This window comes from Hippocampus guttulatus, chromosome 12 (assembly GCF_054856545.1).
Source record: "Hippocampus guttulatus isolate MCC_2025c chromosome 12, RoL_Hgut_1.0, whole genome shotgun sequence".
Classification (NCBI taxonomy): Eukaryota; Metazoa; Chordata; class Actinopteri; order Syngnathiformes; family Syngnathidae; genus Hippocampus; species Hippocampus guttulatus.
The window spans coordinates 5,300,875-5,422,770 of NC_141272.1; the positions used below are offsets into that span (position 1 = coordinate 5,300,875).

At 41.5% G+C, this 121,896-nt stretch overlaps 8 protein-coding genes, 2 long non-coding RNA genes and 1 other non-coding gene across 17 annotated transcripts; 6 read left to right on the top strand and 5 right to left on the bottom strand.

Annotated features, from left to right (window-relative positions):
* Positions 1-46,440: 46,440 nt before the first annotated feature.
* LOC147197052 (uncharacterized) lies at positions 46,441-78,213 on the bottom strand. Its single transcript, XR_015102507.1, has 7 exons — positions 77,593-78,213; positions 75,293-75,469; positions 74,276-74,348; positions 65,463-69,549; positions 65,211-65,309; positions 56,193-56,304; positions 46,441-47,427 (listed from the first exon to the last, which is right to left on the bottom strand). It is a non-coding gene; the product is annotated as an uncharacterized LOC147197052 (long non-coding RNA).
* Positions 62,619-72,157, top strand: scn2b (sodium channel, voltage-gated, type II, beta). Of its 3 annotated transcripts, none has more exons than XR_015102505.1 (6): positions 62,619-62,850; positions 67,879-68,039; positions 68,117-68,333; positions 69,428-69,620; positions 69,989-70,056; positions 70,480-72,157. XR_015102505.1 is itself a non-coding variant. In XM_086125894.1 (4 exons), exons 1-4 carry the CDS (start codon positions 62,652-62,654, stop codon positions 69,622-69,624), a joined length of 774 nt encoding a protein of 257 aa, XP_085982020.1. In that variant the 5' UTR covers positions 62,619-62,651. The 3 variants fall into 3 exon arrangements, 1 of the variants encoding a protein (XP_085982020.1); XR_015102506.1 differs by having other exon boundaries at positions 70,483-72,157; XM_086125894.1 differs by lacking the exons at positions 69,989-70,056; positions 70,480-72,157 and having other exon boundaries at positions 69,428-69,624.
* Positions 78,214-78,395: 182 nt separating the features above from the next.
* LOC147197054 (sodium channel regulatory subunit beta-4-like) lies at positions 78,396-88,111 on the top strand. Of its 2 annotated transcripts, XR_015102498.1 has the most exons (6): positions 78,396-78,565; positions 82,221-82,393; positions 82,488-82,707; positions 82,785-82,914; positions 83,156-83,258; positions 83,532-88,111. XR_015102498.1 is itself a non-coding variant. In XM_086125821.1 (5 exons), exons 1-5 carry the CDS (start codon positions 78,511-78,513, stop codon positions 83,623-83,625), a joined length of 672 nt encoding a protein of 223 aa, XP_085981947.1. In that variant the 5' UTR covers positions 78,396-78,510; the 3' UTR covers positions 83,626-88,111. The 2 variants fall into 2 exon arrangements, 1 of the variants encoding a protein (XP_085981947.1); XM_086125821.1 differs by lacking the exon at positions 83,156-83,258.
* A 470-nt stretch (positions 88,112-88,581) lies between these two features.
* Positions 88,582-98,145, bottom strand: LOC147197055 (BICD family-like cargo adapter 1). Its single transcript, XM_086125820.1, has 9 exons — positions 97,842-98,145; positions 96,999-97,214; positions 93,441-93,560; positions 93,098-93,244; positions 92,805-92,975; positions 92,061-92,216; positions 91,249-91,361; positions 90,306-90,426; positions 88,582-89,436 (listed from the first exon to the last, which is right to left on the bottom strand). Exons 1-9 carry the CDS (start codon positions 98,085-98,087, stop codon positions 89,227-89,229), a joined length of 1,500 nt encoding a protein of 499 aa, XP_085981946.1. The 5' UTR covers positions 98,088-98,145; the 3' UTR covers positions 88,582-89,226.
* A 1,541-nt stretch (positions 98,146-99,686) lies between these two features.
* On the top strand, positions 99,687-102,389 carry LOC147197056 (tRNA-splicing ligase complex subunit FAM98B). Its single transcript, XM_086125419.1, has 8 exons — positions 99,687-99,813; positions 99,993-100,099; positions 100,364-100,489; positions 100,630-100,880; positions 100,970-101,050; positions 101,156-101,272; positions 101,744-101,890; positions 101,972-102,389. Exons 1-8 carry the CDS (start codon positions 99,770-99,772, stop codon positions 102,119-102,121), a joined length of 1,023 nt encoding a protein of 340 aa, XP_085981545.1. The 5' UTR covers positions 99,687-99,769; the 3' UTR covers positions 102,122-102,389.
* A 183-nt stretch (positions 102,390-102,572) lies between these two features.
* Positions 102,573-104,741, top strand: chchd2 (coiled-coil-helix-coiled-coil-helix domain containing 2). The gene is made up of 4 exons (XM_086124751.1): positions 102,573-102,758; positions 103,381-103,615; positions 103,934-104,108; positions 104,422-104,741. The coding sequence occupies exons 1-4, from the start codon at positions 102,709-102,711 to the stop codon at positions 104,430-104,432; spliced, it is 471 nt and encodes a 156-aa protein (XP_085980877.1). The 5' UTR covers positions 102,573-102,708; the 3' UTR covers positions 104,433-104,741.
* A 1,552-nt stretch (positions 104,742-106,293) lies between these two features.
* On the top strand, positions 106,294-111,467 carry LOC147197058 (phosphorylase b kinase gamma catalytic chain, skeletal muscle/heart isoform-like). 2 transcript variants are annotated; one of them, XM_086124744.1, is made up of 10 exons: positions 106,294-106,432; positions 107,434-107,612; positions 107,774-107,828; positions 107,949-108,014; positions 108,109-108,272; positions 109,092-109,182; positions 109,394-109,547; positions 109,662-109,787; positions 110,310-110,572; positions 111,325-111,467. In XM_086124744.1, the coding sequence occupies exons 1-10, from the start codon at positions 106,350-106,352 to the stop codon at positions 111,344-111,346; spliced, it is 1,203 nt and encodes a 400-aa protein (XP_085980870.1). In that variant the 5' UTR covers positions 106,294-106,349; the 3' UTR covers positions 111,347-111,467. The 2 variants fall into 2 exon arrangements, with proteins under 2 accessions (XP_085980870.1, XP_085980871.1); XM_086124745.1 differs by lacking the exon at positions 111,325-111,467 and having other exon boundaries at positions 110,310-110,821.
* Positions 106,746-112,087, bottom strand: LOC147197059 (uncharacterized). The gene is made up of 5 exons (XR_015102404.1): positions 111,943-112,087; positions 111,355-111,428; positions 108,063-110,990; positions 107,390-107,592; positions 106,746-107,302 (listed from the first exon to the last, which is right to left on the bottom strand). It is a non-coding gene; the product is annotated as an uncharacterized LOC147197059 (long non-coding RNA).
* On the bottom strand, positions 111,107-111,236 carry LOC147197060 (small nucleolar RNA SNORA15). The gene has a single exon (XR_015102588.1). It is a non-coding gene; the product is annotated as a small nucleolar RNA SNORA15 (small nucleolar RNA).
* Positions 111,351-115,882, top strand: psph (phosphoserine phosphatase). Of its 3 annotated transcripts, none has more exons than XM_086124750.1 (6): positions 111,351-111,467; positions 113,422-113,580; positions 113,670-113,804; positions 114,596-114,741; positions 115,123-115,271; positions 115,379-115,882. In XM_086124750.1, exons 2-6 carry the CDS (start codon positions 113,450-113,452, stop codon positions 115,487-115,489), a joined length of 672 nt encoding a protein of 223 aa, XP_085980876.1. In that variant the 5' UTR covers positions 111,351-111,467; positions 113,422-113,449; the 3' UTR covers positions 115,490-115,882. The 3 variants fall into 3 exon arrangements, with proteins under 3 accessions (XP_085980876.1, XP_085980874.1, XP_085980875.1); XM_086124748.1 differs by lacking the exon at positions 111,351-111,467 and adding an exon at positions 112,199-112,300; XM_086124749.1 differs by lacking the exon at positions 111,351-111,467 and adding an exon at positions 112,294-112,331.
* On the bottom strand, positions 115,869-121,360 carry nipsnap2 (nipsnap homolog 2). The gene is made up of 10 exons (XM_086124747.1): positions 121,215-121,360; positions 120,667-120,803; positions 120,553-120,598; positions 119,665-119,759; positions 119,265-119,335; positions 119,026-119,166; positions 118,665-118,696; positions 118,247-118,341; positions 117,479-117,562; positions 115,869-117,316 (listed from the first exon to the last, which is right to left on the bottom strand). The coding sequence occupies exons 1-10, from the start codon at positions 121,304-121,306 to the stop codon at positions 117,252-117,254; spliced, it is 858 nt and encodes a 285-aa protein (XP_085980873.1). The 5' UTR covers positions 121,307-121,360; the 3' UTR covers positions 115,869-117,251.
* Positions 121,361-121,896: the final 536 nt, after the last annotated feature.

Genomic DNA, 121,896 nt, shown 5'->3' on the forward strand with positions numbered 1-121,896 from the left:
CCCAGCAGTCAAACCCGGAAGCGCAGCGCCGGTACTATTCACTCCAGTCGTAACGCAAATTTATAGTTCAAACATTCCAGTGCAGCCGGACAAACATGACATGGCAACACTCCAACAAAAAAAAATAACTAATCAAAGACACCACCGCAATTGCAAGACCCAGCTTTATAATTTTTGCCCACGTTGTTTTAAACTGCCGATTGCGAACAGCAAGTCATTGTGATTGTGATGCAGCAAACATAAAGCGTCGCGGATACAAACGTAGCTTACCATTGGGGACATGCTGACGACGAAGTGAGCGAGTTTCAATTGAAACAAACTGCGATGCCGCTCGAGTGAACGGTCCACCTGTCAGTGGCAGCCTCGCCCCTTTTAAAGCCACAGGTGAATCCATCACTACCCACCCACTATAAATAACAGCATAGGTGTCAAACTCAGGTCCTGGAGGGCCGCTGTCCTGCATGTTTTCCAAGTCTCCCTGTTGCAACACACCTGATTCAAATGAACAGGTTCAATGTCAGGCTTCCGCAGAGCTTGCTGATGATCTGATCATTTGAATCAGGTGTGTTGCAACAGGGAGACTTGGAAAACATGCAGGACAGCGGCCCTCCAGGACCTGAGTTTGACACCTATGAATAACAGTGTCTTGGCTGTGGCTTTTAGTGGCGAGGAGAAAAGCGGCCTTCAAGACAATATACAAGGTTGGCATAGAAATGTGTTCAATGTTTGCTTTCTGTGTCTTGGCTGCACGGTGTGGATGGCGTGAATATAAATGAATTTGTGTTTAATTTGTCTCAGTACTTTGTTGAATGCTTGAGAAACACGTTGCTCACGGTCAACGGTCTGCAATTGCAGGTAGCGATCAGAGCCGGCGAGATCATCGTTCCCCCTAAACTCCGCACGTGATCAATTGCGCACTTTTCTCAAAATCAGCGTACAGCGTGACAGGTGGCACGCACCGCGCACACACTACATCTCTACAGATGGAGGGTGCGCACTCTGGTGTACTACGATCGTTTTAGGCACGCTTTGACACACATTTACTCACTCTCACCACACACGAGAAGCTGCAGGCGACGCGCGGACCGCTCCATTCAGAAAATCCAAACATGGATATCGTTTACGAGCGACGTTCCTTCAAATTTTCCATCCGACTGAGCATTCACGCAAACTCCCTGAGCATCCCAGAGCCATGCTTTGCTCATCACTATCATGAAAATTCATATCGACATTGTCTTTGTCGAGAACAACACTGCTGAGCAACCTGGACGCTCTGCATGTGCACCTCCGATTTCCGTTTCAACGTGCGACAATAAAGTTGAGTTCCTATCTGATTTTCTCAGCTCATCTTTTCTCTCTGGTGTGTGTTCCCTCCCCCAACCTTGTCATCTCCATCTTGCGACTCCCCTCACCTGCTTCTTCTCATCGCTCCCCTGCTCCATCCTTATCTAGTCAACCTTTTCGTCCCGACCTTCTTCCCTCTCTCACTCCATCCGGCTCGCCTTCCATTCAGTGCACGGGCAGCAGCAGTCAAATTGATTTAGCCTCTGTGCTTAGGAGCACAATCAAGTCGCAGATTGGGTTTCCCGGTTACACACTCCCTCTGGCCCTGCGCATTGCTCTATATTTCTGCCACTGTTACTTCCACCTTTCTCCCCCGCCCCATCTATGTCTCCTGTTTGTCACACTATGCACACACACACACACACACACACACACACACACAGACACACACTCTTTTATACACATCCATTCTCCTTATATACACCAAATGCTTACACGATGCACCGGATTTTGAGATAAGTGTACATTGTGTGTACATTGACAGGAAAACAAATACATATACTCAACTAAAGTCACACAGAGCCTTAAACTACAACCTCATATGACATGTTTGGCATATGACCGGGGTTAGGGTTAGAGTTTGACTTTAGAAGGGCAGCTATGATCCATTAAAGGGTTGCTGCTGTATCTCCAGCCCTGTAAAGGAGTACAAATATTTTGTTTCTCTTCTTCAGTAGAATTGTCACACCCATGTAGTTTACTTCATGATAGAAATATTTCTGGCAAAACTATTGTGCATTGATGTCATACTTGATGTGCAAAGCACCAAGTGGAAAAATAGTCCCGCCTGTACTGACGCATTACAAATTGATCGAATTAAAGATGGAATCAGCTCCTGTTGACTGCTGCTCAGTTCACACAACATTTCCAGCAGCATATCACCACCAAAATGACTGCAGTGGGGAATTCTTGTAGTTGTCGATAACGAGGATAACGTTACACCTAAGTGGGTGTATTTACAGGTTTTTATACAGTGGTGTGAAAGACTGTTCCGATATAATCAAGAGGTTTTTTTTAATATATATAACTAAAGTGACAGAAATATTGAATATGTTCAAAAACGCCTTGCCCATACTGTCGGCTAAATGACTTTATATTAATCCAGTGAAGTCAAAATGTCATTATTCATTTAGTTGTGCTGAGCTTCTTTAAGCATATGGTCAACCCGATGCGCACGGTGACGTGTGTGCCACACACACCTTTACATCACTGAAATAAAGTATCCGTCCATCCATTCTCCATTCACATCCATTCACTTTACATCACTGACATAAAGTATCCGTCCATCCATTCTCTGTCCGGCTGATATCTTCACGTGGGTCGCAGTTGTGTTGGATCCTATCCCAGCTCAGCTTGGACAAGAGGAGGGGTACCCCCTGAACTGGCCGTGAGTCAATCACAGGGCAGAAAAAAACAAGCACTCGCAATTAAGGGTTTTCTATAAGCCTGTTATTTTAGAATGGAAGGGGGGGAAACCAGAGTGTTCTGAGAAACAGGCACAGGGAGAACATACAAACCCCACAAAGGAATTAGCCCTCTGTGCTGCCTCGTAGAAAGCGAAATAAAATGAAAAGTAAATAAATACATAATCAAAATTCTATTCATTATTTGTAAGTGTGTTTACTTTTATTTTATCTCTTGTGTAGCCTGCATTTAATAGCAGAAAATGACTTTAACAGTTATCGACCCAAGTCATCTTCTGATAAGATGCTTTTAGTTTGACTCAATTATTGTTCTTCGATACTCTTATCGAAGACTTGGGTTTTTTGCTACAAAGTCTATTATGAGAATAAATGAAAAGGAAACCTTAGTTTAAGTTCCTGGCACTTTAAGGAGTTGAATTCAAAATCCAAGAAGTGTACTTGGGGGGGGGGGGGGGGGGGGGCTTGACACAAAGTCACAAAGCATTTTCCAGAGTTGTAACTTTTTTGCCAACACAGACGGTTTCCAGATAGTAGCCTCATCACTCCATTCCCTTTTGAGCACCAAACCTCCACATTGGAACCCTCCATCCATCCATTTTCCGAACCGCTTGATCCTCACTAGGGTCGCGGGGGGTGCTGGAGCCTATCCCAGCCGTCTTCGGGCAGTAGGCGGGGACACCCTGAATCAGTTGCCAGCCAATCGCAGGGCACACAGAGACGAACAACCATTCAGGCCCACACTCACACCTAGGGACAATTTAGAGCGTCCAATCAGCCTGCCATGCATGTTTTTGGAATGTGGGAGGAAACCGGAGCACCCGGAGAAAACCCACGCAGGCCCGGGGAGAACATGCAAACTCCACACAGGGAGGCCGGAGCTGGAATTGAACCCGGTACCTCTGCACTGTGAAGCCGACGTGCTAACCACTGGACTACCGGGCCGCCCACATTGGAACCGCCTTTCCAAAAAATTGAAGGCATTTTGTTCAGAGCCGAACTAATTTACTGGAGGTTTGGCTGACCTCGGTGTTTGTGTGTGACTTGGTGAAAATGTCCATGGTTACTCGTAAAATCATTTGCTTCATAAATGCATTCGATCACTGCAAATTATCTTGATTGATGAATGCCTCTCTAGGAAATGAATCTTGAGCCGTACTAACTGGACAGACTGCTCCAATTATCCCCCATTGCTGCTCCACTCCCCATTGATTAATATTGACATGAGGTGTTTCATGCATGACCTCGGAATGCAAAGTCCAAATCTATGCCTTTCAGTGACTCTTCCGGTCTCACTGTATCTGTTTTGCAAGCTGCTGATGCCACTCTGTGACATTCTAAGCTCAGTGGCCACTTCCGTCTGATGTTCTGTTTGAAGCCTCGCAATGTCGACGCACTCTTCACGAATTGTTAAGTGTTGTTTTGGTCTCGCAATTTCCAAAATGAATTGCATGATGAAGAGGGCTGCTCAAATACCAATTCTAATTTCACTAGCTAATATAGTGGCCCATTCATGGATCTAAAAACGTTTTGTGAATGTGAATGTTGAACAATAATCAACAGCAAATAGAAGTCATATAAGAATTTGAATCTAAAGCCCATTTTAGGTTCATCCTGGAATTTCACTCGGAAGCAATTCGATACGACCAGATGAAATAGGATTTTCCCTGTTAGAGTGACATCGCAGCAACATGATAGCTGATCCTGCACACGTTCACCATATTCAGACCGGATAAGATAGAATACAAAAATCTATATCCCATGCAAAATGCAAGGTGCTAAAATAAGAAACTCTATCTTATAACTGGAATATCTTTCTGGATCGGAAAATGGATCGATGGATGTAGCTCATTTGACTCAGGGGTGCTGGATGACAGGTCGACTGTCTAACTGGAAATATTCTTCTGTAATTTAATTGACTTCATTTGTTTCCTCATACGTTGAAGAATTATTGGTACATTCTTGTTGTATGATGTCACAAGAGGAAGTCTGAGGTTAAATGCTTCTTTTGGAATGAGCATACCGACTGGTGTATTATGCTTGTCTTTGTATATCCGTGTTATGTTTCTTTTTTCTCTGTTGTTGCCGATCAATGGCCCTTGAATGCGGTTCCGCTACCTGCGGATAACACCGCTGTCTACTGAGTGTTTAAAAGATCAATGGTTGTCTCAATCCTTTTCACGACATCAAGCTTCAAAGAGTCAGCTATTGCCATAAAGGTCACTCTTTTGGTTTGATGCCACGTGTGTGGGCTGTATTCGAGGTTTTCTCCACATCTTGTTCAATAGCCGACTTTCACATATGGCAACGGAGCCGATGTCAGAAAGGATCAAAGAAATGACAGTAGGTGGAGGGTGTCTAAAGGTCCTTTCACACGATACTTAACACATTGACGAAGATGTATTGTATTGTATTGCAGTGTGCTATCATCCAATCCATTCAAGTTGACAAAGGGGCGGCCCGGTGGTCCAGTGGTTAGTGCATCGACCTCGCACTGCAGAGGTCGTGGGTTGGATCCTGGCTCCTCCTTGTGAAGTTTGCATGTTCTCCCCGTGCCCGCGTGGGTTTTCTCCGGGTACTCCGGTTTCCTCCCACATTCCAAAAACATGCATGACAGGCTGATTGAACATTCTAAATTGTCCCTAGGTGTGAGTGTTTACGCGGATGGTTGTTCGTCTATGTGTGCCTTGCGATTGGCTGGCAAGCGGTTCAGGGTGTCCCCTCCCTACTGCCCTAAGGGCGAGGAGCACGCCCTGTGACCCCGATGAGGATAAAGCGGATTAGAAATTGGATGGATGGATGGAGGTTGACAAAGGTAGACTCCAAAGGACTGCAGCGGTATCAGAGAAGTGTTTGCTAGATGTTTGTTTTTTTTCCCCCATCTCCCTCTTGTCTCCTGCCGCATTTTTGTTTTGTTTATCTTCTAGGTTTGTAAAGTTACAGTATGTCGAGGGAAAAAAGTAGGAGTCCTTGAGATCTGAAAATGCATCACGTGCACACGGCACATACAGAAGATATGATTCAGTATGGTGGTATTTTATACAGAAAGAAGGATATTTTTAAGATGGCCCCGTGCACAAATAGAATGTCAGTAAAAGGGAGCCCAAGGCTAAGGAAATGTGGTTGAATTCAAGAGTCCTTGTTAGATTCCACCCTGCGGGACCATCCCTTTTTCTAACAGGGAGCGCCCAGGATGGGGAGTCAAACAAGAACTACGAAGAGAAGTGGGGAGATTAATACAAAATGAGGTAGAGCGGAATGTGGACTTAACTGAAAGAAGTCGACTCAGAAAAGTGGCACTTTTCTCATTATGAAATGTTGAATTATTCACTGAAACTCCCATTTAATTTCACTCCACTGAAAATAAATGATGACTTTCGGCATAACCTTTGTATTGAGCATCGAACCAAATTGCACTTTTTACCGTCAGTATGGTGAGTAGGTATTTAGTATTTTAGACTCGGCTAAACTACAGCGTGTGCTGCATCAGTACCTGTTGGATAAGACTCCACTTGATTTCATTGTTTATCCATGATAAAAATTTCCGACTCACGCTAGGGCTATCGGTTTTATTCTATCGATAACCCCATTGAACTCAAAAATTAAATACAGACTGTCATATACCTACATTCCAGTATATGCATTTGAGGTGCAGATCATTCTTTTTGTCCACAAACTCGGCCTAGGGCTATCGATAGCGATAGGGCTATCAGTCAAACATTAACTTAAACTTCTTCCAGCACCAGAATTCTCCTGGAATTGACGAATTTTCAGCATCATCAATCAGGCATGAGCAATGTTTGAGCAGGAGACACTTTCTGTCATGGTGATATGTACTCGATCTGACCCGAGAGCTTTAAGCTTGTCATAAAGGTTTGAAGCACATTCCAGGTAATGTCATGAATATGATTTCCAAAATATCTGTTCTTGTTTTTTGAATCATGTTTTGGTCCAAACATGCAAATTTAATCACTACCTCATTATCTTTGTTATTTTGCTCTCTTGAGGTCATAAACAAGCGTGTGATGCTGGCGCTAGTGAGAAGCAAGATCTTCCATTTCCTCCCCCGCAATGGTCCGTTGCCCAAAAAGCACCGTGCAATTATTGATGAGGTTCATTATCAATAATTCAGCTATACTCTGATTAGCCAAAAGGATTGATGATGGGGCTCTGCGCCGAATCCTCTCACGTCCACATCAATCCTTGACAAAGCCCGAGGCTTGCTGTCTCCCCTCCTGTTTTTATTATTTTGGCGTCTGTCTCATTCTGTCTGTTCTCCGTTACCTTTCTTTCTATCACTTCTTTCTCCTCTGTACGTACTTCTGTACCTGCCCTTCGCTTCTTATTCATGCAATGTATCTACATTCCAGACATGCCTTTGTCCTTTGAAACACTTAGATCAACAGGTGGCAAATGTCACACTGCCTGCCAAGAATGTGAGTGTATGTGTGTGTGTCAACGGGAAAACTGGAGAATTGGAAGTGACTAATGTTAGCGTTCAAATGAATCTTGTGTTTTTTTTGTTGTTGATTTTTCCCCAGAAATGTGCGAATTGATAGGCCACCTGACCAACTTCACAACACTCATAAGGACAGCTAAGTGCAGGAATAAGATGCGAGCGTGTGGATCGGGGCCCAGTCTTGCTGTGTATTTGAGTTGTTGTGCATCCTAGTTGTGTTGGCCCCTCTTGCTGTTCACAAGGCAACACAAAGACTCACGGCAGTAGAGAAAGGGGGAAGGAAATCTTGCCAGAATGGAAATGACTGATTTTAGCAAGGATCAGGCAAGTTGACACACATGATTTGCTTTTGCGGGCCGCATAAAATGATGTGGCGGGCCGGGTGTGGCCCACGGGCCTTGGGTTTGACACCAGTGCTTTAGATTCATGAATGGGGTCATGTCATCTTTTGTAACGATTCATTTTGATTATGTTACAGTATTATTGGATTTGGTCTGACCGACTTAGATCAATTGAGCTTTGACTCAATGAAAATAATTGTATATGTATGTGCACCTCTGGTCTATTTCATTCTACTGCCCCTGTTCGTTTCAGAAAGAACTGTGCAGTGGTTTCAAGAAAGTATTGTCATGAAATTGCAGAAACCACTGTGTCCTCATAGCGATTATTGGGAGCACATGAAATCACACAGGCTGAAGATACGACATGTCAGCCGCCACTGCTGGTCGTACAAATTTAGGAACTGTTCAGTGATATGAGAAGGTAGGAACAATTGTTATATTACCTCTGCCAAGCATTGGCCTTTCTTTTTGTCCATCTGTCACTTCATCTGTCAGCTCGATCATTTTAAAACTCAGGGGGGCTCAAATTTGTAGGGGGTGTAACATGGCATAAAACTGCACTCGGTGCAGTGTCGAAGCCGCTTTGTGAAACCAACCCCTTCAAAGTTCTCTCTTCATCCAATTGTCGGTACACGTACACAGTGGTTCCATCTTAACCTTTGAACTCTTAGAACCGCCTTTTCTTCCTTTGTATGAGTGTTTGATGTCCAGTCGTGCTGATGGTGTGTATTTGTTTGGATTTTTACTCACCTGTTATTCATGTTGGCCGCTCCTTTTGTGCGCGTGTGTTCATTGCCAAGTGCATTAACCTGTCAAAGTGCAAAGCCAGCTCATATCTTACGTCTAAGGGCAAGATAAGAAAACCACTCCGCTTTTGATTTGAGGCGAGAAAAGTGGTTTAGCACCGCTCTTTGATATATCTTACCTCCTCCTCCTACCCCATATTTGTCAATTTCATTTTTATCCCGGTTGGTCTGACAGCAGGCCTAGTGCCCGACTTACCTGTGGATGGTGCTTCATTTGGACTTTTATTTGTTTGCCAACGAAACAGCAGGAACAGAATATTGCCGTATGCCATTCTGCTGCAGTCGAAGAATTGCAGAAGCGGGGATTTGTATCAGGAATACTTTCTCAACATTGCATTTCGTTCATTTAGGATAAAGCAAGAACAAAATTCTTGGTTTTAATTTGGAAGGTCGGAACAAATCAAAATATTGTCTTAGTTACAAAACATTTTTATGCTTTCAAAGTTTGTTATCATCAGTGTCAATATTATTTATATACTGTATCTGAGGTGCACTGAAATGTGAGCTGTGATTTAAGCATTAAAAGCGACAGGGATGCTTTTAACAATGTCCCCATTTTTCTTTATAAAAATACAATTTGTCCTGTTAGGTTAAGCCCTGTGGTCCTTTTCATGTTCATGCTTTCTTTTCTTTCTTTTTTTTCCCCAAACATGCTGTTTTGATACCCACAGTGATGAGCAGGTGGCTAACAGCTAGCGGTGACTTTGGGCTAATGAACAAATAAACAAGTCGAGTCTGTTTGTTTGGCCAGACTATACCATTATGCCTGAGCATTTTACACACACACACACACACACACACACACACACACACACACACACACACACACACACACACGCGCGCACACACACACACACACACACGCACACACACACACACACACATTAAAAAAAATCATACAATGACATGTTTTTGATGAAAAAGTAACAGCATTTCCCCTGAAAATGTTGGTCAGTGTCTGAACTTTACTCCCTTACAGGGGTGTCCGACTTCAACTGAAACTTGTTCTGTGGCAGACAAAAAGAAATGAGGAAAAAAGAGAAGGAGAATTGCTGTATGGTCATGTCATATACAGTATAACATGTAAAGTAAAGCAGTAGAACAGAATGTGAATGTGACACCTTGAAACATAAAATAGCGTACAATAATGGAATAATTAGATATTCTGAGTACACTTTCTGTCCTCATGTCTTCTCTTGTTATAGTTCAAGGCTTTATAGGATCCTCGTTGCCTTCACACTCTGTTCTCACACCCCCACCTGTGAAAACAATTGACGTGCTTCATTCTTATTAGTCCATGCAAGGTCTGTTAGCAGTCAATCACCTTTTTTTTGGGGGGGGGGAGACCACCCGCACCAGCACAGACACGTCAGCGGTCACAGTAGTGCGCCTCGAGGTTTTCAGCACGTTCAGCCAATGCAAAGACATAAATCAATATTTAGTCTGAATACAGTGTGTGTGTGTGTGTGTGTGTGTGTGTGTGTGTGTGTGTGCGCGCGCGTGGCTAATGTGACAGACTGTTTATGTGCTTGCTATAAACCTACACTTCCCTGCTTTTGACTCCATCAGCAGTATAAATATTCGTTTAGCAGAGAACCTATTAGATGTAAGCGATGCGCCAGACTAAACCAGCCATCTTCATTTGTGTTATCAGGCCTTGCCTCCACAAGTCACCTCCTTCCGTCTGCTCTCTGGCTCCCGTCCGCTGTCGCTGAGTGTAGGATAAACGACTCAGAAAAAAAAAATACAAAAAAATGATTTTAATAAAACGTATTATTGAAGAGGTCCCCATGTCTTAGAATATTTCAGTGCGCTATTTTTCATAGAAATAATCTATTATTCCCCCACTCTCTCTCCTGGGGCTTATACTCCCTCTCTTTTTGTCTCTCTATTTGTCAGCGTGAAATTTGATAGCATTCAAGACTGTAGCAGAAGGCTAAAAGCAAGAAGGGCTGGGATGGAAGAGGTTGTGATGTACGGATGCATGGTGGGTGGGGGAATGGGTTGAGATTTGCAAACAAATTTAATAACTGCCCCTGCAGAATCAAATCATTTTGCAGAGTTTGAAATTGCTCACCTTCTCGAAAAAGAATGAGGGGGACGCTGGAGTGTGGGGGGAGCTAGAATTTGAAAACATTCCATCAATTTCAGACACTGCAGCTATGAGAGCATTTGGCTACCACCTGAACACTGAGATGACAGGTACACAGAAAGCATGAGCGCAATGACACCCCCGCTGGATGTAAAATTTCAGCGGGGAGTGGGGGGGTGCTTGATTTTTTTGAAAGAGAAAATAATGTACTTTGCCTTGTTTATACCCTAGTTCTGATTTAATATTGTGGCAAGAAATAGCGTTTTGAATTTGTGCTATGAAGCCTCATTTGTTAGCTTGATAACATACATTGCTCCACTAACTTGTCAAATAATAACCACATTTTGTGATAGTATGGCAATTAACACTGGTTAACGGCAAGTTTTAATCAGAGATAGCTTTATGTGACCCTTGACATATTTTTGATGCTCATTTAAATAATGGCTTTACCTCTTCTAGCACATCCGTTGTTTTGAAGATATTTTCATCTTTTGTTTGACCTATTGCACAATACAGCATTGAAATTTATGGCTGTGATGATTTCAGAAAAATATTCCATCCGTTGTTCAAACTAACCCTTAAATCATCAGTATTTCTAAATTGCATATTATATTATTGTCATCATATTAACGTTATTGTTATTTGGAAAGGCTGAGTGAATGAACATGATGATGAACACAAAAATTCACAAGACGATCGTCCAAGAGAAGGAAGGCACCCAGTCTGCCACCCAATTCTAAGTGATAGTCTGCCAGTCTGCCAACCGGCTCTGTTTCGCCATCGCTGCTTTTCATAAATGAAGTGCTTTGTAGAAATCATCAATCATGTCTCTTCCTTTGTGAGTGGGAGCACACTAATTAGCTTTCGTTCTCAAAATGCTGCAGAATGCGTTGACAGGCTAAACACAAGATTCAGTGTGCAAACTATACATAGTGCATGTACTATACTATATCATAATTACACTCTACTACTTTAAAAATGTTTGTTCCTATCAAGTTTTGAAAAACATTAACATGACCACGTTTGGACATACAGTGATTCCTCTACTTATGAAATTAATTGGTTCTGGAAGAAATTTCTTAACTAGAAAATGTTGTTAGTAGAGACACATTTTCCATCTAAATGCCCTAATTCGTTCCAAGCCCCCCCAAAATTCAGACATAAATGTTTTCTGAAGCATAAAAATGCATCAAAATATGTAACAAACACACATTACAATGAAATGATTGCACACTAAATTAGATTGTGCATAATGTAAAAAACAAAGAATAGAGTAAAGAATACAAATGATACATGTATAATTTACAGTGGTGCCTTGTTGCATTAAACACAGATAAAACAGAGTCATGGTGGGAAATGGACTCACTCTAGAATGTAAATTTGTCTCTTTGAATTATATGTGCATTTACCTTATATGTAAATGGTTGTAAATGATACAAATTGCGCCTTTAATTAATGATGCAGGAGGCTGTAACCCTAATTACCTAAAACCCTCAGTCAGTATTTCCTGGCCAACTTAATAACTCCCCCTTTTGTGTCGTGCCTGGGAATAGTGGCCATTTGATTGGTTCGGAATGGCTTTCGTGTCACCGGTGTGGTTAATTGCTGCTCTGAAATCATTTTAATAAGAACAAATACCCTCGGGTAGTATCTCTATCTGTCTGCAGATATATTGAGGGGAAAGAGATTGGGACTCTCCAATTAATGAGGTATACAGTGACCCCTCTATCTAATTACCGTCCCTGATTACATGTTACAATTATAGAATTCCAGGGCTACCAAAAGGCTGTTCACAAATTAACATGGCAGAAAGGGAAAAGGAAAGAGATTGAGAACGCTCAATTCACTTCCTCTGGTGTTCTTGCCAAACCTTCTATCACTTTAATGAACAGATAATCCATGCTTGATAAATACATTCAAGATTCGTCTGGCAACCTCGGATACACATTAGTTTTTGTAACTAACGACCAATCAATTGCTGGTTTGCGAGACAAACTTTTTACAGCCCGACCGGGAAAGACTTAGCAGGTGTGTACGTAGCCATGGAATGCAGGATTTGAAAGCGAATTATTTTGATCCGATCTAATAAGTGTGTTTCAATTTAAAATTTATTTTTAGTGACATTCAGATGATGTGCGGCATGTTTTGAAACCTGAAACCTGAAACTGAACTCATCCCCGGCTAGCTTATGAAAAGTTCCTGAGCTCAGTGGAAATGTCCTCCAAAGTTCAATATGAAGCTGTAGAAGAGGGAGCTTATGGTTCATTTCCTGTTTATTAGTCGTACCGTTTGGCCGACAGACTGGCAGGAACAGTCTGACAAAGTATAAATCTCAGCTACACATGAAAAAAAAAATCCATCTGCGTGTATTTGTTCATTGAGAGACTACTCCAACCGCAGATGTGCGCTCCATAAAAGCACAGTAATGTGTTTCCTCGGGAGAATCAGAAACATTTTAAGATACATTCAATATATCATGGTTTGAGAAGTGTTATTTCCACTTGCAATTTGGTCCGGATTTGGCCTTGGCAGAGGGCTGCATAAACAAGTATTCAATTACTTGCATCTTTTAACAACTTTCCTACAATGCCGAAACAATGTAATTTAAAAAAAGACTATTCAGGAAAAGGATAGTCCCTTGCATTTTCAATTTTATCATTTTTTTTTTCAATTTGAAAATTTACAGTTAACAACCAATAGGACTTTACTTGAGGAAGCCAATCAGAACATCTATTGAGTAGAGGAGAACCCTTCTGCTCAGGAACCTGGCAAACGTCTTGCTTCTCCGTTCCAACAGTCCAATTTCCATGAGGACGCTATTGTTACAAGTTGGCCATTAAACGACTCTCAAAACACCCCTCTCTGCTCAGAAGTACGGCCCCACCACCACCCTTGTCCGTATGTTTGGTGGAAGTCAAGAGAGAAACCGTTTCTAGTTTCCCAGTTCAACCTCTGAAAGTATCAGAATGATTAGTCTCTCCATGGCTCACTTATGAGGGCGCGAGAAAAACTGTGTTTCGTTTCGTTTCGTTTCCATCCAGTTTCTCTCATTCCAGATCTGTTTCTTTGATAAGACACCAAGATATAAACACATTGCTTTCCAGAGGCTTTTTGGTATGACTATATGGTGTGGCTCAGTCCAAATGAAATATTTGGACTGAGCCACACCATATAGTCATACCAAATGAAATATTTGGACTGAGCCACACCCTGAATTGAAGCAAAGACTGAACCCAGCATTGAATTGTGACTGAGGGAGGTTTTAACAGTGCATCTGGGAAACTTTTGTATCGGATTTATGATTAGAAAATCATTCAAATTGTTGGAGTGGCTTCAGTTATTTGTCAAGTTAATACATTCTGCATCAACAATGAAAGTGCCTTTTAGCATTTTTGTAGGGCTCGATGAGAGCGACGTGCAGGACAGGAACCCGTTTCCTTTCAGTCACGCTCCAGAGCTTCCCGGAGATTGATCAGTATCAGTCATCCACCTGACAGCTACAGGATTGAATCTCATTCAGTGAGTTTGGCAATTTGGGACTGGGTGAACAACAACAGACAAAGTGGGGAGAGAGGGAAGAGATTGGGAAAAGGTGACCGAAAGAATGGAGAGAAGCAAGAATCATTGATAACACATCCAAGAATTGCATCGGTCTGCTTGCTGCAGTAAAGAAATACACAAACAAACTGAGTTTATCTGTAAAAGCTACCCTCACATTTAGGAATTTATGGCTTGTTCAGTTTTGCTCGAGTTCGATGCCCCACTGCGTTCCTCCTTGCCTTGACATACAGCCTGCTAACTTGAACATAAGACGGGAGTATCCATCCATCCATCCATCTTCTACCGCTTATCCGGGGCCGGGTCGCGGGGGCAACAGCTTTAGCAGGGAAGCCCAGACTTCCCTCTCCCTAGCTACTTCTTCCAGCTCTCCCCGGGGGATCCCGAGGCGTTCCCAGGCCAGCTGGGTGACATAGTCACTCCAGCGTGTCCTGGGTCTTCCTCGGGGTCTCCTCCCAGTGGGACATGCCCGGAACACCTCACCAGGGAGGCGTTCAGGAGGCATCCGAATCAGATGCCCAAGCCACCTCATCTGGCTCCTCTCGATGTGGAGGAGAAGCGGCTCGACTCTGAGCCCCTCCCGGATGACCGAGCTTCTCACCTTATCTCTAAGGGAGAGCCCGGACACCCTGCGGAGAAAACTCATTTCGGCCGCTTGTATCCGGGATCTCGTTCTTTCGGTCACGACCCATAGCTCGTGACCATAGATGAGGGTTGGAACGTAGATCGACCGGTAAATTGAGAGCTTCGCCCTTCGGCTCAGCTCCTTCTTCACCACGACAGACCGATACAACGTCCGCATCACAGCAGACGCTGCACCGATCCGCCTGTCGATCTCTCGCTCCCTTAAGACGGGAGTACTCAAAGCCATTTTGCGGACCAGTTCTGGGTTGGGTCGATCACTTCTTGTTAGCATATAAACATTAAACCGGATGTGCTAACCAGTGCCGCCAAATCTAAAAATGGTATTCAAATTAATGTTGCATTTGTGGAAGATGAATTAAGTGAGAAAATCCACCCGTTCTTGTCCATCTCAGGTGGCAGCCATTTTGACACTTGCTGTCCACGGATCATAGTCGCTCAGGGCTCGGGTAACGGCCAATCACGACTCACCTGTTTTCTGATTTTGGTCATGTGACATTCACAAGATTTGATCTGAGCCCTGAGCAACAGTGATGTCATTTTGTTCTTGTCTTTCCCTTGAAGCAAGCCCATATTTCACACGGAGTAAGTCAGTTTGTGAATGAAGTCAGACAAGCGCAACATTAATTCAGTTGTCATGCGGTTTTGTGTCATGTTTGTTTGGTAGTGTGCAATGAGATTTTTGTTCGGGTAAATAAATTGCTCAATAAAATGCTGACTAAAGGAGGTCAAAATGTATATTCTTCCAAATACGTTTCTAATGTCTGTTCCGAATGTGCTGAAGTTATACAATGAACATGACATCCGGATTGTATGGACATGCAATGAAGGAACGATGTCAGAGCAAGGGAGATACACAATGAGGATCTTGGATAATTGGGTGTTCAGTGCCTGGCTCAAGATCACATCCACAGTGCCAAGGAAGAGAACAAGCATCCCTCTGAGAACAATTCTGATTTCCATTCGGTCATTCATTGTTCTTCAAGCTACAATAGGTCCTTACAAATGGAGCTGCTGGTAATGTCCCCATAAATACAATGGGATGTTGAATGAACTGTTTCTGGTCAATGAGCAACAAATTCAATCAAGTGTTTTACGCCATTCATTTAAATAACGACAGCAAACAAACCACAAATCTCAATGAAATTAAATGCAGTTGAATACATATAATTCATACTGAGACTAATAATCCCTCTTTGGCGAACGAACATCTTAATGGTGCAACGTATGACCCCATTCCCATGCACGAATCAATTGATCCACTGCACAACATGGGGGGGATATCAGGTGACTGGTAAGGCGGTGCAGAGCAGTGTGAGGGTTTAATGCCTTGCTCAAGAGTAGGTGGACAGTGCAAAGAAAGTAAACACAGAGAACCGACTTGAACAAGTCATTCCTGTTTTATTTTTGCTCTGCTCAGCAGCACAATTGCTCTTTACCAGTCTCCTCTCCTCGTCCAAAGCCTCCCACCTCCCAACCACGATGAAACTCAACAAAAGTCAACATATGGGGACTATATAGCAGAACGAGGTAATCAATGCACTGCACGATGCCTGTTAAGCCCCTCGATCCTATTCTCATGCATTACTGGCCCTTCTCCTTCATTACCTATTCAACCTCTCTGGTTCGCCGCATGGCTAATCCTTTCTTAAGCTTGCCATTCTTCTTTCACTATCCACACCATTTTAGTTGTCTATCTATTCCACCAATCCTACACGACTATTCCACCGCAAAACCCAATTTTACTTAACTAACTCCCACAGCTGTAGCTCTACAGTGCGCCTTTGACGGACTATGATTACAACTGAAGCAATTCCAAATGTGGCCTGATCAATACCAATTTGTAGCCCTCATTTCGGCCAGTGGGCATGATGGCTCAGTAAAGGGATGCCAAGTAGCTACCGGTACTCACATCTGTTTTGAGATTACCATCGTGTGTGTGTGTATGTGTGTGTGTGTAACTGCAGCAACATGTAACTATTGATTGGACCATTACCTCACAACTGAATCAAACCCAAACCACAAAATAAAGCATTTTTCAGCAAATAAAAGTGAACAGGCTCCGAAATAAATCCAAGAAGTTGGCCTCGGTCATCAGCAGACATCTGGACAGGGTTAGCGTAGGTGGGGATGGCGGTTTGTTAAAATGTGTCCCAAAGGCAGTCCAGGGTGTTCACAGTCAGTGTCAGCTGGGATAGGCTCCGGCCCACAATCTTAAAGTGAATACAGTATGATGATTGTAAGTGACAAGTCGTGATTAAAGTCCCACGTTTGTGGAAGCTGAGCGCAAATGCATAACACTGAACTGTTGAAGGGCAGAAAGCACTTTCATATCTTAAAGAGAGTCAAGATCCCATGTCTGTGTCTGGCTGTGTCTAAGACGTAATTGATAACACAAGCAGGTGGCTGGGTCGGCAGGAGAGGATGGCTGGAGATTTGTACAGATCGTGACCATCTGACAGAAGCTGGCAACAGAAAAGTCTTCTTTTAGCACAAGTGAGTACTTTATTTCAGGCATGTGGAGAATCCAAATCAGCAACTCAGAGAATTACATTACTTTATTTATTTATTTATTTAACCCAAATTAAGAAAACAAACTTGGAGTTTTCAGAGTGCACATTGCTCATGAATTAACTCACTCGCCCATTGCTGGAGCACGATCTGGTATGTCCATAATACCTCCTTTAGTTTGCAGGAATTCTTTGAGAAAAATATTTCTTTGGAATTACACCGCATATGACATCTGCCAGAAAAGTGTCCCCTTAAATATAAAAGCCCTTGAGTAAAGCAGCGATCCCCAACATTTTTTGCCCCACGGACCACTTTAATGTCAGACAATATTTATAAGAAGACCTGCATAAAAACGGTGGTATTTTCGAAACATAAAAATAAACACGAATCGGACCAAGGGTTGGGGCCGGCTGGAGTAAAGAACTGTGCCTTCACCTCCCTGCGATCATTGAACTTTTCAGACACACCCTGTTAAGTAATTTGTTTTTGGAAAAAAAAAAAAGAAAAATGTGTTGTTGAGATGAAATTGCAACATTTTTCTACGCAGACCCTGCGATTTCGTTTCAATGAAAATGTTGACATTTTCGAGCACTCTAAATTAGCAATCAAACAAAATTTTGAAATGGTGAGGTGAGTCGCAATAGGTAATGGCAAGATAAGGTGTAATACGAACTGGTACACAGTGTTGGGAACCAAAGCGAGATGGTGTTTTTCTGTTTTGTTTTGTTTTTCCTGAAAAGTATGGATAAAAGCAGTGGGTAGTGGCTTGTTAAAAGGATTCAACCCAACCGCGACAATATAATACTGCACACATATCCATAAGAAATACTTCACAGGTTGTGCTAAACAGGCCGTAGATGAGCACGACTTCATTTTATTCTCAGAGAATACAAAACAGTTGTGTTTTCAGTGCTTTTACACCGTGTATGTCTCTGAACACCAGAAATGGATGATTTCCATTTTGTGTCATCATCCTTTTTATACCCTTGATCTCCTTGTTTCCTCGCCTCATACATTACACAGCTATGTGGTTTTTATGTTTGTCCCCATGGCCACAAGCATAGATTTATCATTCTTTCGTCAAGCAGCATACTCCAAGTCCTATTAGACAAAAGCGCGGCTTCCAACACCCCCCCCCCCCACCTCATCTCACTAGGCACAACCAAGTTGCAGCACATGGTCTCATGTAAATCCCCATGAGGTTACAATAGTACTATATACCCCCACTCCATCAACCTTTCGTCATAATATTATTGACCACCTGAGAGACAAGAGGTGCTCGGTAATTATCTGCATGCATCATAAGCATGACTATTGCACAGGCCAAGGGAGAGCCGCTCGCTCTACGGAGATAATGAACGAACAAATGAACGGCAGAAATGTAAAGCCAAGACTGAGACGCAAAGCAGAAAGTTAAACACGACTACAATGGAACACTGGATGGAATACAAAGGGAGATGTGGTCGTTGTTCAAAACAACAGATGGATGGATCATGGGAATGAGTCACATTGGCCAGTGGACAGAAGCGTCAGAGCTATGATTAGGGTGGATATTGAGAGCAAAGGCAAGCAAACTGCGTCGTACTTCTTCGGCCACTGACAGGTGCATACAATAACACGGGGACAAGGCAAAAGACAAAACGAGTCGCAGTGAGGCAGATGGATGGGCGGGCGGATACAACGATTCACAAGCCGACGAGATGCCAGCCAGCCAGACAGGCAGAGGGAGGGAAGTATTACAGAGTCAGGACGTACACGGTGCATCACGGGCAGTAAAGCAGCGTTTGCTGTCATGTCCATAAGTCACACTCCCCTGAGTTTTTTCCTCTCAAATGAAAATCGGACAATGTTTGTTCCCCTTCTGAGGTGTCAGAGGAGAGGGGAAAAAAATCCTCACATCCGTCTTTAAATAGCAACTGGTTCTATCACAGAAAAAAAATGAAGGTGTAATACATCACTTTTATAACAGGATGGGGCCAAGATTGGGAGAATTACAAGAATACTTTTTATTTATTCAACAATTAGTTTTTCCATACTGCTTCGAGATGTTTGTTTTATAAGGTCAATGGTGAAGCTTGTTTGAAAATAGCTCTCCCTCTTGGCAGTAGCTGAGCCTTCTGGCCATGTAAAATTTTACATTCAGCCAATTTTCCAACCACCAAGCCCCGGAACTTTTCATTCCTGGAAAAACAAAGTCCCTTCGGACCAGGCGATTTCCATTTCCACTGCATCGCATCGTTGAGGGTAGTTTACACAAATGAGACAGATGATGTAAAGTGTTCGGTTTTTGCTGGTAATCAGACGCTAAGAAAACTTCAGGAACAGGAAGACTCAGGAGGCAGGCGTTCTTGTCTTTCTTGCAATAGAGAGTGCGCTAAAACATGTCTCGGTTCACACTCTCGGAGCAACTCTCCAGCTGGCCCTACCGTTACAGGTTTCGGGGCAACTCTGAAGAGACCGCATTTGTCTCCTTGCATTTATTGAAAGGATGTCCTTGTTTCATGCCTTCCTTTTTGCTTGCATCCTAGTTTCCTCGCTTCCAGTTTTATCCTTGCTTCTTAGATTCATTGCATCCTTGCTTCCTTGTTTCAGTGCTTCCTAGTTTTCTTGCTTCATTCCTTTCTTGAACTCAAGTTTCCTTACTTCCTACTTTCCTTGGTTCGTTTTTTCCTTGCTTCCGAGTTTCATTGTGTCATTGCCTTCCTTGTTTTCCTTCTTACTTCCTTGCCTAATTTCCTTGCTTTCTTGTCTTCTTTCTTCCTAATTTCCTCGTTTCCATGCTTCCTTACTTCTTAGTTTCCTTGCCCCCTTGTTTCCTTCTATCCTTGCTTCCCCTTTTTTTTGTTTAGTAATTGAATCTTTTATTCCTTGCTTGTTTGCTTTTCAGTTTCCTTGTTTCCCTGTTTTCTCCTTCTTTGATACTTGCTTTATGATTTCTTGCTTATTTGCTTGCTTCCTTGTTCCACATTTTTCATCCTTCACACGCAATGTTTACAGAAATTGCATGTTCAACTTAATAAACTACTCAGATGAGTTTTGTGGTACTGGTAATATTTAGTAAATCTCCAAAAAAAACATATTGTAACAAACTCTTTTGCATTTCTGACAATTGATTGGTAAAGTTAAATATAAAAACCCTTCCAATCATTACTATAGATGGTATTTTTGTACTAGTTTATACAAACTGAGCTAAATTGAATTAAAGGTTGATACCTTCAAATTGTTAATTTTTTTGCATCACAGTTGAAGGCCAGGGTCATTAAAAGTAAAGCCATGTTGGCCAAGTTGAATAGCAAATACTCTTAAAACATAATTGTGGAAATTTGAAAACACTCATAGAAGCTGCTGGTCATTGCAGCCGGCAGCCTCATCCATCTTCTCAATGCTTCTTATTATTTGGTCTCAGTGTTGCTCACCCTGTAGATTTCACGGGTCTCTGCTTCTTATCAAGATCAATCCCATTCAACTTGATACAAGCTGAGCCTTTTTATTACCTCAATGAATTTGGGTGGCTAACGAGCAGGAAAAAAAAATAACAAAGCTAAGGTACGTGTGGTCGACAGAGACCCAATGCAGCTGCAAACGTGACAAAAGAAACCAGAGGAAGTGCTCCCCTATGCTCTCCTGTTGCTATTCATAAAACGGTCATGGCTGCATGCAAGCTTATCACCAGATGACATCATATTATTTTCAGAATTCATACTTTTTGGGACATTTTTGTTTGGCGTTTCAGTGAAAATTTTCTGTTTTAAAATCGAGACCTCTGTTCAATAATGTTTGAGAAATGCTGCACTAGAGAGAGGAAAATATTCATCAAATTGTGTTTTCTACATGTAAATGTTTCTCTTACTTGTTAATACTCCCTCCACTTAGCATAAAATCTATTAAATTTCCCACTTTAGCATCCTGGTTGAGTTCAAGGGACTTTCAGAGGCCAAAACATTTGACATTTGTGTACTTTTTGTGCTGCTGGCCAGATTTCCTTCTGCCTCAAGTAGGTTAGACTGTTGCTTTGGCTTGTCTGCTTTGATGGGGAGCGAAACACATCACAGGTGAGTAAAAGTTCAACCTGTCACCGAGTCTTTGAGCAGAAGTCGAACTTGTTTCTCACATGTGTTTATTTGCCGCGTTTCTCTTTCTCGCTCTTCTATCTTTCATTCAATTTGTATCACCCTCTCACATTTTCTTATACAAATGGATATACATACACATAGCGTGAATTAATAACATTCACAGACTGTGTGATTCAGACACCAGACAGTTTTCTATGCCTCAAGTTCAACTTCAACTCAAAATTCAACAACTTCAACATCTGAGAAATGTATTTGACTTTTGGCACAGACGCATGTGTGTGTGTGTAGAAAGGAAGTTCGCGCATTTCAAAAGCAACATGCTTTTATGTCATTCATGTTCAACTGAAATAAGCGAAGAACACAAGATTAATGCCTTCAAGTTTTTAAAAAATATATTTTAAGTAGAAGAACTAAAAACAGGAGGAACTCTGAGGGAAGAAATCTTGTTTTAAAAAACATATACAACATATGTGGCAAAGTAGGTGTCTAAAATATTAGTTAGACACCACTACAACCGTAGGTCAACTGTCAAAACCTCTGACAATGTCAGTCAAAACGGTTCATCTTTTTTTTTTCATAAACTAAAGGGAGAAATTCTAATACATCTCGTGTATTAAGTTGGCTGCATGTAATGAGATGACTGTGTGTGTGCGTGTGTGCGTGTGTGCGCGTGTGTATATTGAAACATTCAAATTCATTGCAACTGCTCATTGAAACAGCACATAACCTGCCTGTCTTAACAAAGGCACCGAGCAGCAATCTTGAGTAAAAACGGAAGACTCCATTAATTAGAACTGCAAAATTGTCACGCTCGTCCCCACACAGGAGGTCAGAGCAGAGTGAAGTGAAGTGGTTCGTTCATAAAGATGGCAAGGAAATTTCGCCTTGGTCAAGGACTCTTCAGGAGAATGGTTGTTGTTTGGCTTTGACAAGGTCCTCTAGAATTAGGCTATGACGGAACACTTGTGATTTGTGAGTTGGATCTGGGGCATAACGAAATACATACAACAGTATTACATAATCAGGATGCAAAACAAAATTGTAATGTATTCAATTACACTAAAGGGGGGGCACTCAATGGGAATTATTATTTTTTAAATATTAAATATTAAAATATTAATTATTTCACTGGATTACGATTGTAAAATATAACAATGCACTTTAAGTGCATACATGACACTGATGTTAATGTACTACTACACTATTGGTGGTACTTGGAAAAAATGCCTGGGCAATCTGTTTCACAAGTCAAACTAATCCAAGGTTGACAGGCATCCCGGAACAGATTGAATTTGACATTCCCGGTTCTGCAATGCATTACTTTAAATGTGATGCATTTAAGATTTAATTGCATTAAGATGCATTTAAGTGCATGTGCAGTAACCAGCATGGCTTAGGTGGTCAAATGTTCCTCCCCCAAACTGAAGGTGGTGGGTTTGATTCTGAAACAAATCTGAACATGTCAAAGTGCCCTTGAGCATGATACTCAACCTGCAGTTGATCCTGCTTCGTCATCATCACATGAGTGAGGAGACAGTGTTAAGGTGCTCTGTGTACTGTACCATGACGGTATAAGACCAACCCAAGTGAAAGCCCATTGACCATTTTTCTTTGAACTACGACATTAGTTGATGTGACAGTGCAGAGCAGTACACCAAAAGGAAGTCGAAAAAAAATTGTCAACAGACACCGCTAGCATGTCTAAACAAATGAATCCTTGCAAAGAAACCAGAAAGGTTGTCCAGTATGTAAAAAGCAAGTATGCATAATGCAAACTCTCTGCTTTTTCCAGGATAATCCGATTTTGCAAAGATGGCTGGATATGTGTGTGACCATGTCCTGAGCAGCAGCTCTTTACAGCTGGACGTAGATGAAGCAGTGCAAATCACAACTTAACTATGTATGGTAGCTCCTATGGGAGTCCATGTTTAATTTTGTATGCCTGCAGAGAGTGTCATAACATATTCACATCACACAGCTCAACAAGCTCGCTGGGTCAGTATAAAGCAGCTTGTGAATTTCTACACAGTTGGACATATGCATGCATGAATAGTACATGTGGAGACTCAGCCTTCATGAAGTTGCAATGCGAGAATACTCACCAAAAAAAAAAAAAAGTCACAACGGGCCCTATTTTGGTGGACTGGCACCCGTGCACTCAGCGTAAAAACAGTGTAACTTCAATTTGGTAGATATGCTATGCCTCACTGGACATTTTACCCTCGGCCCCCAGCGCATCTGCAAATTTGGCCACAAAAATTTGACTAAATTTTAGACTTCACAAAAGCAGAATGATTTGGAAGCGCAGGTGGTCAATGCGATTTTGGTGTATTTAATTGAGGCGCAGGATGACCGATTTGGCGCTCCACCGATGGGTGTGCTACATGTCACCGTATTTTATTCACAAATATGACACCAGTGTAGGACATTTCCCCTGAATAATTGTAGGTGCAAAATGGAGCAAAATAGCAAAAGAAAGAAGACTCCACCCATGAGCACTGTTGGACTTGCGCCCAAAGCATGCGTAAAAGGTTGAATTGAAGACTCCGAATTGCAGATAGGTGTGAATGTGAGTGTGAATTGCTGTTTGTCTATATTTATCCTATCCTGGTGACGAGTCCCAGGTATACTTAGGCCTAGTTGCCCAAGTCAACCGGGGATAAACTCCAGCCCATCCACCACCCTAATGTGGACAAAGAGAATAAATGGATGAATGTTTTGCAACTAAGGAGAGCCAAATGTCAATGAATACTTTTGACAATTGAACACAGTTAAGGATAAGGCCGTGCTTGCCTTGCACAAAGCACGTTTGAAGCATTTAACACATCACTGAGAGATTCTCACATATGATTTGTATAATTTATGAGCTGGCACTCGCCCACACAGAATATACAGCATGTGTTTTGGCACGCAGAAGCATATACGATCTATGGTACAATACATTCCATACGTAGACCTACATAAAACGGATTGAGGTCAGTCTATTGTTAATGATTGCTGGAAGATGTTTTGATCACACCCTGTCATTTAATCTCTAACATTAAGATGCCATTAAGATTGATGCTAATTTCACAGACATGGGCAGCAAATACATTTCTTTTTTTGAATTATTATTAAAAAAAGGTACTTGCACCTTTATTTGGCATATTTATTTCAGAACCAAAATGTATTGTGGCACCCATGACCTATGCCCCACCACAAAGTATTGTGGAAGCAGGTTGAGTAGATTTAACTGTGATCAAAACTAAAAAAAACAAAATCTTGACAGTGGTAATGGACAAAATCGTTTCCAAAGAAAGCACTCGTAGCCCAAGCAAACCACATTTAGGTGTCAGTGGATGATCGAGAATCTTATTGTTTCTTGCTATTACAAAAGATACAGACATATCTCAAAACCAGGATGTTTCCAAAGTGCGACATTGTACTTTCACACACTTCGACACACACAACCCAAAGTGGAAAAAAAAACAACAAAACATTAAACTCAATTGAGGTCTCTCAGGCACATTATTAAATTAGTCAGGGAAACATACGCCCAGTGCCTCAAAGACTAGAGGCTTTCTCTTTTCACCTAATCCCAACAAACCGGCTTCCTCCTTTGTTACACTCTCCCTCTTGTTTCAATTTGACCAAGCAACAAGGAATCCAGGAAAGGAAGAATTGTTTTCTAAGACCAGCCAGAACAATCTTTCATTTTTGGGGGGGGTTGGTTTTCCTTTGAGTTAATCTCAACACTACTGATTAGCGATTGGCATCCTGCACTATTGTCTTTTTCAAGAGAAAGGGAAACAGACACAAAAAAGGGATACGGAATAAAGAAACAATTTACATATCCATCAATCAAGAGATAGAGTGAGAGAGAGAGAGAGAGAGAGCGCAACACTGCTAACAAACAAATAAACACATTCATCCAGGTCGAAAGAAAATGAACAACGTGAAAATGAACAAACATTCACCACCTCAGGGATTTCCCTCACAGCAGCAGACTATCTACTCTACTACCTAATCATTATACATGTTAAATTACCTTTTCTTTCTCTCAGTGAAAATAATGGTTGATGTCACGTCTGTAAGAGACAAATGTCTGAAATTACACAAACTGCTACGCTATAAGAAAATTAAACCCATTGGTGTTGTTTCCGGTTCATTTGGGATGTAAAAGCCACTATTATTGATGAGGCCATTAATAATCATTCGGTAAACGAGAAGGAATTGGGCATTTCTGCAAATTCATGATGGCTACAATAAAGACGAATATATTCAACGCAATATGATTTCATTGCCAGTAAAGCGCTGTTACTTTTTGTACGTCAGAATGATCTTTTATAAATAATTTCCTGTTGACTCACTCATTCTTTGGGCAAGTAGTTAGCCACTATAAGCCACATGTCCATCAAGCACAAAACTTCATATCATCATGGGACCCTTCTGAATGCTTTAAGCTGATTACGGGATATTTAGGCAGCTCTAACACACAAGTGATGAAAGGGAATCTTGCTGAAGGCAGGTGGCTTTACACTTTAAGCTTATTGTGCTTCTTGTCCAAGCGGCTTGAAGAAGGAACTCCAACTGTTGGACATCGGTGTTAACAGGGCGTTCAAAGTGAAGTTCCAAGCACCGTGGGAGCGATGGCGAACATAGCATTGCTAAGACTGGGAGCGCCAGGCGAGTTACGCCGCAATTCGTGAATGGATTTCGGATGCTTGGGCTAACATGTCTGCTTGCACTGTTGTTCGAGCTTTCGCAAAAGCCCGCATTATTTCTGTGGAGCTAATCAGATTCATTCAGCCAAAAGGTGAGCTCATCGATTGTACTTTCAAATTATTCACCTCACTCTCACCAAAAACAGATGCCTTATACTGTGCGATACCACAATTTATGTTTTTTCAATTTGTGATGCCGCTCTATGTTCCCAACAGTAAGAGAATGTCAAGAGATTTATGTCCCCACATTGTAAGATATACGTGCAACACACACACAAAAGCCTCCAGCCACTTCCACTTCAAAGATCCACTGCTTGATTGGGCCACAAGAGGTTTTGGGGAAAGACGGGACAAAGTTACTCCTCAGAGGAAAGGTTTGCTTGTCTGCGTCATTAAAAGCAATCTGTACAGCAGAGCTTGAAGCTTGAGCAGTAAATAACAGAAATAATAATGAGTGAATTAAATCACACATTTCTTGTTTTCAGTGTAAATTTTACTGTTATTTAAAAGGCACTGTTAGATGGAGTTTTAAATTAATTTCAAGATGCGGGAAAAAAAACTTTTGTTGAGTTTAAGATAAGATAAGATAAGAAAACCTTTATCAGTCTCGCAATGGAGAAATTCCCGATTCACAGCAGCAAAGTCATGAAAGGAAGAAGTAGAACAACAAAACATAGGAGCTGCTGGAAAGGCAGCCACTCACGCGGCGCCATTTTGAAGTCAAAATAATTGCACATATATGATAATGAATGAACCTAAGTGGATAAGTTGACCTTGTAAAGCTTGAATATATAATTTTAATTGTTTTTACCGTTTGAAATAAAACGGTCGAAGAGATTTCTCTCAAGTAATTGGATGGTGGTCCTCATTAAAACATAAATGGCTTTGTCACAGTGATTCTTCTCACCATTATTGGGACTTTATTAGGGCTGCAGCTATTGAATATTTTGGTGAATATATTGGTGACACAAAAGCAAGTATTTTGTGACGATAGGGAAAAACCGCAATACAGCAAAACGTAAGCCTATCCCGTGAATGAAAGTTCTTTCAAACTTGAAACCAAACCTGTATTGGACAGAAGCAAAAGACTGAATATTTTGTGTCTCTAACCAGACAAAACAGAAAAAAGCTGTACAATCGATACAATGTATACCTATTGTAGAAAAAAAACTAGGCAGACACAGGCATTGTACATGTGCAAAACAGAAATGGAGGCAATATATTCTTCTTTACACATAGCAAGACTCTTTTACAACAAAGTCTGTCTCATTGCAAAGGATCACATAAAGGGCACCGTTTTGTTTTTTTTTATTGATTACGGTAGTCACCTCAGTTATTTCATTCCACATGGAAAAGACAGTGATATTGGAGATCTCTTTTTGTTATGTTCTTTTCTGCTTGAATACCTTTGGTGCACTCTCCCAAGACACTTTTTTTGATTTAGTATCCACTTTGCTTCCTTACAAAGGCACCAGATCCACTTTAACTTTATATTACTTACACACTTAAACACTTGTCCGTCCGCCCCCCCCCCACCCTCACCCCCCGTGAATGAACCTTTGCGACCTAAAGATTCATTATGGTCACACAAGTCACACAATACATGTTCTTTACTGTTTTTTTCTTAAGGTTGTTAAAGTCGCAGTGTATGTTCTTTTTCTCCCTCACTCCCCCTACTTTTGATGAAATATACTATTTACTCGTAAACGCCAAATTCTAACGATGCATTTGAAACGTGCCAAAAATATCAACATAAATCATTTGTATAAAAGCAATATTTCTTTGGAACATCCCATCTACTTCTCTACAAACAGTACTGATGCGTGATATTATTAATGTACTACCACTGCAGTGACCACTAGTTTGACAGATGAGCAAAATATGCTGAATAAAAGATGAGACAAGGCATGACAAGAGTCTGTATTTACTGTTTTTAAGTGTTTTCCTTTGACTGTTGGTTTTTTTTTCCTCATTGGATGTGAGACTCAAAAATATCCCTCATGAAGCACAAAATGTATGACCTTGAAGCACTCTGGTGAAACGTTTCTTCTTCACACATAGCAAGACACATATTTGCCAACACACACACACACACACACACACACACACACACACACACAAAAGCCCACGCATATGTGTATATATACACATATATATATATATATATATATATATATATATATCCACTGAGCCCATTGCCTCGTCGGCATCCCTTCCTTGCCCACGACGTGCCCGCGTGGGTTTTCTCCGGGTACTCCGGTTTCCACATTCCAAAAAACATGCATGGCAGGCTGATTGAACACTCTAAATTGTACCTAGTTGTGAGTGTGAGCACGGATGATTGTTCGTCTCGGTGTGCACTGCGATTGGCTGGCAACCGGTTCAGGGTGTCCCCCGCCTTCTGCCCGAAGACGACTGGGATAGGCTCCAGCACTCCCCGCGACCCTTGTGAGAATAAGGCGGATTGGAAAATGAATGAATGAATGAACGAATTTCATATTGACAGATTCCATGCCAACAGCTAGGGGTAGCTACTGGGTGTCAAGGCATTTGGTAAGGGTAGCTGTCACCCCTTACCACTCTGTAAAACCGCCCGTGCTGCATATCCAGTACTGTAGAGCGCTGAGTGTGTTTGTTTTGTCCACTTTGCTGTGCACTTAGAGTGGCCTTTAATGGATTCAACATCTCTCTGTATGTTTATTGGCTGATGATGAAAAATGTAGTGGCTAAAATGCCCCGAAAGATACCTTCACAATGAGACATTTTGTTGGCAAAGTCATGTACTGTATATGCATACAAATCACCGGTTCTCCTTTCCACACTAAAAGTTTAATTCATCCAGTTGCTTTCAGACTACAGCACACCATTTAAATTCAATTTAAACAAGGCCCCAAACTTACTTTTATTGTATTTCCTAGCACACACAAACCCTCCTGCATTTATTTATTTTATGGTTTGTAGTGGTTGCCTTCTTCTTTTTTATTTTTCTCTCTTACAATCAGTCAGTTCAATTTACTCTGGGAAAGACTGCGGGGTTGAAGCAGCTGAGCTGTCACAATGAATTTGTGTGCTCTAAACAAGATTAACTACTGCTATTTGTATCCCCCCATATCTCTGAAAGTGTAATCAACGCAGGCGGTTTAGTTTGCTAATTTTCACCATGGTAACCACTTAAAAAAAAAGCCCATCGCGGCAAATAGATTGGCTTCAAACAGCATCACTATTATATATATATATATATATATATATATATATATATATGTGTGTGTGTGTGTGTGTGTGTGTTTTACAGAGGTGTGATGCAAGGTTTTTCATGCCTTTTGGCCTCTATGTATGGGAACTTTTTTTTTTTGACGGACATGTGGTTGGATTAGTATTAAACTTGCATTCATGAGTGTTTTCCCTTCAAAAAAAGGGAGAGAGATCGATCACACATCAAAGCACACATTTTGTTGTGAGAATTGACAAGCATTCTTTCACCGTAGTAATGATTAGAGCAAGTACACACACCATGAGTGGAACACACTGGAGCAGCCGGGGTAACTCCTATAGTGCTCAGGGAGCAGGCCGGAGACTTTGCTCAAGGGCACCACTTAGGCAACTTCTCCTTTTGCTTGCCCCAGCCAGTCCATACATATGATACGTGTGTACCGAAACATGGAGTGAACAATTAAATTTTTCTTGTGGCACTGCCAGATTTGTGCCAAAGAAAGATACATTATGTTGGTCGTTCATGAATATGGAGTCTTCACAAATCCTCAGCCGAGGAGTTTGCTCATTTGGCTGAAAGGAAAACTGGACATAATGGAGTCCAGGAACTGTAATCAGAGATTCAATGGAATGACGGATTTAAATCATTTCCATATTATGTTACATGAGCTCATTTCGAAGCTGATTCAAAGTGCTCACACTCAGGGTCCTCACACTTGTCTTAATCTCTCCAACCGTGATCCTTTTTTTCATTCATTTTTAGTATAATGCTGCATAAGTGACAATATCAACTACAATACCAGCAAAAGGAAGAAAAACTCACTTCATGAAAGGATGATAGCATGCATCCTTTTTCAACCTTCCATTTTGGCTTGAAAATCTCACTCTCACATCTTGGAACAGCAACACAGAGGCTGAGAAGGAAGAGGTGCGAGAAAGTGAGACATCCAGGAGCTCAACACTTTTGGAGCCTAGATTAAAAAATAAAAAATATATTAATTAACATGAAGCATTTTTTTTTTCCAGCCACTGTCGATTGATTACCTGATGAGAGTCGGACAAGCAAGAGGAAGGTGCGATACCAATTAGGAAGAGTGAAGTGTTTCTAAAAACCCAACTCACTTCCACAGTTGACAGACTTTCACGCTGGCGCCGTGCTGCTTATCGTCTGCTCGGGAATGAAATGGCACTGCAGATTTTCCCACTTGATAAAAATAACCTCTATAACAGGCGTGAGTTGAGCTCATTGTACAGGGGGTAACACGCAGCTGAAAGAAAATGATGCCTTGTGTTGTCTGCCACATCAATAACGTTTACACAGACCATTTTTTGTTGTCGTTGTTTGTTTCTTCGATATGTGAGGTGGAAATGACAGCAGTTATGTTTTGTTAAGGAAATCAATAAAACACATGCTCATAAGTCGAATAGCTCTTACAGTTGAAAATATTCATCAAAATTAAGTGATGTCAACTTCAATTTACTCTTTCATTTTCCATCCATTCTCTGATCGTCTTACCCTCACAAGTGGGGTGCTGAAGCCAATCCCAGCTGACTTCGGGCTATAGGCGGGGGACACCCTGAACTGGCTGCCAGCCAATTGCAGGCCTAAAAGAAACAACCATCCATGCTCACCTTAACACCTAGGGACAATTTAGAGTGTTCCATTAACCTGCCATGCATGTTTTTGGAATGTGAGAGGAAACCGGAGTACCCATAGAAAACCCACGCAGGCACAGGGAGAACATGGAAACTCCACACAGGAAGGCCGGAGCCGGAATCGAACCCTGCACCTCTACACGATGAGGCAGACGCATTAACCGGTTGACCACGGGCTGCTCTTCTTTCATTATGGGTGTTCTAAATGATTCTCCTCGCGTTTTAACATTCAGAGTTGATAAAATAATGTGAAATTCACTATTAACTTGTTTGGTAAGAAACACAATGGCCGCACGAGTATGTTATGGGTTGCACGAGGCAAACGGTCTGAAGGAGACAGCTATCTCGGACGTATGGGAAGAGAAAAGCTTATGCTGTGCGAAGAGGAGGTGAGAAAAGAAGGAGGGAAAATGACATGAGGCTGGTGAAACGAACAGAGTATAAGAGCCCCCGGGGTAGAGACAATTGAGGCATGAAAGAGCTTTGGAGATGTGGGTGGTGTGGGGTGAGGAGAGATGCAAACTTCACATCCACTTTATCCGTCTCCAAATTTTTATCAGAACTTGTTAGCTGTCTGCAACTCCCTTCTTTCACCATTTGGCTAAACTTTCCTTTTCTACTTCTCATTTTTCCGCCCATGGATTCTCTTTTGCTTCTGGTGAAAAAAATGACAGCTGACATTTATGTTCAACAACTCTTGGTTACACTGTCTATATTTACAAAGTTCAAAGCCTCTGAGATTGAACAGTTTTGAATTTGATCAAGATTCCTGCATTACACCTCTACGCCTAATATTGAACTCTACATTACACTCATTGTAGTTTAAAAGCTATTGCTGACAGCTGCTCGGCTTCCACACATCCCATGTTGAACTCTTGTTTTTAGCCCCTTTCTGACCAAGGACATCAAACGCGCGACAATCTTGTCTGATAAAAGTATCCTTATCCGGGAGGTGTGTCAAGAGTGCATTTGTTGTGCCGTCAATGTTAAGTAATGAACGTGTTCAATATTTACGACCAAAAATCTTTTTGTGTGTGTGTGTGTGTAGGGGAAGCTGAATTCTCCTAAGCTCGTTGACTCTGCAAACTGTGACGTGACGCAATGTAGCCAACCAAAGAAGCTCTCAGACTGACAGTGCCAGTAAATGAAACAAAGTAATCTCCTACCCGATGTTCATCCATCAAATGATATTGAAAAAGAAGTGCATATTTTGTTGTATTGTTCTTTTTATCATAATTTGAGAAGACAGATTTTGTCAATTGTCTGATGTAGCTCTATATCTCTTTACACTGTCAGATGAAGAACGACTCAAGCATTTGTTCGGGCATAAGCCATTTCATTTGGTTGAGTTATTGTTAAGTGCTTGGCTGATGCGGAAGACGACACTCTTTATTTGGTAATTTTGTGGATGTCTGCCTTTTGTTCATTTTTGTGTCTCAATCACAGAGTTAGTAAATAAACTAAATGAAGATATTCTAATTTAATTGAAGAAAATGCTTCAGATTCATCTGGGTAGACTGCCTTGAATAAAAGCAGTGTGTCTTGTATTGCGATAATGACGCCTGGATTGTTTATTTTAGCATTCATACAAATGCGCACAGGCCTGGCAAGTCTGTGATATTAGCATCAAGATGACATGGTCAACCATCAACCACAGCAGCTCCCAAACTCCGGTCCGCGGACCAGTACCGGTCCGCACAGAAAGAATAAATAACGTACATTAATTCCGTTGTGTCGAACACATATTTGTTCAGTTTACCTTCCATGTCCATGAAGAATGCAGAAGCTCTCAAATGTTCACTCTTCTACACTCCTTTCTGACGAGGAGGGCGTCGTGGAGCTGAGAGAGACGTCATTAGTCTGCCTTGCCAGAAAGTGTTTAACGTTTGGGAAAAGCTGCTCTTCCTCCTTTATTTTCTGACTCTTTTCAAACCTGCCCTCCATCGCTTTCTCGCCATCTTTCCCAAATAACTCTGCTGTCCTCTGGCTGAACCACAGCTGTTTAATACTGGTGCACATGTGTGTGACTTTGTGCATCTCTGTGAGAGAGCAAAGCTAGTGTGTGTGTGTGTGTGTGTGTGTGTGTGTGTGTGTGTGTGTGTGTGTGTGTGTGTGTGTGTGTGCGCGCGCGCGTCTGTGTGTGTGTGTTCATGCTAAGCCATCCATCAAGTCTCAGAGTATGGCTGAGGCTTTTCTGCCTTGACTCTGCAGCCTCAAAAAGTTGATTTACTTCAAACCTGAGACACAATGTGACTGGATAACAGCAGCTTCCACAGACAATTTGATTTTTTGAAAGGATTTTTAAACAAAATTTATTTAATAACTGCGCATTGAATGACTGGTTCAATTTCAACTTTTAAACAGTTGCCATTTTCTTTGCAAAAATGGCGCAAATGACCAGATCGGACCGATTACACTTGGAATGATTAGTAGAGGAAAATCAATCATTAACCTTTGTTAAAATTGAACAAGAATTTCACTGCGTAATGCTGTTTGTGTTCTTTACTCATCCAGTACCAGCCAATTCTGGACCAAGTTTGAAAAGACGTTTAAAAACGTCTTTGGGAGTGAATGAATAAAGATGCATTTATAACAATTCACCACCACAAACTAGTAAAAGAATTTAGCAAACTGACCCTCGGAAGCTCAATCTGTACCTGATTACCAGCCTCCCTAAGCACACGTGACAATTCCCCCCCAGCAGCGCGATCGTCAAATTTGCTGACGACTCCACCATTGTACGACTGATCAAGGAAAACGATGCGCCAGTCTGCAAAGTTGTGGCTGTGCGGGCAGTGAGCATTTGCTTGACCGTGCGTCGGCTGAATCCGTGACGAGCACATATCAGCACACAAATTGCAACGTGTAAGTCAGTAGCTGCCTCCATGAGTTAAAAATATAAATGATGTCACTAATTAGTCTTTATGGGGGCTCACTTTTTACAGAACAAGCAAGCACACGCAACAACCGAGTGCTTTCAAGTGTCACGAGTGCCTGTTAAATATGCTGTAGTGCTTTGTCCTTTGTGTGTTATCAGCTTTAATTCAGACACCCCAGAACTGTTAAGAATGGCTAAAATGAAGAAAAATTATACGTTTAACTACATTGTTTTTGCATCCATTCAAAATAGCTGTGCCCCGCTGTCCATTTAATATCAAGGATTTAATAAGAACTTCCATCGATTAAAACAGGAATAACGAACGCTCCTATTTGCTTCCCCTGAATTGAATTATCCGCATCAGCTTCAATATCGGCGAAACAAAACAGAATATTCTAAAATGACAAAAACAACAAATTGAACTTTAATGACACAGAACTGATGTTTATTGGAAGGGACGCTTGAGGATTCATTCATCTTCACCAATTCGTCGATGATTTATGGCCATCCCCTCTACAAATAATATCGATACACAAACAGACCTGCAAGAACCACTCAAAACACACAAGTACTGGCATTGCTACCAGAGTATCAGTTGTACGAGCATCAGCCTTGTCACTGAATTATTTCCAATGTTAGGGATCGTCCTCCCTGTGATGTTGTATCTTGGACATATTTCTTGAGCATATTTCTGATGTGCGAAAGGCAATAGAAGATTGTTGAACTGATGCGGGGATGAATAAAACACAGCCTTCTGTGGAGTGGATTAGACGAGAGGAGTTTGTTTCTAACGGCGGTCCCTTGGTGCACTAGTTTAGTCACATGGACCGCAATTAAGTGGTTCACATTATTTAAGGAGTCATTTATTTGGTGGCTATCGGCGGGTTTTCAGTTGGACCCCATCTTTGCCAGGGAGCTATAAATAATGCAAATCTACCACTTTAACCACCAGGACGAGTTTTGTCAAATTTGACGTTCCCTAATAGTGCATATTTGTTACTTTAGGAAGTTGGACCCTTAAACAAGATGATAAAGATGAGACAAAATATTGCGGAATGGATTTGTGAAATATAGAAAGACTTGTAAACCTTCAGATAGACATCTGCTTGCACCAAGAAGCTGAGTTTCAGATTTAGTCTGGAAAGTACGTCTGATGAGAGAGCTTTTGCACAAGGCCAGATGGGCTTTGACTGCAGGTCATTCATGCGCCTGCAGCTGAGCAGGGGAAATGACCTCGTCTCAACTTGTTGATATTGTCCCCCAGCATTCTTGGAAAACCTGTTGACTGACCTTTCGAGTAACTGCCCACTGATAATAAAGGATGCTCATTAAATTTGGATTATTATTACTTCTAATATGACGTCTTTTAAATTGCCCCACACAGTGTCGAGGTTCACTAACCGAATTTGACATGTTGGTTCCGTTACCGCTGAGTGGTGGTGAGAAAGTGAATCTGCTTCTTACGTTTTCATATATTCATACCCAAATGTGTGTCACGGTCTGTTTTTTTTTTTGTGCATTTTGGTTTTGATAAGATTTTAGTTTTGTCATGCTTTCCTTGTATGGTGTGTGTCGTAAGGTTATCGCGTTCATCTGTGCTTGTCAGCCCAGCCCCCTTGGGTCAACCTATCAACTCCTTCAGGCGCTTGTGTGTTGTCCAAGTGTTCCTCTTTGTCTCCTCAGTTTTTTGGGATTTAGGTCCCAGCCGTTCTACCTGTGAGTATATTTCTAGTTATTGGTTTACAACTTTGTGTCTTGTTTTTTTTTGGACATTGTTGCCTTTTTTGTTCTTTTGAGAAACGTCTTGTTCTGAGTGTAATACTGCCTTTCCTCTCTGCTTTTGGATCCTAAACCGTACACACTGTTTTTAGAACAAAATTTGAAAGCGCAACGTTCAACCACCAATATAGCTCAACCATCTGTTGGCATGTAGCAGGACAGCTGCTTTCAGCGAGCTGTTTAAAACAACTGGTTTTCAGTCGTCGTCGTAATTGGTTTTGAAAATATGCTAATTGGAATGAAGAATTATATGTCCCAAAAAGAGATTGCAATATCAATTACATGAGATCAGGATACAAATGAATAAAACACCCAATTGAAGACGTTAAAAAGATATCAAGAAAATAAGCTTGTGCTCCTTCATTTCTTGTATCGATCTTAGAACTGATTTTTTAAAACCCTTCTATCAATAATGTTTATGGCCACCTGTCCTTCAGTGGCTGACGGAGTATTACATTCACGCTGAGTTGCAGAGCTGTCAACCTGTAATGAAACAGCCTGATTTGGAGGTGAACTGACCTGAGCTGCCCTTGTGAAGGGCCCCGCGCTTTATGACCTCAACTCATACAAAATGCATAGAAACACACTGACTGACCTTTTCACATATGATTAAGCCCTTCATATGGAACTGGCAAGAGAAACTGGATTGGTTTGATAAACCAACAAGGTCTGACCATTGACACGACTCAAAATACTAAATCCTGCTCGGAACTGACAAGTCAATGAGAACGTGTAATTCTAGTAGAATCAAGAAGAGTGAAATTCTCCTTTTCGGTACATAGCAATCAATACATCCTCAAGCGCAGAGGCAAAGACTGTGGACAAATGCTTGCTCAGAAAGAGATCCAAAGGAAGCGCACGCAATAAATCATGTGCCGAAATAGAAATCTGAAAAAGTGCCACCTACATTCACTCACGCATCCGCATTCTGTACAAGTACATCAAATACACAGACCTCCTCCATGTGCTTCCCTTGAGCTTAATTTTTGCAGCTCTGCAGAGTGTTCTGAAGGTAGCAAGAAGCAGAAGCAAAAGCATGGCTGAAAAGACTCATCATGAGTTGTGAATTTGGAGAAAGAAATCATGCATATTTCCCTTCTTGTTCACGCTCTGGAAAATGGAAATGTTTGCAATAGAATAGACCCTGTGTTCTGGGAACCTGTTGAGCCTTTGTTGGCATTTCGGAACAATTTTCTATATGGCGGAAGAAGAAGATGACTCACGTTGATCAGGGACTGCAAAAAGATCGCCGGGGAGATCACAGATCGCCGCTGTGAAGTGAACTGTTGGAGACAGCTTTGCACCTCGATCGTTCGACTTGATTTAAAATTTTCAACATTGAAGTATTGGAGCCAAAGTGATAGATTTTGTCTTATTTATTTATTTGTTTTTTGCAGGGCCCCGGAAACCTATTATATTATGAAATGTTTCCTTCGACCGCTTGTGAGATCGTTAGCGTAATCACAGAGTTTGCTGAAATGATTTTTTTTAATGATTAATTTTGACCATGCATTATTATACATAAAGAAACCAAAAAAAAAAAAAAGCAACGCAACACAAAATCTTTGGAGCCTCATAAATAGGATAGATGTAAGTATCAAAATATGGTGCTTGCAATTTTGAGAATTTCAATGCAGCATTTATTACCCTGACGATATGAAAGAATAAATTGAACACAGCAAATAGCCAAGAATGTTTTGACTGCCCTCTAAACTGAGCATTATGACCACAGTGAAAGCACCGCATAGGTATCCTGGCATTCCCACTCACACCACTTCTCTTTGTTAGCATAGCACCAGTGCCACCTTCTGTTTGCACATTTTGTTTAACAGAATAGGGTCTTGTGAGCTTTTGTTTGAAATTACAACACTTTTTTTTTCTCACACCTAACATCTCATTCCCCCTTCCTGTTACCACCAACTCAACATCAAGCCTCCGGAGACCTAATGAGTTTGAAGATGTCATCAGCAGAAAATATGTTCTTTGTTTAATTATCCTCATTTGTATCCATTGTGAATCACCATTTAATTAATACATGATTGAATCTCAATGACACCGTATTATTTACGATGCATTTTATTAATGCATTTGCATAATATAACTTCAAATGAAAGGAAGTAGGGATAGTATGTCAAATTTAGATAATGAACGCAAATGTTTTGATATAAGGATCATGATGTGAAAAGACCGTTTTCTTCAGCAATGTCACATTCAGTGTGTTGCTAACTATGCTGTGATACTGGTGTTAAATCTACCAGGGCACTGTCACAAGATTCATGCAGCACCCTCTTATCAAAATTTAAAGGGTTCTTTGCGATCATAAGTCACCACCAGCTTGCGAGGCCGAAGGCAGAACAACTGCATGAGCTCTCCCGTGAATTATTTAGAGATTTCAAGTGACGAGTAATGGGTTTTAATTAGTTGATTTTCAATTTTGGGAGATTACTTCGAAAGCTTCCTGAGGGAAAAAAAAAATCTTTGAGGAGTGCATTGCTTAAGGTATAGGTACAGGTGAACAGAGCTTGCAAAGGTGTGGTGTGCTGAGGTTGTTGGAAAGCATTCCAATTCAATACAGTGGTACCTCTACTTACGAACGTCTCTTCATACGAAATTTTCAAGTTGCGAAACGTCTCAACAGGAAAATCTTGCCTCTTGTTACAAAACAAATTTCGAGATACGAAAGTTAAAAATACAGTCTGGTCTTCTGCTCGCAGCTCCGACTTTCCTGAACGCAACATACTTGTAGCTGCTCTGCCATTGGCTACTACCGAGCATCATCCTGGCATCCCCTTGGCCAAGAAGGACTTCTCCCCTATGTGAATTTGTGTGTAGAGAGATAGGTGTCAACACAGCTCCTCGTCATTCTCCCAGGAGGTGTTCCAATGGTTTTATGTAAATGTGAATCACCCAGATAAAGTGTTCACCAGTCGGGCGATCGCTCACTATGCTGATGTTTGCCTTGGATATTTTCGAAGGATTGTTAAAAGCCGACAAAAGCAAATGTCCTTGGATTCGGCAAAACCCCCTTCTCAGAGAGAACATGGACCAAAGAGGGCAAAAAAACGATGAGGAAACACTTAAAAGTTAAATGACCATCATTTTAATTCTTTATTCTAATTATTCTTTTTACATTATGCACAATTATTTAATAAATAATAAATAAATCTCATTTATTGTGCAATAATTGAATTGTAACATATATTTGTTACATATTTTGATGCGTTTTTATGCTCTAGGAAACATTTATGTCTGAATTGGGGGGAGGGGGGGTCTTGGAACGGATTAGGGCATTTTCATGTAAAATGCGTCTCTACTTACGAAGTTTACTCGTTAAGAAATTTCTTCCGGAACCGATTAATTTCGTAAGTAGAGCTACCACCGTATAATATTCTTCTCAGTACTTGTTTTTTCCATGCTGTCTCTAAAGCCGTGGGCCCATGTTAAGGATGTTTATTTACACTAAATATTTGAGTTATCTCAACAAATCTGACAATTACTAATGATCAAAAAGTATTACTATATACCTCGACCTCCGTTTTCTTATTCTAGTACGACAAAGTACAAAATTGAAGTCGAGTCACGTTTGTTCTTATTCAGTACATCACATGTTTGAACCCCAAGAGACAATATACAGTCTCGGGGAAATGGCTAAACCACTCTTCTACAATGCATGTCCACATGTGGCCTAAGACACAAGTGCAAATGCGCAGGGACGTGCAGGTAAATGAATTCAAGGCTTTCATCAACCATCAAAAAATACCCTGGAGACAATTATGTTCTACAATTTAGAACACGACAAGGAGGAGTAAATGAGGCTTTATTTCCACATGGAAGTTGGAGTGAAGGTGTAGTTAAATGCAAGGTGAAGCGGGGTAGAAGGAAGAGAAAGAATTGGATTTTTAGAGAGATGGCAGCTAAATGAAGCTGTGGAGTGTGCTTCAGATGGAGAATGGCTTCAGACACAAGGTAATTATTTCGTGGCCGGTGGAATGGAAGGAGCAAGGGCTCCATCATTAACTGGCTGTTCATTACTGATGGATCAAGGGATGGACACACACTCATTTGGGCAGGCAGGCACACGCGGGCGCGCATGTGCACATACACACACACACACACACACACACACACACACACATGAGCGCGCACACACCAACACACATTTTCAACACGTTGAACTATTGAATCCAGAGAAATGCCAAGACCAGAATGTAAAATGCTTTTCTTCGAACCTAGATGACCTCATTGTTTTTGTTGTTATTACCCAGAACTTGGTAGAACTGATCTCTTTTATAGAACATTGTTGTCGGTTTTTGATGCAGTGCCACCTGACGGATTGTACGGGCTTCCAATGCTGGTTTTAGGCCTTGCCGCTTACATGCATTGATTTCTCCAGATTCTCTGAACATTTTGGTGGTTATTATGGTCCATCGATAATGAAATCCCTCAATTCCTCACAAATGTACAGTACGTTGTCGCTTTTCGCATTCAGATAATCATTACCGTACATGTGTGGCACCATCAGCACCAGCGTCTAAAAAAGCGAGAATTTGTTTCAACACCAAGGAGCAATGAGTCTCGTGCGTTCCTCCTGATTTGAAGTCGGGTAAGATAAAGTTCATTAGTTCAAACAGAGGTTTTTAGCTTTATGTTGAAAGACGAGAGAAAGAGTTGGGAGGGGCGATGGTTGCCATGTTTATGCCTCTCATTGAGAGCTTGTCAGCTCTGCCAGCCCAAAGGAGACAAACCAATTTGCAAATTGACACCAAGTGACGCGCGTGTGCATGTAAATGTATGCGTGTTTGTTCAGTGCGTGCATTGCAATTGCCGAAAACTATTTAACCAATGTTCTTTAAATGGACACAGCATAGGTTTACACAGACATAAAACCAGATATGAAATGACCTACCAATTGCATACCGTATACTGTGTACGGCGGAAGGAAACCTGCATGTGCACACCTTACCAACGTGGTGACACACGCAAGCGCACACAAATAGACAAACAAGTTATGAGCCTGAATGCAAATGAGTGTCAGGATGAAGGATGCTGCAGGCTGTCCATTTAGGAGAGTCATCACCTCTTCCCCATCTGTGATACCTGGAGACAACATTGTCAGTTCTCATCTATCTCATACCAACAGAGGCACATACATAAACAAAACAAAAAGAACGGAGGACGTTGATTTGATTTGCATGTGCAAAGTGTTTCACAAGTTTTAAAAAATATGAAATCTATTCTGTTACACATGCAGTACATTTGACAATAAAGCTTATCCAATCCAATCCAATGAGTAGAAACAACGGAGTTCTCCTCTCTAAATATTTTGAAGTGACTTCACTGATTTGTATTTGAGGACAAAATTAACCGTAATTTCTAGACGTCAAGGCGTTACTTCTATCGAGTAGATACAGCAAATCCTTGCCTCAAAATCTTTTTTCCATCTTATTTTGTCATGTAAATAAATTTTCATGATTTCTTTGTCTGTTCTCACGTGAAAGCTTCTAGCTTGCGAAAGCTGATCAGTCTGGTCACATGAGCACGACGGAATAATGAGCAGCGTCAATGTGTATGACCACTCTGACTGTTGAAGTTCACTTTGGTGTGACTTAAAATAACGTAAACAGTGTCTAGTCCCCTCACATATTTATTCCCTCCAAAATTCTCTCACATCTCCCTCCAGTCTATCGCTGTTCTGTTCTTACTATCTTCTGCTCTCATCCAAAAAATGTTGTATTTCTACCCTCAAGATAGTGTTCATTAGTATGATAAATCATTCTTGCCCTCCTGAAGATTGCAGTCACTTCCTAATGAGACAAACACGCAGATCAAAACCACTCTTAAGGCAATGGTGTAATGATCAAAGTTTGACATCAGCCAGAGAATGCAAGGTATGCACCCCCAGGACCTGTCATAAAAAGAAAACAAACAAAAAAAAAAAAAGATGTACAGAGAAGTTCGCATCAAAGTTGTCCAATTTGGAGTTCGACCAAAAATGTAATAGAGAGATTTACTGTATCTACCTGTGTGCATGGTTGTGAAAGAAGTTTTTACTGTCTCTCTGACTTTCCTCTTCAGTGCCTCTTAAGAGTCTGTGGAGAGTGACACTTCTTCAAGGGTCACTTCTAATAAATGAAAGCGTCAGAATATCTCTTTCTGCCTCTACTCCCCTGACCGCCTTCTGCAACCAGGAGCTTGACCCTTCCACACGCATTCACATCACGCTTGATGGTTACCTCCCTGTCACACACTGATACATTCACAGCATCCTTTGCCTCTACTGGTCCAGAGCTGAGGGAAGGATTATCTGTGACACTGTGTTACCCTGTCACCTTTGACCTTTCACAAACTTCTGAAGATGCAGACCCTTCATTGTCTATCCATCCATCTATCCGCTTTCTAATCTGCTTCTCCTCACAAGGGTCGCAGGTGTTCTGGAGCCTATCCCAGCTGTCTTCGGGCAGTAGGCGGGGGACACCCTGAACTGGTTGCCAGCCAATCGCAGGGCACACAGAGACGAACAACCATCCGCACTCACACCTAGGGACAATTTGGAGTGTTCAGTCAGCCTGCCATGCATGTTTTTGGAATGTGGGAGGAAACCGGAGAAAACTCACGCAGTCATGGGGAGAACATGCAAACTCCACATTGGAAGGCCGGAACTGGAATCTAACCCTGCCCCTCTGCATTGTGAGACCGTCGTGCTAACATGTCTTAATCGTCTATTTAATTAAACACAATTACAAGAAGGCGGGCAACAGGAGTGTGTGGTCGCATGGAAAGGTGGGCTATTGAAGAATACATTAATTCGTGTGTCTGTGTGCGGGTGTATTTATTTATTTTATTTTATTTTTATTGAGGGGTGGGGGGCGCTTGCGATGCTGTGGCTCTCGATTGTGATCCATGTTTTTCCCCGCCAACCATTCCATCCCATTGTTGAAATCCCCGGTCGTTTCCTTTGCCAATATTTACCATCTATTTCTGTCATTGTGTGTTTGTTGCGTAATGCCTGCAGCAAAAGACAAGACCAAGAAAAGTGCGGCCAAGTGTTGCAAGTTCAGCAGAGTCAGCTAGTGAGCTTTACGTTATTAGATACAAGCCATTGTAAGATATTTGGTTTGTCTCCATTTCCTGATGGCTTGTACCCAAATTAAAGCATTAATATAAGTTCGTTTGAACTTTAAAAAGTTTTTTATTATCACATATTCGTGAGTATCATGATTGCGTCTTTAATCTGTCTTTTGAAGGTCGTAAAAATCCCTTTTTTATCTTATCTTTACACATCTATATCGATTTGCGAATCATAGTTCAGGCAGCTTTTATCAAAGGTGTGTAGAGACTTAGATGTAAGCCTTGATGTCACATTTCTCTCCCTAAGGGCCCACAGCAGCTTGATAATCAGCATTATCAGCAATAAGATCACTTTGCCTGGAATATGGAATCACCTCCAATGCTGTTCAACATTAATGAATAATCTTCGGCTCTTACGTGTTAATTAATGCCGAGCAGGTTTACAGTTACACAAATTTAAAAGTACTGTACAAAAAAAATAAACCATGCCTTTACAAAGAAAACAACGCTGAGTTTTGATTGACATGAGACATACAGTAATCATTTATTTGTCCGTCAAAAATACAGCTGTAAAAGTTAACGCGTTTTTTTGGGGGGGGGGCGACAAATTCAATTTCCAGTGATGATTTGTACATCTTTGCCGCATCATCGCAGAGCAAAATACCCTGGTCAAGTTCCCTCCACGGACCTTGCAAGTCAACACTGCAGGCATGTGGTGTTTGTGGGCAAAATTAAAACCATAAGCAGGAAGTTATGAGAATTGTTTCTATGAGACGAATATAGGAAAGAGGCCTGAAAAGCTGAGTCAGTTGTTACTCAAGTAAATATCTGTTACAAACGTCGTCGTAGAAAATAGCAGAAGTAGCAACATTTGATTAACCGTGATTGATGACAGAAACGTTTGTGATTAAATGTGTTGCAGCACCGAAACAAAGAGTCCACGTAGACTTTCTTAATCCTTGAAAAGCTCTCAAACAAATACAGAGACGTCTCCCTCCAACTACGTGCCTGCTCTTCCTTGAGAGGCGTTCAAAGACCGCCTCAGAAAAACGTGAATTAATGATAGCTTCAATGGCACTAGGAAAATCGAAAATAATGCACCAAAACAGAAAATCTAGCGAGGAAATTACAAAATAAATTCTATGGGGTGGCGTTTGTGAGCACATAACAAAGGAATAAATCACAGACAATTCTGAAACAGTCCACTCCTTACAATTACTTAAATACACCATTTTCCGAAATGAATTACAATTAATCACAACTATTTGACTCGCTTGATAGCACAAAAAAAAACATAACAATAATGCAAAACATCACGCTGGTGGATTGTTTTTGTTGAAAACCCTTTCAGATGTCTTTCAATTACATCAGCTCACAATCTGACAAATTTGTTTTGCTCTTCCCCAAGGAGTCACATATGTTTTGTACAGACAAACACAGTCGCTCCTTCAAAAATGCCTCGTTCTTTCTTTCATACAAGCAAAACATTCTTCAATTCCTCTTATGTATTAATCCATGCTCGTTGCGCCTGTCTGTCAGGTCTATCAGTGGTTGTGTGCTGGTGCCAGCGCATTAGCAGATACACTTTGTACAACCTAGACAGATTTTGTATCCTGGGGACATAATCTGACTTTAATTCCAATCACTTGCATGACGAGTCAAACACACACAGACACGTTCAACGCACCCACACATTCAAAGATCAATTAGGATTGGCTTTTTTTCATTCGGTAGAGCTGTATTCAATAAACTTTTCATTTCCTGTAGGTTTCTATTTATTTTAGTTTGGGATAATGCACATTAATGAATGTTAAAATCACATGGTCATTTCTGCTCATGGGCGGCCCGGTAGTCCGGTGGTTAGCATGTCGACTTCACAGTGCAGAGGTACCGGGTTCAATTCCAGCTCCGGCCTCCCTGTGTGGAGTTTGCATGTTCTCCCCGGGCCTGCGTGGGTTTTCTCCGGGTACTCCGGTTTCCTCCCACATTCCAAAAACATGCATGGCAGGCTGATTGAACTCTCTAAAATTGTCCCTAGGTGTGAATGTGAGCGTGGATGGTTGTTTGTCTCTGTGTGCCCTGCGATTGGCTGGCAACCGATTCAGGGTGTCCCCCGCCTACTGCCCGAAGACGGCTGGGATAGGCTCCAGCACCCCCCGCGACCCTAGTGAGGATTAAGCGGTTCGGAAAATGGATGGATGGATTTCTGCTCATTGTCTCTATAAAAGGTCGTATGGTCGTGATGCCATATGACAGGCCCCTGAAAATGGTGATAAGCAGCAAATTGTCTCATGACGCCATCTTCATCCTCCCTCGGTGGTGCCGCCAGTGGCAACAATAAAATCCCGTCGGCATCTCAAAAAATGTACCCCACTAAAAATGGGGTTCAAAGACTTTTCTGTGACAAGATTGCTCAAACCAGAGCAATCAATTTGTGCGGCCTTTCCAGCTAAAAAAAATGACATGGCCACCCAGAGCTCTAATACTTACAGTGAGTCAGCATTGAAATTGTAAAGTCATTTTCGCAGCCTTTTCAAGCCTTGATGAAAAGAGGAAACATAACTTGTATTCTTGACAAAGGCAGTTTTAAGCAAACCAGTTTAGGGTGTGCCCCGCCTACTGCACCAAGACAGATGGGATGGGCTCCAGCACGCCCCGTGGCCCTTGTCAGGATAAAGCGGATTCGAAAATGAATGGATGGATGCACTTTGGGGTATCCCGGTTTATCCCATTAACTACAATTACAATTCAGGAAGCTCTGATTGACTTTTGTTTATAATTAGCTGGTGGCACTGTGAACAGTGACAACCTTATCTTTGTTGCAAACCTCTGTTGTCATTGCTAACGCAGTTGAGAGTGTTTGTTGTGTTCTTGTGCTTGGCTGTGAATGGTGTTCTGAAGAGGCCATCAATCTCCTCCTCCTCGCCTCAGTGTTGACTCTCAAAGTCTCAGTACAGTCATTCATAACAAGCTTGACTTTTGAACATCGACTCCAGCCTGTCTTTATGGAAGGGGGGAGGGGGGGGGGGGGGGTTCCGGGGGCCTATCCCAGAAGGCGAGGTGGATCTTACTGTACAAATCATTAAATTGTAAGGACTAAATACATCTCACTTATTCAATAAGGTATTGGGCTCCCTCTCACCTGAAAATAAAAATACTGCGATTGGGTGTACTCGGCCCCTCACCCTAAGACAGCTTGGCCAGGCTTCCAGATCCCCGCAGAACCCTTGTGAGGATAAGCAGTTCAGCAAATGGATGGATGAATGAAATGATACTGAGCAGAATACATTTTAAGAACCTGTTTTTCACATTCTCATCTGCCCTGTTGCATATGTCTTCATTTAGACATACTTGTTTACTGTAGACAGTCTAGAAAAAAAAAAAACATTTCCAAACATTTTAAATGTACATGCGGATTAATCAAACAACAAGCACTCGCGTTTCGTAGAGCCTGACACATCTCTAAGTATCAAGCTTAATCTCATTACCTGTGGTGGGATCAGAGCACACAGGGCGTTTATTCGAGAGAATCATTAAGTCAAATTAGAAACAGTGCCTATGAGAGAGACAGACAAAGACAGAGAAACATGAACTGTCAAATTACCACAGCTTCATTATCGGATAAATGTGTCATCCACCTCGCGTTTTATATATATATATATATATATAGTATATATCTGTATATATATATTTTTGCCCCTTTTGGCGTGTTATCGTATCTGTCCTACAATTTTTGAAAGTATGAACCAAATGCAGAGTTCATGAAGTGTCAAGCAGACATTCAGAATATTCACATCACCTATAATTGGTAAAGAATGGGGGGAAAATGCGAAACTTAAGAAATGTTGTGATGCTAGCCCAGACAACAAATTCAGTCATAATGCATTTATGTCTTTCTTTATTTAACCAGGTAGGTCAGTTGAGAACCATTTCTCATCTTCGATGATGACCCGGCATCAAACTGGCCAAAAACTGTCAGGCTGCCGGTCGGTTGAAAATTAATTACCATCGTGTTAAAAATCAATCGTTCTCTTTGGAGCGAGTCTAATCAGTATTTTTCATTTTTGAGCGTGCGTTTTTGCACCGATTCCAAAACGAGTGTTAATTTGGCAGCAGAATTTGTTGTTCAATTTCATTAGCATTGAGCATTGTGTGGCGAATAATCAGCAGGGAGGAGGAACAAACGAGACAACTAATACTTGGAGCCAACTCGAAAGGATGACTTCATTAGATGAATTGCAACTGATGGACTCTTGAGAAAACTGATCAATGGAATAATCAGCTAAATGAAGTCAATTGTGCCAATTAACGGAAGACAGCATACTGTCTTCATCTTTCTATCAAGCAGAACAGTTCAGCTCGACAGCAAATGTTTTATCAATTATAAATCCTGATCTAGTTTGGGATGTCCACTGTGGATTGATTGACTGATTGATTGATTTTAATTTTTTTTCAAGGACCAACATAAAACAATGTAATCGAGTGTTCCCGAAGTACAATAAATATCCCACACGGTTGTATTGTCACACAGAAGTGATGGCTCTCTGTTGACCAATCAGACGGTGGACACCAGACTGACTGCTTTTGAAAGTAGAACTCAAGCCTCAGAGCAAACCTCAAAACGATGCGCCTTTGTCAAGTTGAACATTTTTCACAGTTTGAGCCATAGTTTGTTTTCCCCATCTTCAAACGCGTCTTCCTTTGGGTCTTTCCCCTCGTTACTCAATGTGCACACTGATAATAGGCACGCTACTTGAGAAGAAACAAAAATCCCAGAGTGGTACAACACTCTTAGCTCAGTGTGACTAATGATGAATGTCCTGTCAGGTTGAATTAAAGTCTTTAACAGCTCCACATACGATCTGCCTGGAGTACCGCCCAGTAGCCTGACAGAGAGGGAGAGAGAGCACAAGAGAAATAACACATGAGGGAGAGAGAGAGAGAGAGAGAGAGAGAGAGGAAGGCAAATGAAAAAAAGCAGAAACATTGTTAAGACTGTAAAAAATGTGAGCGATCAAGGGAAATGAGGAAGGAAAAAGGGGAGAAATGTATAAAGTTTAAAAACTATCACGACTCATTCTGTAATGCATGGGCTGCATTCTGTTTGAATTTTTTTTTCATAAGGCAAACAGAAACAGATCAGCACTATTTTTCAGCTTATATTACAAAGAAACAAAATAAACAGCAAAATATTATGGTCTTTCTATTTTACTATATAATTGAAATATGTATTTAACATTTTAATTTGCCGATGTTTTTATGCCTTACTCAGTACACAAGATTGTGTGTGTGTGTGTGTCTCATTAATGATTAAGTTTGGAAAGAGAGCTCCTCAGATCAAAAATTTAGCTGAATCAACACATGCAGAGGCCCGCATGGTGTACAAGCTCCTTTCATGTCTGTCCCCCAGAAACCCCAACACCGCTTTCCATGCCACACTCCAACAGGAAGTGCCGATTCGGTTATGTTCAAGCAAATTCACACCCCCACGCACACACCCACACGCAAATAATGCAAATCAAATGTCAAACTGGTGAGGCTAACCTCTCCTTTGAATCCGTACATCTCTCGACCAAGTTTTTTGTTCCGCTCCTCAGGCGCCATATTTGCCACATCGTCGCAAGACTCAAGAGCTTCTGTGTTCATTTGTCGATTACAAATAGAATATGAACAGTAAGTTATTACTTAATGACACTTTAATGAGTAAGATAAGATAAGATAAGAAAACCTCACAATGGAGAAATTCCCAATTCACAGCACCAAAGTTATGAAAGGAAGTAGTATGCCATCTTGGACTTGGAGCGCGATAACGATAATCACATTTAAGAATGCAATCATTTGTGACAGGAGACACAAGGTCTCTTTCGACCTCGTCCTATGCGCTCTCCTTTCCGCTGCACCAATTGTCGCTACCGCTCTTGGTGTTTGTTTATCTTCTGAAATGCCCCTCTTCATATTTTCTTTATCTGATTTGCTCCTTGGTATTTATGGACAATCTTGTCTCCTTTTATTAAATCGGCTATTCCTGTCATCTGAAACTCGTGAACCCCCTCGATCGTTTTCCTCACTTCACTCACTTTTAGTCTCCATAGCTTTGTTTTGACACAAGCAAACGAAATCCAATTTCTTGGCCTCAAAAGACGTCACGAGTATAGAGCTGTACACACCCCGCGAGAGCAAGAATGCTCGTGTTTTGAATAAAGTAAAATAAAGTTCTAGTTGGCAACTCTGGAGCTAATTATGCCAGCGTGCACATATTTGTGCTGTCAGGAGGAGGTTGATCTTACATCAAGGTCACGGCGAGTAATTGTGGAAAGCTCATTTTCCATGTGTCTAGCGCGTCTATAGGGGTGTACTCAACAGGCAGTTTGTTACCGTCAAAATAATGAGCCTCCTGGTCTGTGTTTTGCTACTCGTGTGTTGAGTCAATAACGGTGACAAATCCAAAGTCCGTTTGTGTCTCGCTCAGCACACACACGTACAAATCATTGTAGACATGTCTCACTTTGTGCTCGAAACGGTCCGATTGATTGCGCTGCTACTCCAACTCATGTTCCGGGTTTTTAGGTCATTCCTTTCACCCTTGACAAATGAGAGAGCTGTCTTTTTGTTCTTTCTTTCTTTTTTTTTTAACTCATTATAATCCCTTGAGGGGGAAATTCACCCGACGCTCCGATGTATAGGAAAGACGTCGGCGCGAAAGAGACGTGTAAACATGGCCGGGCCACTTGAGCTGTAGCAGGCGGCGATCATGCTTTGCTCAAGGGCCCCTCGATGATTGCGAGGATCTCTCTCAAACAACTCATTGGCCATTTTTATACATTTTTCCATGACCCTTCAGCTCCAAAGCACAAGCACTTATAGATGAGCTAATACCCGCTCACGCAACACTCAGCTCACAGTGCCAAGTCACGTCAGACTCAGACATCAACATGTGCATCGGTCTGCTACTGTTTTATGAACTAAAACACAATGGCTAACATTTTACAATTGTACACCGGACACATGCAAACCCCACAAAATGAGAAAATAATGAAAAAATCTTGCGAGCCGTCGCCCGCACCCACTTAGCTTTCTCAAATAGAGCAAAAAAAAAAACTAACGTTGACAGTACAAGCCCTGTAGGATTGTATTTCCTCACTCCACTGCGTTGGCTAGATTGTAGATGAGGAGTTTGAGTCACTTCACATTTATATGAAGAAGTCCACAGGGGAGCAGCATTGCAAAATGATCCCACTGGCAGTAGATTAGTTCCTGCTTGAGCAATGGGCCCGGCTTCTGCTCGCTCTGCTGTTCTAAATCAATTATACTACCTGCTAAATCAGGCTCTTATGCCAAAACATGCAGGTTCTCAAAGCCAGCATCTCACCCTCAAAGCGATTTCTCTCTCCCTACCAGGGACAACTCAAGAATTTGTTTTTCTCTCCCGGGGTGGAAGGGGGGCTTGACCGATACAGGGAGGGGGAAATCATCCATCCATCCATCCATCCATCCATTTTCTGATCCGCTTATCCTCACGGGTGTCGCGGCATGCTGGAGCCTATCCCAGCTGTAATCGCGCAGACGGCAGGGCATCACCTGAATTGGTTGCCAGCCAATCGCAGGGCGCACATCAACAAACAATTATTCACGCTCACAGTCACACAATTTAGAGTGTTGAATTCATTTACCATGCATGCTTTCAGAACCCGGAGAAACCCCGCACAGCAACGCGGAGAACAAACTTCGCACAGGGAAAGCCAGAGGCGGATATGAACCCATGACCTCTGCACTGTCAGGCGAATGTGCTAACCAGTCAACCACCAATTTATGAATATCTTTGAGAACATCAAATAAAATTCTGGAAGGGCTAAATTTGAGCTATCCAGATTTCTGACGGGGCTACAGCACCCCCCAATGGCCCCTGTGTAGCGCCATCCCTGCTCCGCAGACTCTTAAATTATGTACAATGTCTGTGTTTCACTTCATCCTTTTGTTTTTCCACTTTTCTTTTCGACTGTGAAAAAACAAAAGGATCAAATTAGAAATATGGGCCAAAGTGTAACTGTCGTTCTTGTGCCTTATGACCACGGTTGTGCTGGTGTCAATGGCAGTGAGAAGTTGTCGCCGCCCAAGAGCAGATGGAAGAGGGTGATCATTCACCAACGTGACATTTTAACATTTCTCTGTTTATATTCGTTTCTCCCCAGAGACGGCTGAGGCAAACTTTTCATTGCGTTTGCGCAAAGTACTACATTATGATTGGTGTTCATCCCCTTCTGCAGGTACACTGAGTCATTTATATTCAGTCTAGACTCTAGACGGTCTCGCTGGCCCTTTTTTCTTCCTCTCACACTGTGGTTTCTATTTGGACTCCTCTATGCTCAATAAAGAAAACACACATTTTTTTCTATGAGTTGGAATTTAGTCAAGATTGCATACATCGTACAGCACAGTGTAAATTGAATTCCCCTTCAGGGCATGAAATCTAATATAAATAATGATTTAAAAAATATATATTAATGAAATGTTGAATAAGGACATGTTCTTTTTTTCGTGAAAATACTTAATATATGCATCTGGACGCACAAGCGTGCAGCATAATTAGACTAAGATAGTAATGCTAATAGTGCATTAGAACGTTTATCATTCTGATCCATTCTAGCGCCAGCAGTGCGGAAAATTGAGATTGTGTTGTGATGTGTGAACAGAACAGTCGCCCGTGTTTGGATCTGTGATCTATATTCAGAGAAAGTGCTGGGATCGTATTGATTTGCTTAACAAATGCAGACAAACATTCTCAAGCAGAAAGGAAATGCATGCAAGCAAAGATGTAATGATTCTTTTGTTCTCGTGATTCAATCACGCGTCAACATATTTTGCAGCATTTTGTTTTCATTTATACGAGGTCTACACAACCAATGTATCTTCCATCAGATAATAACTTTAATTAAAAAAAAAAAAAAAAAAGACAAAGTCTATCAACCAATCAGCCGTGTCTATCTGACATACAAGTATAAGGAGATGTTAACAGCGGCAATTAAATTAAACAACAGTATCATCAAGTACGTGTGCGTTTGGGCGTTTTCAAGCTGAACATGTCCACGCTCTGTCACGGTGAAATATCAATTGATCTAAATATCAATTGATCTCCTTTAAGAAGGGCCAGATGTATTTGTTGAACATTGGGGCAGTGAAAAAGGAACTTGTCAAGGGCACCTTATGGCAATACTCAACTGGAATACGCGCTCGAATATGTTAACACAACTTTGTGCAACTCGTGTCAACTCAGCTACTCCAAAAATGATCTCGTTTGGATGTCAGCTATTGTGGCATCCCAAGAATTCGATTCTAAGTGACTCACTTAGATCCCTTAATGGGTGCTTTGACCCTGAAAACACTCACGCGCGCACACACACGCAAACACACGCGCGCACACGAGACACAACAAAACAAATGTGGCGCTTAACCTTACGCATCAAGAAGAGAGTAATCAATCTTTCAACTCAATAGCACTTTCCCATTTGGATCCACATCACTGTGAGGGTCAGTTTTGAAAATAACACTTGTGCATGGAGTGCATTTCACAACAGCTCCAGTTGTCACAAAGCATTTTACATTGAACACAAAACAACAATAATACAACAATTAATGATGCTAACGCATGTACGGTAGTGTAGTTGCACTTTGTACTATCTTGCAGAATTTAGCCCCGCTTACTGCCCGATTCAACCTCCGGAGCCCTTTACTTCGATTCAGTTTCTCCCGTGTTTTTCAAAACTCCTCACACCCATCGGCATTGATGAGCACACCCCTTAACTGACAGGAAAATAGCACCCTGACAACAAACAGACTTGGCTTCATCCGCTTCAACCAGTAATCGTGTAAAAAAAAAAAAAAAAAAAAAACATGATGGGAGACTGTGAGCTTCGGGGTTTAAGCAGCGAGAAGGCACCACTGATAAAGTGTAACACTTAATTGAGCCGAAAGAAAAATGAGCTCTTTACTTTTGTCGATCTCTCTTTCTTTTGTTGCTCTCGCTTGTTGCAGACTACAGGGGAATGTTTTAACCAAATCTCAGTTGAATAGATTGGTTTTTTAATGCCTTTCAGGCATGAATTGCTTTATTTTGTTTTTTGTTTGTTGTTTTTTTGTTTTGCGTCGATTACAAAAAAACAACAAACAGAGATGAATATTTACGCTTGGTTTCAAAATAGCAAAGACGATATTGATACTCGTTAAGCGGTGTAACCCACAGGAAAACTGAATAACTAAGGGTGGGATGGCAATGGGGAAGCTGAGAGAAGACTGAAAGTGAATCATACAGTAGCTATTGCATCAACATTTGTGATCACCAGTACAACCATATCTAAGGCCCTCGTTTTGAGTCTTACAATTTGACCAAAGTCAGACTTACGTTTCCGATTTGAGCACTTGGAACTTTGCTCCACCAAGCAAAGTCCCAAGTGCTCAAACATGAAACATTAAACATTCAATTTGACTCACACTCCCACTGAAGGGAAAGTACTTGACAAATATAACCTATTACGTTACAAAATCTGCATTTTCAAGGTAGTGCCAGGACACCTCATGAAGCAAGTACGGAGGAAGCTTTGCAAAGGTTTACAACGTAAATACTTCATATATGACACAACATCCGTGACATCCGACTTCCTCTGTCACCATAAAAGACGGGCAAGCTACGTTAGCATCACAGTTTAGCCAACTCGTTGCTGGTCAAATGTTAAAAACCAACCAAGGGAAACAACAGCCATTGAACGCAACGTTTTGAGGGCTGTAAATAAAGATCATCAATGGTTTGTGCCATCAGCAGGAACATTCGGAGTGCAAGAGTATCATATAGGTGAATATAATTACAGATGCTACACTTGGAGATGTGTAACATCATAAGAACTACAAGAACAACAAGAAAGATGAGCCTCAAAAAGTCAGGAACAGTTGTTTTATGGACTGATGACATAAATATTTACCAAAAACACAAAGGGGTTCAAGGAGTGGCAGGTTTTGGAGCGGCAAAGTCAATCCCCCAAAACCCCCAAAACAAACAACGACTGAAAGAGGTTGTAGTGAAAGCCTGAAAAAAATTGGAACAAAAGGACAATGCAAAGATTTGCTGCTGTCGCTTGATGCAGTTATTGCAATCAAAGCATATGCACGCATAATTTATTCTATCGTCAGTCTTTTTAATCCAGTAATTTGTCTGCCCCAAATTGTTGAGATCTCGTTACAAATAATGCTACCTTCTAAATTGCGTGTGGCATTCAGATGGGCTGCGGATCTCCCGTTTCTAATTCCTCCCCGGATGCTGAACACAAATGTTTTCAGCATAAATCATGAAGGAATTTGCATCCGTGTTCCAATACTTTTGGAGGGGGGGAGTTATATGAACATCTAAAACAATATTAACAAGGGGTTTCAGACACCACGTCAAGCTTATCCCCGGCGTTTCCTTTTTCATTTTCCTTTGCTTCCGTTCACAGGGCTTTTTAGATTCATGCCAGTCCCAAATTCAATAACTGAGAACCAAAGATTTCATGACAAAAAATATTTCTCCTATAAAGTCATAAACTTGTGTGTATTTGTGCGGTTGTACCTGTGAGAGGGAACGGAGAACATACTGTGTTATTGGGTTTGGCCCAGGTGTGTTGTTTTGATTTCAGCAGCGCACTTGTGAGTCATGCACAACACCACTCGTAGCTTGAATGAACATTTCAAAAAAAAATCTTTTTTTTTTTTTTTTAAAAGTGAGGCCAGTGAGAAAGGATGAAAAGAGAGGAAAAAGTACTTCGGCCTCCATCCACACTCACTTTCACTCACGCACACGTGCCCACATACACGCGCGCACACAAACTCCACCTGATTGCATTAATGCACTTGGACCTCAGTCATCGTCGCCTCTGCCGAGCTGCAAGCCAGCAGCCAGAATCGCTGGAGGAAGGCGGGCAGCCAGTGCGCAGCACGTCTCAGACAGATTGTTAATCAGGATGTGCTACGTGATGTTTTCCACATCTGCCGCCTCCCTCGTGGAGTAATCACCCTAAAACTGTTATGCTGATGACGGCGCAGGGTCAAAGAGAAGATCTTCTCGGGGGACGAGATGGACAGAACCATGTGCTTCCATGTAAATTAGGCAGAGTCAAAATTGGTGCAGAGAGGAGTGTTGTGAATGAGAAACATTGTGTGTTTTTCTTTCATTTGATAATTAGGGACGTGGCTTATTAAGTGATATTACGCCCCTGAATGATATTATGTTGCTTTACTTACCTCACTGAGGACAGTTACCTTTTTTTTTCCTTTCCACACGAAACAAGCACGTGTGCTTTTCACATTATCAGGGGGGGCAGGAAGCGGCAATTAACACCGCACTTATCCTTTTTTTTTTGAAAGGAATAAGCCAAACGTGTTACATTTGCAGAACTGCAGTTCACCCATGCGCTTCACAACAAACTAGTTTGAGTGTGTTGCCTATTGTGTATATCTTGTCTCTGAGCACTAAATGATATTTCATGCTTTCTCTGTCACAAGAATAAAACGGCTGCCATTGTTGTCCTTTCAAAGGCTACCGATGCTAGTTAAATGTCATACTTTTGGTGAAAAGTCACAGAATTGCAAAAGCAGAAAGGGATATCGGAATACAACTCGTTGATTTTCAATGACAGAAACCATCCATCCATCCATTTTAAGAGGTGAGCGAAGAGGTGGGATAGACCCTGCACTGGTCGCCAATGGATTTTTGAAGCAACTTGCCCAACACGCATATTCATTGCTTCTCTCTGTGTCGATTTGTATCACAGTGTTCAGTATGTAATGACCAGCACAGTACAGTACAGTACCGTGCAGTCTTTCAACATGTCTGTGTTGTGTCTCCGATGACAAGCATCACTCATCACCAGGTATCGTATCGCATTACAAGCATTGGACATCAAATCCAACACTCATCATAGAAGCAAACTCATGACAATGCATCTTTATTAGACGCATTGTAATTCAGAATATATCAGCAGTGCGGATAGAGCTTCCTCAGCACAATCACGAGTAAAATGCTTAGCTGTAGTATTTGGACAGAAAAACTGCACTACCGCATAATACGGTGAAATAAATGGATGCATTGTACATTCGAATCATTTGCAGTTATTAGATGGTCAGAGAAGACTTCTGAGCTGCTCAACAAACCGGACGATGCAGCACCACTGTGTGACTTTGACACGTGTGCATCTGACGGAATGTAGCTTAATTAAATCCCGCGGACGTCGGGGACCTCATACTTGCATATGCTAACTTCAAAAAGGATAAGGCTGCAGTCGAACAGTGATAGTACGCACTCGGGGAGCGTCGGATCACGTTTGGTTTCTTGCTGACTGCCCGTATTATAATCTGTATAAAAGCACACGGGTGTTGGCTAATGGGTCCTCTGTCTGAGAACTCAAAGTGGAGATGACACACAGTGAAAAAGGCAGACTGGGTGAGTGATGCCGGCAAGAAGAAGACTGGCCAACTCTCAGAAAGACTTTTAAAAAAAAAAATGGGAGTGGTACATGATAGCGACTGGTAATGGCTTACTTGGCGATCACACAACTGACTGTGTCATCTCCGCTCAATTTCAGAGGTCCCCTATGACCGGATGCACATGTCAGCCATGAGACGCATTTACCTGGTAGCCGCCCCATCCATTCCATGCCCTTGCATACGATATTCAGTGTTGAGTCATCATGTCAGCCGCTGAAGTCAAGTCAATATGAGACTCTTCCGAAAATGTTCCAGTCCTGTGACAAAAGAAGATACATTTGTTACAGTGGAAACTTACAGGTCACGTAAAGTCCATTCGGGGATGGACATATTGAGCTCTATTTTTGTAGACAGCGCACCTTCGTTCTGGCATTAAAACTGTCGCGTCTGCCGGTGTGAGCCTTGTTGAGCACATTCGGGAATTTGGCAGACCGCACTGCGCAACGCTAGGCACTCCGGCGGACCGAGGCTGTTTTGTTTTACACGCCCTGGGTGTGCACATGACATGGTGGCTGAAAGTCCCCTAAAATTTAGACCAATTGGAAGCAGATCTAAGTTGTGGTGCTAGTGTCGTAACGCAATTTTGGTGAGATCGATCGAGGTGCAGGCAGACAGATTGAGAGCGCCAGATATGCGGTGTGGATGTCATCGTATTTCTTTCATAAAGTATGGCAACAGCGTACGTTGAACCCTCTGAATCATTGCAGGAATTAATTCCAATGCATTGTGATTATTGTATTCTTAAAACCATCCTCTTTTGTCGCAGCCATGGTGGGACGGGGGGTTGGACTCGGTTTGGAAGGCAGTCTCCGAGTGCCCACTTCACAGCAGTAATCTCAGCAAAGGCTTTTCCGGTGTCAAATCGGTGCTTTGAAAAAGTGCCTTTAGACCATGCGAAGCAACTAGACTCGCCCTGGGAACAAAAATAAGGCCCAGAGAATTGATGAATATTCATCATCACCACAAAGACAAGCCGCAGACAGTAATCAAAAGTGATGCTCTAAGCAGAATATTTTAATGGGCTAATTGTGACAGTTTGTTGTTGAAAAGTTGCCATCGTCCACACATGACCTTATAGCGGGGTAGCGGTTGAACACAAACGATTCATTTGCCGCAGACTCATGCGAGATCGGCACAGAAGTATTTGTTTACTTCACGAGTGACAAATGTAACTGAATATGTTTACAACTATGCACAAACAAATGGGTTTTTTTTTTTGTGATTCGGCTATTTAATTGGATGCGTTTTACATGAGTTTAAATAGCTGCTCTTACTTACTAGACATTGAGACAATGATTGGAGAGATAATGATTTAATCCTTAACTACTAAGCTGTTTAGACATTCATTTGCTATTCAACATTGATGTGCAGAGCCAAGAATGAAAAGATAAAATGGCACAACATCCATTTAGGGAAGACCAATTAAAGAAAGAGAACCAATTAAAATGGTTTGACACGATGTCCTAAACCATGTTATAATCTGTTTTGCAGAATAATTCAGCTGACTCCAGTCTGCAAATCCTGTCGTATGAACCGACTTGCAAATGGAAGCAAAGCAACAGTATACTCATGAGATGAGTATGAGGACGACTGCTGTTCTACTTTATTTATCTCGGTAAAACCTCTGGCACTCATTCAAAGGCAGTGCATTTACAGGGTCGCTCGGTCACACTTCATGGAGGACGTTCACACACAGGCAAGCACGAGGGTGCGTTTTCTGAACCTCCTCATGCTCTCAAAATGACGGAAGCACACTCAGGCTACTGTGTCCTTTCTGAATACATTAAATAACACTGCATACAGAGCTAAAATATGACAAGCCATTCGTTTTCATTGAATTCATTAAAAACTGCTGCAATCCCAGAAACTTGTGTGTGTGTGTGTGTGTGTGTGTGTGTCTGTGTGTAGGGTGCATACATACATGGCCCACAGTGATCAGAAACTTCATATTCCTCTAACTTCATACAGTTAGAGGAAGGCCATTTTCCGTGTATGCGTTTAATCAAGGGATTCAAAGGCCTGCTTGGTTTAGTGTGAGGTCATACTGTATTTTCCAAAGTAATAATAGTTAATATCCAGGTCGCAAAACAACAAAGTCCATCGTTCCTTACTCATCTGTAACCAAAACTATTTCCCCATTCGCGAAAGTTTTTCAGGATGAATTAAGTTTGACCTTTGGACCAGAAGACTTGGCAAAAGTCAAACTGCCTCCCGCGACTGTCACCACATCCCTCAGGACTGCATCCACCCACAATCTCATGTTGCGTCACCACAAGCGTGGTACAAGAGGGACCTCTACAGGCCATTGGTAGTAGCAAAACAGGATTAGACTGTACAATACAGTACAGCCAACTCACCGCTGTTACCAAACACTCACCGACGACCTACTCTGTCACCGTCTCTTTGAGTTTGTCTGGGTGCTTCATGCTCAGCGTGTGTGTGTGTGTGGGGGGGGGGGGGGGGTGATTTGTTTTGGGGGTTTTTTTTGCTTGCAGGAAGCTCGACATAGCACCCCCACACATAAAAAAAAAACACTGATACGATTCAGACTCGCAGTCGCAAGGAGATTCTATGTCGTTTTATATTGGTATGAACGCATGGAAGGACGGCGTCAGACAACAATTTCCCCATTAAATATCAAAGGTGTTAACCTTGCAGAGAGGAGAAATCAATTAAGGGCTGTCTGTGCGTAGACAGTTTCAAGAGTGAGCTTGGCGCTTCCAACATTAATCAATGATCTATTCACGTGGAATAGAGCAGACGCGCTGATATACAAAAAGTCGGATGAGTTGAACATCTTCACCACCCTTCCAGGCTGAGTAATAATTGTTAAAAGCTATGTTGATATTATGCCAATTAATTAATTAGTAACTTTGTCTATGCAGAATTGTTGGATTTGTTTATGTATTTATTTGCTGTGAGAATTATGATTTATCTCTTCCCGTCTTTGATGATTATTCTTGTTCATCAAAATTATTCTCATGCCACCTGCTAACCTGATACTGCTCACACTGCAAACTATTGGTCATGTTCTTCAGTGTCAAGGTGTCACCGGTAAGCACAGTGAAACGCTACAGATTACCTCACTTCATATCTGGTGGTACTATCAAATTCATTCAAATGTCAATGTAATGGTGTGTTTATGCAACAGGAAATGAAGCGGAATATTTTTTTCATGAAAAGCTTCACAAAGAGCAAATGTAGACTATATAGATATATAAACTCGAGTCATATGACTCCGCTCGAGTCGGCGGTGGTGGAGCAAGTTGATTTAGATGTATGCAAATTATATTGGCATATGTACAATGATATACCCACAAAGCCTGTCTGTTTTGTTTTCTTGAATACTTGTTCAGCTTCATGCCTGTTGCGCAGCTTTTTGGGATGGCGAGGACGTGAACAGATCACTCAAGTGTTTGTGAGCGAGAAAAAATTGCACTGTCTTGCGTCAGTCGTTATGACTTGGTGGCAAAACAAAAAAGACCACTTTGATATGACTCGCCTGTTTTTGCCTTTGACCCTGATTTCATTATGCCTCAAACTCACAACATCTTAATAGTATTATTCACCACAATTTTCAGTTGGATGAAACTCCTTCAATAATCCACAATACCAAAGTGCTCAAATTTATTCAACGTTGTTTTGAATTAAATTGAGTTTTGGCACGGAATGATACCATAAATGATTGTCGCAGTTGAAAAATGACACACGATAGAATCACAATTGATGCAGCAGAGTAAAAAAAAAAAAATATGCAGAAACCACCCCGCTGTGAAGTGAAGACATCAAGCAAGGCTTTTGCTTCTCCGAGTCAAATCCATTTGGGCAAAAATAGATTGTTTCCTTGCTTTCACTCGGTGTATTATTTTTTTGTTCTATTTCTGCTTATTATGCAGCTCTGTGCTCTTAGTCAAGATGATTTAGTGTGATCAGGCGGGCCCTCAACCGTTTACCATTAACAAATGATCTCAAGCATCTTTGTTGATTATCAAGTATGTTCTCATCATACTATCGACTGTGTTTGTGCAAAACAGGAGGATTAGCAAGACTGGGGTTGCCAATTCTAATCGTCATTCTTCACGTTGAGCAATCCAATTGTGCTCTCCTTTTCAGCCCAGCGGCATGTGTTATCGATCAATATGCAATACAGCACAGTCCACCACCCATTTAGCAAGTGTTTCATTGATACTGTTGTTATCTTTCAGCCAGGAAGCTGCTGAGTAATGATGTCCCCGAATAGTTCCTGAGTTAACATGTTCACGAGAGAAAGGCAGATGTTCTTTTTTTTTTTTAATTGTGATGAAGTTTAGAATAATTTCAAAACCGTCGATGCTTTAAGATACAATTTGTGCAGTCTGCCTGAGTTTGAGGATGGTATCCGATTGCTAAATAGAAGATGATCACGTCTGATTTATTTACTTCACCTCCACGTTTGGGCTTCAGATGTCTGACATGGTCGAGTAGGTATTGCTTCTTTTCTGATTGCTTGGAGGCTATTTTAAAATGTAGCACTGATGTGCCACTTGTCCTCACTCCAGGTAGTGTTGATTATCTCCTTCTGAGCACAAATTGCAGTTCTTCTCAGCAGGAAGTGGTTTTTACGCATTTGACTTGATTGGACTCCCCCTTCCACTTGTGCTTGCTGTCGAAGGAGTCTTCAAAAGTCTTTTGTTTGAATGCTGGATTTTTTTTTCTTCGCTGGTAGTATAGCGATTTCTCACTGCGAATCCCAGCTAGCGACTCCATGCAGAATGTTAATCCACTGATTGATTTCATTAACCAACTTTTGACACTTGGCATCAGTCTCTTCAATGGATATAAAAAGTCTACACACACGTGTTTGAATGACAGCTTTTTCACCCATCTATTTGCCAATCGGGGGGGGGGGGGTGCGCGCCTCTCCCAGATGTCTTCGGGCAGTGGGCAGGGGACACCCGGTTGCCAGCCAATCGCAGGGCACACAGAGACAAACAACCATCCATGCTCACACTCACACCAAGGGACAATTTCGAGTGTTAAATAATACAAATAATTGGTGTGTTTATGCAACAGAAAATGAAGAGGATTTTTTTTCTTCATGAAAAGCTTCACAGAGGGTCTGCTTGCATTAAAAAAATGCTAGACCAGGAATTTAACACACTAGAGCTACCCTTATCTATCTGCACAGTTTGTATTATTTGGTCTGAATGTTGATGTTGAAGCTAATGCCGAAATGAAAACTATAAAAGTGTTTTATATTTTGAGAGACACTTGCCTCGCATAGGTGTCAAGCTCAGGTCCTGGAGGGCCGCTGTCCTGCATGTTTTCCAAGTCTCCCTGTTGCAACACACCTGATTCAAATGAACAGGTTCAATGTCAGGCTTCCAAGCAGCTTGCTGATGATCTGATCATTTGAATCAGGTGTGTTGCAATAGGGAGACTTGGAAAACATGCAACACACCTGATTCAAATGAACAGGTTCAATGTCAGGCTTGCGCAGAGGTTGCTGATGATCTGATCATTTGAATCAGGTGTGTTGTAATAGGGAGAATTGGAGAACATGCAAGACAGCGGCCCTCCAGGACCGAAGTTTGACACCTATGCCTCAGAGTGTGGTGTTGTGAACACAGAGTCACAGCGCTATCCTCTGGCTCCAGAAAGAACTACAATAAACCAATAAATTCTGGAAGTTGCCATCAAATGCTGAATTAGTTATCTTGACTACACAGACCAATTTGTTGATATGAATGGTGTTAAATCAAACAAATCTAGAATTCACTTGAGGGTATAGTACTCCATGAATAGACCTTGGGCTAACTTACATTCACGAATGAAGAAGAAATAGCCAAAATATTAATATACCACTTTGGGCATGATTATCGATGCACATTCTTACGCGCTATTTGCAGTTTCACTTAGAACTGCTTGTTGATGACATTTGAAGATGTCATTAAAGCCATCGACTTTAAAGTCTGGCTTGCAAGTGATTTATGTTCAACACTTAGGGGAAGAAAACAGAGGGATCGCAACACTCTACATTATTTTTGTGTTACAAAATCCCCTCACTCTCCCTGACCGTGATTGACAGTTGTTGTTTGGCTCTAATTATTTTATTTTCCGTATTCCTGCATTTTCCAATCCTTGCAGCCCTGAAGTTGGATTGGGATGGGTTAATTAATAGTTTGCGTTGCACGATTACTTCATTTATTCCAAACACTTACTGGCAGGTGTCTTTTGAACTGTTTACCTTTCATTCTCAGTCAATATGAAAAAAAAAACACAGTTTACCTTTCATTCTCAATCAATATGAAAAAAAAAACACTTTTCTAACTTCACGCATACAGTGGCGCTTAATCTCATCTGAATGTGCACGTATAGCCTACAGCAACCGGCTACTAAAGCGATCATTGTGATGCATCACATTATATTTTCAGTTTTGAAATAATAATGTTGTTTCTTTTACGCAATGTCCCCTTTTGAAAAAAAGGGTTCAGAAGCATAGTGATTCATTTCATTCCTCGTCTCTGTTTTCACCCTCCCGCCTCCGATGCAAACAAATGGGCAACCATGAGACCAACCGTCATAAGGCTACAGACACTGCCAGCCATGTCCTGCATGTAAACATATGCTGTTTTTTTTAGCCTTTTTAGTCACTCTCAATTATATTTTTGCTTCTTTTTCTCACCGTCATTATTTTTCTGAAGGTGTGAAAACGTTGTGTGTGCTTCCCGAAGCAGCGGCCATGTGTGTTAGTGCACTGGGGAAATGGAGGTCTGACGTTCGGTTACTGCTGTTGTCGGTAATGATGATGCTCTCCGTCTCCGGTAAGCACGCCGCCCTATATTGACAGGAGGGCTTCACTCAACAAGCACATTATCGCATCTTATTACTGTATTTATGTGACGCGTGTAGAATTAAGTTTAGAAATGACGTCGCTCAAGCCATAAAATCGAAACATTTTGTAAAAACAGCTGTCTTCGCCATTTTTCTGATTTCTAAGGCCTAAATACACCCCCCCCCCCGTCCCCATTTAAGATTAGCCAGATAAAATTAAAAATGTAGTCTACAGGTTTCTGTGGTGCCCGAGTTACACATATCAATACTACTTACAGCTGAAACCAATCTTATCACTTATGTGTGGATGCCCAAGGCCAATAAAGATGAGCGTAATTACTATTAAAACCAAATACTGTATTCGCTTTACCTGACGGTACTGTGACAGCACACGAATGTATATGCTCCTGCCTTCTTGGTTTTATCATGATGCGTGCAGCTGTCAAGGCTATCCATCGACTAGAAACGTCGATTTTGTGATATTTAGATCTTGAATTGTGTCATGTTCCGTATTTGGCAGCAGGTGGCAGGCGTTAATTTCTGCCGCCTGCACACCTGCTGCCTATTTGTCGGTGATTGCACCTGCTATATCTAGGCGCACCGGCGGTCGACTCATTGCCGGAGTATTGCATGCCGTGCCACTGCTGTTACCCATGTTCGTAAACATTCGAATTCAATTGCTGTTGGTTACATTTTCTTCTTCCCATGGGTATTATTCTAAGCGCATACGTGAACTAGTAATTGTTTAATCATTTTTCCTTGCTGTTTTTTGCAAGTGTTTTCTGTTGTCGCATTACATCATTCCCTGGTTCTCGTTTTTACCAGCGGTTTCTGTTGTTTATTAGGCGGAGTTTTTGTTTATAATAAATATTATTTTTTTTAGACGAAGTCCTTGTTAGTGTCTGCTATTTCGGGGATCCACTTGTTCTCGTTTGCTCTGTTACGTACGAAGCAGTTCCTTTTCCTGCTTCGTGCGTAACGTGACAAATTGTTGGGAATCTGTACCTGAAGACCCCCATTCAATTCAAACAAATCTGACATTGGTGGGGGAGAGGGTGGCAGTATGAATTAGAAAGTTATATCACCCCCCCCCCCAAAAAAAAGCTAATGTTAGGTGTTAAGAAAGATGCCTCCGAACTTCTCTGTTTCGCTCCAAACCAAAAATGCAGGCGATTTGGAAACGCTAAATATAGCAAAGTGACAAAGTGGTCAACTGTCTACTCTACAGGAAGCCGCTTTTGTTTAGCCGTATGGATCTTTTTCACCAAGTGAGGTGCCACACCATTTTCCGTCTCCATGACAACAACTCAGAATGCAGTTATGTGGGAAAGCTTGTGGTGTAATACCTTTGCGTACATCAACAGCCTTGTTTTCTTAAGATGAGCAAATATGTCAGCATTGTTTTTTCGTTGTGGTAGCTCTGCATACGTTTTCTTGTCTATCAAATTGTGCTGTTTGAACAGCCTCTCTAAAAATTGTTACCGATTGGTGTCACTAGAGAGCAGCAACGGGCCACTGAAATGAAATGAAAATGAAATGACCCCAGCTTCAATGTGGGTATGTCTGTTTCAATATTTTGCAGTTACATCTTCTTCAACTCGTTTGTTTGTGTAATTAAACATTTAATAACAACAATGATTATAATATTTATTATTATACTACTACTAGTACCACTACTAATATAACAATAATAATACCCTGTTATTGGCTGGCAACCAGTTCAGGGTGGACCCCACCTACTGCCCGAAGGCAGCTGTGATAGGCTCCAGCACGCCCGCGACCCTTCTGAGGATAAGAGGATTAGAGAATGGATGGATGGATAATTTTAATAATAATGATAAATATACCTTTGATGTGTGGTGAGGGTCGTGGCTGGTGAGGCGTTAATATAAGTCAGATTTACGAGCCAAATGGAGTGGCTTATTTGCCATTAAGTTAGCAGCAAGACATATTATTTTAAATACACACCAGAAGAATTAGAAAAAATTCATTTTTTTTTTAATTAATTGCCCACCTTTTGTGAGCTGCACAGTATGACGAGAGTGGCCTGGCTATCAGCTACTTGGCTGTGTCAAACACCGGCACTAAATTCAATTAGTGTGGCTGCCACGGCCACTCAAAACGAGGCTGGTGAAGACAGTGTGGAAGCATAATCCCTTTTGCCGCCCCTGGCGCTTTGTCTGCAATTTTATGCAATAAGCAAAATTAAAGTTGCACTCTAACGCATAAATGTTAAATAATTTGCCTGAATATAGAAAATCAAAATGTATTTTGGAAGTGTCTGAAAACATATCGGAGACAGGACAGGCACTTAACAATAGCTTCGTCTGTTTTAGTACAGTAATTTTACCATTAGATGGTCCCGTTGAACTGTGTTGTTTCCAGTTTTTGTGAGGAATTTGGGGCCATCTGAGGTGACAGTAGCTGCTTGCTGCCCCACTTCCTGCATCTGCCATGTATTTGGAGAGGAAATGCACAAATTCAGCAAGTTTACCAATGACATCAAGAACATTGGATTCTAAAATAAAATCAGTAGAAAGCACAGACAGGAGAACTAAAATGGAAAAGATTTTTATTGATGATTTTGTTTTTGACTCCTCACGTGCAGGTGATGTTCAGCTTCTGAGCCTCTCCTGGACCGCGTTTTCCTGTAGGTTACTGACAAACAAATAAACAAAAGCTAGTTTTAATATCTTAACCAATTGTTGAAGCCTGAGTTTCTCTACACCGCGAATGATGATCATATTCCCACCTCTGTAATCTTCGTTGAACACAACATGCAGGTGTTTGGAATGTGGCAGGAGGCCCGGAGCAAACCCCCGCAAGCAAACGGAGAACACACAAACTCACACATAACATGAAATGAGCGAGAAATCAACGTGCTGTACATTCACCTTCACGTTTCCGGCATTGACCTTGCATGTGTAACACACACCGAACACACAAAGACCAAAGAGACAAATACATGTATTCATAATAAGGATGAGATAACTGACATTTTGGGTACAAGGAGTGTTGATCGAAAATAAGAGGGGGCTGGGGAGTGTGGGGGGGGGGGGGGGGGCAAGTGAGGCAGACAAAGATGGGAGGGGCAAAGGGCCTGAGGCATGCATGAGGCTGCTTCACTGCAGTACTTCTTGTCTTTGCGAGTGCCACTGGCTCATAGAGTACCTGCCTGTCTTTCCTGTACAGGAGTGCTGAGTCATTCATTGCTTCTGCCCAGTGGATGGAAAAAGTGTACACACCTCTGTTCAAATTCCATTGTGTGTGTGTGTATGTGTGTATGACATAATAAATGGGACCAAGATAAATCATTTCAAAGCCATTTCCACCATGAATGTGACTTGTCACTTGCACAACACACATGCAATAAAGGAACTCTTAGAAAGGGGAAGTAAAAATAAACAACTGAGATTAGTTGTACACCAATGTCCTCGCAATGTTTTACTTACCACTTAAATATCAAAATAAAGACAAGCACATCATTGAAACGAGATTTGTAACACAAATTAAATGAGCCCAAGTTTGTAAGAATCGTTTGAGGATTTTGTGGTACTTTTTATGTTGCGAATCATCCCAAATTGACTTGAATTGCCAACAAATCAATTGAAGTAAATAGGAATTTTGGACAAAAGCTTCAGACTCATGCATTTGGGGTTACTGTAATCAGATTAGCAATTGAGTTGTGCAGGTTACATAGGTCACATCAATGATGGTTTTAAAATAATTTATTTTGGTCTTGGTTTTGTTTTTGTTTTTCGTGACAAAGTCTTGGCTCTTGAACATGGGTGTGCTGTGTGTGGACTTTTTCTACCCATTCTGTACAGTATCGCTAAATGTTTAAATATGTGTGTGTACACACGCTCCTGCACGGGTGTGCGGATGTCACGGTGGGCAAAAAGAGTGTGTCCTTGGTAACAATGCACACAATTTCTCAGGTTAGTGGGTTCATGTGTCTTATTTGTGTGTGGAGAGAGGCACACTTTTGTGTCGCATCAAAACACAACTTGCTGTGGTTGCTGTTGTCCATTAGTGAGATTGTGTGTGTGTGTGTGTGTGTGTGTGCGCGCGCGCGCGCGCTGCAGAGAGGCAATGGTGCAGCAGCAGTGGGAACCAAGCCAAAAACACCCAACTGCAGTAGAAAATGGTGCAGAGTCCCTTCACACACACACACACGCACACACACACACACACTTCTGTCAGGGGAGTGCAAACTCATGCTTACCAGACTCATCATCATTCGTATAGAAGTACCGACAATCATTGTTCAAACGACACGTATGTGATAACTTCAAGTGACTTTGAAGTGGAATATTGTTGGGTTTAGCTGTTTTTAAGAACGCAGTGGAAACACTTAAAAAACTTAATACAGTGTCATTGCCTTTCTAAATTGGCTCAACAACTACCGGTACTCTTTTTTTATTTTTAGTAAATAAAAATCTTTTGTATTCCTTTTTGTGATGATGGAGATATATTTGTGCATGAACAACTCGGAACTACCAGTAGTCAAAAAAAAATTTAAGTACTTTCTGGTTTGAAGATATAAAGCCCAATCCATTCCACCAGATATCAAAATACAGTCATACCTCGGTTTTCGACCATAATCCATTCCAGAAGGCTGTTCGAAAAGCGATTTGTTCGGCCCATGACTAGAGGCTAGTTAGTACACTATGCAGAAATACTGTAACAAAAAAAATATTTGCGCAAATCACAACAAACACGTCTGCTCACAATGAACGTCACACGAGGAAGCGTCACTTCCTCGTATAAGGAAGCCGAGAGGAGACGAGTGGCGTATTCGGGTTTGCTTAGTTTGGTCGAAAACCGATTTTCGGTCCTGATCCGAGGCGTAAAAATCTAACATTTTCTGGTTGAAAAACGATTTGGTCAAGATCAGTCAAGGTTCCATTGTTTTGTTTTTGGTTTTTTTCCCCCCACACAACGTCTGCCACTGGAAATGTACTTGGCATCCCATTTTTCTGTGCAACAATTAATGAAATGGTGTTGTTTTCTTTCAGGTTGTTCAAGCATGGACGTAACTGTGCCCTATAAAATCCACGTCATGAATGGATCAGACATCAAAATCCCATGCAGTTTCACTTCCTGCTATCAGATAGACACAAACAAGTTTGTCATGAACTGGACCTACCATGAATCAATCAACGATACAGAAAAAATGGTCAGAAAGATCGCCAAATATGAAGAAACACACTGTCAAAACTGCATTTACCAACCATTGCTTCTGTCTTTCCATAGTTTTTGGCATACGATAGGAAGAAAGGAATGGTGGCTTTGCTTCCAGAGCGCTTTGGAGAAAGGGTGCTATTTGCGGGCAACCTGGCAAAGAATGACCTTTCCATCACTCTATTAGATGTTCAGGAGGAAGATGAAGGGATTTACAAGTGTTACGTGATCAATCCCCCGGACCGCATACATGGACACGGGGCCATCAACCTTAAAGTTTCGACTGAACGTAAGATACTCAACCCTCCCTCCTGGAGAAATAAATGCGCACTCATCTTCATCCCAAACTTGCCTTGAGGATGCAGTTAATAGAGCTCAGATGGTAGAATGGTTGATTCTCCCTTTTTTTCTTTGTTTTGTTTGACAGCGTTACTCGAAATTCCAACGCGTACAAATGCAGAAGTATTTCACTTTAGTGGTTCAATTGCATCCAGTGGTTAGCGTGTCAACATCACAGTGCAGAGGTACCAGGTTCAATTCCATCTCCGGCCTCCCTGTGTGGAGTTTGCATGTTCTCCCCGGGCCTGCTTGGGTTTTCTCCGGGTACTCCGGTTTCCTCCCACATTCCAAAGACATGTATGTAGGTTAATGGAAGACCCTAAATTGTCCCCAGGTGTGAGTGTGAGCGTGAATGGTTGTTCTTCTCTGCATGCCCTGCGATTCCCTGGCAACCGGTTCAGAATGTCCCCCTCCTACTGCCCGAAGACGGCTGTGATAGGCTCCAGCACCCCCCGCGACCCTTGTGAGGATAAAGCGGATCTGAAAATGGATGGATGGATGGGTTCGATTGCATACATTACAGGGCTGGAAAGAACTTTTGTGAAGAAGAATTTTGCTAATCATTTGATGAGCAAATTAGTCATTTTAAAGGTGCATTTTTGTTTTGGCACGGCTGGTGTATGTGTGGGTAGCGGGTTGTCACAAATGATCGGGAGTAGAAGGCTGTCTCCCAATTTGACATCATCCGCAAGTGGAGATCTTTCTACAGTTCTTTCTAAACTGCAGAAATGTCTTTGAGTTCTTCCCAAATACTCTCGATGCCAAATAATAATCCGACGTAACATCACTTTGTATGTGTGTGTGTGTGTGTGTTGTTTGATTTTGCGGACCTTTTGCTCATGAGTCATCTTTTTATTTATTAATGGCCTACGAGAGGTTGAACTTAGTCCCTCAGCATCTTTCTCCCACTTACACGCTAGCTAGGCTAACTCAGCTGCACTTTCTTTCCACTCTGTTTAATCAGCCCAGTGGAGCTTTTAGCCAGCACTGCACTCCATTTCTTGTCCATACGATATACTTAACTCTCCCCTTTGTTTCCTTCAGTTCCCCCCCCGAGAGACTCGACGATCGCCGTTGCAATCGGGGCATCGGTGGGCGGAGCCCTTGCTCTCCTCATCCTTTCCATGGTGGTTGTGAAATTTCTCCGTCATCATCTCAAACAGGATCTGACCTCAGAGGAGAAGATGGAGGAGGAGGGGAAATTAGAGGCCGAAGGTGCCGCAGACGAGGGGACAAAGTAGGAAATCATTCATTCAAATCGGATAAAAAAAAAAAAGTTCAACAAGTGGCAGAATTATATGAAACTATTAAGACTCTTAAGACACTATAATTACGGCCATGGCGTTGTACAGATTTTTTTTATTCTTATAATTAGATAAAAAGATAGTCCCCCGGCTTTCAGCCCAGGTAAGCCCATTGGTAAAAATGTCACTGGCCCCTTTGATCAACTGAAACCAGTCCAGAGTGTCAGCTGGCATAGGCTCCAGCGTCTATTTTAGGATGACTTTGTGATTTTGCTCACAGATTGTAAACCAAGCTTCATACTTTCTCACCCTCTCTGATCAAACTCTTTCTGAATGTCAATCTCTTTTCTGACATTTGCAGACAAACTTAAATGGGTCATCAGAACAAATTAGGAGCCTGCAGAGCTGCCGACCCAGCACGTCCCCCTGGTAAACTTCTATTCAATTGTCTTGCTGTCAAAAACAGAGGGAGCGACATCATAATGTGCACTCAGGGATGTTTATCCATGATTACCTAATGATGTATGCAATATATATTCTCTGACCATTGACATTTTAAGTGAAGGTCGACACAGACAATTATACTTCAATGACTGTTTTGTATTTTCATATGGTCCAGTATATTACATCGACTTTAGCTTCTGCAGTACATCAAGGAGAGTTTATGACATTATTTACAATTTTACAAATTCATTTCTATTGTAATATTGCTTTTTCTCAATCACTCTCATTCATAAACAAACAAGGAGAATAGATTTCAATAGAATTTCAAAATATTGAATGTTTCACTGCATGTGTATGTTTGTTTTGGGTTCGAAGAATGTTCAGGTTGTTCCTTCTGTTTTCTTCCAGAAGATATTGTGTCGTCATTCCTCTGCCCAGAACAACCACTGACTGAATCATTCACCACCAAGTGCATCTGTTCCCTCTGCATGTTTGTGTGTTTCAGTGGACACAAGTGCGTGTGTGTGTGTGCTTAAGAAAGAGAGATGTGTGTTTGTCTCTTTACAGACGCTGATTACATCTACAATGGTAACTACTGGTACTGTATTTTCCGCACTAAAAGGCGTACCTAAAAGCCTTCCATTTTCTTAAAAGCTCACAGCGCTCCTTAAAATCCGATGCGCCTTGTGTATGGTCATTACGGTAATATTTCGACCCCCAAATGGCTCCTTGCTCGAGACATGCTGACAACGCAGAGTTCAAACTTAAGGTGATCGGTTACGCAGTTGAACACGGAAATAGAGCAGCGGCAAGAGAGTTCAACGTTCACGAGTCAATGTTATAACTTGCGGTTGTTTTACTGACATCTGATCGTTCTGTTAGCATTTCCTTGAGCGTAGCTCCATCTAGTGGAGGCATTGTAGATTGCATCTTACAATGCGGTGCGCCCAATGTATGAAAGAAATTACAAAATAGGCCATTCATTGAAGGGGCGCCTCATAATCCAGTGCGCCTTATAGTGTGGAAAATACGGTACGTTATAAATGTTCATCTGTCCAAGGAACAAATTTGTCATTGAACATGTATGACAGATTACCACTGGAACCTCACAGTAAAACAAAAGGATCCAAGAACACAAGAGATTTTGTTTCTCACGATATATACCGTATGGACAAAAGTATTGGAACACCGGCCTGCAACACTTGAAATGGAAGAAAATATGGTTTTGGCTGCCTCTTTGTTTGACAAAAACATAATTTTAGATGAGATACTGTATTTGAGTTCATTCATGTTGGAAAATTAACATTCCAGTACACCCCAAAGGGATTTGAAGGGCTGTCATGTTCTTCGGCACCAAACTCATCCAATCCATTTTATTTTATTTTATTTTTTTTTTACGAATCTTGCTTTGTGCGTTGGGCCAATTGAAGAATTCCGACTCAGGGCTAACTCAATGGTTCAGTATTGGGGTCTCCAGCCTTCAGTGGCTCTTTCAGCCTTCTATAGTGGCCATCCTCAGACTTTTGAATGCTACGTGCTACATGACCTACCGGGGTGCTAAAAACAAGCATCGCTTGCCCCTTACAGATGACACCTTATAACCATGAGTAAAACTGAGGCTTGTCTATGTCCTTGATGTGCTAACGCAGCTCGCTGAGATCCAAGAGCAAAAATCACATTAACCAGGCAAAATCAATGTTGTAATTGACTATTATTTTGAAAAACACATTTTACATTGGCAACTGAAATAGTCCTTATTAGTTCAAGTTGACTCCGCGCACCGCATGCAATAAAATTATTTCAAAGCACAGAAGTAGACGGTTATTTTTGGTTTGCCAATGTGTTAAAGTCGTACTTTACGCACTAAACCTCCCTCATGAACTCCAGCAAATACGTTTCCATTTCTGCCATTTCAAGGACTATGCGCCTCTTATGCACCAATTTTAAATGGAAAGGAAGGAGTCCCATGTATTGGTGGCCAATCAATTCGGCTGTGTTGATGCCCACAATGGCGCAAAGCGCTCGTCTTAATCTGTGTTAAGCAGCGTGCATGTACCGTGCCATCCATCCCTCTATAGCATAGGTGTCAAACTCAGGTCCTGGAGGGCTGCTGTCCTGCATGTTTTCCAAGTCTCCCTGCTGCAACACACCTGATTCAAATGAACAGGTTCAATGTCAGGCTTCCGCAGAGCTTGCTGATGATCTGATCATTTGAATCAGTTGTGTTGCAACAGGGAGACTTGGAAAACATGCAGGGCAGCGGCCCTCCAGGACCTGAGTTTGACACCCCTGCTCTATAGTTTACAGAAATTACTACTTCAGGCAGATGTTCAGCCTGGAGTAAACCATCACGTCAGGGCAGAGCGTCAAGAGCTCAAAAATGTCATTGATTGTAGTGTATCTCATCTCAATATTTGAACAGGTCCCTCACTTTGTTTCATTTAGTTCAGCGCCATAACCATTTGATGATATAAAAACAGTGTAGTGTACTCAATGCATGTGGGTTAACACATTTCAACATGTACCAGTCTTAAGTTATGTCCGAACAAGAAACAAACATGGGTTTCTGTGTGCATGCTTAATCTTTTACACTGCGTAGCAATGGGCACTTTTTATGTATATCGCACTTATTTCATTGTGCTACAAGAAAATTGTGTTTGAAAAGAAGAACAAATTGCTGCCTTGATGTTTTGTATCTTTTTTTTTTTTAGTTTAAATAACAATACGAAAGAAAGTTTGTTATAGAATCATGATGTCCAACTGGAGTTGTATTTTATAGAGATTTGCATTCCAATTGCAGCAAAGCAAAAGTGTTTTGTGTGTGTGTGTGCATGTGTGTGTGTGCGTGTGTGTGTGTGTGTGTTTTAAGATTTTCATGATATCCTTTCCTATCTCCAAGGTCAGGTCACTGTTTTCACATTGTCACATTGTCACATATTTCACATCAGTGCTTCTCAACTGGTGGGTCGGGACCTAAAAGTGCAGCTTGTAAAAAATTATATCTCCCAGTATTCTGATTTTTAGATTTTTTTTTAAATTTATTTTCCAGGACAGTACTGAGGTGTAAGCACACTTTTGCTCTTGTCACTAGCTCCTCTGTAAACAAAAGCAGTGCAACGCAGGCTTGGGCAAACGTACTTCATAGCTCAATATGTTCTTGGCGGTATGTCAAACTCATTTAAAAAGTAACATACTTTACTGTTTGTTTGTTTTTTTTTTACTAAAAACATGCATCTTTGCAACAATAAGACGATGCGGATCCCAGACTGACAGCAGTTGAGAACCACTGTTTTAGATAATACTGTCATTGAGAGCATGCAAAAAAAAAAGGTGTCAATGAGAAAAGCATCTAAAATGTTAGGTATGTAAATGGTTTCCTGGAAGGTGTGCACTTTATAGTTACAACATAGCATGGTGATTATATGCTACGGAAGATATGTTCTCCATGTATCCTTAATTTCAGCATCGCGAATGTTGGGGGAAAAAAATCGTAATAAAGTATTTCATCATATTTGCCTTTTATTGTGTTTGAATCACATAATACTTTGAAGGACAAAACATCTTCGTGAGACTAAATTCAAATGACACATGCTCTTGAAAACTACAGCAGAAGTAAACTCAACATGTACGTGTGTTTATAAGCCAATTGAAGTATGGATGATGAACACTCTTGTCAGCCATTTCCACAATATTCATACCGACCATCCATTATCTGAACCGTTTACCCTCACGAGAGTCTTCAATTCATCCTAAAATGCATGTTTTGGGGATGTGAGAGTGTTACAGTACCAAGAGATGTATAGAACGTGCCTGCATTAATTAATCCATCTCTGAACACAACTCCCCGCAACCTTTACCATTTCCATCTAAAAGATAGCAATGCAACAAAATAAATAGTTTTTGTCCTCGCAATTGGACAAATCACAGTTTATAAAAGTATCATTTTGTACACAAGAAATATACCGTAAATGTAAGTGAGAGTCAATTTTCATGGCTATATAGTAAACATTCTGCCTTTATGAAGTACATCACAGCCATTTTCGAGCGTCCTTCATTTTAAGGCCAACCACAAGTCTGCACAATCTCGCCGTAATAATCTTTGCACACAGGCGTATCTAATATTCCGTGATGACTCCGCACCCAAGTCTACAATTTTGAGCTAACAGTTGCAAAACTTTGTCCCTCCCTTTTAAATGGGACTCACCTTTTTATTTTATCCCGTTCCCCGCCAAACTGTCAGATGGGACGGCCCAGAGCGATTGGAAAAGACGTGGACACTGCAGAAAGAACACAGAGGAGATGGTGGACCCAGAACGAAGGGAAAAAAGGGTCATGGTGAGAAGAGTGAAAGATAGGATGCTCAGATGGGGACAGTCTGAAGATGAGGCTGAGACAGGGCCACTCAGGATGTTCTCTGAAATGTGCTCACTCACCGGCTGGTGCAAAGAGAGAGAGGAGGAAACGGAGGGAGAAGAGAAAGGAGAGCAAGCCCAAGTGTTGGGTGATAGGGAGGTTAATCAGACTGTGTGTGTGTGTGTGTTGGGGGTGGGGGGGCACATCCAGAAAGATGACGTTGGTGTGGTCGAGAAAGGGTTTGTTTGTTTGTTTGTTTATTGAACATAAAACATGTGTGCAGTTCTCTGTGTCTACGTTCGTGCGTGTCAGCAATGTTATCCATGTGGCTTGACTGCAGCATTTCAGCACCTCGGCCGCCCCAGAAAGAAATCCTCCACACCCTCCGTCGCTCTCTCTCATGTTACTTCCCTTTTGCCTCCTGTTACATCCACTCCCCGCAGACCCTTTTCTGCATTTTCACAAATTCCTCCTTCCATCCCACCATGATTTTCTCCCACCGCTCGCTAATATCCTCCTCTCCCCTCTTCTCTAAGTGCAATGTCCTCTCTTGCTCCGCCTTCAAAGCGTTCCAAGGTCACCCCCGTGCAGGAGCAAGTGCGTGTGCACATATGCCACTGTCACTACATATGATCGTGGACTTGCAAAGGCTAACTCCCTTGTCCCTTGCCTCTCTGAGTGTATATCGAACGATCCACATTGGTGTGTGTATGTGTGGTCAATCCTATTTGAATCATGAATTGTGTATCTTATGGGAACTACATGAGAGACAGAATGAGAAAGAGTGGTCGTAATTTGAAGGACACTCTGTAATGCACAGATCCATCCAGAACAAATCAACATTAATTTGAAGACCTTCGTGACCCACCTTCTGCATAGATGACTTTCATGTTGTCAAGAAGATCAATTGATTTTTCACCGAGAAAGCAAAGAAAATGACCAGTGATAATGTCGTGGTTCACTGTGATGACTTTTATGCAGCTGACGCAGGCTTGACCCCCCGGCTCAGTGACATGTTCAATGAAGCTCTATGACTCTCTGGTGCCTGGCGTTGGGGCAAAATATCAAAATGATATTAGATTGATTACTCATGATGCAGTATCAATACACGAGAATTTAGAGCTGCACAATAATTGGACAGATCCACTTTTTTATTGTAATTTAATGAGAGAGTAAATGATTTCTTTATAGCTGTATTTTTACTATTGGTATATATGTCAATTTTTGAGAATGTACTGTATACATCATTAACATCAGCTTAAAATTCATTTTTCATGAAATGATTCCACGATATTCCGATTATGAAAGACATTACTAATCTTTTAATGTACCCTTTGTGGTACATTTCCAGGGTTCTTACAGAATTTTAAGTCAACACACAAAACCCACAGCAAAATCTATGCTGACAACAGTAACAGACTGCAAAAATAAGGACGTAAACAAGACTGTCTGACAGAGACATGGAGTGTTTATATGATAAATGTAACATAATAAACTGTCATCCAGATGCACTTAAGCCGGCAGTGCAAACCGATACATAACCACCGGCTGTCCTTGCACATGGGAGGTTTTCAAATCGACTCTCTTAGTGTTGTAGCACAATGCTGCAGTCAGAACAGATCACCGTTTATCGTGGTATGTGCACTTTCACGTTATTAAAAGTTCTCAACTTGACTGTAAAGGCTAGCCAAACCAACTACGTGTCCTTAAGAGCCATCTCCTTCCTATTCATGCTAAAGTCTTTGGCTCACATGTCGATGACAACATTGCAGATCATTAAAGCAGGAAGTGATGAATCCAGTGAAGGAGGTCAGTCTGCACATCAACGGCGTGGACTGCAATCCCTCACTGCCACTGCAGGGTTGCGTTGGTGGTTTGGATGAGATTTATGGAAGGTCTCTTTGTATTGTGTAATGTTGGTGAAGGGCTCATTTGGTGGGTTCGAGAAGGTTCGTGTCAGACGAAGCATGTCACCTCGGCAGCTAGGTTTCAATCTTTAGAAGGTTTACAGTTTCAGGATATATTTGTCTTTGATGATTACTGGGTTAAGATTAATCAACACAGCCTTCACCAAGGAGCGTGAAATAGACCGCAGTGTGATGAACAACTACTCATGATCTGTGAGAGATCATCAGGTGTGAAGCGGGACCAAACAATTATTTGATATAAATGTAAGCTTATGTTATATTAATAATTATTAACATTTTATGTTTGAGCATCATATTATTTCATGTTAAGAATACCTCAATTATATTCTGTTGTTTAATAATTGCTTAGACATGTTTTTATGTGGATAGGTTCTGATTGGCTGTTGAAGTAAGAGAAGCAGGAAGTGATTGTAGTTATGAGGAACGACTGCATTTAAAGGATTCCATCTCACCTTTTGCCGTTCGTAAAGTAGAGCTATCCACTAAAAACAACGAACCCCTCAACTTACGCAAATAACACAGCTTTGTTCAACTACGTAACGATGCCGTTTCCATACAGTGGCAGGATATATATAATGAATACCCTTCAAACGAGACATTTACTTTTCTCCATACATTCGCGCAGCACTGTTGACCTCATCTTGAATGGCGCCTTTTGCGACAACTGCAAGTAAGTATTATCTAAGACATTTACATTCCAAATACAAAGACGCCTTGTTGTTTTGATGTCTTTCCACTTGCTTGGAAAATAGACACACAGGGGGGACCTTCTGTGGCTCAGAGCCCCCACTGAGGCTGTAACAGTTTTCATGGCAGAAATGCAGGAGGGAGTCAAATTATTATTGATTAGCCGTAAGAGCCAGAAATAATGGCATGTTGAGTCAATTTAGATACAATAATTACCTGCCGGTGCTAGCTGCATACCTGCCATCTTGGTCTTTGCGTTTGACAATGGTCACTTGTGTTGATATTGATGTGTGACAATGCTCGTCACTCAATTTACCGAACAGTATATCAAATTATTTTTGCTCATTGAAGTCCAAGGTGTATCACGCCTATGGCCCAGTCGTCTGGGCTATCGGCTTCAAAAGAGAACAAGCTGCATCGAAAATGGAAAGATGGATGGAATTTAACTTGATTCCGATGGTTTCTTATTTTAACGTCCATTATTTTTGTGTCTGACCTTGTTGTGTGTTTGCCTTAACCGTGATAGTCACATAGATTACGATGTCTGTCTTACCTTTGAACAAGGTCAGATGGTTGCCAGTGCAAGATAGCGGGAGGGAGCGTGAAGTAAAAGACGCATGGAAGTGAGACAGGCCAAGAGGATGCAGCAAAGACGACACTGAGTGGTGGTCATGTGGCGTGACTCAAGCAAGGCACTCATCCTGTCTTCGACTACTGTAAAGTATGGCTGAGTCAGCGAAATTGCCCTGAATTGTCATGTGTGTGTGAACATGGCATTGGTAATCACCTTCACCTCTCTAACACACACCCCGAGCCTCTCCGCCCTCCTTCTAGCTCTCTCTCTCTCTCTCTCTCTTTTTCATCCCCTCTCTCCCTCTGCAGTACCTTCCACACTCATTTCTCTCCTCGCCGGCCGTGGAAACGTTCGCTTTCTGCTCCTCTGCCTGGCCGCTCTGCGCCAGCATCCCTCATTGTGCCTCTTTCTCACAGACTCCATCCAGCACTGCTCCAGCCTACATCTCCCCTCTGTGTGGCTTGCAGGCTGGTGCGCTTCCCTGACAGATCCCTCTGCTGCCAGAGTGTTGAGGCTATATCTGACTCCACAGCACGTCGTCAAACAGCTTCTGCACTGCCTTTTTTTTTTTTTTTTCGGCTTGCTGGATCACCACTCAGACTCCTGACCGAAGACAGAAAGAGAGAGAGAGTGGGCGAGTGAGAGGGGAAGACAGGGACACAAACAGGGGGCCGGGGGGGGGCACACATTCCCCAGCCTGGACAGAACTCTTTACGCGTCCTTCCTGGGACAGGAAGGGGGGGGGGGGCAAAAGGAGGGACTGAAAGCACGACCACCTTTCTCCAAAGACCTGTAAGAGAGCCACATTTTGTTTTTGGCCAAATTCAACTGTGACAGGACAAGGGCAACATTCAGAATAGGGAAAAACAAAAGGATTCGGACAAGATAAGTGGTGTCATGGCGTCATTGGACAGCACCGGTGTGCCAGGTCTGCTGTTTGCGCTGCTGCTCAGTGAGTTAACGACTTCTTTCTATCCACCTTAAAATGTTGTTTCGCACCTTTCCGTGTGCCGGTGGTATGAAGTGCATTTGTTCTCATTCATAGCATCTTTTACTTCCTCTGTGTCAAACTAATTGTATGCAAAGTGGGTGGCTCATTGCCATCACAGTAAATCCATACCTTCAAGTCCAAACGTGAGGGTTTACCCACATCAGCCTTCTAAGCGAAGCCTTAGCGTTCACCTCCCAATCCTTCAAGTGCAAACTTGCTGACATACAATTTGAGTTGTACTTGTCAGGGTCCAGAACATTAAACTTTTTTCGGATGAATTATGTTGAGTTGGATTGGTCACAGAAATGGAGAGAAAAATTACAATGAGGACGCAGTTAAAAGTGAAATGACCATTATTTTTATTCTTTATTCTTTGTTTTTACATTATGCACAACTCATTTATTGTGCAATAATCTAATTGTAACATATATTTGTTACATATTTTGATGCATTTTGATACATTTATGTCTGAATTTTGGGGAAGTTTGGGACGGATTAGGGCATTTAGATGGAAAACGCGTCTCTACTTACATAATTTTCTAGTTAAGAAATTTCTTCCAGAACCAATTAATTTCCTAAGTAGCGGTATCACTGTATTATTATTACCTTGATTAGATAGTATACCTACACATATCGGTACTTACAGGTAGGTCTCTATCAAGTTTCAATAACCTGTAATACAACTTGTCAAAAGTTGTGGTACATGGATGCACACGCTTATGGAAGTCATCACATGCAAGCTATATTACTTCAGGAACATAATGTCCATCTCTCTGCTTCTTCCTGGTGACACTCTCCTTCCCATCTCCCACCCATACCGTCTGTCCCTCCACCTTTTTCTCTTCCTCTGTGAGCATTCTCCCTCTTCCCTTTCCATTCTTCCCAGCAGCACTCCCTCACCCCACCTTCTCCAAGTGGTAATTGTGTTCTCGGCCCGTTCTCTGTGGGTTTGCTCAGAAATACATTAACTCTTCAATGCGTGGCCTACTTAAATAAAACGTATCACCTTGACTCTGAGCCAAGGACAAGATATGCCAGCAATTGCATTTTGTTCCATTAGCTGAACTGATTTTAGATATTGGCGTTTGGTTGAGACAATGGAGCTAATATATAGCACAAATATACATGAGTGTGCACTAATTGCAAGGCCAGTAAATGATAAGTAATTGTGGAATGAAAGCGACACTCGAAAATCACATTCACAGATTTTTACCTTGAATGACAAGTCAGATTTGTTCCAAGATCGTAACACAGTTTACCCTTGAACCAAATCAATATTACAGATTGAAATGAATTTAAATTCCATGAATCCATTTGAGCTTCCAAAAATCACCACAGCACATTGTTACACGTTTAACAATAAAAACCATAGCACTGTATTGTACAAAAACATAATTAAAACATAATAAAAGAGAATCTAAAGAAATAAATCGGTTGTATAAAACGTAATTACTGTTCAAGCCAGAAATCACAACATCAAGGGGTGTGACCGAGTCAGTGACATTAGGAACATGGCTGGTCAGTCTCTGTGAGGATCTGCACTTGAGTTTTGGTTTACTGTTGCTGCTTGCAAGTGTTTGACTCTTTCTTACTTTTCAGTAAATGGCTGAAATTGCATTCGTGAGAGTGGCGTTTGTTTTTTCCACTTTTTTTCATTGTGGTGAATGCGAAGCTCGCTCATAAATCACCATTTGAATCGCAGACGATTTTGACCAAATTTCAAATATTACAACTTCATCGATAAGCAAGGATTCAACAAATTTTCATTGACAGGCTTCAAATGCCAGCCCCTCCCTGTTTTTACATGGGCATCGCTTCCCATTTTCCAAAACATGCAAGTTAGGTTCTTTTAAGACTTGAACTTGAACTTGGAATTGTGAACAATGACCAGGCCAGGGCAGTACCTCGCCTCTCACCAAAAGGCAAATGAGATAGGCTCACACGTGACCCGATGTAATGATGACAAGCACTATCGAAAATGGATCAATGGAAATGTTCGTCCAGGCATTCAAAACCCTTCCCATCATGGAAACATTTCAAATCCTTGAGTGGTCAAGGATAACACAACTATGTCAATCTAAAAAGAACACCATGCACCTTTTTCAATCTCACTCCAACATTCCTGCAAGATAGATGCATTCTCTGATCAATAAGACGCGCAAGCTAAAAGTGACCAGAGCTCAAAGAAAAGTAAAAGTCCATGAAAAGAGACATGCTCCAGAAAGAGAACAGAATAAGGGGGACCCGAGCTCAGATTGCTATTAAAGACGAGTCAACTTGAATGCAGACAGGAGATAAAAATATCCACTCGTCGAAGTCAAGATGAAAGGGGAGGATCAGGAGACAGAAGTAGAACCAAACAACTACGAAGACATGAGCTGACACGTGCTGTGTTTGTAAACACATTTGTTTTGTCACATGTAAAGAGATTTGGGAACAACAAAATAGTTGAAACAAGACTGATTTTGTGATTTGGAACTGTGCACAAGTGCAGTTTGGCAGTCTTATTTTTGTGGTTGGACCGCGAAGAAAAACGGGGACGAAACATCGGCTCTGAAACACCAATTGACAGGCGTAAAATGTTTTAATCCCAGTTTGCACAAAGTGTAATGTGATCCCATGATGGTCAGTCTGGAGAGGACAGTGTTTATAAATAGGACTCAAGGGTGGGCAGACACCAGAGTAATAATGTCAGGATTCCTCTGGTTGTTATGAAGCAAGGACAACTCATTGGACCCATGCACATAGTAATAAGAAGAACAATACTAAATTAACATTTTTTACATCACTATCAGTATATTGCATTATTTTCGTGTGTGTCCCCAGCCGATCATTCTCGTTGGTTCCAAGTACCGTAAATGAAGTGTCATTTGTGGCAGACAAAAGTCTTGGGACTTAATTTGTTTTCTTTTTTTAAATTTTATGCTTCCTACCAAGCAGAAATAGAAGAATTATGCTTCTAACACACACACACACACACACACACACACACACACACACACACAAAACAGTCACACTTATATAAGGCACACTTGTATGAATGAGGTGTGAGAGAACCTGACTCAATAGTGACCCCAACACATATGCAGTTTTCTTCATACAGTATAGACTTAATAGGTGACTCAGATTGTATTTGACCTCATGCTAGTGGTCAAAATTCTCTGGAAGCGATCATCTACTTCTTAAAGTCATATTCTAGCCAGTGTTGTAAAATATTAAATATTTTCAATGAAAGTGATGGGAAAATGAAGCTTCATGAAGCACTGGTATTTTTTTACTTCTCTTGATGGTGCTTTTGGTTTGTAGATAAGTGCAATGGAAAGTGTGCTAGTGCAATGGAAAGTTATTAAGTTTCCACTGTGAACCAAGAGTTTCATCTACAGGAGTCAAAAAATATCGCAGGTGCTTCATGAAGCATCATTTGTCCATCACTACTGGAGCCTATCCTAGCTGACTTTGGCTTCCTAGAACCTAGATGATTTTGAATGCAATACACAATTTCAATAAAATATTGACAATATTGTTATGTATATTTCGAGGATCTGATGATTTCCCGCGGCACACCTGATGATCTCTCACGACTCACTCCCATCTATTCTGTGCGCCATACTCCCAGTCTTTGATTCAGATGTGCTGCACGTTCGTGGACTGGAGGTAACAACAGGAAAAGTGTCATCAATCGAAGCGATGAATGGTTCCACCGTGCTGTTACCCTGCACCTTCTCATCCTGCATTGGCATTCACCAGCTCTACTTCAGCTGGCATTATAACAACGGCACAATGCAAAAGGTACGGACCTCATAAGCATCAGCGCATTGGTAAAACCTTTATGGTCGGCTCCGGGCTGGGTAACCAAGTCAGGTTTTCTTGGGCGTTTGTCTAGTTATGCGATGGGGTGATTCCGAGCGAAGTTGCGGAGCCCAGGGTGAAAGTGCAACACCCGCGAATAGAGTTTGTAGGCTCTTCCAAGAAGCACAATATTTCTGTCCTGCTGTGGAATATCACCTTTGAAGATGAAGGAGAGTACACCTGTTTTGCAAGAAACCCGAAAGAGAAGTACCGCAACCACAGCACTGTCTTCACTCTCTATGTGGTGGATCAAAGTATGCACCGTATTGACATGTCCTATCGTGTATTTTGTTTGTCAACTACCTCTCACCCAATGTCTCTTTGTCCACAGTGAGGGAGGTTGACAATACGTTAACTGTCATCATTGTCTCTGTGTTGGGCGGAGTCATTGGCATAGTTATCATCGTGATGGTGATAAAGGCCTTGGTGGTCCAATTCCTGCTGAAGGATGATGAGAAGAAGTAAGTTGTCTCGAGATGGTGACTGGAACTCATCATGGCATGCGTAACTTACATGACTGATAACACTTTTCCACTTTATCGAGGACAAGCCAATGAGGAAAACCTCACGATACAGTATAAGGGCTTGCAAAAAATTGATTAAAGTCAAGTCAATTGAAGTTCTTTTATGTAGGCCTTAATTATAAAAGCATATCTAGCTTCACAGGCTCACAGTTTGCAAAATTTAACAATCTCTGAACAGGGATGGGATCGGGAGCGAGGAGAAGCAGCAGTAAAACAGGCCAAATTCAACAAGTGAACCTCCAAACTGTCCTAAAGGCAAAATGGCCCCACAGCAACGCAAGGTGCACTAAGTCAAATGATGACCCTTCTAAAACATTTTTAACGCTTTTAGCAGCATTTGAACATTTCTAATTGTCATTCACTTAAATTCTGTTTGGTTACAAAATTGGAGAAAATATCCTTAAAAAAAAATATCCACTTTCGTTTCAATGCATTTTGTTTTGTATGGCTTGTATAAAAAAAAATTATTCATGTGGATCAGGGATATTTATCGTTTTTGTTGTTGCTGCTGTTGCTTCTGCATGCTAATCTTTGGTTTCTCCATCACCTTGCAGTAAAGAGTGCCTGGTAAATGCCTCAGGGAACGACAATACCGAAAATGGACTTACAGGAGCCAAAGCTGACAACAAAGGAACACCAAAGGCATGAGCAAAAACGCAGCGTCATGTTTGTATATATGTTACAAGATGGTACAAATGTACACTCTCAAGTACACTAAGCAAATGTACAGCTCCATCATTGCTTCAATTAAAAAAAAAAAGATCTGCAGAAGGCTGGGTCACACTTGTCTACATGACAGCCTATTTCAGAATCAGAATCAGAATCAGAATCATCTTTATTGGCCAAGTATGTAGAACACACAAGGAATTTGTCTCCGGTATTTGTTGCAGTGTTCACCGCCCGTATCATCAAACTCTGCAGTCTTCAAATTTCACAAGTAGTTCCCTATGCTAAATGTACTAAACTCAGTCAATATCCTGCTTATTCTTTTTGATGATTAGTCTTGCGCTAACATGAAACTGAACACGAATCAAACCGAGGAAAGATGCTTTCGTTGGAATCATTGAAGAGTACAAAATAGCTGAGATGCCTCTCCCAAACCGGCATTTAAATGTTTGGAGTTACACAGTGTTGAATTTGATAGCAAGGGTGCCTCACAGTCAAAGGTTCTGGGTTCGAGTTGTGGCTCAGACTTTTCAGTGAGGAGTTTGCATGTTTTCCACACTTGCATGAGGTTTTCTTTGCATATTCCCATATTCCAAAACCATGCAAGTCCAGCTAGTTGAATAATCTAAATTGGATTGTGAATGGTTTTATGATTTTTGTGTCCTGTGACTGACTGGCAACCAGTCCATTGTGTACCCCGCCTCATGCCCAAAGTCAACAGTGATAAGACTACAGCTCACATGTAATTTTGAACCCAATGCGCAATAGAAGATTTATGACTGGATCGTTGGATGGATAAGTGGTGTTCTTTTTTGAAGAATGAGTCTTTTTTTTCTAAAATTCAGAAACTTGTACTGTCCAAATCTCGATTTCAATTCAGGTCATTAAAACTGAAAGTCAGGGGTGATTCTGGGATCAGGAGTTTAGGGATGCATGCACGCGCACGCGCACGTGCGTGTACACACACACACACACACACACACGCACACACACATAAAGAGACACTTATATTTAAGTTGAGTTGAGTCATGCACGGGCCTTTCACACAAACAATACAGCACTTTACCACTGTTTGGAGTGGCTGCACAAGTCAACTTAAATCCATTCTTATTTTATTAGAAAACAATTTGAACACAATGAAAAAAAATCTGAAAATCAAATTTGCCATAGTTCCGTTAAGAGAATGTGTCAACAGCATTTGTTTTATTGTTCACATTTCTCAATCTGGCCAACTGGCCACTTTCTTATTTGTGTTATGTCTTTTCCTCCTTGCTTTCAATGGAAGCAATAACAAAGAAATTGTTATGCAATAATATGTTAAAGATCACTTTGGAAGTGTGTCGGGACAAAAGGCCTGTTGAAGGCTTTGTCAATGATAGGCAGGGTGGTAAAGCGTCTTAGTGGGCCGATGCCTTGAATATATTTTATTGGACATAACTTCATAGAATCCAATAATTAATGAAGACGTATGAGATGTTCCGGCTCTATAAACAATGCCATTGATGTCTCACTTTACTTGAGGTAAGACAACCCAACAATGACTCTGGTTAGTGCCCTCAATAGTGCATCTAATACGCAATGAAATCAACTTAAAGTAAACATTGCCTTATTTTAGCTAGTAACAACTTTGTCTTTTTGAATGTATCTAGTTGTGAATATTAAAATGCAATATCATAAAGTCTATTGGTCTGTCGCGTTTCATCAATACTATTGGACAAATGTATTGGGACAGACTTCGTCTGTCTCGTCCTTGCCATTACTTTGGTGGCACACATAATTGCAGAGCCACCATCGACACCATTTTCACGATACTTGCAATAAGGAGACAGATTACAAATGTTAAATGTTACCGTTTACCAGTTTGACATTTACCATTTGTGCAGCAAAAAAAGGCTGATTGAAATTATTTCCTTCATCTTGACAGATTTCTTCACATAAACAAAGATGCCATTTGTATGTAATAGCTGATTAATCACTTTAATGTAACGGTAATGGCAGGTTTTCTAATTACTGTAGACTTATACGTTTTGTCCGTGATATAAGTGATGACATATGAAAGTATTGCCACAAGCAACTGATGTAATAAGGGTACAAACATCCCAAAAGAGGCAGTATGGTGGAGTTAAACATACGTCATATACCTCAAACATAATGCGCACAAAACAGTCTGTTTGCTGCACACATCTTAGTTCCTGATTTTTGTGTTCTGAATACAAAAAAAAAGAGCCAATTTGGTTGTCCGTGGTGACCTCATGTCAAAGTTCTAGCAACGTTTAATATGAGTACACCACACATTCTCAATTGTGGTGCTCATCCCACACATTAGTGTGCTCCTTCTGAATGGGACTTCACTTAAGGGAAATAAAGAGACTTTCCAGTTGTATAAAAGATACCGGCAAGATGCGCTGTTATCACAGAGAAAATTATGATAATTTATTATCATTTGAAGGCCAATATTTACATTTATTTATTATATTTATTGAATGATGTCATTTAGGGAGATACAATTCATATTTAATGATGTCATATGTGGATGCAAACTCATTCACCCTTTGTCCTTTTCCTCATTCTGACCCGTTCTGTCTTTCTGCACTAAGAGAACACGACTTATCGTCAGCCGACTGTGTACAACCCCTCCTGCAGTACTGACTTGAATATACTCTAGGTATAATATCCATCTCGTCAACTTGACATGAGAAGCCTGTTGTCTGAACTCAATTAGTTTGTCAATTAAATGTTTTACATATTGGAGACACATTATTCTACAAGGCAAAATGTAGTGTTTTCACATACCGTTTACTCGGCTACAATACAAGTGTAACAATGCATTTATACATAGTTCTGCAAGTGATAGGAATGACTTTTTTGTCTCTTTTGGTCAGATTGTTTGTCCCATGTCTGTGCCACATATTTTTAAAGTTTTTAGTCAATTGCAAGATTATTAGGGCAAGGGACCACAAAAATATGGATGAAATCATTTCAAACTGACATCTATGGGCAGAAGTCATACCATGTAATGGAACTATTGAGGCAAAACAATTTAGGAGAAAAAAATGGGGAAAGACCGCGATGTCTTCTTATGGTAAATTATTTAAACTGCCAAGCAACTGGAGCTCATACTGCCAGTCCAGGAGTCTTGTGGCTTCCCAAATATTACAAAGACACCTTTTAAACACACAGCAATCATATAGAAACGATCACTGTAACAACTGTTACTGAATTGCAACACTCTGCATGTGGCCTAAGCAGCGGTCCCCAACCTTTTTTGCCCCACGGACTGGTTTAACGTCAGACAATATTTTCAGAGACCGGCCTTTAAGGCCGGATAAATACAACAAAATAATATGATACGACCGGCACGAAAACGGTAGTATTTTCGTAACATAATAATAAACACGAATCATGACACCAGGAACGTCCGATCTGGCCGCACCACTCTCTGGTAGTTATGGTAACGTTTAAACGTGCCTTCAAAATAAGATACAGCGCAAATACAAAGCGAGTGAAAAATACGACTCACCACCGCCGCACATTATCCAAAGTGGGCTTGGTGCGTGGGAATCTCCCGTTGAGCTAAAGCCGTATTTTAAGTAGGACTCCTAATAGTGTGTATTAAAGGTATCCTACTTTTTCTTGAAAGTCGTAGGCCTCTCTTTGGTCTCCTGGCCGAGCCTTTTCCCCTTCCTAAAGAACCTTTCCAAAGATGTTTGGGGTTTTTTCACTCATTTTGCTAGCTCCAGGTTTCATTTTAACCTATCACGTGACCAAGAAGCGCACCTTGACCTGTGTCAAGGGTGACATATTGAAGACGGATGTAACAGAGAATCCGGTAATATGTCTAAATAAAACATCTTTCAGATTCTAAAATAAATAAAACTGAATTAAGGTAAGTTATTTATTCTTTCTGTGCGGCCCGGTACCAAATGACCCACGGACCGGTATCAGTCTGCGGCCCGGGGGTTGGGGACCACTGGCATAAGGTACTTCATCACTGCCCACACTGCCAAGTCTACTCCCACATTCCATTCGAATTCAACGATCAAATCACTGATCAATGCACTTCAAATGAAATATTAACTATTCCAATAGGTGAAAAAAACCCCCAATACAGTCTATATCCTTACTTTACAACAAAACTAAATATTCTCCCTTGTGATGGAACAAAATGTTTTTTTTAAACACAAACTGTACAATTCCTAATTGTTTGATGCAATTGTTTGTATTTCGATTCCAACTGTACTGTCTATTGAATATTCACCACCCACACATGTAACCCCAGATTTCCTGGAATAATAATCCTCTGAATGTCACTGTTTGTCTCCCTCTAGTCATGCCGCTCATGTTCACCTCATGACTATGCACTTATAACTTGACTTGTTTAGGAAATATAATGATGTAAATAAAAACACTGTAAATGCCAGAGAACGCTAGTGTCAGTGCCTGTTTGTGAAATAAAACATCTGACGCATTGTGGGGAATCGGTCAGCTTTTCTGTATTGGATGAAAATTTGTTTTGTTTTTTTGGTTTGTGTGTGTCAGGGGGGGTTAAGCTAAATAGGAGTCAGTACACACCTGCCACCATAAGTGTCATGATTAACCCATTATGTTCTAGCACGTACAGAGTCAGTTGACAACAATATGTTCTTTGAGCAAAGGTCCCCTGCCCATCATGGGCTCTTTGAAACGTTACCACAAATTGGAATTTTGATGACGTGGGACCTTTAAGTATGTCAACAGGTTTACAAATTTCAAATTCAAACAAGTTATTCCATGCAGCTGTTGAGAGATGTTCTGGGCAGAGATGAGCAATCCGGAGCTTCGGTAAAACACGACATCATTACAACCCCACACGTGTAATGCAAATCGGCCCCCTAGCGGAGGTGAACGGTCCATAGTATGACGTCGATGCAAGCAAACCTCACAAAACGTACCCTCCTCTCATTATGACCAAACACATGAGAATGGTTTATTAGATATGACAATTACAAATCTTTCCAAATAGTCACATTAACGATGCTATGATGGAACAAGGTATGGTTATTGAATGTGTTCAGTATTTTTACAAAAACCCAAATAAAGTGCAAAAGTAAGAACTTTCTCAAACTACTTTTCTGGAACTCTTCCTCTCACTTTTACCTTTTTTTTGGTAATGTAAGAGAAGAAGACAATGTAACTTGTACATCTAACTTGGAAAATAAAATAATTTGTACAAATGCATTGTTCAGTCCTCATTCCCTGGCTCTCCTCTTTTTCGTTAATTCACAGCAGCAAAACCTGAAGCTGCCTCTCTGAAACAGACTAGATAAAGCAACAATGCAAAGACATTTACAAAATCATCAATAATTCAAAAATAAACAATATTTACAATCTTAAGCAACACCCTGTGAACAGAAAAAAAAGTGTTCAAGGGTTGTTCACAGTGGAAGGAAGCTTGACTTGAAATGTGCTTTGTTGTTCATTCGATCGCCAGCGTCTGTGATCACGAGTGTCTTTATGGCTGCTTTTCATCAAACATCCGCCATCCAATCATTTTCAACTAATTCTCCTGAGCAAGCAGCTGGCAGCTTGAAGCCCCTCAGTTATTTACTTGCTATATGATGCGCCTTTGCTTCTTCTTAACCAATCCCGCCACGGGGACTGGGCCTTGTCCTGATTGGCGTCTACACTCCAAGGGAAAGCAGTCTTGTTGGACTTGCGAAAGAATGACATTCCCTGTGAGGTGATCTTCTTTGAAGGCTGCTCCGACTGCTGCTGCGACCTCAGCTGCTGGTTGATGACGATCTGGATGTCGTCCTGAAGAAGAGCGGAGTAAAATTGCAGATGAGACGGTTTCATGAAGAAATAAAGATATGTTACAGGGTGTAACATGCAAAAGCAACAATCCATGAAACTGTTTTCTTTCCCCTATTTTAAATAGAATGTCGATCCCCATTATGATTCATGTTTTATGTTTCGTGCTTAAGACGGGTGACAGACCAACAGACGCATAATCTTTTACTTGAAAAACTCAACAACAAAAAAAATCTGAATACTAGTTTTGTCAGGGGCAACCAAAACCAAATGTTCAGATTATGAACTACAGTATTTAATGCCTGTTGAGGGGTAATAGTGAATGATGTTTACCTTCGACCGTTGCATGACAATTGTTACGGAAGCGAGATGACCACATACATTTACTGTATACAAAAAACAAGTTTATAGACATTTTTGACTGATCCTCAACATGATCTCTGTGCACACAGACCAGCCACACGATAGGCAAATGTGTAATATGAACGCTGAACCACAAGATGGCACTGTAAAGAAACGCTTCGAGCACACATAATATCGTGGACGCCTTCCCTCAGCTCCTGTAATACTTCAGAGTTTCACATGTGGAAGTCATGTGACTCCGTTCGGATCATCGCAGTTGCGATATAGCATACGGTATGTGCACTTTGTTGAAGAAGCATTCATTACAAGCACAAACGCTACATCAGTGCTATGCTCCCCCGATCATTGTTTTGACTGTGGCACTGGCGCAGGCTGAACATACAGTAAGTCATGGTCAAGAACTTGCCTTCAAATGTCTATTTCCAGACTCCAAAACGCCATTGTAACGTGATAAATGGTCACAACGCGTTACTGTCTCAGTGTAAACAGCCCCGAAGAAGAGACTTTACCTGCCAGGCCTCCAATTCCTGTGAAAGCTCCAGTTTACGTTGAATAGCGTCTAATAATTGGTTGTTCAGAGACATCATTTCATTTTTACTCCGGACCAACTCGGCCTCCATCAGGGTTTTCCTGCAACAAATCAGTATGGACATAAAAATGATTCAACATTGGACTTCAATCACTATAGAGACATATAGGTTTTTCAACGACTAGTAGTGCCTCTAAAAAATATATATATAAAATTCCAGACCAGTCCCACATGCACATAAAAGTTAAAAAAAAAAAAAGGAAAAGAACATAGTAGGTCAAGGAGGAAGTTGACAGCATTCAGCAGTTTCTTGCAGCTAGATTTATTTTATTCATTTTTATTTGATTTTTTGCTTATTCTAATTTAAAAGCTTGTTTATTTGATCTGCAATGCAACAATGGCAAAGAAAGGGACTCTGGCGCAGCATTTTCAAAAGTGTACACGTTTGCGATGTTGACATTGAACCGGACGATTTCGGGAGGTTGGCTGCTTGAAAAGTCGATCTTGGGTCCAAAAAGATTGGGTTTAGACAGTGAAGCCTGTAGTATCTGTGGTCTTGAGGAACCAAAATGAGGAACGGGCATTCCTGGCTCAATGTTGTATCATAATAGTCTAAGATGTGATCATATTTTTACTTCTAAATACTATTTAAATGAGCATGACACGTTTTATAGTGATGGCAAACTCATTACACCCTCAAATTCTTTAGAGGGTGACCATTGAACAAGTAAAAATGTTGGGGATTATGTTTGCGGCATTTGGAAGACGTGAACTGTGGATTAAAGGATTAACTGACATCATTGAGGATAATAAGGCTTTAAATTTGGAGTTGAGGACTCTTTCAGGCTTTCTAAGGTTCCGCAGACACCCAGTGCAAATACGATTGTTGGTTTGAACAAGATTCAGCATGAAGGATGACTGACTTGGCAATGGCCTCATCTCGGTCTCTGATGGCCTGTTGGGCGACTTCCGCCTGCTCCTTGACGTTCTGCAGCTTCTGCCTCATTGCAGCATTCTCCTGCTGCAGCTGGAACGTCTGAAGGGGAAGAGAGCAGTTCAGGGTTTTATCTGTTCATTTTTGCTGTCATTTTACGAGAAGAACACGGGGCTATCAGAGCACATCGTCACCTTTGTTTGGATAAAAGATTGAGTCTGAGACAGCCAACGACTTTTGTGTCAATGGAGCAATTGCACCGCATGTCTGTGACGCAGAGATCGTATGAAATGAGAGTACTCAGATGAGACCTCTCATAAAGACCCAGTTGGGTCACAACCCTCCCCAGGAGCACCGCGTCACCCGATCTCCTAAACCATACATTGCACTTGAATTCCCACACCGATCATTCATGCAGACAACAAAGCATGATGCAGCTCCTGGAGCATACAGGAAAAAAACGAAAACATCGGATGGCAGCAATACATTTGTTCCAAACTTTTCCCGACAAGGGATTCTGCCATTTTGGCCTATTTGTTTGCTTTTGCAGACAATGGGGCGGGAAAACATATTTAGTTACAGTGATAAATTGTCACTGCTCATGGAGTTAAAGCTCACCCACAATCGGTCAGCATTTAACCTATCAGTTGCAATAATTAGCCAACATTCGTATTATAGAAGACCGTAGCGCCTTCAGTGATAAGAAAGTTGCAGTGTCTACAAGTATACTTGGCTCACTTTTAAAACTGTGTGATGGGGAGGGGGGGCAGATGAAATGTCATCTTTTTATAATTCTGTCACCTGTGCTCCAGAGGATTGCGCCAGACTTTGGGCCACGGTCTTCAGTTGGTGCAGAATGCTCTTTAGGCTCTCCCCTTGATCGGCATCTGCGCATGTTGTGCTGTTCTGGGCCAGCGGCAGCAGTAGCTGACAGATCAACCCCATTTCTTCTGTTAGCTGCAATTAAAGGAAGAAAAGGCAACCTTAAATAAAAATTTGAATATTATAGAAGACTTCATTTAGTTCAGTCGATCAATTCAATTCAAAATGTAAAACTCGTATGTCGTACGGATTCAATGCATGAAAAGAAATACAGATTTGAGTTGTTTTGTGGGCGGCCCGGTAGCCAGTGGTTAGCACGTCGGCTTCACAGTGCAGAGGTACCGGGTTCGATTCCAGCTCCGGCCTCCCTGTGTGGAGTTTGCATGTTCTCCCCGGGCCTGCGTGGGTTTTCTCCGGGTGCTCCGTTTTCCTCCCACATTCCAAAAACATGCATGTCAGGCTGATTGGACGCTCTAAATTCTCCCTAGGTGTGAGTGTGGGCGTGGATGGTTGTTCGTCTCTGTGTGCCCTGCGATTGGCTGGCAACTGATTCAGGGTGTCCCCCGCCTACTGCCCGGAGATGGCTGGGATAGGCTCCAGCACCCCCCGCGACCCTAGTGAGGATCAAGCGGTTCGGAAAATGGATGGATGGAGTTGTTTTGTTGGTTTTTTTCCAGCTAATGAAAAACAAAAATTCACCACTCAGTTTGGATCTTTTGTTACCTCTTCTTTACTGACTCCTACGTCAGCCGTGTCCAACTCAGAAAGTAGGGACGCATCGCCAAGACTCTTGGCTTCTTGAAGGGAGACTTGCTCTTCGAGCTCCTCCACCTGTGCTTGAAGCTGCTGTGAGCGACCTTGCGCCACCTCCAGCTCCTGTAATGCTTCAGCGAGCTGAAAACCCCCCCCCAAAGAAAAGCACATAAGAGACCAAAGAATGGATGGATGGATGTAATAGGGCCACACTTTTAGACTCAAGGCTATTTGGATCTTTTTTTTAAACTGTGCGCGCCTACCCGTTGGTTATGTTGTTGGTTGAGCTGATCATGCATAGCCAGACGTGCATTCAAAGAGGCTAAGTTGGCTCTCAGCTCAACATTCTCTTGACAAACTCTCTCCAAACGCTCCTCCAGCGCCTGTTCCCTTTGCGTCAGGCGGAGCACCTGGACAGAAACACACCCAAAAACAGAACTTAAGATACTCCTAACTGAGAGTTATTTTAATCACTAAAGACGTCAACGGGAGTCTTTCAAAAACTACCAGAGTGATTTTTGTGTTCATAGAGGGAACATGGGATTCCAAAGGGGCAGAAAGATTTTAGTAAATTTCTGGACACTTTTTTTAATGATGTTTGCTTACCTGCTCTCTCATGGCGCTAATCACCTCCTCATCCTGAGGCCTATTCTGGTTTGTGGTTTTTTTCAGATCTTGTTTAAGAGTCTGCAGCTCACTGGACATCACCCTCTCCACCTCCGCTGCCTGCAAACAGTATGTGGTACTTACTGTAGATAAGATGATCATGTGTATTTTATTATTATTATTTTTTTTTTAGGATTTGGAACATGATGGAAAGGATTAAAAAGGCCACAATCGCCAAACTAAAAACACCTGAATGTCGCCAATACGTCGATCTGTACGTGAGCCTCTAAACCTACCGGAGGTGCAGAAGTAGTATATTAATAAAGAGTGTGTTGTACTACTCGACTCTTTCCGTTCGCAGTTATTTTCCTTTGAAATCTGGGGATCATGTCGGGTTATTCTTCTTGGTGTTGGGGTCCTCAATGTTCATTTAGAAGTCAACAGAAATGGATATATTTTCTTGCTCCTAGGTCATTGTGTGCTTGCGTTCCACAACACAATCGAGTCGTTATGTTGTTCCCAGATGTTTACATTTTTTTTGTTTTGTTTTTTTTTTTACTGCAAGAAAGACACCGAGTTCCCCCGCTGCAGCAGCAAAAGAACAACAGCTCCATGTTAAAAATGTACGTCGGGATGGATGAATGACGTGGTGAGAAAAATACAACACAGGGAAGAATACAAGTGTAAGAGGTACAACAGCAACAACAAAATCAATTTAATGCCTCCGCGGTGCTACTGTTGGAGTTCAAAGCCCAAATAAATCTGACAACCCTTTGGCCTTTCTTCAGCAGTTTCCTCAAGTCTGGGACCCTTTTTTTTACCTTACTCATGGAGCAGTTTGTTGGGTCGCTGTCGGGTCCCCTAATGGCTAAATAATACAAGCTTCAAAGTGTGCCATTCGCCAGATGGAGCAGAGAACTTCTTGGTCTCGTAAGTAACATCATATTCAAAAACAATGTGGCAGACATTTCAAATGTTGTGCATCAGGATCGGGGGTGGGGGGGCAGGTTGAGTGTACGTGTCTGAAGGTGTGTAAATAGGAAATGAGAGAGTCGCGAGTGTGTACGTGTGTAGTAAAATATAGCACGACGTGAACAAAAGCAAAGCCTAACTGTGTGCAGGCGCACAATGGGGAAGAGAAGCCTGATTTTGGGAGATGCCTTAATTACAGGCTGGTCTCATCAACACGGACCCCTCTCACAATGGAGGCAGCGACCCGCTGAGAATAAGCAGAGACACAAGTGGAAGCAGAACGCTCTATTTGTTAGAAACACAAAGACTGAGATGATATCCCCTCAAATGGCCCCCCGACCCCCAGGCCATCCCAAGTCCACAAGAGGAGCGAACAGTATAGGGCAGATGACAAGCCAAGCTACAGCCAAGTCCCTGGGGGAGTGTATAGAGAGGATGGCTTTCCCTCGGGATGATGGGCTGTTTGCTCAAAAACAGCCAACGAAACATTTGTAATGAAAAAAAAAACCTAATAAACATTCACTCTGGATTTTCGATGAAAACGGGAGGAAAATGGGGGGTTAAGAGCAGAAGCAGAAATCTCCACATTCAGAGCTAAAACAAGATGTACTTCGCTGACCTTGACACGGAGCAGAAAACGGAGCACACGATTTGCTGCTGTGACTGAATTCTATTTATTCATCTGGATGTTACGAACAACATTTTGTTTCAGTTTTAGTGATTTGTGGAAAATGATGAGAAAGAATTTCTTCTTCTTCTTCTCCTAACTCACCACCAAGTCACAGCACATAGTACGAAGCAGGCATACAATACGAGCCATGTCATTTGTGAATTTTATGCTGCAGGACACTAAAGAATGGGCAGCGTGACGTAAATGGCCCCCGGGCCGTATTTTGGACATCTTGTCCTAATTTAATTCTCCATTGCGAATTAAATTAGGAGAATAAATATAACAGCTAGATAGATATTAGTGTGCGTGTGTGTGTGTGTGTGTGTGTAGGACTCAACATCAACGATAAGAAAATGTCCTGCACTATATACTTATGCAATAATAAAGTTAATAATTTCTGAGAGTAATATAAAAACAAATGGTCATTCATGTACGGTCAGCAAACAAAGACGGTAAGTACAAACTTCAAATGAAACAGAACTGCGAGATTAGACTGCACCACCTTAGTTTAGTGTGCCAATGTTAGACTGAACAGTGCTGTGTTCTGTTACTTTTTTTGCAGTCTGCCAATATTTTTATGTGAAGCAAATGGGTCACAAAAAAAAAATGCTTAGCAAAATGTAATTAATAATCGCAAAAACAGTCACGACGTGACACATTGTTTTCATACCAACATTTCCTCAACGGTATAGCAAAGCTTTCCTGTTCACATCTGTTTTGTTGCTCCCTCTACACAAGCCACACAAATCCACTCCACTCAAGTGCTCCACACAGAACAAAAATGTCCGCCTGTAAACAAAATACAAAAAACTCGGAGATGTACTGTATATTTGGCACGTTATTTCTCCATTGTAGCACAATCGAATTGACAATCCCGTCAACAACCAAACACAAATTTCCATCCTTTTTGCTTTATGCTGTTCATATGAAATGGGCGTGGCCTACTTTACACACAAAACTACTTCAGTGTATACTGTACTCACCAAAAGCCCAGCCGAAGCATTTAACACTAAATCAGGTGAACAGTTGTCATCAGACATTAGGATTCCTCCTCACACTTTGTCCATCCTAGAACTTTTACAACATAGCTGAAGTTAAATAAAACCGTTTCTCCACTTCCTTTGCCTTCAACAGCCTCGGTTTTTTTAATCTAAATTGGCTTTTTCCTGCACTTCAAGGGGCTCTAGTCTCCACAGCGAGCCCTCAGATGGAAAGGCATCACATTCACATTCCGGTTTTCTGTGGACCTTGACACACATGGGAGGGGAGTGTTGTTTTGGATTCATTTTTAACTGAGCAGGAACTAAATGATTACGGTATTCTTTTTCTCCTGCACAAGAAACTTCTCTTTAACCACAAACGTGACACTTTTCCACTTCCTTCTTAGGACCACAAATTCCAATCAGCAACTAACTTTGTATATCAGGTGATAAGATATCTTTGAATACGTCACTGCTTCAATTCCGATGACAATAAACACTGCTTCCTTCGCATCTAACTATTAATGTTTGACTGACCACAAATGATGATGAATCGGCTACCGCTACAGATATTTTTCCATTAGGTCATATGATTGCATGAAAAACAAATCTAGCTCAAGTCTAACAATGTTACCTGCTACCAAATCCTGCTACAGTATGATACTAAATACACAACTTCGAGTCTTCAATTAAATTGTGGGTGTTTTAACAAAAACTGAGGCTGTGTGCATGGCCTTGTGTGTCAGACTGATACCCGAGAGACCTATAAAGAACACGGTATCAGTGCATGAGGTGTACTGGGTCGGTGCTTGTCTTATCTGCTTTGGGGCTGTTGTTACTTGATCACCTTGACGGCCTTTCATCCAGACACAGGTCAATTATTCTCACATGCAGCCTGACCAGTGTGTGTGTGGGGGGAGGGGGGGCTGGACTCACAGTGTTGAGCTTCTCCTTCAGTCGCTGTGTGTTCTCACTGTAATCCATCTGGGCTTGGATCTTGTCCTTCTCAGCTTGGCACAAGGCCCGAGTGAGCTGCTGCACCTGAGCACTCAATTCCCTGGAATCCCTTTCCAGGTAACCCACCTGACTCTCCAACTGAGATCGGCAGTTTTCCAGCTTCAAGCGTAGCTCATGATTGCTCTGTTCCAGTTCCTACGTGAGGGGTGGAAGGTTAGGTGGGGGGACAGAAACACCACATGAATCATAAACACGTCAACTCAATTTTAATAAATACCCCCCAAAAATATAAGTCTTGATTCACTGCTCATGAACTGGATTCTTCATTCAAGTCAAGAAAGTGATTTCAGAAGCCACGGATACTGAAAGTGAAACACCACTGGTGCCCACATCAAACCGTGTCTTCTATTATTCACTCACAGTTTAAAATTTACGACTTGGATTGATTTAACTTGCTACATTTTTGAGCAAATTTTCTGTTTCAGCATCTGAATCCCAAATGTCTCTCAAGAGTTCAAAGGACAGACAGACTGACAAGATATTGTTGTTGAGGTTGCAATAAAATGTTCCTCATTTTCATTTATTTTAGCACCCTCTCGTATCGCTCAATCAGGCAACCAAAGATAACCACACTAACTAACAAACACACCTATTATTCGATACAAGTAAGAGCAAAGAAAACAAATCTGTGGAATCAAGTCACCCGCAGTAACACTGACGCTTTTACTTTTATTTACTGCCCACCGCCCAAATTAAGTCAGCGCTTCAAAAACCACACAACTCCACGCACAAATTTGGTCTTTCATTTTTTAAAAGTCTTACCTCCAGCTTTTCTGCGTAGTTCTCATGTAGTTTGACGTTCTGCTCTTTGAGTTGACGATTTTCCAGGAGCAAAGCATTCCCCAGCTGGGCAGCCAAAATAACCTCTTCCTCCTTTTGTTTCAAAGCGGTCACAAGATGACCGGGGTCTTGGTAATCGACTATTTCCTCTTCGCCGTAGTCGATGAAGAAGTCCTCCTCCAGGCCAATTTGCTTGGCCGGGAAGCCCCACGCGTACGGCCGATTCATGATTCCTTGACGCTTACTCCAAAGTAGTGTATGTGAACGCAGCACATAACGTGCTCCATGACACCTGATTGTGCTGTACTTATGTAGGGCGGGAGGATGGATGGTGTTGGGGGGAGGGGGGGGGGGGGGGGCACTGCAGCTGTCTGTTTGCGCAGGGCGTCCGACTGTATCACCTGGCAACGGTTAGCGTCCATTCCGGCTGCACGTTGAATAATTAAATAAACCAGCCCCATTTTAAATAACTCTCTCATCACAATAATAAATAGTTAAATTATGGTCAAGTTGACCATATTTTAGCAATTTATTATTGTGATTGCATCCTCTTGAGAAGTTTGTACTTTGCACAAATAAAAATCAAAAGAATAACAAGAATAAGAGTAATGGCTGGTTAGCAGGTCGGCCTCACAATCGTGGGTCGTCGTGTGGAGTTTGCATGTTGTCCATGTGCTTGTGATGATTAACAGGATTTTTTTTGGTCGTCTAAACTTGTCCATAAGTGTGAATGGTTGATTTGTCTGTTTGCGGGACACTAACGACCGTTCTGGGTCTAACTGTCTTTTGCTCGAAGTCACTTGGGATAGTCTCTTGACCTTTATAACAAACACTAAGAAATGTAAGGGAATAATAATAATAATAATAATAATAATAATAATAATGAGAACAAATAGAAGAGGTTTAGCCAATTCAAATAAATGTGTCTGAGTTCCCATAGTATCAGTGAATGCACCCAACAAGTAGTCACAAAGCCTCTCCCCACCTGATCAAGGCTGCCAACTTAGAGGAGAGCGTCTCCTTGCATTGTTTGGCTTGCTGCCAAGGGTCAGAGGTCGGCCCCCAGGGCATTTTATTGAGGCAGTGGCAATGTCAGGGAAGAAACGGCAGCGCAACCTGACGCGTGGTACAGCTTTGTTTTCTCTGGGACGAAAGCTTTAACATATGGCGGCGTGGTCCCAGGAGGGAGCAAGCAAACACAAACACACATAGGCGAAGAACATCCTTTCCATCCATTTTCTCAGCGCGCACACACACACTCACACACACACACATACATATATACAGTATATATATATATATATATATATATATATATATAGGCTGGCAACTGATTCAGGGTGTCCCCCGCCTACTGCCCGAAGACAGCTGGGATAGGCTCCAGCACCCCCCGCGACCCTAGTGAGGATCAAGCGGTTCGGAAAATGGATGGATGGATATATATATATATATATATATATATAGAGAGAGAGAGAGAGAGAGAGAGAGAGAGAGAGTCTTCAAACGTGGACTACATAAAACTAGATAGATAGATAGATAGATAGATAGATAGATAGATAGATAGATAGATAGATAATTATGTACATATGTATGTAGTATAAATCACAGTACTTTTTAAGGGCTTCTGCGATGTAAAAGTTTGTAGTTTCGTAATATGGGTTATAAGTATTTCAATACATTTATATTGACTGTAATTATGACTACACTACTTCCATAGAGGTACTGACTGTACAGTACAGTCTGTTGTCCAAACGACTCTTTCTCCTGTCAGTTCACTCTCCGGGCAGTAGGTGGCAATGTGCAACCTACTTGTTATCCAGGAAGTGAGGGAAGTCGACGTCAGAACTCAAAACATGTTTCAGCGCTTGTACGCCATACTCAGTTCTCAATTTGTACCAGTGTAGGTAAAAATGGAGAGGAGTGTTGGGATCATTTCTGTAATTAAAGCGTTAGGGTAAGTGATATTTAACTGCCGTTGTGTTTTGTGAGCGGTCCTGTTACTCCTCGTTGCTCTTAATCGTGCAACGTTCACACAGAGGCGCAACCCGAGCTTGCTTTTTAATGTGTTTCATGTTTCATGATATCCCGTCGAATAACATATATACTTATTGTCCTCTCATTATTTTTGATTAGGTACCAGAGCGGTTACTGTTTGTCGAGATGTACTTGTGATGAACTTCCATGCCCACTGCTCGACTGGCTTACATCCCAGCTGAAGCGTCTGTGCCCAGAGCTTCAAGGTATGAATGTACAGTACAATTAAAGTCATTTCTACCCACTCTTTAATTCACTCCTCAGCAGTTATGACATTTAAGTGGCGTATTAGGACCCAAAACCCAGGCAAAGGTTTCATTCCTAAAAACAAAAAAGGATTGATGGATCGTAAATGACTGTGATGGTAATAAATGAGCCATATTATTGCAAGTGTTAACTCAGTGTACTTCAAAATGGTCATTTTTCAACTCCCAAATGTGCTCAGTCAAAATGTTGTTTGCTTACTGCAGACTCGGGTGGGAGAGGTAACGTCTTGTTAGTGAGAGAGCTAAGAACTATCCTGTCCGACTTAAAATCTCCTCTCACTGGGCTAACATCAGAGATGCTGGAGCCTTCTATCCTCTCCAGAATCACCGGTGAGGAACAAAAAATTGAGTTTTTTTTCCCCTGTACGATTGTAGCGGTTGTTTGAATTATGCATGGTTTTGAAGATATCCTGCCCCAAAAGTTTGATATTGTGTCAGAAACCTCTAAAATGTTGCTTGAAACCCTGCAGAGTTCCTTGTGTCAGAATTGCAAGCGGCGCACATAATCAAATATAAAGAGCTACATTCTGACGATAAACCCGCCAGAGAAGAGGCTGCCAAAGAGCAAAGAGTGGAGGAAATGTCAGTATTTTGTCCGGAACATGAAGACAATGATGCAGCCAATAACCAAAGGACAGCTGAGATACAGGCGGAGTGGATATTACTGCTTCACGCTCTTAACATGGATACATCCTCTCAATATCCTGATGTGCTGCATGAGGTGAGCTGGTTTGCAGAGGACATGCTTCATGTGAGCCGTTACAGACTGCAAAGATATGTAATACCGTAGTTATATTTCCTATAATGCAGGTGGAGTCGAGAATTGCTTGTCTTCCTGGAGAAGCCATGACAAAGCCTCTGCTACACGCCGTCCTCACTACAGAGCACTGGGTATGATGTTTGTACATTCTGCAGTGTATTACACTTGACTCCAATAAAATTTCCCCTGTAATTCAACTTCAATTTCAATTTTTACTGAATGTCTTGATTCCTTAGAGGCAACTGGAAAAGATAAATCGAGTTCTGACCGATGACTATGGCTGTCGACAGCAAATGATGCTGAAACGCTTTCAGGTTTCACTTGAGTCATTTGCCTGGGGAGAAAAGCAAAAGGTAGGAATGTCATGAGCACAATTAAAAAAATTACATTGTTACCTCAATTTACAATTTACATGACTTTGGAGTTTTTAAGATAAGGGCTGTTATTCAGCCAATTTTTTTGCCTTTAGTTGGGAGCAAAAATGTGAGGTTACAAGCGCTAGATGGTGGCAGCAAACGTCACAGCAGACATGTAGTTTGCGTTATGAAATTCTGTCCGTTTAATGCCAACACACAATGCAAAATACTCGATGGCCTCATGAAACTATCGTTGATGTTATTGATGTCTGTATATAATATACTGCCCCCTAATGGCCAATGTGTGCACATCAGAATGAGTAGTGCAATGAATTCCAGAAAAAGCATGAAATCATGATGTAGAAACTGTTAAAATTCTTTCCATATTATTTCTTTATTGTTGAGTGTTTTTATAAAGTACAATACTGAATCTTTCGATCAGATGGCAGTATTACTTCTTCTACACAGGAGCGTCATAAAGCAGTCGCCTCAGTCCCTCCCCTTACATCCATCGCAGTTTCGTCCAGAGTGTCCCTCCCACTTCTCCTGGCTACCAGAGAGGACCAATGCTGCATTGAGCCAATCAAAGCTGGTACCAGCACAAATGTCTACAAGGTAAAACAGTAACCTGCTCTGAAGTCTGCTTTTTAATTGTAAATGAAACTTCACAGGTAGATAATTCTTCTCTGTGACTAGAAATTGATGGGCCATGTACCAGACAGAGGAGGACGACCAGGAGAAATGGAGGCACCTATGCCTGCCTGGGCTGAGCGAAGATCGGGACATGGTGGACGCAATCAGTGGCATAATAATCCAAATAAAAAGAGAAAGGGGAAAAGGGATTAGCAGGCGCCCCCTCGAGCTTTACTCACAATTTTTCAGGGGGGGAAAAAAATCACATTAATAATTATTTCGAGTTCATTCTAAATTATAGTATGCATTTGCACTCTCTCATCTTCTTTTTTTTTTTTTAAACCAGGATTTCACTTCCTGTAGTGTGAAGCCATATGACCCAATATGCTTTGTAATCTTTTGGGGGAATACATGGGAATAATAATTGATTTTGTATTTCTTATATTTTCACAAATGCTAATTAAAGATTATTCAAAATGTTGACGTTTGTTGTGATCTATCAACGTTTTCATATTTACTGTATATTTAACTTGGAGGATGAATACCCTACAATCGAAAAAAAAAATACATGAGTAAGTTACTTAACAAACCTTGAAACTGTAACAATATATATTTTTTAAAAATGTGACGAAACCGACTTGCCGGAAGTTACCCGGAGATAAATGATGTAACGCACAGAAATTTCCGGAACAGCTAAAGGTCGCCCGATAAAAGCGTTAGCTGAAGACCAGACGACAAATTACATCGGAGATCTTCCACGCCAAAAATATTCTAAATAATAAGTTGTGTATTTTGACACCATGCCAAGAGGAAGTAGAAGCCGAACATCGAGGATGTCTTCTCCAGCAAGGTAACGTTTGAATGTTACGGTAATGAATTGTTCAGCAACGTGACGACGTTTGCGCTGATGCTAACGTGTCCTTCTTAATGCATGTTGGACCGAGGAAGCGAAAGAAAATTACCTCTAACACAAAGTGGTTCAATCACTATTGTAAGTGTGACTCAAATTGTTAAAAAGTGTGTGGGTTTATGGCACGCTTCGTCTAGTTGTAGTTATTGCTTCAAGGTCATGTCGTTGACTACACCACATAACCAAATCGTGACGCTGCTCAAATAATAGTCCATTAAAAAGCCTTTCAATTTAACGTTATTCTTCTCCTATTACAAGAAAATCAAACGCGTAGTGGCGATCTGGGTTATGTTGCATAAGATGTCTGATTAAGGCAGTCACTGGGTCATATCGCTTGACTTAATTAGGTAGGTTATAGCAAACCTTATTCGTATGGAATTTAAAAAGCAACTTTTGACTAGCTCTGTTAAAAACCTGTACAAATTATTTAAATTGAACACAGAATGAGTTGTTTGCTACATGCTGCTCTGCATTTTCTTAGGTTTTTATCACCAAGTCAGTTGTTGTTACAAAACACACTTATGGTGCCAATGTTTGACCTTTTGTGTGACTCTGTTTTCAGCCGGGCACCTCCGCCACCCCCTCCGTCTCATGCACCTGTACCAGTGCATGCACCTCCGACCGCCATGGCTGCTCCAGCGGCAGCACCCAGGCAGCCTGGTATGTTTGCCCAGATGGCTACAACCGCTGCCGGGGTCGCCGTTGGTTCTGCGGTCGGACACACTCTCGGCCATGCGATGACAGGAGCCTTCAGTGGGGGTAGCTCAGAGCCTGCACGGCCTGATGTCACATACCAGGTTAATAAACAACCCTTTATCCATTCATAATTAAAGGTTAGAGTATTTTGTGTAATAGATGTAGGTTTTTTTATTTGTATTATTGCTGTAGAGATTAAACATTTGGTGCAACTCTTAGGACTTCTGGGCAGCTACATGCAATTGTTTGTCATATATTACAAAGGACACATGCTAAAAGCTTAAAGCTCAAAGTTTTGTATATACTTCTTGATTATGTTTCAGAAATTCACTCAGTTGTCGGAATACCCTTAACGTAAATAACATCAATCCAGATGAATGCTCTTGAATGGTTGTAATCATCTGCCTTGTGTGTGTTAGGAGCCCCACCAGGCCCAGCCATACCAATCACAGTCCCCCTACATGCAGCAAAATACCCCGCAGCAAGCCTGTTCCTACGAGCTCAAACAGTTCATTGACTGCGCTCAATCACAAAGCGATCTTAAACTCTGCGAGGGCTTCAGCGAGGTGCTCAAACAGTGCAAGTTTGCTAATGGTAAGTATGAAAGCACACCGTTTTTTGTATGAGGAAAAGTAGCTTCTTAAATGTCGGTGCCATTTGCTGGAAGAATTGGCGCATTCTCTGACAGAAGCACTGAGGGGGCCATGTTTTTGGCCATGACTGTGTGATGAAATATTTTTGAAAGTTGTCTGGTACATACCACATTTACAGCATGGCTGTGTGATGTAGTCCTCATCAGATGCAATATATTGACCTTTAAGTGCTCAAGAGGTTGATTAGAATTTTCGTTTTGCTTCATAGAAACTGTGTTGGTTAATTATCTCAAAACTTTTTGTTCATCCAACAGGGCTATCTTGAATTGGATCCAGAAACCTTGAAGCGGAGGAGACCATAGACTCACTATTGCCGGACATTAATTAATTCAAGAGACCTGAGAAATGTACTTCTATTCAACAGTTTATCATCTTCAGACAAATATCGGTCTATTCAATCAGTAGAGACTGCAGAAGAGCTTGTAGTCACATGTTGATATATATGTTGCTTTTTTGAGTTTTGGTTGCATTTTCATTTTTTGCAGTGCTAGATATTTCTCTGTTGTTGAGCGATACCACCACTGATTGCTTGCAAAAACTTGCTGCTTGAAATAAAAACATTAAAGCATTCGGATCATGAACACAAAAACCAAGATTCCAACATTTTGTCTGTCATAATGGTCATACATGGCATTACACTAAAACGGAATGTGTTTAATGTCACTGGAAACAAACTCGGTAAGTACCGGTCGTCCAACCGCACGTCTATGGTTTACATTAGCTAATTAGCTGACCACCACTAGTTGAACGAACTCTACCAATCCCCACATGTCATCAAGGCCAACCACAGCTGCCAGTGCACTTTCAATCGCTTCACTTGAATAAAGGTTAACAAAATCAACACTTAAGTACACGCACACACTAGCTGCACTATCTGACGAGCCACTCGTCATGCAAACTGTCTAATGCAGGGGTGTCCAAAGTCGGTCCTCGAGGGCCGCTGTCCTGCTGGTTTTCCAGCTCTCCCAGGAGCAACACACCTGATTCAAATAATTAGGGATGCCCTAATGCTGCTTCAGAGGTGGCTGATGAGCTGATCATCTGTATCAGGTGTGTTGCAGCCGAGAGAAATGGAAAACGGGCAGGACGGTGGCCCGGAGCTGGACATGCCTGGTCTAATGGGTTTTAATTATAGTTCTGAAGAGCGATCTTAAAAGACATGCAGATTGTATTGAAGTGAGCACTGTCGGGCAGTCATGTTAGATTTTACATTTGACGTAAGACAGTTGATAAGGTTATTTCAGTAGCTGTGCGTTTAAGTATATGCTAGTCTGTCGCAGAAAGTGTGGTCGCTTTAGAAGCGACAGATTATTTTTGGCATCTTGACATTGGAGCTCCTGTCATGGCAGCGACACCGCAAAACTGGCAGCGTCGTTGTTCGCCCTCACCACTCAATGATGGATAACCTTTAATAGGAGGGACTGAGTGAGACGGAACGCGGTGAGTGGACCGTCCTTTCTAGTTCCTTTCACTCCAATTTGTCCAAGCAAGTATGGTTTAAAACAGACGCGTTAAAGTTTGAGATTTTAGCTAGCACCAAGCCTGTCAATTTTACTCCCCATGTTACGTTTTAACTTTATTTCGGAAAGGAAAGGGAAGTCAGAAAAGTGCCATAAGGCGAACACTTTCCAAAATTAACAAAATATTAGCTCCTCGCTTCTTAATATACTGTAGGACAATAGGCGAACACTTAATGCGTCACTGGTTAATGCTTCTGTTTTTTTGTTTGTTTGTGTGTTTTTTAAACCACTTGACTACTGTGACCAATAACAGCTTAATTATTACATCACCGCAACTCTTCTTGTCTATCTGGACATGCGAGGGCTTCTACGTGCCCTGGTCGAGTGAGACTGGCATTTTAGCATTGTGGAGAGCTTCGTCGTACAATAACGAGAGCTACTCTACCGGCGGTCCTTAGTGTGTTCTAAACCGGGATGTTATTTATGGAACAACGAGTGTTTTAGCATTACAAATGTTTACAGCGATATATACGACGTTTATTGATACATTCGGTTTACGTCACGGCCGTATGGGCATTAACTGTTGTAAACCGACGATTACTGCTAAAACAAATCTGAACGTTTAAACTATGTGCTAAACTTTAACTTCGTTGCCTCTAGTTTCTCTCTGTAGACTGTCGCGTGGATGCGTAGAGCCTTTCTGTTGTTTCGATCACTTCATCATGACCAAAGAGGAGGAGATCCCCGACTGGGTGGGCGCCCAGGAGTTCTACGACAAATATGAGCCCAAGGAGATACTGGGAAGGTATGTTTATACAGCATGTGACATACTGAAAACAATTTAATTTGAGATAATTGTGATACGGAATGGCTTTGTGTTGTTTTAATCAACTTTTGTAAATCTACTGAGATGTCTGTCCTCCCACATCTATCTCGATGGTGTTCCATACATCCATTGGGGCATGTGAGCAGAGAATGAGAGCACTAATTGTCATTCCCCTCCATTTCTCGGTTAGTGGCCGGCCCCCTTATATAAGCAACATTGTTGGTGAGGTATGCGTGTGTCTTGCGTGTTTTGTTTCTCTGTTCAAAGCGGCTTTATGGATTTGGAGTTTAGATAATGTCACGGTCATTGTTTTTAATTTGCATTAGGGTAAAATAATAGTTACACACTGCACTCAGTCTGCAGCGGTGCAGGGTTCGATTCCAGCTGCAGCCTTCCTGTGTGGAATTTGCATGTTCTCCCCGTGCCTGCGTGGGTTTTCTCCAGGTACTCCGGTTTCCTCCCACATTTCAAAAACATGCATGGTCAAGCGCATTTGAAAATGGATGGATGGATATTATTATTGGGCGGCCCGGTAGTCCAGTGGTTAGCACGTCGACTTCACAGTGCAGAGGTACCGGGTTCGATTCCAGCTCCGGCCTCCCTGTGTGGAGTTTGCATGTTCTCCCCGAGCCTGCGTGGGTTTTCTCCGGGTACTCCGGTTTCCTCCCACATTCCGAAAAACATGCATGGCAGGCTGATTGGACTCTCTAAAATTGTCCCTAGGTGTGAATGTGAGCGTGGATGGTTGTTTGTCTCTGTGTGCCCTGCGATTGGCTGGCAACCGATTCAGGGTGTCCCCCGCCTACTGCCCGAAGACAGCTGGGATAGGCTCCAGCACCCCCCGCGACCCTAGTGAGGATTAAGCGGTTCGGAAAATGGATGGATATTATTATTATTATTATTATTATCAGAAGTCGGCATTCAGTCAGTACTGACCAGTGATTGGACATCCAAAGTGTTTGGGTTTTTTTTTTCCTCAGGGGAGTAAGCAGCGTTGTGCGTCGCTGCGTGGACAAACGCACGTCTCAGGAGTACGCCGTGAAGATTATAGACATCACACCCTCGGACAAGATGACCCCGCAGGAGATCGAAGAGATCAGGGACTCTACAGTGAAGGAGATTGATATCCTCAAGAAAGTCTGTGGACAGGAGAATATTAGTAAGTCCATTGTGAATACACCTAGAATGTACTCCACCCTCATGTCTTTGGTTGTTGTATGACCAACCCACTTTCAGTGGTCAACTATGACACATTTTGGCATTTGCTATGCGAGTATTAACGGCAATTGCACAAATTGTTTGACGTATATTTCCCTGCAGTACAGCTAAAAGATTGCTATGAATCCAACGTATTCTTCTTCCTGGTTTTCGACCTGTACGTAAGGACGAGCAGGAAATCTGCACTTTCAACCTCATTCAATACTGTCCTGATCTTAATTTGCTTCCAAGAATGTTAACCTATTCTTGTTTTATTAACTTGTCCTCTTCAATTCAGGATGAGAAAGGGTGAACTTTTTGACTACCTCACCGAGAAAGTAACCCTGAGTGAGAAGGAAACAAGGTCACTGAGCAAATTTTGACTTCTCCCAAAACCAGCTTACTGTCATACCTCAGCCAGAACAAGCCTTCATGAGTGCTTGATGTATCGGTTGTAGGAACATCATGCGTGCGCTGCTGGATGTGGTTCACTTTCTCCACGACCACAACATAGTCCATCGAGATCTCAAGCCTGAAAACATCCTTTTGGATGACCAGATGAACATCAAACTCACAGACTTTGGCTTCGCCGTGCAAATGCAATCGGGACAGACGCTTAAAGGTTAGAGCTCAACTCATAAACACGATCAGAGTACCCCGCCGGGGGGGCCTGTTCGACACATTGTATCCATAGTTGTCTGTCATCTACAGCTGCCGAGATATGTCGCTGGTGTATTGTGATATCATTATATCGTGTTGACTGACAGCAAAACATGAAGCGAGCAGACTTTTTTAATTGAGCATGTTTGCACTGTCAAAGAAAGAAATGTCACAACTTCTCCAAATGTTCCAGCAGCTGTTTGAAATCAGAGTCGAGTCTGGTTGCGCATCCTTAAGTTACAAAGGTTGCGATGCAACAAGATACTCAAGTCTATCTGCCATTGAGCAAAGAGGTCAAATAGTGATTTGCTTCAACATGAAATTGTTCTATAATGAAGAAATAACTTGTTGAGGTTGCATGATTGAAATTGATAGATTCAGTGAATCAATCAAAAGAAAGATCATGGAGAGAAGACAAGCATTGATTCTGCTATGGATGAGGCCGTGCCCAAAGCCCGAAATTTGCATTGAAATAATAATCATTTGCACAGTATATGAGGATTGATATGTTGTGTGTATAAAATGTCCCAATTTTTTGCTTGACAACAGTCTCTCAGAACATATGCAATTTCAAAAGCAATCGGAAATAAATGCTCACTTTAAGCCAGGCCCTGTCTCTAAATGCCCATTTATTGAGGACATTTTTACACACCAGATATCAGATATGCTCATTATGACTATCAATAATGAACTAATTCAACACTATTTGACACCCTGTAAAGAGACGCTTGTTGCCTGAAGCCAAACTTGTTCGATGCTAAAACGTTTGTCTTTCCTGCAGAGGTGTGTGGGACTCCTGTATATCTCGCTCCTGAGATCATCCAGTGCTCCATGGACTCTGGCCACCGCGGATATGGAACGGCTGTGGACATGTGAGGGGGGGGGAAAAATCAAAACAGTAAAAATGATTATATGAAGTGCATTTACGGACATTGTCTGATGGCTTTGCCTGTGGACTTAAAACGCCCTTGCTGTACTGCTCTCAATCCCTTCCAAGAAGTCGAATTCACTCACTCACGGAAGTGATATGAAAGCTCCTGCTATCCTAAATGAATTCTGCCACTGTGCTTGCCCTCTGTGCAGATGGAGTGCGGGTGTGATCATGTACACACTGCTGGCTGGCTCTCCACCCTTCTGGCACAGGAAACAGATGCTAATGCTGCGTATGATTTTGGCCGGGGATTACAGCTTCTCATCCCCTGAATGGGACGACCGCTCTGACACGGTCAAAGATTTGGTCAGCCACTTTAATTGACGTTCTCTCAGGGGTTTACCTCATGTGTTCCATATAAACTGCCTGACAGTAAAATATACCGGTACTCATTTGAGTGTTTTTTTTTTTTTTTCTCAGATCTCTCGGATGCTCGTAGTGGACCCGAAGCAGCGTTACACAGCCGTCGACGTGCTCAATCATCCGTTCTTCTCCCAGTATGTGGTAGACGAAGTTCGACAATTTAGCCGGTACAGAAAATTCAAGGTGAGGTCTTACGAGCTGAAAGTATGTGGCTTAAGGACATCAAACGCTGAAAGAAACAAACTCTTAAATGTTCAACCAACACTTTTTTTAGTAAGAGCACCAGTATACCATGTCATCTAAATAGTTCCACTGTGATTGATTTACATGTCGACTGCTAATGAACGAATATACTTTCTCGGTGCCGCTCTACTAGCAGCGGCACCTTAGGAGAACTTAACCTCCAATCAAATGGGTGGATCGATCAAATAAAACTCCTCAATGTAGTATTTACAATTTTTGTTAACCATATTTTCAAGATTTTATTTATTTTTTAATGACACAGTGAGTGTGGGAAGCACGATGAAATAGCGGTTTCATCGTCTGACTTTTTTAGCTGAATTTGAGGAGAGAATAGTGCATTACCATTAAGTTTGATCAAATGACATATCGTAAGTGGCGCTTAATTGAAATGTTCAAGTGCTTGCGCTACCTCAAAACCAATGTACGACACTAGTACCTTAAAGAATGCTACTTTTCCACCAGGTCATCTGCCTCACAGTACTCGCTACCATGCGCATCTACTGCAGCTACCGCAGAGTCAAACCTGTCACCAAGGAGGTGATCAAAAGTGACCCGTACGCGGTCAAGCCCATTCGCAAGCTCATTGACGCGTGTGCATTCAAGATCTACGGCCACTGGGTCAAGAAGGGCCAGACGCAGAACAGAGCGGCACTTTTCGAGAACACTCCCAAGGCCATCCTGCTGTGCATCGCGGCAGAGGCAGATGAGCCAGTCCAGCATATCTGGTAATAAAGAGCTGGATAGCCAAGAATATGATAAAAGTACTGGATGTTAAAAAAAAACAAATGTTCACAGTGCATCTTTATGATCTGAGCCAGACCTCATCAACTCGTCAATTTGAATTATGTGGATTTTGTAACGCATGACATAATATAATTTGGATGTTTTATCACGTGAAAATGCTTGAAGTGTAGCCTTTTCTGTTTATGGAAATAAAAAACATACAATACAATAAAAGTCAGCGTTAAACTTTATTTTCAATATTTATTGTTGTACCCCTTTGCAAGTCATCACCCATAATTACTCCTTCAGCATCCTCCTGTTGCAATGGCACCTCATGGATGGAAAATTGAAAGTCTGCATGAATCCACACAACACCATCTAGTATGACTGAGGCCACTCGATCATAAACATGCAGAAGCCCTGTTGAAGGAAAAACCCCCCACATAAAAACGATATTCCAAGTTTGCTATTGGTTCCAACTGTAGTACCGTTCACAAAGCCACTGGATACGCAGAATATTATAGTCACAAGAGTATCAGTGTATTCATTTCTATATTGCTGGATGAAGCTGAAAACAATTCACCCATGGTTAAAAGAAATGAGGCAATACTCTTGCATGGTGTCTGACTGTGTCCACCACAGAGCTGGAACAGAATTCTGCCATGCTGTCAATGTCTTCCATTAAGAATAATAATGCCACATAAGAGTCTGAATCTCAATTGTTGAAATTAACTCCCTATTTGTCATTTATTAGGTGCATTTATATTGGATTGTGATAGCACACCTCAACTTGTGGTCCAGAAGCAGAAATGTTTGCATGGCGTGGTCTTCGGCCCACCAATCAATATGGCTGATGTTCTGAGGGAGAACGAGAAGAAAAGCATGGTATGGATAACGGTAAGAAATTCTGTAATTATTCACTCATTATAGTGCAAATGTTTACTCGTAAAATGAAATGTAAATCACTGACAGCAGAATGAGCCACCCAGTTGCTCTTTCATTGTAAAGTCTCTGTGAAAACTGTTATTTCGCATGATGTCTGACTGAATTTACCACTTCAAGAGTAAACCAGAATTCGGCCATGCATTCAGACACATGCCTGTCGGCAATACCAGTTGTATCCAAAAAAATCGACATCTTAATGTACAGCATTTACATTGTTAACATTCGATATATCATAATTGTCCAAAGGAAGAAAATTCCGTTATTTATTTGCTGTAGTATGGCTTCACGGGAACGAGAGGCCCAGTTGAGATTCAAAGTGCCGGACGATAGAAATGCTAACAAGCTAAAGCTAAATTTAAGGCAATTTAGAACCTATTGCCAACAGTTGACGTCAAATTTTCTGTGAGAAATACACAATCTTACTCACGCCTCAATTCCTCAAACGGCAACGTAATAAAAACCTCAAACATCCGCTTTTATTGACCAATGTCTCTTTGCGCGGTGACTTTTCCTGTACTTCGACTAGTTTGGAAATGCCGAACCCGAGTCAGACAGTCAGTTCTGATGTAGGGGCGGGATCATTTATATCACAGCCCTGATTGGTCATACGTCCTGACGCGTGATCATATGAGAGTGGGCGGTCCATCACCGGCTTCGCTCTGATTGGTGCAACTCGCAGCTCCGCTCTTCTTCTGCAATTTTCACTAACTGATGCTTCTGTGCGGAGTTGTGCGGCTCTTCCTGAAACTGTCTCCTGTCCACTTGCATCGTTGCTGGATAGAACGGTTTGTTCTTTCTGTCGATTTTCCATTTCCTGTACGTCATCCTTGTCCTGTTATTCGTTTCACATAAACTGTATCTTTTAGTATCTTTTAGCAGCCGGTGTCAACTGACTGCACGGCGAAAACAGAATGTATTGGGGTGAACGTAACCGGTTTAATTTTATCAAATGTCAACGGTTCTTCAGAGATGTATGGCGGTGCACTGTTTTGGCATCAGATTGTCTGCTACGTTGCATTATTCTATTTAAGTTGTGTACTTAAAGGTTGCAACAAATTATTATGAACATGGTGAGTGAGGGGGTGACGCAACAGTGGCAGATGATGTCCACCATGGCCCCTTCATATGTTTTGTTTAGGCTGGCCGCATTATGCAACGTTTGTTGGCACTCACACGTTAAGAGAAGAGCCGTTTTGTTGTTGTTTTTTTTTTTTGCCGCTTCACTGGATGCTTGACATGTATTATCATAAGGATGTTGTACATTAGACGTCACGTGTACTTTAGCTGAGGACCTGCAGTTGAATAGATGTAAAAGTTCTCAAATAAAAGAAGACGTACTGCTCCAACTAAAATAAATAAAGGACAAGCTCTGACGTGCTTAATTGCAACGGTACAATTGAATTTTATTGTCAATTATGTACAATACCCATTTTATTCACTTTGCACGATGAAAAAAAAACATCCTCATACAAAATAATTTCCCTTTTATTAACTTATAAAATAAGGCAGTGGATGGCGAAAAGCTTCTCCACATCTGTTCCCTGGTTCATGTTGCTCCATTTCACTGCTGCAGGCCTTCCTGATTTTATCTGCCTTATAAGGACCCAAACTGGCTATTTTACCTTATGCCATCTAATGCAGCAAGCCCGTTTTGAAAAAGTAGAATAGAAAGTAAAACTATGTGTGGGGAAATAACAGTGAAAAAGTCATCTGAAAAATAAATACTCATGTGCATCGCAAATACATGTTAATACTAATAGTTTCAGACTAGCTTCAAATGTTGACACACCGTTTATGTAATTATTATGTCCTATTTTTTTTTAATTACTAAAACTGATCACAGAGAGCCCTACTGGAATGTTTGTTATTTTTCTTGTTTATTCCACTAATATTGGCTGTACTGTAGTTCTGTTCACAGTATTGCAGTGTCCACAATGTCACAGACTAAAGAACTTTTTAGAAGAGCAGAAGCTGTCTGTTTTGACGTGGACAGCACAGTCATCAAAGAAGAAGGCATCGACGAACTGGCAAAGTTCTGTGGCGTGGGGGACGCCGTCACTGAAATGTAAATACATTCATTCTTGTGCACAACTACCCCCCACCCCCCCAGTGTTATCGCATCACATGAGACGAGCCTTAATTTGCATGTTTTAGGACCCGTAAAGCCATGGGTGGCTCGATGACTTTCAAATCAGCCCTGACTGAGCGCCTCGCCATCATCAAATGTTCCCGAGAACAGGTCAACAAACTGATTACAGACCACCCGCCACAGCTGACCCCAGGTATCAGGTACGAGAGGCAATCCCCATTATCAGTTTTGTTTGTTTGTTTATTGAACATAAAACATATATACAGTAATAATTTGACAGAAAATAAGGTAGATAAAAAAAAGTAAAAAGAAAGAAATCAATCTTCATTCAACACAGTTATGTTCAAGGGAGTAGGAAGAAGTAAAAAACTTATCTAGTCCTACACCGTTATGTGATTATATCTAATAAATCATTTTTATATCAATCAGAAAAGAAAAAAGTAAGAAGAAAGAAGTCTCCATTAAGGCTCATACTTTACCCTTAACCGTGATATTTTTACAACTTTTGGTTTGTATCGGGATTATATACTTCCACACCCTGACACTCTTGTCAATTTTCTCTTGTATTCATAATGGATATTTATATACCTTTCTCTATTTATCAACTTAGTTCTGATTTATCATTATATTTAATGTTTTGAATTTATCATTTTAACTTCGTTTCATCTCACTTACAACATTCTGAACATCAGTAATTCCCGGAAAAGTACCAAAAGTCCGCGAATGCCTTGGAAAAGTACCATAAGTCATTGAACACTTCGGGAATGCCACCCAAATGTATATTGCTGAGAACATTTAGAAGGCATTCTTAAAAAACCCTGATTGATGCAATAATCGAATTGAGGTGTATCAGCTTTGATGGTAAGACCATTGAAGCGATAGTGGTATGAATTTCCTTTCATGTTCATGACTGTGGTATTTATGCATGAACGTTATTGTAGAACTATATGATTGATAAGCTAAATACACCCTCATTTCCAACAATATCCAGGGAACTTGTGGACCGTCTACACCAGCGCAACATCAAGGTGTTCCTCATCTCAGGTGGCTTTCGCTGCATTGTTGAACACGTGGCCACTCAGCTAAACATTCCTCTAGAAAACGTCTACGCCAACCGACTCAAGTTCTACTTCAACGGTAAGGGGACTATAGTGAGGGACATTAAATTGTGATACACACTCACCAGCCATGACATCAGGTACCAGAACAGTGTTCAAGAGATTACGGTGGTACCTCAAAATTCAAATTACCGGTACCTATAGACGAAACCATTTGGAATCCGACCCTCGGAGTTATTCAGAGCCTCAGTCCAGAGTCTACCTGGTTCTGGGTTTGAATCTCGTCTCCAGACTTTCTGTTTGGACTCCCCGGGTATTCTGGCTTCCTCCCATGTTCCAAAGACATAAATGTTTGGTTATTTTGAGACATAATTATCAGCCAGATGTCAATTACTACACTTCTCTAAACATGTTCCAACATGACTTTACTTTTTAAGAGATTGAATGTGGTTGTATTTAGGCGAGTACGCCGGATTTGACGAGAGCCAACCGACAGCAGAGAGCGGAGGCAAAGGAAAAGTAATTAGCATGCTGAAGGAAAAGTACGGCTTCAAGACAGTGGTGATGATTGGAGATGGAGCCACTGATCTCGAGGCCTGCCCTCCCGCTGTAAGTGTTTATGTTAATGCCGTGTGGGTTCATTTAAATATTCAGGTTTGTATTTACATTCATTGTTTTGAAAACTGATCTGGTTGATTTGTCTCCCCCCCCTGCAGAGTGCCTTCATTGGATTTGGTGGCAATGTTGTGAGGCCTCAGGTTAAAGAAATGAGTTTGTGGTATGTCACAAGTTTTGGAGAGCTGCTGAAAGAAATGGAAAAGATTTGAATATTCTAGAGTACATTTACTCTTTTTATGATTTTTTTTCTTAACTTTACTAATGTTATTTGCACCAAAAGTTGTGTATGTGATGGTTTTATCCATTGTGCACACTCCCTTTAAGTCGACACATTTTAAATCATTGACCATGTTTACTATAGTTCGACCAATTCTACCTTCATGTGGTTTCAGCCATCTTGATTTTCTTTACTAGACCATACTATGTGTGGAGGTTAAACATGTAACATTTCTGTTTTAGGCACTTTTTACATACGACTTACTCCTACACAATACACAATGGGAAGTGCAATGTAAAAAGAATTGTAATCGGTCATGTGAGTGACAGGCTGCATTGAATTATGTGTTAAGACGGAGTATTAAACACAAATTTTGTTGCTTGAATTTCTTTAATTCTATGTCATTGTTGCCCCCGAAAGACAAATAAAGATGCATCTTTGTTTTTGGTTTTTTTTGCTGATAAAATCTGACAAGATGTCGTGGCGTGCTTGCCCACGTAATTTGTCATTACTCCCCTTGAAAATACCTTACATCTCTCATATATATATATATAGATAGATATACTATATATATATAAAACAAGTCATGCTCAGTTCACACGGCCACAAAAAGATAAGGTCACATTTACAAACAAAAACAACTCACAGGGAAACTTAAGAAAAAAACAGTAAAACAAGACACGTTTTAAGTCAAAAATATTCACTGAAAATGAATATGTAGTAAACGTTCATACTGTCAAACTTGGAACACAAAATTCAGATGTTATCCCAGCTAACATTGAATTGGTTAACACTAATAAATAAAGCCTCCGTGTTAGTAGTAGCTTGCTGTGTTGATATTACGATCGTGTGCTCCAGCGGTTATGATATATGAACGGGTATCAACATTTACATACCATACAGCTGCTTTGTTTGAAAATAAAGTCACGATCAGTTGTCCATCAATGAGTTTACATGTGGCAAGAGTAGATGTTGGAATGAATGACCAGCCAGCTCGAGGCATAATGCAGTGGAGTTGCAAGGACTTGTATCAAAGCAATTCCTGACCCTTTCCAAAATCCTAATATTGAAAAGGACACTTTTGTATATTATCATAAAGTACATTTTGTCTATGTTGATGCCTGGCAATATATTGCAACGAACCACAGAAAATAAGTCTTTCTGAATTAGCAATTCACCTCTTACCTTACTGCAAGTTGTTTTTATGTAGATTGATGTGCTGCACCATCAGGTTAGTGAATATTGACTCAATCACACATGCACTCAAAAACAACAACCCTGAATTAGTTACTTGCAAAATTTGCTTTGCAACGAGCCAAAGATTCCAAATACAATTTTAAACAGTGCAACGGAACCATTTATTTAAATTAGCCAACCGCTGAGGGTTGTGTGCATTTAGTAGGTGTAACTAAGAATTGGGGTTGAATAATCAGGAGTGTAAACTGTAACAACCAAAACACGCATCTTGCCAGAAATACAACCTGGAAAACATTCAGTAACCACTACAATTACTCTTGTTTTTAAATGTTTAGCCCATGCAATGCCACTAGCGGCCAACACAATATGTAAAAGTTCCTTGAGCCGTCCGCATACGATATATTTCACGGTGTTGAACAGTCCTGAAACAACGAAAATGATGAAAGAGAAAGGTCGTGTTGTTGTGCAGCACCGAAACCGTCGAAAGTGATGCTCTTGGGCTACTCATTTGTCAGGGTACCACCCCATGCTCATGCCTGCAAGAGGTTCCGGTCTTTTCACTTGAGCGGTGATGCCTTGGTGGGGATCATAATCCGGGATTCCATATGCTGGATGAGAGGAACTGTGGGGGGGGGGGGGGGGGGGGGGGGGGGATGCAGCACCAGTTGGATAAACAATCTGCTCTCACCATTTTAACTCAAAGGTTTTTAAACAATGATTTCAGTTAGAGTTCTAAAAATAATTTTAAATAGGGCTGGGTTTCTTTTTCTTCGTATATACTCACCTGTATAATAGACCACTTCGTGCCAGCCTTCTTCCTGCCACGCACCTTTCCTTATGTCCTCTCTGGATTGAAGGTCTTTGTAGGCTGCAAGAAACAAAATCGATTACAGCTCAAACCCGTTCACTGCTGTCACACGGCATAATCAGAATCAGAATCATCTTTATTGGCCAAGTATGTAGAACACACAAGGAATTTGTCTCCGGTATAACACGCTGCATTAGTATCATCGTAAACAACAAATCATTGAACCATTTTAGAGTAACCAGTAGCAGTATTTGTAGTACAAGAAGAGTGACTACGTCAGTGACTGTTTAAGGAGTTAATGGCTAGAGGGAAGAAGCTGTTTAAGTGTCTACTGGATTTGGTGCGTAACAGATGTAACAGCAGCCAATGTGTTTACACTAAATTGGTGCACCAGAGGTTTAACAGTTGACCTGAGCCTGATGTGATGTCTTTAGACAGAAATGGCACGAGCAGGTACCGGCAACTGCTGTATAGCAAGTGCGAGTTCACACAGCTTGTGCGGGGAAGCTCCATTATTATACATGCAAGCGTGTAGCTTTCAATTGCTTTCAACACATAAGGGCATGGCCAATCTGTCGCTGTTGTTCAATTGACAATCCACTTATGAAGAATTTGTAACGCAAATTCTGACGCAACAATTCAGTCAGTTTTGGCCATGTCTTTCGGGCCTAAAAATGCCAAACTTTTATTTGAAATGACAATGCTGTACGGTATTTTTCCATTGAACTAGTTTCTTGACTTTACCCCAGAGGTGATGAACCATGTAGAGGTTGCCGATCTGTGAGAAAAACCCTCCAACGGCTTCACTGTTTTGCTGGCGTAGCCGAATAGCTCTGGCCCTGCCAAAGACAACAAAACAATCATTTATGTCATCTATGGGAAGAAAACTACAATCTGGTCAGAGTACACAGAGGAAGAATAGTCCAGATATTTGGTCCAAAAAAAGGAGAACACTTTATCACAGTTACAGATTAGATACAGAAATTCAGCTGACAGTGTGACTGAGGGGAATTTTTGAAATGGAGGCACTCATTGTCCAAATACAGTAGACTGCAGTGCTGTCTTTTTATTTGTTTAGTCATTGAGCAGTCCATTCTGTGCGGGCTATTTTTAAGGAGGGTTCGACAGGGTCTATGAATGCAATTAATTCATGCTGTCTTACCAGTAATTACCCCACTCGATCATTGTTCCTGGCTGGAGAAAAGAGAACAATGGGATGAGTACCGGTAATAGAAATGATAGTCAGACCTTGCTTCTTGCCAGGGTTATTGAGTCAATAATGCAAAAGTGATATGTCATTCTAAGCATAAGGACAAGTATATCCAAAAGGCTCCTCCAATATCTACCGATATAATACCCTCGGTTTAATACGTTTGGCTTAATTTATTTGCACAATGCTGCATCCAGAAACAAAAACAAAATGGGAAGTAAGACAAAATCCCACCGAGCGCTTATGAGGTCTCAAAGAGTAATAGAGTAAAAAAAAACAAAAACAAAAAAAACAGTAGCGCTTGCGTACTCACCCTGAGTTGGTAGGTTCTAAGCTCGTATACGTTGGGTCCCTCTCTAGGTACTGGCTCATTCCAGAAACTGAACTCCAGTAAAAGCTGATTTCTGCGAGACAGCAGCATCTTACCACGCTCCTTCCTGTACTCCGTGAACTCCTGCCGTGAGGATAAACATGGGCCAGTAATGGGGCTACATTCTACTTGGTTTACGACCCGGGTAGGAGCAACAGGATGTGTGAAGAGGTTCTGCTCACCTTGTTCTGACGTAGCTTGTTCATCACCTCTGTCAGAGCTGGGTAACCACCTCTATAACGCCACAGGTGAACTGGGCAAAAAAAAAACAAAACAGTATCACCACAATACAACATCATTTATATTTACAATTTTAAACGGTGTCATTTATAACAATTAATATCTTAGGGTGGGGAAAATGTCACAAAAGTGGATATGGAGATTAAGTATATAACCATGTCTGCCATACAGTGCAGAGTATTTAATCGTTTATTTGTAGAAAATAAATACATGTTTGGACCCATTGTTTTTAACGGCACACCTGAAGATCTCAGAGTACACTAATGTGCAACTATACAATACCAACAGAGAAATGTTGCTATCATGTCATATATTTGGCAGTGATGGCATAAGCAAGCCTACCAGCCTGGTCCTGTTCTCCATACCAAGTATTCCAGGTGCCCACCAGCTCACAGGGGTAGTACTTATCAGCATGGATCGAGGGCAAGACATCCTCGCTGTGGCAAAAATGACAATTTCACAAACAAATCAGTTAATATTACCTACACTGAACCATGATTCTAACACTATTTAACCTTGCAACTATCCACTAAAGAGACATAAGCCACGGACTCAAGGCTGTCTTAAATTCTTGGGCAGCCTGCTACCAAAACAACATCTGCTATCTCGACCTTCCCCTGATGAAAGTACGCACGGAAGCTAGTCCCCCACCATCACCCCCTCCCTCATACATTCCCTTGTTTCACCGTCTTCATTGTTTATGTCTTGTGACCTGTTGTAACTGTCATATGCTTGTGCAGGAGTTTTTTTGCCTCACTCAAATTATCCTCAAATGAGGGTAGTTCGAGCGTGGGTTTTTTTTTCTCCCCCTGTCCCTCCCTTGTTTCTGACTTTTGGGTTGAGTGAACGCTGGCGCGTTTTGGCTGCCGCTGCTCAACCCGTATTGTTTTGTGTTTTTTGTTATTGTAAAGTGTCCTTGGGTGTCTTGAAAGGCGCTTATAAATAAAATCTATTATTATTATTATTATGCCTAAAATTACAATTGCATGAAATTCTGTTAAATTTCATGTCATGTCTATGGTTGCAGAAAGAAATAGAAGTTAGCTATAAGGACTTGGCCTGTAGACAGATGACTCGAAGCATAGCAGCTCCTTAAACACTTCACAAGAATAGACCATGCTGGTTTATTTTTACTGGCTGCACAACGCTAGGTACATTTGTCCAAGTGTTACAGTTGTAAATAACGGTGAGCAAAATGTTTTGAGATTAAACAATAAAAATAAGACTTACCAGAGTTTGTTGTATGCTTCAAGACACTCTGGCTTGACATTGTGGACTGAAAATAGAGGTTAAGTTCAACAATTATGACAACGTCTGAATATTTGTTACAGGAAATGTACTTACACTGGATTTTGTAGAGGTTACTTTCCTCGTTTTTGGTCAGTAGAGCTGAGTGTGCATCTTTCCTCGGATCAACTTTCCTGACAAAAAGTGATTTGAACCAGCTGTCTTCTCTGGTGATGTTGGATACGGAGAAGCCCCTGTAAATAAGGTTGAGTTTTAACGGAGGAAAACGTTTGATATCAGTTGAATTTCTGATTACATCATAACATACAAGGAGCACTAGTTTGCAACCATTGTCTAACATGACATTCCCCCAAGTACCAAATTGACCTTGAGCATCTGACCAACACCATGACGCAACTTAAAAAGTGCGTTTCTTTTGAATAAGTAAAAAAACCGCTCATTTAATCTCGGAACACAACATATTCCACGGTAAGTGGTTTTTCCAAATAGTTTAGTTTCAAAGATTGACTACTATTCAACATATTTAGCTAGGACATCGGCAGCTAGCTTGCGCACTGATATCGCGTCAACCTCCGATGCTAACACACAATTAACAGCCTCCTTCAAAAAATAAAACCTGGTATGCATGTTGATGACAAGCCGACCTGCTCCAAACGAGAAGATGCCCGTTTGAACGGGCCCCGCTTTGAGCCCGAGCCAAGCCGGCTCTCACTCTCTGAAGGACTCCTGTCGCCATTTTCCAGGGGAGCAGCAGCCAAGGCGCTGTTCACACTGTTGGCAGATAGGTGGCGATGGAACCCATGAGCGCCACAGGGTCCATATTTGGTCTCGTCGAAGTAGAACGAACCAGGGTGTTACGCACGGAACGTCACTATTTTGATTACCATTGCGACCATTACCAGGCAAGTCTACCTCTATTCACTCTACTGTTGAGAGTAGATTTACAACATTGCTTTTAGCTTAAAGCTTATTGTGAGAGAAGGAAGGTTAAAAGATGGCTTTCTGTCACATCCATGAAATTTCAAATCAACCATGCCAAAAATACATAAACATTACACGCGTGCTATACCAAAAGTAGTTCAAAAATATTATTTATTTTTCACCTCTCACTCCTGATTGATGATGATCTTGCAAAAAACTTCTGGGTTTTCAATATACAGTACAATCTTTTCAAAAACACTTACCACAACGCTACATACGAGGGCGCCAGAACTCAAGGATTTAAAGTATTATTTATAAAGTGACTGAAACAAAATTGAAAGTGAAATACAATACAATACATGCTGATTTATATAGCGCTTTCACAACAGCGACAGCTGTAACAAA

Coding starts and splice junctions, on each gene's coding strand:
- scn2b (XM_086125894.1), top strand. CDS start 62,652: ATGCTGTTTTTTTTAGCCTTTTTAGTCACTCTCAATTATATTTTTGCT. Junction 68,040..68,116: donor TCAACGATACAGAAAAAATG/GTCAGAAAGATC, acceptor GTCTTTCCATAG/TTTTTGGCATACGATAGGAA. Junction 68,334..69,427: donor CCTTAAAGTTTCGACTGAAC/GTAAGATACTCA, acceptor TGTTTCCTTCAG/TTCCCCCCCCGAGAGACTCG.
- LOC147197054 (XM_086125821.1), top strand. CDS start 78,511: ATGGCGTCATTGGACAGCACCGGTGTGCCAGGTCTGCTGTTTGCGCTG. Junction 82,394..82,487: donor ACAACGGCACAATGCAAAAG/GTACGGACCTCA, acceptor GCGTTTGTCTAG/TTATGCGATGGGGTGATTCC. Junction 82,915..83,531: donor CTGAAGGATGATGAGAAGAA/GTAAGTTGTCTC, acceptor ATCACCTTGCAG/TAAAGAGTGCCTGGTAAATG.
- LOC147197055 (XM_086125820.1), bottom strand. CDS start 98,087: ATGAATCGGCCGTACGCGTGGGGCTTCCCGGCCAAGCAAATTGGCCTG. Junction 90,427..91,248: donor CGAGATGAGGCCATTGCCAA/GTCAGTCATCCT, acceptor GATTTGTTGCAG/GAAAACCCTGATGGAGGCCG. Junction 89,437..90,305: donor AGGAATTGGAGGCCTGGCAG/GTAAAGTCTCTT, acceptor GCTCTTCTTCAG/GACGACATCCAGATCGTCAT.
- LOC147197056 (XM_086125419.1), top strand. CDS start 99,770: ATGGAGAGGAGTGTTGGGATCATTTCTGTAATTAAAGCGTTAGG. Junction 99,814..99,992: donor TCTGTAATTAAAGCGTTAGG/GTAAGTGATATT, acceptor ATTTTTGATTAG/GTACCAGAGCGGTTACTGTT. Junction 100,881..100,969: donor ATCCTGATGTGCTGCATGAG/GTGAGCTGGTTT, acceptor CCTATAATGCAG/GTGGAGTCGAGAATTGCTTG.
- chchd2 (XM_086124751.1), top strand. CDS start 102,709: ATGCCAAGAGGAAGTAGAAGCCGAACATCGAGGATGTCTTCTCCAGCA. Junction 102,759..103,380: donor AGGATGTCTTCTCCAGCAAG/GTAACGTTTGAA, acceptor CTCTGTTTTCAG/CCGGGCACCTCCGCCACCCC. Junction 103,616..103,933: donor GGCCTGATGTCACATACCAG/GTTAATAAACAA, acceptor TGTGTGTGTTAG/GAGCCCCACCAGGCCCAGCC.
- LOC147197058 (XM_086124744.1), top strand. CDS start 106,350: ATGACCAAAGAGGAGGAGATCCCCGACTGGGTGGGCGCCCAGGAGTTC. Junction 108,015..108,108: donor CTGAGTGAGAAGGAAACAAG/GTCACTGAGCAA, acceptor TATCGGTTGTAG/GAACATCATGCGTGCGCTGC. Junction 109,788..110,309: donor GCCGGTACAGAAAATTCAAG/GTGAGGTCTTAC, acceptor CTTTTCCACCAG/GTCATCTGCCTCACAGTACT.
- psph (XM_086124748.1), top strand. CDS start 112,227: ATGCTTCTGTGCGGAGTTGTGCGGCTCTTCCTGAAACTGTCTCCTGTC. Junction 114,742..115,122: donor ACTCAAGTTCTACTTCAACG/GTAAGGGGACTA, acceptor GGTTGTATTTAG/GCGAGTACGCCGGATTTGAC. Junction 115,272..115,378: donor TCGAGGCCTGCCCTCCCGCT/GTAAGTGTTTAT, acceptor CCCCCCCTGCAG/AGTGCCTTCATTGGATTTGG.
- nipsnap2 (XM_086124747.1), bottom strand. CDS start 121,306: ATGGCGACAGGAGTCCTTCAGAGAGTGAGAGCCGGCTTGGCTCGGGCT. Junction 120,804..121,214: donor CATCTTCTCGTTTGGAGCAG/GTCGGCTTGTCA, acceptor CCTTATTTACAG/GGGCTTCTCCGTATCCAACA. Junction 118,697..119,025: donor TTAGAACCTACCAACTCAGG/GTGAGTACGCAA, acceptor TCTTTTCTCCAG/CCAGGAACAATGATCGAGTG.